This window comes from Rutilus rutilus (genome assembly GCF_951802725.1).
Source record: "Rutilus rutilus genome assembly, chromosome: 2".
Taxonomy (NCBI): Eukaryota; Metazoa; Chordata; class Actinopteri; order Cypriniformes; family Leuciscidae; genus Rutilus; species Rutilus rutilus.
In genome coordinates, this window is record NC_140210.1 from 52,090,661 (window position 1) to 52,222,351 (window position 131,691).

General features: G+C 42.8%; 3 protein-coding genes across 3 annotated transcripts; all 3 read right to left on the reverse strand.

Annotated features, from left to right (window-relative positions):
- Positions 1–20,340: 20,340 nt before the first annotated feature.
- rac1l (Rac family small GTPase 1, like) lies at positions 20,341–21,060 on the reverse strand (the record flags this gene model as incomplete). Its single annotated transcript, XM_084402096.1, has 1 exon — positions 20,341–21,060. One exon carries the CDS (start codon positions 21,058–21,060, stop codon positions 20,482–20,484), a length of 579 nt encoding a protein of 192 aa, XP_084258222.1. The 3' UTR covers positions 20,341–20,481.
- Positions 21,061–24,371: 3,311 nt separating this feature from the next.
- LOC311285246 (uncharacterized protein) lies at positions 24,372–27,638 on the reverse strand. The gene is made up of 2 exons (XM_084400820.1): positions 27,598–27,638; positions 24,372–25,276 (listed from the first exon to the last, which is right to left on the reverse strand). Exon 2 carries the CDS (start codon positions 25,242–25,244, stop codon positions 24,942–24,944), a length of 303 nt encoding a protein of 100 aa, XP_084256946.1. The 5' UTR covers positions 25,245–25,276; positions 27,598–27,638; the 3' UTR covers positions 24,372–24,941.
- A 12,625-nt stretch (positions 27,639–40,263) lies between these two features.
- On the reverse strand, positions 40,264–120,730 carry LOC311283922 (hemicentin-1-like). Its single transcript, XM_084398696.1, has 22 exons — positions 120,684–120,730; positions 93,853–94,236; positions 93,712–93,768; positions 80,829–81,215; positions 80,688–80,744; positions 69,014–69,088; positions 68,773–68,859; positions 68,522–68,599; positions 57,183–57,440; positions 56,758–57,012; positions 56,330–56,587; positions 55,982–56,236; positions 55,539–55,793; positions 55,111–55,368; positions 54,763–55,017; positions 54,335–54,589; positions 43,212–43,466; positions 43,002–43,086; positions 42,074–42,113; positions 41,153–41,230; positions 41,016–41,082; positions 40,264–40,869 (listed from the first exon to the last, which is right to left on the reverse strand). The coding sequence occupies exons 1-21, from the start codon at positions 120,727–120,729 to the stop codon at positions 41,050–41,052; spliced, it is 3,711 nt and encodes a 1,236-aa protein (XP_084254822.1). The 5' UTR covers position 120,730; the 3' UTR covers positions 40,264–40,869; positions 41,016–41,049.
- Between the last annotated feature and the right edge of the window lie 10,961 nt (positions 120,731–131,691).

Below are 131,691 nucleotides of genomic sequence, written 5' to 3' on the forward strand. Positions count from 1 at the left end.
GCCACCTACCGAATTAGAGGACCAGTGAAGCAGCGAAGATGGACGACAACCAGAGTGTGAGTATCAATACTATTTTTACAATTGCGATGCATTTAATTGGAAAGTTAACGTAGCAAACGTGATGGTGATTTGCTAAATAAATAGTCTTGAATGCATATATAGTATTTAGCCTCTAATGCTTGAAAATGAATTGTTAGCACGTTCATTTAACAGAACTGTTCCGTGATAAGCCTGTGTTGACTTATTGACAGCACAATAAAACTGTAGCATGTTCATTCTGAAAGCTTGTTAATTACTCATTGTTCTTCCATTTTAATTCAGTTAAAATAATCGTAATCAGGTCGAAAAAAAGTCGTGTCAATGTTAGTTCTATTCAGATTTCTCAGTTGAGATGGGCTTTATTGACATGAGTGTTTCTAGAACCTTTGTTCCCACAACATCAAAACTTTTTTTTTTTTTTTTTTATCTTTGAACAGTATGCAATAATAGTATTATGAACATTAATTGATATGTGTGCACTGTTTGGTAACTAATAAAAAAATAAAAAAATTAGAGAGTAGAACATGTTCAACTAAATGTTCCTTATTTAATTCACTTCTCTTTCTCTCTCTCTCTCTTAGGAGTCAGTGATGATGTTGTCCATGAAGTTCTGTTTGTGGTCCACATCATGAACAAATTTGTTTTTGTGTGTGTTCAAGTTCAGTTATTATATATTATTTTGTAAAATATTTTGTGTGTGCAAGTTCAGTTATTATATATTATTTTGTAAAATATTTTGTGTGTTCAAGTTAGGTTGTTATATATTATTTTGTAAAATATTTAGTGTGTTCAAGTTGAGGTGTGATATATTATTTTGTAAAATATACACAATCTACCCCCAGAGTCATCCTTGTCTTCCCTCTATACTTGAAAATGTGGTCGATCTAGTGACTGAAAAGACTATAACATGATTCCTTGTTTATTTTACTTGAGTTATTATATTATGCTACTTAGACCCAATAATTGCTCAACATTCCTAGGAACCAGGTTTAATTGCAATAAATAAAGTAGTATTTGGGTGTAATAAAACTGTAAAACTCGAATGTAGTTAAAATTGGGTGGGTGGAAATACTTCCTGGCACAACTAGGGTCCTGGAAATGCGTTCCTGAGACTGCGGTTCTCCGAGTCGGTAGGTGGCGCTGTCACAAAAAACTAGGGTCCTAGAAATGCGGTCCTAGAAGTGGGGTCCTGAAAATGCAGCCTCCGGCTCTGCAGACAGATAATATTGATTCATTCAGTTAACGGACGCTCTGAGGTAAAGTGTTCAGACTGCAGACTTAACAACGATTGTGTTCCCTTTCGAGAACGGTCACTTCATATTGCGTAGCTAATATGCAGTGGGGGAAACTCCTTTCCTCGAGAAATATTGAAGCCTATATTTAAAACGCAGTGCAGCTGCACAGCAAACACAGCAGAGCATCTAGCTCGCTCTTCATGCACCTCGTGCGGATCCCTTCTGCACGAGGTGGAAGGACACACGGAGTGCGCCACATGCCTGGGAGCCACGCCACATGCCCATGCTGAAGCTCTGCCAGGAACTGCTGTCATTGCGAGAGTCTGCCTATTTCAATGCTGCGGGTTAGCTCTATTCAAAGATGGTGACACCGCTTTCCTGCTCTTCCTTTTCCCGCACTACTTAAGCCTCGGAAGAAGAAGCGCCTCAGCCAACGACAGCCTGAACATATGGAAGTAAGCGAGCCCACACCGGCCATGTCCCCATGTGCCTCGCTTTCCCCATCACAGTCTCCTTCGCCGGTCCTGTTCACTCAGGCGGACCAGGGCCCCTCTCTTCGAGCGGCGGGTCTTGTCTCCTTCGGTGGATCGGACGAAGAGCACAACAACAGCCATTGCAGCCACTCCATTGCTGCGTCTGAGGAAGAGTGGTCAGGCTTAGTTGACCCCACCCTCCTCTCACAGTCAGGTGCCAGCCAGTGATACTGCTACCAGGACTAATTCAGATCCTGAGATGCTGCGCATTCTCACCGCGGCCATTTCGGACCTGTCTGCCAGGAGCCGACTGGATGGATGGTTTCTGCCGGGCGCCAGCAGGCCTCCCGTCACAGGCCAGCGCCCTTCTTCCCTGAAGTTCACAACGAACTCACGAAGTCATGGCGCGCCCCCTATTGGCACGCATGAGCGCTTCTACTGCCGCTATGCCTCTCCTCTTTTGACGGCGCCGCGGAAAAAGGATATGAGAAGCTGCCACTGCTCGAGGAAGCAGTCGCCACTCACCTCTGCCCTCCTCCTTCTGCTGGATGGAGATCTAGAGCGGTACACCCCTCGAAGCCCTGCCGAAACAATTCAACCCTCGCTGGACGTGCTTTTTCAGCTTCCGGCCAGGCGGTATCGGCTCTGCACACCATGGCGGTGTTACAGGTTTTCCAGGCCAAGCTTCTCCAATCGTTGGTCTGGCCCGGAAGTGGTCATTTCGTGACCCGCGCTGTGCCACAGACCTAGCACTGCGCGCTACGAATGCTACTACTCAAGCGATCGGCAGAGGCATGGCTAAGCTCGTCGTGCTCAAATTCGCTCACAGACCCCCGCGATTTCAGGTGGTCGTCTAGACTTCAGTGAGAAGCGACGTGGCTCACGTGCCGAAATACAAAATCTACTAGCAAAAGGGGCAATAGAATTAGTCCCCCCCGCACTGAGTCAGTCAGTGTTTTACAGTCGCTACTTCCTTGTACCAAAAAAGGACGGCGGCACCAGGTCCATTTTAGATCTGAGACATCTGATCAAAGCCCTCATGAGACGGCCATTCAGAATGCTAACTACCAAACAAATCCTCGTGCAGGTTCGCCCGGGGATTGTTTTTTTTACGGTGGATCTGAAAGACGCTTACTTTCATATTCAGATAACACTCAATCACAGGCCATTCTTGAGATTCGCCTTCGAGGGGCAGGCTTATTAATACACGGTCCTACCGTTTGGTCTGTCACTGTCACCCCGTACATTTACGAAGTGCATGTGGCGACATGGAGTGCGTGTGCTGAACTATCTCGACGATTGTTTCAGTATGGCTCATGGCTCAGTCGAAGACCGAATTATTGACACATAAATCCTTGCTCCTCAGCCTTTTGGAATGTCTGGGGCTCAGGATAAATTTTCCCAAGAGCAAACTGTTACCCAGCCAGAATGTAACCGTTCTGGGCACACTTATCGACTCTACACTAATGAGGGTGCAGCTCACATCAGAGCGCGTTCTCTCTATCCAACAGCTGATAGTCTCCTTCAGGGTAGGTGCGCACATGCCCCTCAGGAAGTTTCAGAGGCTTCTTGGTCTCATGGCCGCAGCATCGTCAGTACTCCACCTAGGATTACTGCATATGTGCCCACTTCAGCACTGGCTCAAGCGCCGTGTGCCAGCCCATGTGTGGCGGTCAGGCCGCCTGCGCGTTACGGTGAACCATGGCTGCTTCAGAGCTCTGGTTCCCTGGAAAGCCCAAAACTGGTACCAGTCGGGCGTGACCATGGGTGTGGCCTCCAGGAGGAAGGTGATTTTCACAGACGCCTCCAACCAAGGTTGGGGGGCGCTGCAGGAGGGCAAGCCTGTCTCCGGCTTCTGGTCGAGCCCAGAGAAGAGCTTACATATCAACTGCCTGGAAATGAGAGCAGTTTGTTTAGCCCTGAAAGTGTTTCTGCCAGACCTCAGAGGACACCACGTCTTGGTCCGCATGAACAATATGTCAGTGGTGTCCTATATAAATCGCCAGGGCGGCCTCAGATCAGGCAACCTGTATGTCATGGCCAGAAACCTCCTCCTTTGGGCACAAGCCAACCTGCACTCTCTGAGAGCTGCTCACGTCCCGGGCATCCAAAATTTGGGTACGGACATGCTCGAGACAACACTCCTCCAGGTGAGTGGTCTCTCAACCCAGACGGTTTATCTGATATTGAGTGTATTCGGAAAGGCAGAGGTTGACCTCTTTGCCTTGGAAAGCAACACTCACTGTGCAATGTTCTTTTCAAAGTAAAGGGACGCACTGGCCCATCCCTGGCCCAGTCGGCCTCAATATGCGTTCCCTCCTGTCTCTATGATCCCTCAGGTCATCAAACGGATCAGAGAAAGCGGATGCTCAGTCCTCCTAGTAGCCCCCCTCTGGAAAACCCAGATATGGTTTCCAGAGCTGGCTCAGTTGATGGACAAAGTCCCTTGGCCTGTGCCAGTGAGGAAGGATCTCCTCACGCAGGCAAACAGGACAATTTGGCACCCTCGACCCTCAACGGGTCTCCTGGGGCCTCCAAGAAAAAGTCTTGAAAACTATAACTGAAGCTAGAGCACCGTCTATCAGGCGCCTCTATGCCCTGAAGTGGTCAGTGTTCACCAGCTGGTGCACAGCTAGGGACTTCGAACCCCAGTCATGCAAGGTATCAGTGGTACTCTCCTTCCTACAAGAGCTGTTGGATGCGGGTCGCTCCCCATCCACACTCCAAGTGTATGTGGCAGCCATAGCAGCCTACCATGCTCCTGTGACTGGCCAATCACTGGGGAAAAATGACCTCGTTGTTCGTTTCCTCAAAGGAGCCAGAAGGATAAACCCCCCCAGACCCCCTTCTATACCAGCTTGGGACCTCTCCACGGTCCTTGGGGCCCTGAAGGGTCCCCGGTTTGAGCCGCTGCAGTCGGCTGATCTTAAGCCACTTTCGCTGAAAACTGCTCTACTGCTGCCTCTGGCATCAGTTAAGCAAGTGGGAGATCTGCAGGCGCTCTCTGTGAGCGCTTCCTGCTTGGAGTTTGGGGTAGGTGACTCCAGAGTCACACTCAAGCCAAGGCATGGATATGTACCTAAAGTGCTCTCAACTCCGTTCAGAGCGCAGGTTATTACATATAGACATATAGACATAAGCCCCGACCATTCTGGCGGGCTCTGACATGCTCTGGCGTGGGGTCGCCTGATTGGTTTGCGCGTCAGAGGCGTTTCGCCATAGGGTGTGCAGTTGCCGCAGCACAGCCAATGGGTGAGCTAGACACACTGCTGTGTTCGCTGTGCAGCTGCACTGTTTAAATTTACGCTTCAATATTTCTTGAGAAAAGGAGTTTCCCCCACTGCGTATTAGCTACGCAATACTCGTTCCCTACTCTCAGTTTCTTAATTGTTTCATTTTTTTGTGTGTAATTGTTTGTTTGTTTATATATATATATATATATATATATATATATATATGTGTGTGTGTGTGTGTGTGTGTTATTTATATATAATTTGACTTTCTGAAGTTTGTTTGAGTTTAATCTGTTAGTATAGAGTTTGTTGTTATTCAGTATTTTTTGCTCTTCAGATTGGGCGTAAGATTAGAAATCAGACAAGTGAACTTATTCAAATGCAAAAGTATTTAATTTTATGTATTAAGGTATTTTGTAAGAGTTTCCTCTGCCAGTTTTACTTTACTGAAGGACCAGTGCTTTAATAACCTGATTAACCTTCAAGATATTTAAATCTGTAATGTCTTTACTGGATTCACAGCACTAGGACCTCTAGTGGTTGACTTGTGAATTATTGTTATTTGACATAAACAATGTCTCAGATTACATTGGCATTGATCCAACTATTTTACCCTCCTCCTTTCTTCTCTCTAGTTAGGATAGACAGAGTCTCTTTCAGTCTGTTTCAGATCTCAAGCAGACAGCGAAGAAAAAAGTAAAATGTTTATATTTGTGCTTTGTGGATAATGGTAATAAAATGTAAATAAGGTTTCAGAGACCAAATACCCCAGATGGAGGGAAATATTTATTTCAAATTAACATAAAAACAACAGAGACCCTTGCGATTAACAAAAAAACGGGGTTGCCATGACATAATCATATCGGAATTCATACTTTTTTTAAAAGATTATGATAAATAAAATATTTGGCATCAAATAACTTCTTGTGTCATAAATTCAATCTTATCAATTTCAGTTTATGCACTGTTTCTTTGTGTGGTGTGTGGAAAAACAGATACATTTGTAAGGAACATTTCACATTTAGTTTTTATGGTTTTATCCCAGTAACGTCAGTAAATTACCTCAGTTTTCAAAATGAATCCTGTATCACGGGATCATAAACGGAAGGCAAAAGCGCTTCCTCGAAGTGACTGTCACAGGTCGGGATGGGCCAAGCCGGACTGCGCCCACCCCTGAACCAGGTCCACCCTGAGGAGCGTGTCAGAGACGAGACGGAAACAGAATTCAAGGGAATAACAGTTCTTTTTATTAAAGTTAAAAGTAATTTGAATAACCTAAGCTAAAATCTTCCTTTCCTCTTCTTCCCCGGAATCGAGGCAATGCAGCAGTCTCCGGGGCCCACTCCCACGTCGATACAAGGTTCGCAATGGCCTGAGATGGATCGATGGATTTCCACAGGTGTGTATGCGGTCGGGGCTGTTCCTCTTCCCACGCTGATGCAGGGTCCGCAGGGACCTACGACGGACAGGTGAGTTTCCACAGGTGAGTAGACAGTCAGGCTGCTCCTCTTCCCACACTGATGCAGGGTTCACAGGGACCGACGACAGACAGGTGAGTTTCCACAGGTGAGTAGACAGTCGGGGCCCTTCCTCTTCCCACACTGATGCAGGGTTCACAAGGACCGACGACAGACAGGTGAGTTTCCACAGGTGAGTAGACAGTTGGAACTCTAGGGCTACAGCAGACTCGAGTCAACAGGCTGAACGGAGCTTCTCTAGGACAGACAGTTAGAACAGACAGAGTCAGCTTCAACAGCAGTATATAGGCCTCACGTGTGTTGCCGGGGACAGGTGACTCCACACCATGCAGATGGGCCGGGGGCTATAGCAGACTCAAAGGTGCAGGCCGAGCGGAGCTTCTCCTGGACAGACAGAATCAACTTCAACAGCAATATACAACTCTCACGTGTGTTGCGGGGGACAGCTAACTTCGCACCATGCAGATGGACTTGGGATTGTAACAGACTCAAAGTCGCAGCTGAGCAGAGCTGCTCTAAGACAGACAAAATCAACTTCACCACAGTATACAGTTCTTACGTGTGTTGCAGGGGACAGATAACTTCACACCATGCAGATGGACCTGGGGCTATAGCAGATTCAAGTCGCAGGCTGAGTGGAGCTTCTCTAGAACAGACAGAATCAACTTCAACAGCAGTATACAATTCTCACGTGTGTTGCAGGGGACAGATGACTTCACACCATGCAGAATGGACTTGGGGTTGTAGCAGACTCAAGTCGCAGGCTGAGGTGAGCTTCTCTAGGACAGACAGAATCAACTTCAACAGCAGTATACAGTTCTCACGTGTGTTGCAGGGGACAGATAACTTCACACCATGCAGATGGACTTGGGGTTGTAGCAGGCTCAAGTCACGGGCTGAGCGGAACTCCTCTAAGACAAACAGAATCAACTTCAACAGCAATATACAGTTCTCACACGTGTTGCAGGGGACAGATAACTTCACACCATGCAGATGGGCTTGGGGTTGTAGCAGACTCAAAGTCGCAGGCTGAGCAGAACTTCTCTAAGACAGACAGAATCAACTTCAACAGCAATATACAATTCTCACGTGTGTTGCAGGGGACAGATAACTTCACGCCATGCAGATGGGCTTGGGGTTGTAGCAACTCAAAGTCACAGGCTGAGCGGAACTTCTCTAAGACAGACAGAATCAACTTCAACAACAGTATACAGTTCTCACGTGTTGCAGGGGACAGATAACTTCACACCGTGCAGGTGGGCTTAGGGCTGCAGCAGACTCAAAGTCAAACAGGCTGAGCGGAGCTCCTGCTAAGACAAACAGAATCAAGATTGCAGATAGAGTGTGCAGTCTCACGTGTGTTGCAAGGGGGGGCAAACCTTCTCACCATACAGGTGGGTTGACAGGCAAGTAGCGAACTTAAGTCAACAGGCTGGACAGAGCTTCTTCTAAGACAGTCAGAATCACTATTTCAAAACAGAGAGGTTAGATTGACTCACAGATGCTATTCCTTCTAGTCCTCAACAGATGGGGCCGATCGACATTATTAAGCTCCAGTTACTGACAGTAGACCAGCATGGCACGTGGGGAGTGCACGGCAAAAGAGAATAAATCTTCCACACACACACGGCAATTTCACTCCAAACATGCAACGTGAGGGGGGAAACGTCAATTTAAGCACTGCAATCCACTTCAATAAGTGCAGATAAGGCCAGCACTCACCCAGGGGTCTCCGTGCCACAAGCAACGAGCTCCAATGTTGGGAAAAAGATGTTTCAGGGTTTTCCTCCACAGACATAGACGGATTCACATCACCGTTCCAACACGGGGGAAGAGGGCAAGAGATCGAACATGAATCAGTATAATTCACTCAGTGACGTTTAGATAGCACAATCAAAGCACTCCAATCCACCTCAAATTCAGTGTTGAAACATGCAGGTACGAGATACGATGGTCGATTACTTATCTCTCTCCCTTCCAGGCAAACGGTGTGTTTTCACAATTCTTCCACACTCCTCGAGTCCTCTCCAGCAGCACTTCCCTTTGCACCCCACAATTCTTCTCTGCAACACTCAAATAGAACGACTTCTCACGGGAGAGAACCACCCAACAGTCTCTCTTCACTGGCTTTTTATATCCTTCTCAATGCCCACATGGCTTCGTCATGGCTCTAGATTAATTTCCCACACCTGGTGTCAATTTCCTCATCCCGGTTGGCAGGGCAACAGATATACACTTACACGGGGGGTAGTGTTTCCTTGTTATTATACCGGAGGGGACACAATTGCGGCGAACTTTAGTTCCGCCCTCATTTGTCACACCGTGACATACTCCCCCGCCAAACCGTTCTAGTCCCGAGAACGGGAGCCGGACACCCAGTCTCCATATCTAGCTGGGGGCCGACATCGGTTCTCCCGCTGGGGCCGCCTGGGTGGAGAAATAGGCTCTTCAGGCCGTGGCTCTATGCCTAGTCCCCTCGGGACCACCGCCCATCCTACCAACTGGGGCATCCATGCTGTTTCACCGGGGGGCTTTTCGGCAGCAGGAGTCGGATAGTTCGGACAGGGGCGAATCAGGTTGCGATGCAACACCCGCTCTGGACCGGCTCTCCCTTCGGGACGGATGGCATAAACCGGCTGGTCTGGGTGTGGTTGCCGCTGGACTACATAGGGCTGTGACTCCCACCGGTCGCTTAATTTACCCTTCCCCTGGCGACGGTTGTCCCTTACCAATACTCTCTCCCCTGGTAGTAGCGGTGCTTCCCGAGCCGTCCGGTCGTATAGCCTTTTGTTCTTCGCTGCAGCCCGATTGATCTGATCCGAGACCTGCTCATAAGCCGACTGAAGGCGCTGGTGGTGCCTGGTCACCCAATCGGTCAGACTGCTCCCTTCTTCCGCCGCCATGGTCCCCAAGAGCAAATCAGTTGGAAGCCTCACATGCCTTCCAAACATAAGGTAAGTTGGGGCATAGCCCCTAGTACTGTGTACGCTATTGTTGTATGCCTGAACTAATGCCGGGAGTCTGTCGGCCCAATGGCCCTGTTGGTCCTCCTCCAGGGTCCCCAGCAGGCTCAGCAGCGTCTGGTTAAACCTCTCACACCCCCCGTTCCCTTGGGGGTGATAAGGGGTCGTATGGGTCTTCTTCCCTCCATACAGCTGGCACAGCTCGTGTATCACCCTGGGTTCAAAGTTAGGCCCCTGATCAGAATGGAGTACTTCGGGACACCCAAACGGCTGAATTACGTACTTCCACAGGGCGTTGGCGGTGGTAATAGCAGTCTGATCTAGGGTCGGAACGGCCCAAGCGTACTTCGTGAACAGGTCCGTAACCACAAGGATATACTGGATCCGGTCCACCGGCCGACCCAGGGTCAGATAGTCCATAGCGACAATGTGCAAGGGTGCCTTGGCCTGAATTGGAACCAGCGGAGCCCGTACCTCTTTCCTGGTCTTAAACAGTATACAGCGTGGACACTTCTGTAGATAGGCCCTCGTCGTGCCCTCCATCCCGGGCCAGTAGAAGTGTCGCCGTAATAAGGCCGTCGTCCTCTCCTGCCCTTGATGCCCCATCCTGGTGTGATAGGCTTCCAACAACGCTGGCCAGCGTCCCTCGGGGACCACCACCTGACAGACCCTGTCGCCCCACTTGGAATCTTGGAGGGCCCTGCAAATCACCCCTTCCTTCAAGTAGAGTCTCTCTCTCTGGCCCAACAGTCCTCGCACTGTTCGGGTCTGAGCTCGGCATTCCGCACCGGCGGGCCATGCCTTCCGCCTCAGCCAAGTTCGGACCACCAGCAGATCCTCGTCCTCGCCCTGCCATACCCTCCAGCGCTGCGGGTCCCATCCCCAACTACCCGGGGGTTCTTCCAAGGGCTGGCCGGGTGCCTCCACAATCCCCACCATTAGTCCTTCGTCATGTCCTGCTTCCTGAGCCAATACCGGGCCCGATGATCCTTCCTCTGGCAGCCTAGATAGGACATCGGCGTTGGTATGTTCCCTCCCTGGCCGGTATTGGAGCTGGTAATCGAAGTTCGCCAGTTGTGCCACCCATCGCTGTTCTACCGCCCCCAGCTTGGCGGTCTGCAGATGTACGAGCGGATTATTGTCCGTAACCACTTGCACCCTGGCTCCCCACAGGTAATCTTTAAATTTTTCACTCACCGCCCACTTCATTGCCAGCAGCTCGAGTTTAAAGGAACTGTAATTGGCGTCGTTTCTCTCGGTGGGGTGCAGGCTTCGGCTCGCATAAGCGATTACCCTCTCCTTTCCTTGTTGCTTCTGAGCCAGGACAGCTCCTAAGCCCAGGTTACTGGCATCTGTGTACAGGATGAAAGGCTGTGTGAAGTCGGCATAAGCCAAAATCGGGGCCTGTAATAACTCCTGTTTGAGCCTCTGAAAGGCCTCCTCACACGCCGGATCCCACTGGATCGATGGCGACCCTCGACCCCGAACTCGTCCCGTACCTCCCAGCAGCTGATTGATCGGCTTGGCGATTCTGGAGAAATCTTTAATGAATCGCCTATAATATCCGACGAAGCCCAGGAAGGATCTAACCTGCCGTACCGTCTTAGGGGTGGCCCACCCCTGCACAGCCGCCACCTTCTCCGGATCGACAGAAATCCCTCCAGCACTCACAATGTGGCCCAAGAATTTTACCTCCTTTCGGAAAAGCTGACATTTATCCGGCTGGAGTTTCAGCCCATACCTCTCCAGGGAGAGAAAGACCTGTTCCAGGTGTTGGAGATGGGACCCGAAATCCGGAGAATAGACGATCACGTCGTCGAGGTAGACAAGCGTGGTCTCCATTAGTTGGCCGCCCAGGCAACGCTGCATGAGCCGTTGGAAAGTGGCTGGGGCGTTGCAGAGGCCAAAGGGCATCCGGTCCCACTCATATAACCCAAAGGGGGTAGTGAACGCAGTCTTCTCCCTGTCCCGCTCATCCACCTGGACTTGCCAGTATCCGCTGGCCAGATCGAGTGTCGAATACCAAGCTGCTTGTGTAAGGCTGGTGAGAGAATCTTCTACTCGGGGCAGTGGGAAAGCATCCCTTTTGGTCACCTGGTTGAGCCGCCGGTAGTCCACACAGAACCTCCAAGAACCATTTTTCTTCCGTACCAGTACTATCGGCGCGGCCCAAGGACTGCTGCTCTCCCGGATAATTCCCTTATCCAACATCCCCCTCAGGAGGGTGCGAACCTCTGAGTACAGGGTCGGAGGCACGGGTCGATAACGCTCCCTGCTGGGTGTGGCCTCTCCGGTCGGGATCTGGTGCTTAACTGCATCCGTACGGCCGTAGTCCTCGTCGTGGGTAGAGAACAAATGTTGCCATTTCGTCAAGAAACATTGGAGTTGTTGGACTTGGTCCTCTTTCAATCCCTCTCCACGTAACGACTCTCCTTCCAGGTGTGTCGGCAGTCTTCCTCCAACCTCTTCCACGTGTCGACCCGTTTGTGCCAGGGCCACCTCTACCACTGTTGGACTTACTCGACAGAATTCCACTTCTCCCTGTTCTCGAATTTGATGGGGCTTCACCGAGGTAACTCGGGCTAGGCGTTGGTGGCGGTATAGGTGGATCGGGAAAGAATTTGTATTTCGGACTCTAACTGAGACTCGGCCTCTCCTTGCAGACGCCAGCCCCCGAGCAACTTCCACCTTGGGGCCATCCGGGTAGGGCTCCACCAAAACCCACTCCTGGGGGCTATAAAGCCGAGAGGGCACCCTGGCCCAGACCACGGCTTCACTTCGAGCGGGAACGGACAAGGCATAACGGCAGGCCACTCTCCCAGTACTCTCCCGTTCGCCCTGCTGCTCAGCCAGGCAAACCCGGCGACAGTCGGCTCTCACCCGATCCCACTCCTGGCCATCTGATGACGAGGCAGCTCGCACTGGTCTGCCCCGGAACAGTTCCTCCCAACACTCAGAGATCACGTTCATGCCCAGTAGGGCCCGATGAGACCCCAGACACAACCCCATTCCATTTGCCCCACGCAGGGTCAACCAGGGGGCTTCGGCCGTCGACCGACCCTGGGCACCAAATAACTCATGAGTCAGGCTCTCCGCAAACAAGGTTACTTGCGACCCGGTGTCCAGGAGGCATTGTACTTCCCGGCCGTTGACCTGAATCGCCACAACCGGGCAACGGCCCACCAGGTGTTCGTTGGGGAGTGTGGGAAGCTGAGGGTCTAACAAGGGGGTCCCGACCACTTGACCCACAGTGGCCGGACGCTCTAAAAACCCCCCCTGCGATGCCCGTCTGGAGGAGCACTGACGGGAGTAATGACCCGGTTCTCCACAGTTATTGCAGAGAGGACGACCCTGTTCATCCCACTGGAATCGAGGCCCCAAAGGCCGAAGTGGACGGCGTTCTGGGAGATGGCCCCCATCGGAGTACGCCCGCTCCCGTGGCGGAGGCAATGAACGGGGATGTTCCCGGCGAAGTTCTGCCACGAGGGACTTAGACAGTTCGGACAGTTGCTCACGTACGTCCTTCTTCAGCTCCTCCCGAAGGGCCTGTTTCCAGTCCGATATAGCAGGGGGCGGTGGAACACTAGTGGCGTTGGTGGCCAGACAACTGGGAGGGTCTACGCTCGCAGCATGGTCACGTTCAAGGGCTAAAGCTTCTCCACGCAGCTCTTCAAAAGTGAGGTCGGGTTCTCGTCGTAGTTGGACCCGCAGACTCTGACGCACAGGGCCTTCTCGTAATCCTAATAGAAACTGATCTCTCAACAGGACTTCCTCATCACCCAGACCGTGATCTTGTCTTCCTTTCAAACGGGAGAACTGTTCCCTCAACTGTAGTGTGAATGCACGGACATTTTGTCGAGGCCCTTGTCTACAATTGAAAAACTGCGTTCGCAGGACAGCTACCGGGGTGGTGTCTCCATATTGCCCCGTGAGAAATTCAAAGATTGCTTGGGCCGTCGTTCGATTTGCTTCCGGCGCTGCCTGTACCTCTCTTCTTGCTTCTCCTTCCAGGGAATTTAAAACAAACTGTACTTTCTGAGGGGCACTCAGACCTTGAAGTCCGGCTAAGTACTCGACCTGAGCTTTCCAACATGACAAACTCACTTCTGATCCGGGGCCTCCGTACTTCTGGGCCCACGGGGCTCCCATAAAAATCGGCATTGCCGGTTGCCGCACTACTGGCTCTTCTTCTTCAGCCATCTCACTCTGATCGCTCAACTCAAGGTGGTACCCTGCCGACTACGCCAAATCTGTCACAGGTCGGGATGGGCCAAGCCGGACTGCGCCCACCCCTGAACCAGGTCCACCCTGAGGAGCGTGTCAGAGACGAGACGGAAACAGAATTCAAGGGAATAACAGTTCTTTTTATTAAAGTTAAAAGTAATTTGAATAACCTAAGCTAAAATCTTCCTTTCCTCTTCTTCCCCGGAATCGAGGCAATGCAGCAGTCTCCGGGGCCCACTCCCACGTCGATACAAGGTTCGCAATGGCCTGAGATGGATCGATGGATTTCCACAGGTGTGTATGCGGTCGGGGCTGTTCCTCTTCCCACGCTGATGCAGGGTCCGCAGGGACCTACGACGGACAGGTGAGTTTCCACAGGTGAGTAGACAGTCGGGCTGCTCCTCTTCCCACACTGATGCAGGGTTCACAGGGACCGACGACAGACAGGTGAGTTTCCACAGGTGAGTAGACAGTCGGGGCCCTTCCTCTTCCCACACTGATGCAGGGTTCACAAGGACCGACGACAGACAGGTGAGTTTCCACAGGTGAGTAGACAGTTGGAACTCTAGGGCTACAGCAGACTCGAGTCAACAGGCTGAACGGAGCTTCTCTAGGACAGACAGTTAGAACAGACAGAGTCAGCTTCAACAGCAGTATATAGGCCTCACGTGTGTTGCCGGGGACAGGTGACTCCACACCATGCAGATGGGCCGGGGGCTATAGCAGACTCAAAGGTGCAGGCCGAGCGGAGCTTCTCCTGGACAGACAGAATCAACTTCAACAGCAATATACAACTCTCACGTGTGTTGCGGGGGACAGCTAACTTCGCACCATGCAGATGGACTTGGGATTGTAACAGACTCAAAGTCGCAGCTGAGCAGAGCTGCTCTAAGACAGACAAAATCAACTTCACCACAGTATACAGTTCTTACGTGTGTTGCAGGGGACAGATAACTTCACACCATGCAGATGGACCTGGGGCTATAGCAGATTCAAGTCGCAGGCTGAGTGGAGCTTCTCTAGAACAGACAGAATCAACTTCAACAGCAGTATACAATTCTCACGTGTGTTGCAGGGGACATGCAGAATGGACCATCACACCATGCAGAATGGACTTGGGGTTGTAGCAGACTCAAGTCGCAGGCTGAGGTGAGCTTCTCTAGGACAGACAGAATCAACTTCAACAGCAGTATACAGTTCTCACGTGTGTTGCAGGGGACAGATAACTTCACACCATGCAGATGGACTTGGGGTTGTAGCAGGCTCAAGTCGCGGGCTGAGCGGAACTCCTCTAAGACAAACAGAATCAACTTCAACAGCAATATACAGTTCTCACACGTGTTGCAGGGGACAGATAACTTCACACCATGCAGATGGGCTTGGGGTTGTAGCAACTCAAAGTCACAGGCTGAGCGGAACTTCTCTAAGACAGACAGAATCAACTTCAACAACAGTATACAGTTCTCACGTGTTGCAGGGGACAGATAACTTCACACCGTGCAGGTGGGCTTAGGGCTGCAGCAGACTCAAAGTCAAACAGGCTGAGCGGAGCTCCTGCTAAGACAAACAGAATCAAGATTGCAGATAGAGTGTGCAGTCTCACGTGTGTTGCAAGGGGGGGCAAACCTTCTCACCATACAGGTGGGTTGACAGGCAAGTAGCGAACTTAAGTCAACAGGCTGGACAGAGCTTCTTCTAAGACAGTCAGAATCACTATTTCAAAACAGAGAGGTTAGATTGACTCACAGATGCTATTCCTTCTAGTCCTCAACAGATGGGGCCGATCGACATTATTAAGCTCCAGTTACTGACAGTAGACCAGCATGGCACGTGGGGAGTGCACGGCAAAAGAGAATAAATCTTCCACACACACACGGCAATTTCACTCCAAACATGCAACGTGAGGGGGGAAACGTCAATTTAAGCACTGCAATCCACTTCAATAAGTGCAGATAAGGCCAGCACTCACCCAGGGGTCTCCGTGCCACAAGCAACGAGCTCCAATGTTGGGAAAAAGATGTTTCAGGGTTTTCCTCCACAGACATAGACGGATTCACATCACCGTTCCAACACGGGGGAAGAGGGCAAGAGATCGAACATGAATCAGTATAATTCACTCAGTGACGTTTAGATAGCACAATCAAAGCACTCCAATCCACCTCAAATTCAGTGTTGAAACATGCAGGTACGAGATACGATGGTCGATTACTTATCTCTCTCCCTTCCAGGCAAACGGTGTGTTTTCACAACTCTTCCACACTCCTCGAGTCCCCTCCAGCAGCACTTCCCTTTGCACCCCACAATTCTTCTCTGCAACACTCAAATAGAACGACTTCTCACGGGAGAGAACCACCCAACAGTCTCTCTTCACTGGCTTTTTATATCCTTCTCAATGCCCACATGGCTTCGTCATGGCTCTAGATTAATTTCCCACATCTGGTGTCAATTTCCTCATCCCGGTTGGCAGGGCAACAGATATACACTTACACGGGGGGTAGTGTTTCCTTGTTATTATACCGGAGGGGACACAATTGCGGCGAACTTTAGTTCCGCCCTCATTTGTCACACCGTGACATGACCATCACATGTATACTTTGCTAATTCATGGAAAGACCCTTCTGGAAAAGATCAGATTGTGTTCACTTGTTTTCGACGGGCTGTCGACGTTGGGTAGCATAACGCGTCACCGTTTCGCAGAATGAGTGAAAGACAATCAGATTTTACGGTGGATGGGACTAGTCAATATTACTTTATGACGCATTACAAATAATCTGTCTTGACAGGCTAAAGAACGAGCTTCTGTGTTTATAATGAGGAAATAAATTAATTATATAAAATAAACGATACAGTAAAGCTGTTTTATTGAGGATATTATTAATTCACTTGTTTCTTTTCCCACAAGATGCAGTGCTTTGACTCTGTGTGAAGAGAGGTAAGTTGCACTACACTTTATCTACATGTTATGTCCATCAGAAGACTCTAAAATAATGTGTGGATGCACAACACACTTTCAGAAATATACATTTTAATTGTCTGATTTTTAAAGGTTTACACTGAACATTTACATCAAATAATGCACTTCATAGCCAGACATTATAGGCTACACTAAGTACAGAGCTGAAGCAAGACTTGATGACAATCAAATGTGTTATACTAGCTCTCTTAATTATATATGAAAATATGTAATAAACAATTACAGACTATATAAAATTCAAATATTCAAGGAAACATAGAGTGATAAATTAGTAAATACCTTATGAGAAAGTTAACATTATATTCAAAATATAATAACACTATTTTGCTAGTCATCTAAAACTTTTTTTAATATCAGCTGCAATGCTCCGCACAATTTTTCTTGGTGTCTTGAACATCATCTTGGTTCCTCCAGACATGGTTTTGTTCAGTTTGTCACTTGCATCTTTCATCAGCAGCTTTATTCATCAGCTCAGGAACATCCGCCACTTTTTTTTATGAAATCCATGTCTCCCTGCGTTTATATGTGATTTGAATCGTCCTTATGCGCACGATTCCTGTGTGCAAATTATGTGGAATGATGAATGACACTGTGCATGTTTAAAATATCAAAGCACACACATACTGTGCCTCATGTGAGCAATTAAATTCATATGTCATGAATTTTTCTTAATACCCCCCACCCCTTTATTATAGGATGTATAGAGGGTATCTTAATCAACTTAATAATCAACTTTGTCTCCTAAATTATTTTAGAAAAATAAAAATAGTCATAAATGATTCAAGAGTATGGAGCTTTAAAAATGAATAGCAGCTCAGATCATTTGCTCTTTGATGAGAAATGTTTTATTGTGTTCGCACACTTTAGTATTTTGCTAAATCGATTCTAAAACTCTAGAAGAGATACGCGTGAGATTACTGACATTTATTTTGTAAAAAGAAATAGTAATCACTCTTACTCTCTCTTTATTGTCTTGTAGGAACACTTGAAGTTTTAAAGGTATATTTATAAAATATTATCAAAAAAGTTTTGACCTCAAAGATAGTCAGATTAATAAGTGGATTTGATGTTGTTCTGACCTGAAGATGCTGATGTTGGAGTTTGTCAGATGAGATGTATGTAATGCCTGTATGTAAATATGTAATTTGTGTGAATTATTTCTTCAGATGTATATTTTGCAGCCAAAACAATAAAACACACCTATTTTTTTAGTAAAACTTTTATGTAAAATACATTTGTAAAACAGAGAGAGAGAGAGAGAGAGAGAGAGAGAGAGAGAGAGAGTGAGTGTGGGAGAGAGAGAGTGTGTGAGAGTGTGTGTGTGCGTGCGTGCGTGTGTGTGTGTGTGAATCTAAAAATGGCTTTGAATGTTTTGCTGATATCTTTGTGATCTGTTGATATCTTTAAGTTAAATCAGGATCAGGTCAAAAGGAGTCTGTTCCAGGGAAACACACACCTGTAATCTTGTCTGATTTCCACAGAACATCGTGTGTGTCTGCAGGGAGGGGAGATGGAAAAAAAGAAATGCAATAATAGTCCACGGCTTCATATGGGAAATCTAAGCTGATATAATGTACTTTTAAGGCGAGACACTACAGGTGAATAGGGTAAAAATTTTAACTAGCAGATATCACCATGAAACTTTCCCAGTTGATTACCTACATTAAGACGAGAAAAAAATGTATTACAAGTTTTCTGTAATTTAATGTTTAAATATGCAAATCAGGCAATATCTAATCAAATATGCACTAATTTGCTTATATTTAAAAAAAAACGATATCTGAGTATTGGATAAAGCCAGGTTAAAAATTATTTTTTCATTGTGTTCACATATTAGATGGGAAAAAAATTACAGAGGGATTTATGGATATCTACTTTTGTTATCCTGTAAATCAGAAAATACTGTCAATAGCCTTAAAAAAATGATTTTCGCCATGTTTTTTGGAATAAAATGTTATATAAATCAGGCTAGGAATAATATATTTACAAATCCCTCTGTAAATGTCTTCATAATATAACTAGGTACAAGTCTGGAAAGTTTGGTGTATATAGGTGCTACTGAAGTGGAGATTTCGTCCTTGGAGTATGAGAGAAAAGTCATTTTGAGAAAACGGGCTTTAAAGATTTTTCATCAGCCAATGAGATTGCGCATTCAGCCCTTTGACTTTGACGATTGGTTGCTGATAAAAAGGAAATGACCATATTTGGATCCGACAGGATTGTACACAAGAGAGAGAGCTTCCTAAAGGTGCTTCTGATGACAGGCTGACGGCAGAGATCGCGGAGTAGCACGTTGATTTAGAACGCGAACTTTTGTTGAATTTATGAGAAATCTACAGACGCAAACAGACAAAGTGTAGTAAAATAAAGACCTAAATGTGTATTTCGGACTTTTTTTCAACACAAGTCTGAAAGAAGACATGTTATTGAAGACAAATATCCCTAAATCTCAAAATTGACCAGTAAAAAAAAAACGATGTTTTTGCCTGCCGTGTCTCGCCTTAAATAGCAATTAAGCTATCAGTAATGTTAACTGAATCCATAATCAATGCTGAAATTCTTCTCTCACTCAAGGTTTTTTTTAGCTCAGGATTTAACACAATTTGTAATTGAGACGAAAGAAGAGTTACAGGTTTAGTTACTGCATGAGAAATTCCTTCTACAGTCACGTGGAAGATAAACTGGCATCTTGTTGTGGTTATTTTCAATTATTGTCCAACAGTTAAATCTGGAGTAATGATGCTGAAAATGTACTCATGGATTTGTGGCCTGTCCCGTAACAAACACATTTACAGCAGCCAGAGAAAACCCAATGTTGAAATATTAAGGGCCTACTGCCCAACTAAAGTAAACACTGATCACCATAATGGTGACAATTATAACTTTCAATAACACAACAACATCTAAATCTCTGTCAAACATGGCAGGGCCCTGTGTATATAGTCCAGGTTCAACATGTGTGTGTTAGTTGGGCCCATATGTGTAATTGCCATCTAGTGGCAAAAATTAGTTAATGCCTATTGAAAGGGCCCATATTCGGCACAGTGGCTCATTAGGAAACACTGTCGACTCACGGCAAGAAGTTCTCCGGTTCGAGCCAGGAATCCTTTCAGTGTGGAGTTTGCATGTTCTTCCAGTGTTAACGTGGGTTTCCTCCGGGTGATCCGGTTTCCCACAGTCCAAAGACATGCAGGTTTTGTGGATTGATGAGTGCTGGGTTGCATCAGGAAGAGCATCCAGTGTAAAATTTGTGGCAAACCCAATGTGTTTGTGGGGAAGTGGACACTGCAAATGAGCAGGACTAACGCTAGGAAAATATATATTGAAAGGGCCCCTATTATGCTTTTCTTCAATATGTTCCTTCATGTTCACTTATAATGTTGGTAAAGTTTTTTTCACAAAAAACAGTCATATATTCATCTTTTTTTTTTTTTTTTTTAACATCATTTGACACTTTCTCTTTCAGAAACACTTTGTGGCTCATATAACATCAATGCATAGGAACAAGTATCAACACATTAAGTTGCTGGACATTCAGTAATGTCAACTAAAACGTGTTAGTGAGGACATTTCTTTTTTAAGTGCACACAATACAATCTTTCAAAGCATTTTATACCCATTTAACTCTCCAGCAAACCAATGTATCATCACCAGTACATATTTGAACAAACAACGTGCATTTTACAAACCATTATACTTTAATAAAAGTATCCAATGTGTATTTGATCAAACCAATGTGTTTGTCATTCAAGCATATTCCACCTGTAAACCAGTACATACAGTATGTTTTATTTCCTGAACAGCCTTTCATAATTTCTTCTTCAGGTGAGCTCAGATTACAGCTGGTGTGTGTTCAGCCAGTTCAGAGGATTAAACACTTTTTCTTTCTTTTCTTCACTGGGGGCCGATGTAGAACCGCGCAAATTACTTCATTAAACACCGTCTTAAGGCCTCGCTGTGTTAATGCTGAGCACTCCAGGTACTTCACAGCTCTTGTTTCTGTAGCCATAGCCAGACCTTCAGTGAAAGTGATGGCGGTCATTTTCATCTTTTCCAGCCTTTCAATGGTGTCCTTGTCGTCTCTCAGATCAAGTTTAGTCCCAACGAGAATTATCGGAGTGTTGGGGCAAAAATGTCGGACCTCTGGAAACCATTTTTCACGTGCCTTCTCAAACGAGGCTGGATCCACAAGAGAGAAGCAGATCAAAACCACATCAGTCTGAGGGTAGGAAAGTGGTCGAAGCCTGTCGTATTCCTCCACTCCTGATGTATCCCACAGTGCCAGTTTCACTGGATTCCCATCGACAGTCTCATTGACAGAATAATTCTCAAACACAGTGGGGGTGTGCTCCTTTGGAAAAACACCGTTGATGTAGGTGATCAGAAGGCATGTTTTTCCCACATCCCCGTCCCCGACAATCACACACTTTATGGACTGCATCTGTGTTCATGTATCATGCTATCCTGTTAGCTGTATCTGTCAATTAATCAATAAAAGCTGATTTCCCAATTCAACACACAGCGATTCCACAGAGAAAAGAAGTAGAAAGTCGAAGGAAAATGTGAAGTTTCGATTTGAAGTTAACCCACCTGATCGACTGCATTCCAACATATTTGTTGCTGTTCCAGTTAAAAGTGCAGTAAGCGCTTTCTGAGAAACACTGTTGAAAGTTGATCGAGCACCAAAAGTCACTTGCAGCCAATCAGCAGTAAGGGGCGTGTCCACTCATGAGGGGGGAGGGGCCTGTGCTGCTTACTGTGTTTGTGAATTTGGTGGGCGGAGCTATCAAGATAGGGATGTGGTTCTTTTAGGTAGGTGTTTGTTTTGGTGATTTCAATATAAACAGTGTTTCTCAGAAATTACTCACTGCACCTTTAAGTAAACAGCCACTCCCCCAAACTCTCAGATGCTAAATGAGGTCAGAAGAAGGTCAGGTTGGCAAACTCTCTTAATTATGTATTAATAATTCTGACATGGTGTGAACGCAGCATAAGCTCGTTGTTTTAGTTCAGGAGGAACTATAAAAGACGGCTGCCGTTTGTTTGTGGTGCTCGCTGACTGACGTCTGTCTACACGTGCTGATGATGCGTGATGCGCGGAGGTATGAGACTATTGATGATTACATCTTTATCATCAATATGTATCCAACAACATCTTATATCATATTTTAGAGAAAAACTAACATTAAAATATCAAACAGAACAACTAAAGGAAACACTGATCACCATAATGGTGACACCAAACGTAACTATTATTTTAAATAAAACAACTTCATCTAAACCCCCCAAAAATATTTAAAGATGCAAAAGATGTCACAGTACAAGACAATTTAATGTTTATAAATATGTAAGTTGTGTGAATAAGTTCTTCAAAGTGATATTTTGCAGCCAAAACAATATGAAACACTTAAAGCTGCAGTCCGTAACTTTTGGCCCTCTAGAGGTTAATAAACCGAACTGCTGCGTCTTGCTGAAGAACATTGTAGCCGGAGCTCCTTCTCTCTGTTTGTGTCCATAGAGAGTCACGCAGGCACTGGATTAATCCTCGGTGGTGTGACCCGACCAGTCTAAAGTAGTCCCAATATAAGCACTTATGGATGGACTTTTACTAAGACTGAATTCAAGAATTCTAACCTGCAATAAAACAATAAAACTCACTAATCTGAAGAAGAGATCTATGGGACAGAGAGCACAACACAACTTCTTCAATCTCGTCTCTTCCCCCCATGCTGAGTTCCTGACCCCTCACACTATCTTCTCCCCTCCAGGTCACAGTCATGCAAAACACACACACACCTACTGTCTCCAGTTGTTTTATGAGAGGTCAAAATAAATACTTCTGGTGCGAATGGTAAAGAAGTTTCATTCCTGCAGCAGCAGAGCAGTCAGAACAAAGAAAACAATGCCTGTTCTTCTGATGTGGGAAGATGCCCCAAAAAAAGATAATAGATAACCATTTGTGTTTATCCCCCAAACTCAGGCGTGACCACTTTGGGCACGAGAAAGGGTCCAGCAAAAGCTGAATAAATAGTCGGGTGCTAGATGTTTATTGTTCTTTTGTTCCACTTGGGTATTTAAAGGGAATTGGCAAACCACTCAAGGAAGCATCTGTAAACAGAACTTCCCACACTGTTGCTGTGTGTCTCTATTGCCAGGTATGCTGACTCTTAGAAACTATTTTTGATATTGCATTTTGAATGATGTCTATATGCTGATCAGTTGTGTATTATGTATTCTTTTTAATTATTTTTATTTGATGCTTAATTCTGCCTGGCAAAAATAAATGTTAACCTTGATTTATTCTGCATTCTTCTGAAATCATTCTTTCCAGTAGATTGACAGAGTAGTCTGGTGTTTCCGCAAATCTTTGTCCAGGATAGATCAAACTGAAGGCACTTTGAATGGACCATGGGGCACATCTTAGGAAGACCTTCTGATTTCTGACTATTCCCTGACTTAACATGTTGTACTCTGCAACTATTATAAAAAATTACACCTATGGGTCTGTAGTGAGCGGCTGCGTAGGGTAAAATAATTGCACTGCATCCTCTGAATATTTCAGGACTGGCTAGTTTGTGGTCGTGAGCGCACATTCGCGATGTGACGTCTCAAAGTGACACTAGGTCCGTAATGAACGAATATTTGAAATTATGAGATGCCCAGAATAATCTTTGGTCTAAATTAAATCACAACTAATCCGAGGATCAGCTGTTAAAATAGAAAATTTGAAAAAAACAAAGAGTCACTTAAATTTGGAGTCAGATTAAATTATTCATGGAGTCCAATTAAAATTGGAAATCAACTGTTTAATAAATTAAAGTGATTTTTCCAGAAGCGCCCGAAAAGACATACACGCTGAATTCCCTTTGAACCAAGACACTGGACACCGTCTTTGGGCCGGTGATTGGAGCTTACAGTATTATACCGTAGTGAATCAGGAGAATACAAAAACACGCTTTGGAAAATGGACTCGTGATGTACTCGTTCATTTTATAATTTTTGTCCCTGAGTTTCAATATGTGCAACCCCCTTTTTCCTGAGTATGTTATTGGCCAAGACTTTCCGTCCCTGGAACGAGTTTCTCTTCTATTACAATCCTCTATAATAAACAGTAGATGGCATCATAAAGCCTGTTATGTTAAAATATATTATTTGGGGTTTAAACCATTTTGCCCAAATTGAAGAAAAAAAAAATCAGGTACAGTATCTTTCATGTTTATCAAAGCTTTTAAGTAAAACACGTGTGTGTGTGTGTGTGTGTGTGTGTGTGTGTGTGTGTGTGTGTGTGTGTGTGTGTGTGTGTGTGTGTTTGTGTAAATCTAAAAATGGCTTTGAATGTTTTGCTGATATCTTTGTGATCTGTTGATATCTTTAAGTTAAATCAGGATCAGGTAAAAAGGAGTCTGTTCCAGGTAAACACACACCTGTAATCTTGTCTGATTTCCACAGAACATCGTGTGTGTCTGCACGGAGGGGAGATGGAAAAAAATAAATGCAATAATAGTCCACGACTTCATATGGGAAATCTAAGCTGATATAATGTAGGCTACGTGTTTATTCATTGTTTATATGTCTGAACAACTATGGCCACAGCTCCAAAATGTGCTGTTTGTACAGTTTTCAATGATGTAACAATCACTGAAATTATTTTAATACTTTTTAGTAACAATTATTTTAGTAAGTTAACTTTAATATGTGTGGACCAACCCACAGTGTGTGACTGGATGAGAGAAAAATCACCACAATTCATTTGTAATTTAAATTAAAATCTTTATTTAAATACAACTTAAATTCTGCACTAGGCAAGTAGCAAGTTTCGCTTGATCAATAACACTGACATGCAATATAATCCAATATAAGAAAGTTATATAAAAATTATATAAATTTATATGTTTGCATGGACAATTCACAAAGCAAATCCTTCCCTATAAAGAGACCATGATGAATATATGAAAGCATATTGACAAATATGCATACAGAATCTGTTTTCTGAAGAAAAACAGATTAATTTGATGTGAAGTTTTTCAAGTATACAAACACTGAAAACAGGAGGACCAGAGACATTTTTTTTTTACAAGTTTAGTTAGCATAGTTGTGAAATGATGTGTTGATTTATAATGTTACAATATTAAGACATTTGTAGAGACATCATCAAACCATCTTTAACTGGGATTCCATGGAATATTTAATTTTTCTTAATTCACATTTTTGTCCAAATCCCAGATCATTTTGTAATATACACAAGGCTGTATTTATTCTCGTTGGCAGCAGGCGGCGCTGTTTAAGCAGTATCAATATGAGCCTTTCCAACTTCCATACGTCCTAATCGTCAAACACTCTCTTAACACCATTAACAACACCATGCACAACTTTTTCTGGCGCCTTGACAATCTCTTTGGTTCCTCCGACCACCGCGCCGGTCACTGGAGACGCCAGCAGAAGCGCAGTATTTCCAACAGCTCCAGCGAACGAGCCGGAGCTGATGAGTTTCCCGCCGGCCTCTGCGGTGCTGTAAACGGCTCCCTTCACGATCCCGACAGGAACATCCACCACGGCTCTGACCACGCCCACCGCGCACTCGCCCACGCCCAACACTGCAGATCCCACCATATTGAAGAAGTCCATGCCGTCTCGCGTTTACTATAGCCTTCTGATTCCTGCAAGCAGAATATGGAGACAGCGTGTGTGTTTATTCAAGAGTCATTCCTGGGATGTGAATATTTTAATATTAATTTTTCAGTCCCCCAGACATTTTAAAGTGGTGTTTTAACCACAATGAAATGTTTAAAGTACTGCTAAAGTACAATTCCTGAGTGAAATTCCTACATTAATTGTTTTGTAGCTCTAGCTTTATATAATAAAAATGTATTAGGGCAAAATTGTTGCTTGTGATATAAATTATGCTGTAGTGTTTATTAAAAGTGTTTTTTGAATGAGTAAAACAATAAATCCATATATAAAAAACATAAAAAAAAGTATAAGAAACAAAATATGAAGAAATGAAGGTAAAAAATCTTTGGATTGATATTATCCCACCGGTCACAATTGTGACCGATCATAAAAAAACACTTTTTCACACACTTTTCCATGAAAATTTTAAAAAATTATGATTGATTGTTTCAAAGGGATACTAATGACACATGATTTGGATATTTTTGTGTCTGGGAAAAAATTGGGATTAAATGGGTTAATCACGATTAATTGCATCCAAAATAAAAGTTTGTGATTACATAATATATGTGTGTGTACTGTGTATAATTATTTTGTATAAATAAATACACATATAGGCCTATGCATGTATATATTTAATAAATATTTGCATGTATATACTGTACATTTATACATAATTTATATTATATATAAATATAAATATTTTATATATAAATAAAAAAAAAGCTTAAATATATAGTCAAACCAAAAAATATTCAGACACCTTGCTATCCTCACTTATATAAATTAACTACAGTGTCCTGCACCCACTAGTAAAAAAAAAAAATAAAAAAAAAATAAAAAAAAAAATATATATATATATATCAAAAACTAAATCTGGTGTCTGAATAATTGTTTGTTTGACTATACATGCATGTATTCACACAATAGTAAATATACACAGTACACATGCACATATGTAAACACAAACTTTTATTTTGAATATAATTAATCGCGATAAATCACTGCACAGCACTAGTTAAAAGTGTTTCACAATAATTAGGTATTTCCATTATTATAATGAATAAAAATAATTATTGCATTTATATAATTTTTAACGTACAATAATGTCTTATTTCTATCTTCTTATCCCTGTGGCACTTCACTAAATTTGTACTTTTAACAATATGTGCACTGTGTCTGTAATAAAAAAAGACTACACTGTAAAAGAAAAGTTGCTGTCAACCTGGATGTTTAAGTCATTTCAACTTAAATTACATTGAACTGACTTTAAAAATGTGTTGAATCTTTTATAACTTATAATTTTTTTATTTTATTAATTAAAGCAATGTAAAAATATGTCGTCATAACTTAATGATCAATAAGTTATGACAACATTTTTCATTGATTTTACTCATCGAAATAAGTTAAACAATTGTCAACTGTTTTTTATAAGTTATACAAGATTCAAAACATTTTTAAGTCAGTTAAATGTAATTTAAGTTGAAACAACTTAAATGTCCAAGTTTAATGTACTTGTACTTAAAAATTTAAGGCAGTATTTTTTTTTACAGTGTATAAAATGATGTCCCTCAGTCTGAACTCAACCCCATCACACCAACCATTCGGGTCTCTTTAACAGTGCTGCCGAATATGGTAAGTAGTTTTCATACTTTTTAATCATATTTTTGAGGCATATTCAACTCAACCCCATTACATAAAGTTAAGATGGAAATGTATTATTTTTCAACATTTTATTTTAAATCCATACATATACAATGTACTTATTTCATTGCTGCCATATATGGTCTACTCTACACTACAGGAGGAGCAGTGGCCATTTTGAGGAAAAAACCCTAAACGCCGTCACACTCAACCCTGTCACATATCTGTATATTTCTCATTGTTTAGTGGTTGAAAACTTGTGATAGGGTTGAGTTTTTTACTTCATTTATGAATCATTTTATTTAAAAAATATAATTGTTTCAGTAAATATATAAATGAACCAAAATAATGACAGCTCATAATTTTGACAAAAATAAAATATTTATTACTTAAACTTCGACAATCATCCTACGTCAGGAATGGCAGCCACATCAGCAGCAGAAACATGCAAAAATATGCTGAGCCAGAAAGAAGGGCACAATATGACAGAGAGACTAATTTAAAAAATATAAAATGAAAGGCAATTTTTTTCTGTAATGTCTGTCAGAATGACCCTTTGTGTTAATGCCCCTGAAATGAAGTTACTGTACATGCTAAACGTGTTATACACAGTAAATATGGTAAAGTTAGCTATAATATCACCAAACAGAATATGAATACTGACCTGCTGTCACTGATGGTGTTGATGTTGGTCAGCTGAACTTCTTTAAATCAATGTTGAGTTACTCTTTATAGACTAACTAGAGGAACTGAAACCAAACGGTGGGAGTTACTGATCCAAATCCAAACCCCCAGTGAACAGGAAGTAAAGATGTTATTAAAGATATTTATTTCTGGTTGAGAAGACTTATACTTCAACATTTTTACTTTAATGTTCAAGTATAATGAAGAACATGCTCCTCATCATCCATGAGCCTGTGAGTTTGGACAAATCACTTGTTGTAATGCGAGGAGAAAACCTCTGGCCTTTATTTATTTTCACTTTCACATTCACAGACTTTCCTGTAAACTGGGGTGATGATTCATAAAGTTGCTCTTTCTCCCAGATTTAAGGCTTTGAAACCTTGACATATCTTCCACAGTCTTTCCTGTAAACTAGGGCTTTTCTTGAAGCTGCTCTTTCATACGGTAAATGCACATGTGGAGATTGGGGCATCTGTAGCATATTACAACATGTGAATTAAAATTGATTATGACCATCTGAGCCATTGTACAATACATATTTGAATGGGATCTTTAAGGCCAAATGGCACAGTTTTACAGTATGGATGGCCATTGGCTGATAGTTTGTCCTCCATTAATATCAAAATCAAAGATCAGATCTGATAACAGACAAACACCACCGTCTCACATCTGTTCTTGGTGTTCTGACCAGATAAGTATGATTTCTGCAGGACATCATATTCGAGCGAATGCAATGATTGGACAAACATTTTATGGTTCTGAGATTTCCACAGATAATACATGTACATGTTTTATTATTTAGACCACTTCTATTATTGACTGCTATGAGGACGTGAAGGCAGTTTCAACCAGTATAACTAAAAACATTGTCTATTCCCAATAGCTTTAAACACTATTCTAAGTATTCAAACGCTGAAAAAACAGAGGGACCAAAGACAATTTACACAAAAGACAAAATGTGTGACATAGTGAAGTTTAATTAGCATGATTGTGAAACGATCAGTGTTGATTTTTGATGTTACGATATTATAAAGTAATTTGTAGAGGCATCATCAAACCATCATTAACAGTGAGTTAATTATTTTTCTCCAGTTTCCAGGAGTTATTAAAAGGTGTACACAATATGAGTGTTGATAAAAGTCTTTAATCGTCTAAAACCTCATCAATACCATCTGAAACACCCTGCACAACTTTTCCTGGTGCCTTGAGAATCTGTTTAGTTCCTCCGGACACCGCGCCGGTCAGCGGAGACAGTATAAAACCGATCCCAGCGTTCACTCCATCTCCGGGTGTGCTGGCGCTGTCCATCTTATCACAGGCCTCCTTCACGCCCTCAGCGGCTCCTATCACCATCCCCACCGGGACGTCCACCACGGCTTTGACCACACCCACCGCCCCCGACGCCAGACCCGACACCACGCCCTTGAAGATGTCCATGACCTCACGGGATTCCTGCCAGTGGAATATGACACAGCATAAGTATGTTTACAGAATCATTCTGTTCACTCTTTTGTACTCACAATCAATGAAAACTTGGGAATATCAGGTAACATTAAAAGTTTGATTTCTGAAAAGGCCTAAATTTAAGGATTCTGTACATTTACAAGTAATAAATACATATATTTCTACATTACTGTAAATAATTCTGTTTAAATGTTTCAATAAGCCTATATATAAACATTTCTGGGTAGTAACTGATGAACTACATGTAATCTGGATTATGTAATCAGATTCCAAACAAATAAGTACTTGTAATTAGAATATATTACATTTAAAAAAAACTTGAATTCAGACTACAGTTACTTTTTATTGATTAAATGGTAAAATATTAACCCTGGTGCATCCTTATGGAATCATTTTGCCTGTGTTAATGTCAACAGCATACATTTTGGCACAGGTGTGTATTTTTATTGGAATTTTACTATTTCACCCTCATTTCCTTTAATAAATCTATTTTGCTCTAGTAACACAAAATAGTTCCTCTCAGGACCTTAAGGACAAAAATGGCCCCAATTGAAACACAGTAAAACTGCAATTTTTAATCCAAGGGCAATTTAACTATAAAATAATGCACTCTTTGTTATTAATAGGCTTTCATTCTGTTGGTAAGGCTTAAAAATTGCACTATTTTTTATCAGATGGTGCCATTTTTTTTCAGGTTTGGCCCATAAAGCAAATACTTGCTTTATTCCTGTTTTCTGATTATGCATATTATATTATAGAGCCAATTGGATAAATTATGCAGTGATAATTGTGTGGGTAAACGTTTGGTTCTGCGTCCTAACAAACTCTTACTGAAAGCTGATTTTTTTAGATATGATCGATCCTCACATTTGGAACACAACTTTTTAACACAAGATTTATGGCTTTGAATTTCTAGTAGTTTTAGAGTTCAACATGTTTCATAAAATATACATTTTATATAAAATCATTTTCATAAACTTAAACCTACAGTTTTTTTTGACACAGACATTTTTGTCCACTATGGACCATTGTATAACTTTTTTTAAGTGATGCACAAGGGTTAATATTCATGGTAATACATTATTCATAATTTATTGATTCTCTCTGATTGTCTTTCAATGTGATAAACAAGTTAGGTCAAAAGTAATCTAAAAGTAGTCCGATTATATTACCTAAAATGTGTAATGTAATGAATTACATTACTAACTACATTTTTTGTCATGTAATTTGCATGATTGGATTAAGAATGTCATCAATATATATACAATTATTTAAGCATTCGGAATCATAATTGTTCATATTAAGACATAAATCCATGACACAATACAGACATGAGCAAATAGCTTTGGTTTCATTATTATAACATATAATAGATTTCTTACTATCAACTTCTGAGGAGCTGGAAGAGTTGGTGAAGTTTTTAAAGTTGAGAACACCTGTAATGTAAATGCAAATGAGGTTACTATACATTCTCAATGTGCTGAATAATATCATATCATCAAATATAGCTTATGAATACTGACCCGAGGCCACAGATGGTGTTGATGTCAGATGAGGTTCTTCAGATCAGTGTGGACTGACTATATCATCTCAAGGTGGTTATATACGCACTGGGGGCACGGAAATCAAATGGTGGGCGTGATTATATTACAATGCTTTTTTTGTAGTTCAGTTTTGGATAATGCCATGAACTATTAACCCTGTCTGAACCTGTATCGTCTCTGTTCAGCTCTGACTGGATCAATTCACTCTCAGGAGACGAGTACATGCCAGTCAAAACCCCTCAGGAAATAAGACCAATGGTGAAACATCAAAACACTCAATAATGAGGAAAAAACTGTTCTTTTTTTCTTTGTTGAAAGGGACACCTACATTAACTTTAGTTTATCTACTCAACTTTTTAAAGCACATCAGCTTCTCTGTGAAGAACAGGCTCAGTTTAAATGAAAAGGAAAATAACTGACCTTGTATTCACTTTCATTTTCTGTTTCAGTGCTGCTCTTTCACCCAATTAAGGCTGATATGAAGATGTAAAATGTGCTTAAGTTTTATCCCAGATAACAAGTTACATTGAAACAATTCCAAGTCAACATTGATGTGTCACCAGTAGATTAATACTGTGATGTAATGTTGTTTCAACATCATGTTTGCACCCTCAGTTATGCACCCTAATGTTAAAATAAAAAAATAAAAATAAAAACAATAGCAATGTCATTGTAAGTCGATTCTGCATCACTTTCATTACAAACACATTAAAAATACAACCTGACAGAATGAAATCAATGCTTTATTTAAAAACTTTTTTGAGTAATATGTTTAATTGCAATCAGTATCGAGTCAGGTCATTGAAGACCATCTCATTTTGAAGGATTAGGAAGGCAGCCTTCATTACATGATCTTCGGCGTATTTAGAAGGATGCATCTAGAGTCTCCTTCATGTCCTCCAATCTCTAGACTAGACTGAGCCTTTCTACGATGCAGCCTTTCTTTTGAGAAGCATCCATTCATCTTGCTATTTAGGGAAGCTCTTAATGTACAGGGATGTCAAGCACTCTGTTCCTCTGGAAATGGATTTCCAAGTCCTTGAGTTTCGCTCTCGATTTGTTATTTCCTTTCGACCGTTTGCCATTGTCCATTTAAGTGAGAGACTCTCCCAATTCCTGTGTTTATTCGTCATGCTCCTAAACAGAATATCAAATATTTCAAAATGTTCCTGATGTTCTCTGCATGATCCAGTTTCAATGTCTTCTGCTGCTTGTGGCACTGAAATGCAAATCACAATTTCACAGAAATATGGCAAAATCACAGAAAGCTGTTTTAGGAAGATTTTCAAGACTTCCCACAGTTGGTAGGGGTCACTGAAACCATTTGATTTAACTTTAGATAGTTTAATTTATCTTCATCATATCTTACACAAGATCTCCAAGCTACATTCTAAAAAATGCTGGGGGTTTTTAACCCAACTTTGGGTCAAATATGGACACACCCAAACGTTAGATTAAAAATGTCATTAAAAAATGTAACCCAACGGCTGGGTTTGTCTATATTTGACCCAAAGTTGGGTTGAAACAACCCAGCATTTTTTAGAGTGTAATATCAACATAATTATATTGATATTAGAAAATATTTGTAAAAATTTTCCTCAATATTTGTGTTTTTTATGTATTCTATGTCAAAGAAAGTTTTCTTAGGAAATGCTCAGCCAGAAAATGTCATCCGTCTTTAGTTCTGGATATGACTATATCCCAGTGTAAAGACCACCCATTGGCCCAAAGACAGAATCCAATGGCCTGGGTGAAGGGATAATGCTTGTATGTCTTTCCAGCGCTCCAGTGAAGTTCACTTAATTTATTAGAATTTAGTTTCAATATTACTTTAGGTCTACACTTAATCTGACTCCAATTTCAAATGATAATCAAATTTAGATTGTGTTTCTTATTAGAAAATAATCATAAATATTGATTATGACTTAATTTAGATCTTTGATTATTTTCTGAGTATCCCATACTTTCAATTATTTGAAAGTAAAGCCCTGGGTTTACGTGGATCTCACGGACACAGCCTCGCCAGTCTGATCTTGGTCAGAGGGTGCAGGGTTTGCTAATACCTCTTAAGTCGGTTGCCTGCTGCTGACTCGTACAAAACAAGTGTAGTTTATTTAGCCATTTCCGTACAACTTGCCAAGTCAGTGATAGACAGAAATCAAACGGTCTTCAGATGACGTGCCTACTGCTCCGTTCATCTGCGCCTTTAGTTTGATCTATCCTGGACACAGAGCTGCGGTAGCACCAGCCTCCTCTTAGTCTACTAAAAATGATTTCAGGAGAGTCCAGACTAAATCAAATATAACATTTTATTTGTCAGGTAAAAATTGTATCATGCCAATTACACAAGTGAATGATTAAAAGCCAATTCAGAAATTATAAATACATGACATCAATTACTCAAAGATGACTCTAAAAGTAAGCAATGCATTCCTGACAGAGACACGGAGTGGTGTGTGAGTGTTTTCCAATGGGAAAACACTGACACAGCACTGCATGGGGGTTTTCATGGTTACAGATTCCCCCAGACTGTTAGCTACCCTTAAATACCCAAACCAGAATAAAGGGTTATACCAAATTTTTTTTTAGTTGTTTTGGGTCATTTCATGTACACAAGGGGGTAACACCTGGTTTCGGGGGAGAGGGGAGATATCTTGAAGAGACATCACCCAAAGAGGAGAACAGGATTCTCCTAAGTTCTCAATCTTTCTCATTAAACCAATGATTGCAATGAAATTAAGACCATTTTACCAATCACACTGAGACATTTAAAATGATACCAAACATGAAAAGGAAAAAAAAATAGATTCACAAGATACATCATATGTGATATATAGACATTCTTAGTGAACTTTTGGTGACTTGAATCAGGGAGAGAGGAAGGAGAGGGGGATGTAGAGATAAGGAAGGAGAAAAGTTTGGACAAGACAATGTCCTGTGCGATCTTCTTTGCGATCTTCTGTCCAGGGTGCGTTTTATTGCTTTATTTCAGGGTTGAGTTTTATCTCAGCTTTTGTCTTAGCAGGAAAATCAGTTCTACCAGAAAGACTCGGGAGAATGAATACTGTGACAATTATACATTTATTAACAGCCCAGCAAGCAATAAAGTTATTTGGTGTAGGCCCCGTTCGTAGCTCGCAATCTGAGGGTCCGGACTCTGCATATCCTGCCTGAAGACGAAGGCAGGGGCGCAGCCGACCCCCTGCGAGGAATGGTAAGGGACCATCCTGGTGGTGGTGGTGGTGGGGAGGATGGAGGATGGAGGGATCCATTTTTGAGGTGGTGGTGGGGGGGGGGGGGGGGGGTGGAGGTGAATGGAAGCGTCAGCATCTGCGAACTCAAACTTGTGTAAGTATCAATCTTTTACACCACGAGTATTAAAATGTAATTGGATAGATGAGAAGGTAAAGTGACGTAACAATTGAGTCTTCCCGGCGGAGCTTTCATTTCTTACACCAGTAAAATCATAACACATATCTTATAATCTAAATAAGCAGCCCTACTGTTCATGTCCCCTATTATTTAAGAATCTTAATGCTGTTTATCGGCTAAAGTGAAGCAAGTCTCCCTGCAGTGAAAAGTGAAAGTGAATGTACACAGTGCTCTGTCTAACAGAAGCAGCCCTGATTTACAAGAAGAGGTCTTTAAAAAAAGAAGGGGGGGGGGGGGGGGGGGGGGGTCTTGTTATTTCCTCTCAGGCAGTATTGAATATGTGAATATGTGCCTCTAATGCTGTTGCGCCCATAACATCCGGTAAAGTGAAACAATACTTTCTGCAGTGTAAAGTGAAACAGGAAGTGCACAAGTGCTCTGTGGAACAAAAGACATCAACATCAGAGGTGTGTTTGCTCTTTTACTATAAAATCTTGCCATTGCTTGATGAAATTTCACAGCTGAAATCCAGTAATCCCTATAGGAACCCATGTGATCGTGAGTTCCCCATGAGAGCGAAAAAGTTCCCCATGCAGATTTCACTCAGATCCATAAATGATGACTATATAAGAGTGATCAACATCATCAGATTAGTTTCTATTGCATTATTTGCCATAACAAACATGTATCTGAAACACACAGTTAAAGCAACCATTGAACTAATGTTAAATAGTAAAGAGCCCAACTAAAACAAACACTGATCATCATAATGGTGACATATGATGTTTTTTTTTTTTTACTTGTTTTTTCATTATGACATCAACATCGAAACCTCTGTTAATTCTCAATAAGAGCTTCTGTAGACATATGACAGAAATAAAGTCAGTCTGGTTAGTAATTAGTGAAGCTGGTAATGATGTGTTTGTTGTTTAATCCTCCTCTGCTGAGATCTTGAGAGATGTGTTAGTGTTTAATGTTCTGTTGGGATTTAAAGTGTTTCTGTTGAGTTTTGTGGGTCACCATTGTGTTGAAGAGCCTGCGCAGTCCAGGAGAAGACCAAGAAACATTGAGAATATGCTGGATGTTGCTTTATTTAACAGGCGGTGATTGTGTAGTTAATGATCCAGTGATAGTATAGTTAAATTCATGCATGTCGTTAACTGCAAGAGATTCACTTTTTACATTGTAGAAAACCATGGCAACACAGTGAGTCTAATGAAAACCACGCAGAAGTAGTAGTTGTAGTGTCTAGCACGCCACTCTGAGGATCAATATTTCCTAGATGGAGAGAGCTTCGCGACAAACTTCAACTAGACAGAGACGCTGATCTTGCATGTGTTTTATTAGACAGGCGAGTAACTGTTTGGATACCTTTATCGACATGAATTAATGTTATGTAGCTCATCATGTTTACCACCAATTAATTCAATAAATAAAGTGAATGAATGAGTAGTAATTTATCATAAAATATTATGTGTGGCTAATTCATTAGAATGAAATGAAATCATTAGATAAAACGAAACGTTATAAAACTTTATTTCATTAGCTCATCCGTAAACACGGGATTTGTGAGTCCCGTCAGATTGATTTCCATCAGCAGTGGAGATGAAGATGAAAACTCCATCATTTCATGCTCATTCACGGAGTCATCAACCTACGCCCTTTTTTATTGTTTTGAATATGCGACCTCTAGGGGCAGAACTTACATACTGTGCCTTTAATAACAACTGGATGACTCGTTTTGCTAAATGGTAAACATGGTACTCGAGTTAAATTAAGAAAACAATTAGACTAACGGTGATGAGCTATATAACAATGATTCGTTTTCTGTTGATAAATGTATCCAAACAGTTGCTCACCTGTCTAATAAAACACCGAATATATTAAAGCATCTTGAAGGTAACCCGGATATGACGTCACTGACAGGCGAAGCACAGACACGGGCCGTGTCCTGGTTAAAATTGTTGATAATATTTGGAATAATGCAAGTACACAAGTCAACAAAATATACAACATTGTTTAAGTGTTTTTTGGATATTTTAATCTAAAAATCTTACATATTGTGCCTTTAAAGCTTGAAGCTGTTGACTGCCATCATATGCTGTTATGTAATATGCAATTATTCTATTATAATTATGCCTTTTGGTATATGAAGTACTTATGTGTCATAGTAAACCACAATTGTAACTATTAAGAAAGTGGTTTTATAAAGAAAGACACCAGAAGTTGTTGTTAAACAATTTATTAAGAAAGTGTAAGACACTTGTAATAATCAATGTAACCATATATTGAGAAAATGGTTTATGAAGAAAAACACTGCAACTGTTGTTGTAAAATCATTTATTGAGAAAATGGTTTATAAAGAAAAAGCATACCACACTGAATGTTGTAAGCATTTTTTAATATATCATATAGCAGAGTAGAGAAATTTTTAAAATGTATTAGAAAGCTTTACCAAAGAAAGAAGAAAAATGCAATCATTACCGTCTATGTGTTGCGGATGAGATACAGAAGATACAGCGATGAAGAAAAGGTCCAGAAGAAGGAGGACGAAGAGGCAAAGGCTTTAATGACCAAGTCCTAGGGCGTTTCCAGGAGGGGATTACCAATGGACAAGTTTTAGGGAGTTTCTAGGAGGGGATTTGGAAGAGCTGGAATAACATGTCCAGTCAGACGCTGGCTCACCAAGGACGGCCTCTCCGGTGTTAGATGCCTTGCCATTGTGCCTCATGAAGATGAAAGCTTGTAATTTATTTGGTTTTGATTTACTTTCATTTTTATTTTATATATTAATACCTTTTATGTAAAATAGTTAATCTGTATTTAATAAAAAAAATTATATAATTGAAATTAAGAAGCTCGCCTGCCATAAGTCTCTGTTTGACAAAAGATTGAGCTTAACTGACCACGGAGAAGTCTTTGTGATCTAAATATTGTAAGTATGGAAATTCAAATGCTTATTGTTTAGGACAGATTTGACTTACTTTACCTAACTTGAGAATAATTAAAATAAGGTTAAAGGTGTTTAAAATTACGCACCATAAAACAATGGTCCTAGGTTGAGTAAATTAATACATTTTCATCTTTGGATGAACTATTCTAAGTCTCTGACTATTCTTTTAAGACCAAAGATCACGTTTAATTTTAGGTAGGTCATGTGTGATAGTTGCCCTCCATTCATATTGAAACCAAAACTAAGATCACATCTGATTACAGACAAACTGACCTGATCCATAAATCCATAATCACAGTTATAACCAGATATAATCTAAATACATGCGCAACCTTTGTATGTTTGTTGTACTGAGTTTATTGTGTAAGTTACAAATTATATTATCAGCAATAAAAAAAAAGTGAAATGTTGATTTAAAACATGATTTTTTTTAATTATTTTTTTACATAATTACCCACTTTTTTTACTTAACTTTATGGCTTTCTTTTTATGTTTACATTTATGCATATTAATATATACAAAGTGGCATGAGAAACTCTCCAATAGCTGCTCTTTACACAGATCTGGATAACAAACATCTGTTATGAATAATCATTTGCATTATTCATGTCTTGTGAAGAAACTATGTGTTTCTGAGGTGACAGACCTTTAGACACAGGACAGAGTTAATTAGTTCAGAATGATGACTTTAATAACCAGATAAAACAATAAGCACAGACATACAAAAAATGACATGTAGCAAAACGCTTTGTACACAACGGCGCCATCTAATGGAAGAAGACAGACATATAGAGGACTAAACCAGGATCAACCCAGGCTGGAAGTTCAAGCCGGAATTATTTTTAAGAAAAACAATCTCTAAAAATGCAAACACAACTGCAAAGTGATGATGATATCAGCAGACATGAGTCCAGACGTGTTATCTGTCATCTTCAGTGGAAAAACTGAGGATTCAACAGACTTATATTGTACAATGAATGTAAACAGAGTAGGTCTACTTTTATCTAGTTTATAGTTAGCCAATTTTTGATATGGTGTGAGGCAGGATTTTTTTTTCATATTTATTTAAAAAAAAATTGTGAGGCAGGTCTTACAGTTTTTATCAGTCGCTTTGGTACATTTCTAGAATCGCCCTAAATATTTGCAAACCTGCAAAAGCCTGTAACTTACTCAAAAGTGTATATCAATGACCAAACCAGTGCCATCAGAATGACAAGTCCTTGTGTCATTGTTCACAAACAAGACTGCACTTTTTCTCCTTTATCAATTTTAACAGTACAAATTGACACATTACTGTATATTGGTCAGACTTGAGACTGGACATGATTCACAGGAACACTTTTAATGTTGGTCTGTATATATCACATATATGATGTATCTTGTGAATATATTGTTTTTCCTTTTCATGCTTGGCATCATTTTAAGTGTCTCAGTGCGATTGGTAAAATGGTCTTAATTTCATTGCAGTCATTGGTTTAATGAGAAAGACTGAGAACTCAGGAGAATCCTGTTATATCTCCCGAAACCAGGTGTTACCCCCTGGTGGACATGGATTGACCCAGACAACTCTAAACAATATTGGTATAACCCTTTTGTTCTGGTCTCTGGGTATTTAAGGCTAGGTGACAGCAGTCTTTGGGACCCTTTACTAGGATCACCCCCATACAGTGCGGTTTCGGTGTTTTCCTGTTGGAAAACACTCACACACCACTGTGTGTCTCGGTCAGGAATGCATTACTTACTTTTAGAGTCATCTTTGAGTAAATGATGTCATGTATTTCTCTGAATTGGCTTTTAATCATTTACTTGTGTAATTGGCAGGATACATTTTTACCTGACAAATAAATGTTACATCTTGATTTATTCTGAAGTATTCTGAAATCATTATTTTAGTAGGTTATGAGGAGGCTGGTGCTACTGCAGATCTGTGTCCAGGATAGGTCAAACTAAAGACGGAACAGAGCAGTAGGCACGTCATTTGAAGACCTTTTGATTTCTGTCTATCACTGACTTGGCAAGTTGTACGGAAGTGGCTAAATAAACTGCACTTTTTTGTATGAGTGAGCAGTAGGCAACCGACTTAAGAGGTATTAGCAAACCCTGCACCCTCTGACCAAGATCAGACTGGCGAGGCTGTGTCCGTGAGATCCACGTAAACCCGGGGCATGTGACTCTGTGCGGCATCGGGTCCCTTAATTAATTAATAACTGAAAGTATGGGATACTCAGAATAATCAATGATCTAAATTAATACATAATCAATATTTGTGACTATTTTCTAATCAGAAACACGATCTAAATTTGATTATCATATGAAATTGGAGTCAGATTAAGCGTAGAGCTAAAGTAATATTGAAACTAAATTCCAATAAATGAAGTGAACTTCACTGGAGCGCTGGAAAGACATACAAGCATTATCCCTTCGCCCACCGTTGGATTCCGTCGTTGAGCCAATGGGTGGTCCTTACACACCCGACCCCCTGTGAGGTAATGGCACCCTGGGGAGACGAAATAACTTGTTCTCTACAAGCTGGCGCCTCGAAACACAGTCCTGTGACCCAGGAGAGTCTCTTCGTACGTAACTCAGGGTCCTGGTGTCAGCTGTATAACCGATGGAGATATGCTTTATCAGTCCATGTGTGGATATTTTCTAAATGTATCTATTTCTTAGCCAATCAGAATCATTCAACCTGAAATAATGACGTAGCTTCATGATTGTGTGAGAGTATTATTGGTGTGAAACTGGGAATGTACGACAGAACGGCCTATGAACTCCTGTCTGAGTATTGAAGCTGATTCTGCTGATGAAACTGCAAACTTTCATCAATTGACTGCACTTCTGACTCCTGGTCTTCATTCATCATATCTGCTCCTGGTCTTTAACTGTAAATTCCTCTCCTTCAGCAAGACAACAATAGGACTAAAACTAAATAAAAATGATGATCTTTTTCTTTGTTGAAGAATGAAGATGAATGATAGTGATTTACAGGTGAGGCTCATCGAGGTTGATGTCAGACGCAGGAGATGTGACCTCTGGTGGCAGTTTGAGGGATTGTTAGGGATGGGCGATTACAAACTTTTTTATTTTGATCCGATACCAATACTTTTTCTTACAGGTTTAACAATGCCAGTGTCAAAACCAGTTATTTCTTAAATTAGTATGTGATTTTTCAAAGTTATTTTTAGAAGAAAAAATTAAATTACACTTAAAGGCATATCACACCAACAAACTCCAGCTAAATGTCAGGGGTGTTTTGGAGCAAACATGAAAAAAGTATTGAAAACAAATAAAAGTGATGCAGAAACCCATGTTTTGTCATTAACAATTTTAATATTGATATTTTTTAATGGAATCAATACCAAATAAGTAGCTTATGAGAATCAATATATATCAATACTGCAGTATCTATGAGCCCTTCAGGTTTGTACAAGCAAATATGAGATGATCACAAATTACACAACTAAAAAATTTAAAAACACATTTAAAGGGAGAGTTACAGGAACACAAAAGACTGAATAACAGAAGCTGATTATATTGAGCACTTTGAGAGCAACAACAACAAAAAAAAAGATACATTTTCCATTGTGAATGAATTCCATTATCAGATTAAAATGATCAAATATGATTTAAAAGCAGGAAAATGTTGTAAATTGAGAAAGCATAGATTGTTTGCCACACCTGAACATCACTTCAGGTGTTCTAACTTAATTTTAACATAAATTTAGACAATAACAATTCACCAGCTTTTAACTTTCATTTAATGTTTCACACTGTTACATCATGTTTCTTAAACTATACAGAAATTAAACTTTTGTAACTCTTCACTGATGATCTCTGTCAATCATCAGTGGCTCCGCCCACAGAGCTCAGGATTGGTTCATTTGTGCTCCGCCTCTCACTGCAGAATCTTCCTGTTGATCTGAACAAATAATAAGATGAAGAAAGACTGACTGAAGTTCATCAACAACATTATAAAACCTTTCACAAGATACATAAAACAATCACACTATACTGAAGAGAGTTTTATTGATTATATTGAGAAGAGCTGCAGGTTCTGACACTTACTGATGGATTCTCATGTTTAGAAAAGCTCTGAGGATCAAGAGTCTACAGGAGGTCTGCGATCAACGGTCTGTGTGAAAGAGAGCGAGAGATCGGTCGTGTGATCATCTGTGAGTATCTGACTTTGAATTCTCACTTACTGTGATTGTGTCGTACAGGTCTGAGGACATGGACTTGAGCTCAAGAGCTGTATATGTCTCTTCATTGGGATCAGAGATCTACAGGAGAGATAGAAGGACACACACATTGTGAGTTCATGTTTTAACCCTCTGATGGTCTTCGTTTGGAGTGACACTCGTGGTCTCCAGACAATAACATATTTTTGTTACAGAATAATCTTTTTTTTTTTTTTTTTACAAATGTCATTTTACTCTGTTTATTAATGTTTTTACTCCACATTTGTGGAGGATTTATGATATATTTTAAATTTATATAAATAAATGTAATTTTACAAAAGCAGCTTTTTATGTAAAATTCACTTTATAAAAGACGTAAATTTCTAAATTTCATTTATGGAGATTTTTTGTATAAAAACCTATTTTTTTTTTTATTTATTTTTTTTTACATTTATTTATATAAATTTAAAATATATCATAAATCCTCCAAAAACTGCACAGATGTGGAGTAAAAACATTAATAAACAGAGTAAAATTACATTTGTAAAAAAAAAAAAAAAAATTCTGTTACAAAATGACATGTTATTGCCCGGGGTCTCTGGAGACCCCAAAGACCACGAGTGTGACTAGTTTTTTCATTTAACATAAAAACAGATATCATTACAATTTTATTTATTTATTTATTTTTTTTTTTTTTTTGATCTAGAAAGCGTTTGAGAGCCGTAAAAAGTTTCATGCCATTTGGACAAAAAACAACATTTTTTTTTAAATGTAATGTTTAGAGGATCTTGATGGAAATCAGTTTGACTGGATCTAGAACTGAAGAATCGGGTGTTTGGACACGAGACTCGTGTGTCTTATACTCTTAATATCTGTGTACGGCTCATAGCGGCTGTAGGAAACATCTCTGCAGGAAAACACTGTGAATAATTGAGATCATCTCACCTCCTTCATAGCAGATCTTCTGTTCATCCTTTTAGTAAGACTGTCAGAAGAAAGATGAATAAACAACACATTTAAAGGAGAACTCCGGTCAATTTTAACATTGAGCTCATTTTTTTGTACATTTGGAGTGCTGTCAATACAGAGTACAACGACCAAAATTGGTGTTGCCTACACCGTGTTATCCTCTTTTTAAAATTTGCACCCTGTTGACTTCAATGGGGCAAGTTTTAAACCTGCTTTTAGGCTCTTGACATCCTTGATGTGTCATTACAAGTGCACAGGTCATGTGAGTGATTCCTTCTGAGTGAACGCGGGTGAATCTGACTGCAGTAGATGTGAAAGATATGAATAAAAATGATAATAATTCAGCCAGCGCTCATACCTGTATTTACATCCTGTTTTCGGTCGAAGTCCACAGTAATCGATTGTCGAGTTCACGCGCATAGGTTTAGTACTTATGATCACGCGCGTGAACTCGACAATCGATTACTATGGACTTCGACCGAAAACAGGATGTAAATACAGGTATGAGCGCTGGCTGAATAAACATAATTTGTATTAATATCTTTCACATCTACTGCAGTCAGATTCACACGCGTTCACTCCGAAGGAATCACTCACATTGGCTGGGCACTTGTAATGACACATCAATTTTAAAAAGAGGATAACACGGTGAAGGCAACACCGATTTTTGTCGTTGTTCTCTGTATTGACAGCACTCCAAATGTACAAAAAAATGAGCTCAATGTTAAAATTGACCGGAGTTCTCCTTTAACGCCGCAAATAACTGCAATTTCAGGTTTCAAACAGAGATGGCGACAAAGAGGCAAAGCTTACGCACTACCGCTTTAAATGTAACACTTAACCTAAATGTAATACAGTAATTCTTCATATATACAGAAGTAGATTTTTCAAATGAACTTCTTACCAAATGTACATCAGAAAAGCCCCTGATGCTCCACCGAGTAAAACACCAACAGCAACACCGACAGTTACAGATGAGAAACATCTGACTGATGAAATACAGACAAACACACACCAATGTTTAACAGGACTAGATCAGACAAAATATACTGACAGATAAGAAAGTAAGCAGGAGTATGTGGTTAAAATACAGAATATGATTCATAAAACTCACACATGACACACAAAGTCACAGCATCAGAGTATTTCCCTCCATGTTTATTGATGGACCTGCACTTGTATTCTCCACTGTCATCAGAGCTGATCTTTGAGATGTTGTAGATTCTTCCAGATCCTACAATCGTTCCTCCTTTAAACCAGCTGATTTCTGCAGGAGGGTTTGAGTCACTGATGCAGTTCAGAGTCACTGAATCTCCCTCCACTATTACACCAGATGGACTGATGGACACTGAGACGTTCCTGGGAGGATCTAATAAAGAGAAATATTCTTATCATTAAAGGTGCCATGTGTAAAAATGTAGGTAAAAATATCCAAAAAATGAGCTACACGCATCAAAAGAATGAGAAGAAATAAGGGCGATTATGTCATTAAAAAAAAAGTCAAGTTATAGTGCTGCAGAGATATCAACCTGAATTAGCATGCTAAATTACTAGCCACGGCCTGACAGGTGTCGTAATACCAGTTTCGGCCATGGGAGGCGGTATGCGGGCAACATAACCACCAGCCAAACATGCAACACACGAATAACTCGCACGGCTTGTGGGCGTACTTGAACCTGATGCTTTTTTTTTTTTTTTTTTTCACATACACACATACATATATTCATATGCACTTGAGATAAAACAAAGAACAAAGAAATGATCATGCATGTGAACTGGTCCCCAAAGAAGCTATCTAAAGCTTATACTAGGGGGCCATGACAAACAAGGAAGAAAGAAAGATGAAAGATGTGTGGCCTACATATAATACATTTCATACATCTCATTCACCCCTCCTTGAACTGCCACCTTACCGTGGTGGAGGGGTTTGAGTACCCGAATGACCCTAGGAGCTATGTTGTCTGGGGCTATATGCCCCTGGTAGGGTCTCCCAAGGCAAACAGGTCCTAGGCGACGGGTCAGACTAAGAGCGGTTCAAAACCCCCTTATGATGAAGAAAAAACAGAGGACCGTGACGTCGCCCGGTATGGCGCAGCCGGGGCCCCACCCTGGAGCCAGGCCCGGGGTTGGGGCTCGTATGCGAGCGCCTGGTGGTCGGGCCTCCCCCCATGGGGTCCGGCCGGGCTCAGCCCGAAGGAGTGACGTGGGGCCACCCTCCCGTGGACCCACCACCTGCAGGAGGGACCGTAAGGGGCCGGTGCAAAGTGGATCGGGCGGCAGTCGAAGGCGGGGGCCTAGACAACCCGATCCCTGGATGCGGAATCTAGCTCTAGGGACATGGAACGTCACCTCTCTGGCGGGGAAGGAGCCTGAGATTGTGCGTGAGGTTGAGAGATTCCAACTAGAGATAGTTGGGATCACCTCTACGCACGGCTTGGGCTCTGGAACCACACTCCTCGAGAGAGGATGGACTCTTCACCACTCTGGAGTTGCCCATGGTGTGAGGCGGCGGGCTGGGGTGGGTTTGCTTATAGCCCCCCAGCTCAGCCGCCATGTGTTGGAGTTCACCCCGGTGAACGAGAGGGTCGCTTCCCTGCGCCTTCGGGTCGGGGATAGGTCTCTCACTGTCGTTTGTGCCTACGGGCCGAACGGCAGTGCAGAGTACCCGGCCTTCTTGGAGTCTCTGGGAGGGGTGCTGGAAAGTGCTCCGACTGGGGACTGGGAACCCGAGTGGTGTTCTGTTATTGGACTTCTGTGCTAGTTACAGTTTGTCCATAACCAACACCATGTTCAAGCATAAGGGTGTCCATCAGTGCACATGGCACCAGGACACCCTAGGCCGGAGGTCGATGATCGACTTTGTGGTCGTCTCATCTGACCTCCGGCCGTATGTCTTGGACACTCGGGTGAAGAGAGGGGCGGAGCTGTCAACTGATCACCACCTGGTGGTGAGTTGGATCCGATGGCGGGGGAGGAAGCTGGACAGACTCGGCAGACCCAAACGTACTGTGAGGGTCTGTTGGGAACGTTTGGCCGAATCTCCTGTCAGAGAGATCTTCAACTCCCACCTCCGGCAGAGCTTCGACCAGATCCCGAGGGAGTCTGGAGATATTGAGTCCGAGTGGACCATGTTCTCCACCTCCATTGTCAACGCGGCCACTCGGAGCTGTGGCCGTAAGGTCTCCGGTGCCTGTCGAGGCGGCAATCCCCGAACCCGGTGGTGGACACCGGAAGTAAGGGATGCCGTCAAGCTGAAGAAGGAGTCCTATCGGGCCTGGCTGGCTTGTGGGACTCCTGAGGCAGCTGATGGGTACCGACGGGCCAAGCGGACTGCAGCCCGGGTGGTTGTGGAGGCAAAAACTCGGGCCTGGGAGGAGTTCGGTGAGGCCATGGAGAAGGACTATCGGCTGGCCTCGAAGAGATTCTGGCAAACCGTCCGGCGCCTCAGGAAAGGGAAGCAGTGCCCTACCAACGCTGTTTAAAGTGGAGGAGGGCGGCTGTTGACCTCGACTGGGGATATCACCGGACGGTGGAAGGAATACTTTGAGGATCTCCTCAATCCCGCCGTCACGTCTTCCATTGAGGAAGCAGAGGCTGAGGGCTTGGAGGCGGACCCGTCCATCACCCAAGCTGAAGTCACCGAGGTAGTCAAGAAACTCCTCGGTGGCAAGGCACCGGGGGTGGATGAGATCCGCCCTGAGTACCTCAAGTCTCTGGATGTTGTGGGGCTGTCTTGGCTGACACGCCTCTGCAGCATCGCGTGGCGGTCGGGGACAGTGCCCTTGGATTGGCAGACCGGGGTGGTGGTCCCTCTTTTCAAGAAGGGGGACCGGAGGGTGTGCTCCAACTATAGGGGGATCACACTTCTCAGCCTCCCTGGGAAAGTCTATGCCAGGGTACTGGAGAGGAGAATCCGGCCGATAGTAGAACCTCGGATTCAGGAGGAACAGTGTGGTTTTCGTCCCGGTCGTGGAACACTGGACCAGCTCTATACCCTCTACAGGGTGCTGGAGGGCTCATGGGAGTTTGCCCAACCAATCCACATGTGTTTTGTGGATTTGGAGAAGGCATTCGACTGTGTCCCTCGTGGCATCTTGTGGAGGGTGCTCTGGGAGTATGGGGTCCGGGGCCCTTTGCTAAGGGCTATCCGGTCCCTGTACGACCGGAGTAGGAGCTTGGTTCGTATTGCCAGCAGTAAGTCAGACTTGTTCCCGGTGCGTGTTGGACTCCGGCAGGGCTGCCCTTTGTCGCCGGTTCTGTTCATAATTTTTATGGACAGAATTTCTAGGCGCAGCCAGGGGCCGGAGGGGGTCAGGTTTGGGGACCACACGATTTCATCTCTGCTCTTTGCGGATGATGTGGTCGTGTTGGCCTCATCAAACCAGGACCTCCAGCATGCACTGGGACGGTTTGCAGCCGAGTGTGAAGCGGCTGGGATGAGAATCAGCACCTCCAAATCCGAGGCCATGGTCCTCAGTCGGAAAAGGGTGGCTTGCCCGCTTCAGGTTGGTGGAGAGTTCCTGCCTCAAGTGGAGGAGTTCAAGTATCTCGGGGTCTTGTTCACGAGTGAGGGAAGGATGGAACGGGAGATTGACAGACGGATCGGTGCAGCTTCTGCAGTAATGCGGTCGCTGTACCGGTCTGTCGTGGTGAAGAAGGAGCTGAGCCGCAAGGCGAAGCTCTCGATTTACCGGTCAATCTACGTTCCTACTCTCACCTATGGTCATGAGCTTTGGGTCATGACCGAAAGGACAAGATCCCGGATACAAGCGGCCGAAATGAGCTTTCTCCGCAGGGTGGCTGGGCGCTCCCTTAGAGATAGGGTGAGAAGCTCGGTCACTCGGGAGGAGCTCAGAGTAGAGCCGCTGCTCCTCCACATTGAGAGGGGTCAGTTGAGGTGGCTCGGGCATCTTTTCCGGATGCCTTCTGGACGCCTTCCTGGGAAGGTGTTCCGGGCATGTCCCACCGGGAGGAGACCCCGGGGAAGACCTAGGACACGCTGGAGAGACTATGTCTCCCGGCTGGCCTGGGAACGCCTCGGTGTCCCCCCGGAAGAGCTGGAGGAAGTGTCGAGGGAGAGGGAAGTCTGGGCATCCCTGCTTAGACTGCTGCCCCCGCGACCCGGCCCCGGATAAGCGGTAGAAGATGGATGGATGGATGGACATCTCATTCATACAACAAATAGTAGGAGATCCCATTTAACAGATACAAATTTTGTTTAACAGTTTACATTGAGGTTGAAAGATACGGAAGAGGATTAGGGCCAAGCAATAATAAAAAAATAAAACCATCTCGAGATTAAAGTCATTATAATTCGAGATTAAACTCGTTAAATTTCGAGAAAAAAAGTCGAAATACAATCTTGAGAATAAAGTCATTAAATATCGAGATTAAAGTCATTATAATTCGAGATTAAACTCGTTAAATTTCGAGAAAAAAAGTCAAAATACAATATTGAGAATAAACTCATTAAATATCGAGAATAAAGTCGTTGTGTTTCGAGAAAAAACTCGTTAAATTTCGAGAAAAAAACTCGAAATACAATCTTGAGAATAAACTCATTAAATTTCGAGAATAAAGTCGTTGTGTTTCGAGAAAAAAACTCGTTAAATTTCGAGAAAAAAACTCGAAATACAATCTTGAGAATAAACTCATTAAATTTCGAGAATAAAGTCGTTGTGTTTCGAGAAAAAAAGTCTAAATTAAATGTAGAGAATAACGCATTCGATCAGTGTTCATTGCATAGCCTACCTCATCGAGGTTTCGTGGTTTCCCAGGATACCATAAGACGCATTATTAATCGTTGTTGGTTGTGTACGCCTCCATCCACAGAATGTAACGACTGTAACCATCTATACAGCCATTAATGGCAATGCCGTACGGTTTTAATTTATCATAGCTGTCCATATGCCAGAGTGCATTTGGGCCAGCGCAAGTGTAGCCTACTCTCCTTCGTCGAAATTCCACACATTGAGGATCAACAATTTTAATAATGCGTCTTATGGTATCCTTGGAAACCACGAAACCTCGTTGAATTTCATGTTGGACAAAAGCGAGTACATCGCGCAAATTGGACTGATTTTTTCTTCTAAAAAGACCTAGCCGACCTAAGAATGTTCTATTCTTTGTTACTGAAAGAAAGTCTAAAATATAGCTTGACTAAGTGATCCAACTCTGCCATGTCCTCTATCAGTAGGCTATAATGAATACTGATCCAATGCGTTATTCTCTACATTTCATTTTGACTTTTTTTCTCGAAACACAACGACTTTATTCTCGAAATTTAATGAGTTTATTCTCAAGATTGTATTTCGAGTTTTTTCTCGAAATTTAACGAGTTTTTTTCTCGAAACACAACGACTTTATTCTCGATATTTAATGAGTTTATTCTCAATATTGTATTTCGACTTTTTTCTCGAAATTTAACGAGTTTTTTCTCGAAACACAACGACTTTATTCTCAATATTTAATGAGTTTATTCTCAAGATTGTATTTCGACTTTTTTTCTCGAAAGTTAACGAGTTTAATCTCGCATTATAATGACTTTAATCTCGAGATGGTTTTATTTTTTTTATTATTGCCTGGCCCTAATCCTCTTCCGTAGAAAGATTAATACTGACATACATGCAGAGTGAGAAATAATATGTACATCAGGAAGATGTATACAAGCTTAGTAATTGTTTCTTGAGGGTTTGTTTAAAAGAAAAAATAGAGCTTTAGTTTTTCAAATTTTCATCCAGCTCGTTCCAGATCCGCGGTCCCCGGCACACTACACTCATACCAGTGCTTTTTAATCTCTGTTTTTTACCAGTAATGATGTGCATGTTTCTAGTGAGGTAAGTGTGCCGGGGATAGCGGATGGGAATTGGGAACAAGCTCACATAGACTGTTATTCAAGCCAAAGACCACCTGATACATAGTACATGCATTGTGAAATATATTATATTCAGTAAGTCTTAAAATACCGTACCTAGAGAAAATAAAATGAGTTGGAGCATTGAAATCAGACCATGATATGGCGCGAATGATTTTTTTTTTTGTAGAATTTCTAATTTTTTTAGGTGAGTGGGATAAGTATTGCACCATATAATATTGCAGTAATTTAAATGGGGTTCAAAGAGGGTTTTGTAAAGAGTAAGTAGTGTTGCGTGGGGAAGCAGGTGTCTAAGCTTAAGAACAGACCAACATATTTTGATAGCTTTACAAGGTATTCAATATGGTGTTTAAAGTTTAGGTGATCATCTATAAAGACACCCAAGAATTTAGTCGTCTTCACTCTCTTTAGTTCCTCTCCCTTTATTTTGATCTGGAAATTTGGATCCTCGAAATTAGGTTGTTTTTTATTTGGACAGAATATTATGTAGTTGGTTTTACTGGTGTTTATAGATAGTTTATTTACTTTGAACCAGTTATCCACATTCTGAAGCTCTTTGTTGAGTAGTTGTTGAAGTTCAAATTCATTTTTGTGTGATAGGAACAAGTTAGTGTCATCTGCAAAGATTACTTTATGGAGGGTCTTTGAGGAATTTTCCAGATCATTAATGTAAATAATAAAGAGGAGAGGACCTAATATGGATCCCTGTGGAACACCATATTTAATGTGTTTGTTTTCTGATGTCTGTTCGTGAATAGTTACATATTGTTGCCTCAGGTGTAAGTAGCTCTTGAACCAATTCAGTGGTTGGCCTCTAATTCCATAATGGTGCAATTTGTACAGTAGTATGGTGAAGTCGATGGTATCAAAGGCCTTTGAAAGGTCTAAGAATACACCGATACCATATTCCCCCTTTTCAATGGCATCATTGATCTTTTCAGTAAGATCAAGGATCGCCATACAGGTGGTGTGTTTTTTCCTGAAGCCATACTGGGATGGGTTGAGTATGTTCAGTGTATTAAGATAATTAATAAGTCCACTCTTTCCAATATTTTGGAAAGAGTTGGTAAGATGGATATGGGACGATAATTTATGTCATGTCATTTTTATCACCAGATTTGAAAATCGGAATTATTTTTGCAATTTCTGTCATTTTGGGAACAGTTCCTGTGAGCAGTGAGAGATTAATACAGTGTGTAAGTGGTTCAATTATTTCTTTGGCAATACTTTTTATTATTTTACTGCTAATTTCATCTTCTCCAGCAGAATTTGAGCTCTTCATAGCCATTATGATATTATTCAGTTCAGTGGCGTCTGTAGGCTTTAGGAAGGAGGAGTTTGGATAGTTGCCTGACATATATTGTTTGTAAGAGACACTTTGTGGTTGAGTGATGTTTTTTTGAGAGATTAGCCCCTATTGATACAAAGTAATTATTAAATTCATTTGCAAGATCAGTATTATTTATTGTGTCTGTGAGCACGGTGTCTTTATGGCCCCTATTCAAAACTTTATTCAGCACTTTCCATGATTTCTTGGAGTCTCCCTGTGAGGTTTTTATAAGTTCAGAATAGTGACTATATTTGCTTTTCCTGATTATGTGTACCAGTTTATTCTTGTAAACATTGTATTTAGTTTTATTCTCTATATTTGGTTTTTTAACATATATTTGGTAAAGTTTATTTTTTTGTTTGATGGAGTTAAAGATTGCCCTTGTTAGCCAGGGTTTGTGTTCTGCCCTACTGCGTTTGACAGTTTTTATAGGAATGGAGCAGCGAATGGAATTCATTTACCAGGGAATCATATGCAGTGTCAGGATCGCAGCAGCAATAAACAGTGTTCCATGCTTTAGCTTGCAGACTTGCCTTAAGTTGATGCATTGTTCTGTCGTTTACTACTTTAATTTTTACCGGGTGACATAAAGGTAAACATTTGTGTAATCAAGATTAAAGTACAGTATTGTTGGGTAATGATCAGATATATCAGAAAGTAAAGCTCCTGATTCAAGCTTAACATTTCGTATATTTGTGACAATATTGTCTATAACAGTTGTAGAAGTATTTGTGACTCTAGTAAATATATTTATAGTTGGAAAGAAAGAGGAGGAGTGTAGTGTGTTAATGAAGTCGTTTTTGACTGCATCGTCCTTGGAGACATCAATATTGAAGTCTCCAAGGAGGACGCAGTCTTTGTTTAATTTATTTATGTGTAATACAATTTCTTCAAGTTTGTTATTAAAAATGTTTAAATCAGAATCTGGGGGGCGGTAAATTACGCCCACAATAATGCTTTTACCTTTGTCATTTTTTATCTCAATAAAAAGAGAGTCTGTGTGATTGTCATTAACAGCAAGATCGCAAACATCGGCATGAATGTTCGAACGTACATAGAGGCATACCCCACCACCAGATCTGCCAAATCTGTCCTTATGATATAATTTATAGTCTTCGAGGTTTAAGGCATCTATGTACGATTTGTCATTTAGCCACGGCTGGATCCATAAATAGGAGATGTAGGTCTAATCCAAGAAGTGTACAAGTCAGCCCCATCGGCAAAAAAAAAAAAAAACTAGTCCTTGAGTATGGTCAAATATTCACGTGCATCAGCTGGGCTTCTAAATGAGCGGCGATCTTCTCCGTGTAACAGGCACAGAATTGCGGGAAATTTCATGTTGAATCTGATGTTCTTTTTGATCAGCGCCGCGCACACCTCGTTGAAACCCCGTCGTTGTTCACGGACAGCTGGGGATAGATCTTGATAGATGGACAGCTTCTAATTCTCTAACATCAGTGACCCCTTGGCTTTCACAGCACGCATAATCCTGTCTTTGTCGCTGGGATTGTGGAATTTTATGATCATCGCTCGCGGTCTGTCATCCCGATGTGAGCCCGATCAATCTTCACCCCGCCCTTGCCAGTCTGGAGGCCCAATAGTTTCGGGAGCATAGATTCAAGGAATATTTTCGGGTCAGTCCCTTCAATTCCTTCTTTCAGATTCAGGATTTTGAGATTGTCCCGACGACTTCGACTTTCCAGATCGATCACTTTGTCGTTTGCTGTTTTCAGCTGTGTTTCCATTACAGCCACTTTAGTTTGAAGTATCTTAACGGAATCTTCCACAGTTGATATCCGCTCTTCTGCCGATTGAAGTCTCTGTTCATTTTGTGCCACTACAATTGTGAGTTTATCAGTGATTTTTTTTTAGCTTATCGTCCATTAGTGTAGAAATAACTTCAGTTAATTCAGCAATCAAGGCAGCGTTGTCAGCCCTCAGCATCCCCATGCCTACTTGTTCCTGAAGCGACGCGGAAACTTTTCCTTTCGACTTTTTCTTTTCTCCTCTAGTGATATTAGGAGCGTCCATACGCTGTACTGTTACTTTAGGCTATATTTCAACTTGCCCATGTAAATGCCAACTAAACACCATTTAAAGCGCAGTTTTGTTTGCAGACGAGCAGGTGCTTCAGGAGTGTTCACCTAATCCGCCATCTTGTTCATCCTGTTAAAAAAACCTGATGTCAATCGTGTGGAAAGTACAGCCCACTACTACATTTCAGTTCAGGGAAGAGAGCGGAAGAATGGCTGAAGCCCTTGGCAAGAGACCCCTACCACCACCACCACAACCACCCACTGCAGGGAAAAAAACGCGCTCGGAATCACAAATAAAATCAGATAAGAAAAGGAGCCGAACCCGAGTAAATATTGGCACTGCTTTCCATCGCTGGAGACAACTGATGGACATGAAAGAAATGAGGTTCGACTCCGAACTTGCAACATTTCTTTTGGATTGGTAAGTAAGATGCTGTTAGTATTTCGCTAGAAGTTTGTTTTATATGTTTGTGTAGTTTTTTCGGGAAGTTATAACATAGAAATGTATTGAAGGCTGTTCGATAAACGTGCTAATGTTAGCGATGGCTAACTGTTTGCGTTTGATAGTTAGCTCTACCCACAGATCCGATCCGGTTTTCACCTGTTATCTACCAAAGCTGATGCTAAAATGTAACATTACCTAAGAAGCTTGAAATGTCTTCGATGATAATGAACCCCAAATGGACGCACGCAGAGTCCGAAACTAACACCCGCCAAGCCAAGCGCCAAATGCGGGTAGATTTTCTGTTTGGTGAGTAAATCTCAAAAGGCTATCCGCCACACTGGTGGGTGAATGTTCATACCAAAATATGAAATTTTAAGCGCTCTTCTGCCTCTAAGAACGAGCAGAGAGAGAGAGAGAGAGAGAGCCCCGGCCGCGCGCGCGCACTCACTCACTCACTATTCAGAGCGGTCAAGTTTCCCCATACTTTTTGACAAGCGTCCTTGACAGGGCGGCCAGAGCTTCTTTGCAGCTCAAGTCGGCGGCGGTGACAACTTTATTTAATGATATAAGTAAAAATATAATAAATATGTAGTATTGTAATATAGTACACATATATAGCACAATACTCTCTATAGCTCTTTTTTTCTTGCCAACTACGTAACCTATATTATGTTTATTACATGGCTTTCCTGAGGTAAATGTGACATAATTGTTCTCCAGCTGTGTTATTGACCTCGTCACGCTGATAAAAAACACTGATTGATCGATATTATGTATGAGGAATACATTTTGGTAAGTTGTAGCCGACTGTATCTTTCAACAGTGTTCGTGTATTTTTACTAATAGCTAGTAGAGATGATCGGTTCACGTGCGCTATGGGATCTGTCTTGTAACATTTCCAAGCGCCAAAACGGTATTTATTGTTTGAATTGCGTAATAAAATTGACAGATTCGCGATTTTTCTGTGCGTGAGAAAATGGATGTGTGGCGTGAGAGCGTGTGAAAAGTGTCAATTGCGTGTGTCTCACGGTGAATGCGTGAGAGTTGGCAGCTCTGGTTACGTTGGCGCTAGCTTGGTCAACATCAGCGAATGCTGTCTGTCAAATTAATTTAATTCAAACTAACAATAAAAATGAACATATTCACTGGTAAAGCTGAAGGGGAGTCACTTGACATCAACCAACCTTCCTCTGGAGTCAAAACGTCCTCTATTAGGAGTTGGCTCGGCTTCGGCTATGGCTCTAGGGTCGTTGTGAAGGTAGGGGCGGAGCATAGAGACTATGCCGTTTCTCGTTTGTTACTCTAGTCTAGAGTAGACCAATTCACTTTCTGGAGGTATTCTGCCCCCATCTGGTATGGAATGTGGAGTATGACTTGATTTTTTGCCAGACATAACACATGGCACCTTTAACAATCATATTAAACTTGACATCAACGAGGATTTAATCACGTTTAGAGGATTTAATGTCACAAAATATACTCTATTCTCATGTTTTGCATTTGTTAATCCACTAGTTTGTTGATCACAGTTACTGAACCATCATTTACTCACACATGACGTTTAAAGTCACAGCTTCAGAGTATTTCTCTCCATGTTTATTGATGGACTTGCACTTGTATTCTCCACTGTCATCAGAGCTGATCTTTGAGATTCTGTAGATTCTTCCAGATCTTACAAACGTTCCTCCTTTAATCCAGCTGATTTCTGCAGGAGGGTTTGAGTCACTGATGCAGTTCAGAGTCACTGAATCTCCCTCCATTATTACACCAGATGGACTGATGGACACTGAGACGCTCCTGGGAGGATCTAATAAAAAAATAAAAATAAAACACTTTAACAATCAAATTAAATTTGACATCAGACTTATGAATCACCCTCCATTATTTCACCTGATGGACTGATGCAATCACAAGATTTATTGGATAGGAGGATCTGTGTCAAGCAGAAGGTATGAAAAATGAAAATATGATTCAACTCACACATGACGTTTAAAGTCACAGTATCAGAGTATTTCTCTCCATGTTCATTGATGGACTTGCACTTGTATGTTTTACTGTCATCAGAGCTGATCTTTGAGATGCTGTAGATTCTTCCAGATCCTACAAATGTTCCTCCTTTAAACCAGCTGATTTCTGCAGGAGGGTTTGAGTCACTGATGCAGTTCAGAGTCACTGAATCTCCCTCCACTATTACACCAGATGGACTGATGGACACTGAGACGCTCCTGGGAGGATCTGTAAAGACAACAAGTGTAAAAATACATGCAGTGAAACAAATCATTGCACAAATAATCTTCCAGAACTGGTTAAAAATAAAGGCAGACTTACACATGATATTCACATTTACAGCAGCAGAAGTCTGAGATCCATGATTGTTTCTAGCAGAGCAACGATAGTCTCCGCTGGCCTCAGACTTAATATTAGTGATGCTGTAGGTTTCACCAGATTGCAAAATATTCCTTCCTCCTTTAAACCAGCTGATTTCTGCAGGAGGGTTTGAGTCACTGATGCAGTTCAGAGTCACTGAATCTCCCTCCACTATTACACCAGATCGACTGATGGACAATGAGACGCTCCTGGGAGGATCTAAAACAGAGAAATATTGATATCATTAACAATCATATTAAACTTGACATCACAGAGGATTTAATAACGTTTAGAGGATTTAATGTCAGAAAATAAACTCTATACTCATGTTTTGTATTTGTTAATCCACTAATTTGTTGATCACAGTTACTGAACCATCATTAACTCACACATGATGTTTAAAGTCACAGCATCAGAGTATTTCTCTCCATGTTTATTGATGGACTTGCACTTGTATTCTCCACTGTCATCAGAGCTGATCTTTGAGATGCTGAAGATTCTTCCAGATCCTACAGTCGTTCCTCCTTTAATCCAGCTGATTTCTGCAGGAGGGTTTGAGTCACTGATGCAGTTCAGAGTCACTGAATGTCCCTCCACTATTACACCAGATGGACTGATGGACACTGAGACGCTCCTGGGAGGATCTAATGCAAAAAAAAAAAAAAAAAAAAAAAAAACACTTTAAAAATCAAATTAAATTTGACATCAGACTTGTTAATCACCCTCCATTATTTCACCTGATGGAATTGATGCAATCACAGGATTTATTGGATAGGAGGATCTGTGTCAAGTAGAAGGTATGAAAAATGAAAATATGATTCATAAAACTCACACATGACGTTTAAAGTCACAGCATCTGAGTATTTCTCTCCATGTTCATTGATGGACTTGCACTTGTATTCTCCACTGTCATCAGATCTGATCTTTGAGATGCTGAAGATTCTTCCAGATCCTACAGTCGTTCCTCCTTTAATCCAGCTGATTTCTGCAGGAGGGTTTGAGTCACTGATGCAGTTCAGAGTCACTGAATCTCCCTCCACTATTACACCAGATCCACTTATCAACACTGAGACATTTCTGGGAGGATCTGTAAAGACAACAAGTGTAAAAGGACATGCAGTGAGACAAATCATTGCACAAATAATCTTCCAGAACTGGTTAAAAATAAAGGCAGACTTACACATGATATTCACATTTACAGCAGCAGAAGTCTGAGATCCATGATTGTTTCTAGCAGAGCAATGATAGTCTCCGCTGGCCTCAGACTTAATATTAGTGATGCTGTAGGTTTCACCAGATTGCAAAATATTCCTTCCTCCTTTAAACCAGCTGATTTCTGCAGGAGGGTTTGAGTCACTGATGCAGTTCAGAGTCACTGAATCTCCCTCCATTATTACACCATATGGACTGATGGACACTGAGACGCTCCTGGGAGGATCTAATACAGAGAAATATTGATATCATTAACAATCATATTAAACTTGACATCACAGAGGATTTACTCATGTTTAGAGGATTTAATGTCACAAAATAAACTCTATACTCATGTTTTGCATTTGTTAATCCACTAATTTGTTGATCACAGTTACTGAACCATCATTTACTCACACATGACGTTTAAAGTCACAGCTTCAGAGTATTTCTCTCCATGTTTATTGATGGACTTGCACTTGTATTCTCCACTGTCATCAGAGCTGATCTTTGAGATGCTGAAGATTCTTCCAGATCTTACAAACGTTCCTCCTTTAATCCAGCTGATTTCTGCAGGAGGGTTTGAGTCACTGATGCAGTTCAGAGTCACTGAATCTCCCTCCACTATTACACCAGATTGACTGATGGACAATGAGACGCTCCTGGGAGGATCTAATACAGAGAAATGTTGATATCATTAACAATCATATTAAACTTGACATCACAGAGGATTTACTCATGTTTAGAGGATTTAATGTCACAAAATAAACTCTATACTCATGTTTTGCATTTGTTAATCCACTAATTTGTTGATCACGGTTACTGAACCATCATTTACTCACACATGACGTTTAAAGTCACAGCTTCAGAGTATTTCTCTCCATGTTTATTGATGGACTTGCACTTGTATTCTCCACTGTCATCAGAGCTGATCTTTGAGATGCTGAAGATTCTTCCAGATCCTACAATCGTTCCTCCTTTAAACCAGCTGAAGTTCAGAGCAGGAGGGTTTGAGTCACTGATGCAGTTCAGAGTCACTGAATCTCCCTCCACTATTACACCAGATGGACTGATGGAGATCACAGGTTTCACTGGAGGATCTACAGATGTCAGGTAAAAGTATTTATCAGAGACGGCTGGTGGAAAATGTTCTAGGAAAGGCTGCAGTTGGTTATTATTGGACAATTTCAGCAAACATTTTTCACTGTTTAATGCTCAAAGTTAAAGAAAAAGTTTAAGCAAAAAAGTAAACAGAAGGAAAAACTATTAAGACTAGAATTTGAGAGGCTTGAAACATTTGAAATACAGACAAATGTTTTACCAAGTTCTAGATTAAGATATTATTTAAAAAAACTATTTAAAAATAACATTTCTTTTTACTTTTCCTAATTTACAATGAATGTATATAGTGCAACTGCAAAAACTGAGAGGAAAAAAATACGTTCCATTTGTTTAGAGATTTTTTATATATAGGCCTAACTACAATTTTGATGCTACTACTTTTCCTCCGTCCTCCAGCCTGTGACCCAGAAACTGATCAAACTCAGCATCTTGAAGGACATCTCAATTATTTCTATTCTCTTCACATGTCACAATCATTTTTATTTATGCTTTACCTTTGCAGTTTAAATTAATTATATATCAAACATATATCAACAGGGCATCTTGTTTTATCTTTATTATGTATGAATTTCTTAAATAACCAAACTTTAACAACATAAGGGCAGATCTCTTGATCGCAGCTGTTGACGCTTTGAAGTGACGCTCCAGTGATCAAGAATATTCCAATATACAAATAGGGCGCTTCTCATTTCTTATTTGTGTATCCTCGTTTCCTTTCCTCATGTCTCAGTTCCACCCCCTGTTGGATTCAAGGGAAGGTTGCAAGGATGAAAATTATTTGTTATTTAACAAATCACTGGCAATGGGACGTAACTTCTCCCATGTAGCGTCTGCAGTGTTGGGAAAGTTCACTTTCTACATGAACTAGTTCAAAGTTCAGTTCACAAATTTTAAAATGAACTAGTTCAGTTCATAGTTCATACTCAAATTTTTTTTAACTAAGTTCACAGTTCCAAAAATGAACTAGTTCATAGTTCTTTTTTTCCATGTTGCTGCAAGCTGTTATTTTTTCAAAATGATTGCCACAGCCCATATAGATAATTATTTTAACACTGAAGCCATGCGTCAGATTTTTCCCATCCTCAACGACCTGTGTCATAAAACTGGTTTAAATGATCATGACGCCAACATGCTGCTTTTTGTTTTGACTTGCAACGTTAGTGATGAGTCGTAAATGAACAATCCATTCGTTGCGTCTGTCACGTGACAAATGAACGAAAGACTCGGAAGGTAAAGTAATTATTTATGATCCCTGTAAACGATTTTTGACTGCATTATAATGATTTCTTAATTCAGAATATGATCAAGATTGCGTAGGTGGATGTGTTCGGGGAATTTGCCAGTTAATGGTATAACATTTAAAGCCCCTTAAATGAACGAAATGACTCGAAAAAAGATTCGTTAATTTTGATGAACGAGATTGAACAAGAGAGTCAGTAGACACTGGTGGCTGGTGTTGCCAGATTGGGTGTTTTCCCGCTACATATTAGGGCCTGTTTACGGTGTGTTTTAGCCGGGTTTTCGCCTGGAAGGCTCTATAGAAATCTGGCACTCTACTGAACGAAGTTAAACTGAGAGAGTGTGCCGTTCACAGACACCAGAATGAACGAGTTCACAGTATCGTTCATCAGGCAGTAATACAGTACGTTCAGTTCACGTTCGGCCAAAATATGAACGAGTTCATGAACTATCGTTCAATGAACGATCAGAAATTCGTTCAGCGTTCAGGCACAACACTGAGCGTCTGAACCAATCGGACACACACAAGTTATTAATTTATTTAATGAATAATCCAGCAAACTCACTGTGAAACTCTCCCCAAAAACTAACATCCCAAATGAAGCTAACACACTGGCAGGACGCTGTGTCTTGTTACAGGACACACAAGGAGTTTTCCCAGAAAAGGAGAGCATCAGGGAGCATCCCAGAAACTGTGTGAATGATTGTGATGTTTTGTGTCCTATTTTGTATACACCATAGTATGTATTTTATTATACAACCAACGGTCAATGTAACCTTACCTGTATCATGTCTTCTATCTAATTAATCCTCATTTCATGATTCACGCTTTGATGTACATCACCTTCTCTTAGAATGCAGTGTGGATTTGTTATATCTATCTGAGTATTAATGAACAGAAAAGAGGTAAGGCAGATTTGAGATAGCGTCATTAATCTTCCCCACAAGAGGAAACTCCCGCCAGACAATCCACCCTTCTCATTGGTCCAGCAAACCCAGAGAGGGGACATTAGAGACAGACCACAGTGACCGCCTCTCTCTCTTAGCTCGTCTCATCCGGCTACAACACTGCTTCTGCTGATACTGGGGGGAACCCTTTCCCCCACTGGTGCCCAGGGCCCAGCAGGCCGGAGCACCGCCTGCCATGTTTTCGTACTACCAAAGGGAGACAGAAGGCTGTGTCTCCAATCCAGCAAACTGCACCTTTACCATCACTGAATGGACAACGATCAATTCCGGGCCTTTTTGGCACTTCAGGATGCCGTGCCGTCCAGCGTGCCCTCAGCAGGCCAGGGCCGCAGGCTTCGACTCACAACAGCCATGTGCTCGTCGAAACCACAATGCAAGCTCATCATCATCTTCTCCATCAGGCAGAGAAGAAAACGATGGCAACTTGCACCATGACTTTTGGCACTCACGGAGTCATCAACGAACTCAATTTTCAACCACTTCAAGAACTGTCCGTGCACACAAACTATGCAAGTATCAATTTAATGAGGTGCTCTGAAAATGATCAGCTGATGGTTCTTTTCATACTGAAATAGATATTTTCCATAGTTCAATTACCTGTTTCCGGTTCCACATCACTCACCCCTTTACCTATGCATTTATGGATGGATGAATGTATGAATGTTTGTTTGTTTGTTTGTTTGTTTGTTTGTTTAGTTTAGTTATGTTTGTGATTTAGTTCATAAAACTTGTGCACAATTATGTATTTGGTTTCTGATTCTCTGCTTGCATACAAAGTCCCTTTTATGATTTTGATCTTGTTACATGCTCTAAGTGCTGTACATGCTAAGGAATAATTATTTTTCAGTGACCATGAAAGATACACTTTTCTTAGAATAAATGAATAATCAAAGAGTTCGTTGGAACTGATTAATTGATTGTAATATTAATTTGGCTTACCTCAAAGTTAATCTAATTAACTGACCCAAATATGAATAATTAATCATAATTGGTAATTATGGATTATTATAAAAATTTCCCCTTTGAGCTAATATTGTTACAGTTTAGTGGAGAATGCGGGCATCGTATTAAACATTGTATGCAAGCAGACAGTAATCAATCATGTTGTCCCATACGTTTTATTAACATTGTCTACATGCACGTACAAGTTTCTGATAAAATCAGCAAAACTATAGCTTGAATATGCCTTCCTACGATTTCAGTTCTAAATCGAGCGTAAGCCTTCTCTGACGAAGAAATCTCAGATTAGCCGCATGTATAGATGGTACCAGAACAAATTAATCTGATCATTGGGCGAAGAAATCCCCATTTTCAGCATTTTTGAAGGTGATTGAGCGATGCTCCTCAATCACCGATTAAGGCCTTATTATTATTCGTTACGTCATTGTATTCATATTAAACCGCTGAACCGCTCATATGAAACAATCACGTCGAATTAGTGGTATAAATGCTAGCCTAGCTAACTAGTAATTTGCCATTGTCTGTAAAGGGACTGTGCTGTTTTTATTTGTGAACGAGTTGCATCACTTGCATGCAACTTCATGTGTTTAAACTGGAGTTCCTTCAGCCTGAAGCAGACAACGACCTGCCGAGGCAGAGAAGGGAACCGTTAGACGACAACGAAAGCGGACGTTGGACACCCAGCCTGAGCCACCAAGAGCTGACCAGCATCATCTTCTCCTTGGCCACGCTCCCGCAGGCCTCAAACAGGAGGTAAATGAACTAACGCTGCCAGCCACAGAATTCCAAGAGAGACGCTAAAGCCATCAGTGTCCAGCCAGAGTTGAAGTCCAAACACTGACTCAGCAATGCTGTAACATCATAGACAAACACAAGGGGGGTCCTGAACAGAACTGAAACAGTCCAACCACCTGCAAATGGACCCCACAAGAAGATGTATCCTGCTAAACTTGCATTCAGCAGGGAAACCTCCCCCAGCCAAGCACAGAGTTACCAAGGGGGGAAACAAACCCCTCTGCTTAACACGTCAACGGACGGTTTCCTGGAAGCTTCTGAAGCCGCAGAAGGAAAAGGATTGATTCATTGATTCAGACGAATCCTGAAACAACACGTGTAGTGACAACTCAAAGACCAAAACGTCCACGCCTACCTACGAGACATTGACGTTCACCTGCAGTCTTTCATGAGTGTGCACCATCAAGATAGACTATCTGATCTGGGTCACAACCAGCCCAGAGTGGCACTGCGTTTTGGCTGTCCAGCAGCTGGAACAAGCCATCATAACAGGATTCTCAGAATTTTTATTTTTTTGCCCAACCACCACCCCCCGTTTTCGGAGGTCAACTTTATTTGTATTCATATAACAAAATAAGACAGAGCATATGTTTGCAAATAATAAAGAGTGACAAGCTGTAACAGAGACAGGGAGGTACGCAGACAGACGGCCAGACAGACAGACAGACAGACAGGCAGGCAGGCAGGCAGACAGCGAGAAGTTAAGCACGTGGCTTACATTAGCTGTTGAATTTGTAGAAAGCTTATGAGGGGATTCCAGGTTTCTTTAAAGGCAGATATATTGTTCTTTTTATGAGCTATGGTTTCTTCTGTCAAAATGAATTCTATGATTAGGTTAGTCCAATGGGTAAAATGGCAAGATGATTTTTATTTCCAGGTTTGAAAGATACATTTTTTAGCGATTGCTAGAGAAACCAGAACTGGTGTTTTGTATTTGGAAGGGATGGAGGTTTCTGAAGTATCTCCTAGGAGACAGAGTGCAGAGGACAGTGGGACTCTGCAGTCCAGGATCGAAGATAGTGTGTTAGTTAATGTGATCCAGAGAGAGTGAACAGGCTGGCAAAGCCAAGTGGCATGGAGATAGGTGTCTGTGCTCCCAGAGGTGCACTGTGAGCAGGTGTCTGTGTCAGATAATCCCATTTTAAATGGTTTGCTCTGAGTGATGTGGGTTCTGTGGATGGTTTTATATTGTATGAGTTGTAAATTGATGTTGGTGCTCATAGTAAAGGTATTCTTGCAGATCTGTGTCCAAAAATTCAGGTCGGGAGATAGCATGAGGTCACTTTCCCACTTCCCCTTAGGCAGGGTTATTGTGGGGTTAGATGAAGCGATGAAGCTGTAGAGTTTGGATATAAGTTTTCTTGGGGGGCTGGCTACTTCCAATAACTGTTCACTGATTTTAGAAGGCTGTAGAGTGTTAGTTGAAGTTGTTTTGCTTTGAACAACCTTCACCAGTGCGCGGACGCACTGAAGCGTTTTTTTTTTTTTAGTTCAAAGTTACTATCAGATTTAATGTTATACCCTGACAAACTATACATCATTAAAAAGATATAAGACTCAAGTTTCAATATTTGACCACTATTGTATTCTGAGAAACTTATAATGACAGTTATTTCTTAATTTGCGTCAGGAGTTATGAAATGAAAAAAATGAGTGGATACCTTTAATATGAATTATGAGCGTCAGCCGCTTTCATTCATAAAAAAAACTCTGTGCTGTCGTCATGACAGCGCTTCACAAAACAACGTCCCTCAGGGCTTTGAGCTCAAAAATGTGCAGATTTGGAGAAATATTGATAGATTCTCATAGGTTTACATCAGATTTCTATAGACAGGAATAATATTTATTGAATTTATACCCAAATGCGTCGATGTAGTCATTATGAGCGCTGGATACTGTGATGTATTGTGTTTTCAATCCATACCAACAGCCTGAGGGCGCTTGTGTGCACAGTGTAGTCCATATATGGAACACATGAAGAAGTGCCATAATCATGTGACATTCCAGGATGTCACTGATACACACACATCTAACAGAGATCACTGTAATATGCACATAAAGTTTTGAAGACAATAAACATGATTGCAATGATATTTGAGTTACCTGTGTTCTTCGAGCCATGTCAGGTATTTTCATAATAATAGATTATATTTATAATGTAATGCTAATCGGTATAGACTGTATCATCGTGCAGAATACTGTAAGTTTGGAGCACAAACATGGTTTTAATCTCATAAATGGTCGTGTATTGATGGTGTGCTAAGCTAACATGTTAGCTAGCCCTGGTGCACCTGCCACCTAGCACTAGCATTTATTCTTTTATGATTTTTTTTCTAAATAGGAATGCTTACTGAGATGTGTCTTTATTCAAGAAGGGCATTGATTGGATACAGTTTCAAATGTGATAAAAACTTTGATAAAAGAAATTAGGGACTGAAACTCTTTGAATAGCCTGTGAATAGCCAGTCGTTAGTAACTATAATGCAGACAAAAGCCTTTCTTATTTCTTATAACTTTACAAAACTTTGAAGCTATTTATAACAATTTTTATCATCATAACAATAATTAATTCTACATTTACAATAAACTGCCAGGTGTCAGCTTTCAAATGAGATCATACTTGTGTTTTTAGTACCAAGGGTTCATGAACTGTATCTGTTTCAGTTTGGGTATGTCATTTCTGGGGATTTTTCAAAAGTGGGGTTGCAGGTTAACAGGTTAAAGGTTTAAGTTGTTGGTAGTGGAGAAATTGGTCTCTCCCGATCCCGAATTTCTGGACAATTGAGGTGAATGACATAAATTTATGATTTTCAAATACGTGGTGAAGGTGGGTGATGCCATTTGTTGCCATTTGGGGAAGTGGATCGGTTTGTTGTGAAGACGGAGGTCAGGGTTGTGCCAGATGGGGGTATACCTACCTAGCTAGGGGTGATTTGGTGATTTTGTTGGTTTTCCACCAGGCTGGCAGAGTTGTTGCTATTGTAACGTTGTGATAGAAGTCCAGTTTTTTGATTGACTGTGGTAGAAAGGGAAGGTCTGCAATTGAGTTGGGGGAGCACAAGTATTGCTCAAGATCAAGCCATGGGTTAGAATGTGTCTGTTGTTGAGTCCATTTATATAAGTACTGTAATTGGTTTGCCAGGTAGTAGTGCATAAAATTTGGTGCTTCAAGTCCGCCTAAGTGTTTTGTGTTTTGGAGTGTTGTAAGTGCTATCCTTGTTTTTTTTTTATTTTTCCAATAGAAGTGAGTGGTGAGGAATCTAGTTTTTTGAACCAATAGTCTGTCGGGGTAATCGGAATCATTGAAAATAGGTAATTGATCTGGGGTAGTATCTTGTAGTATTTTGATTGTTGCGATATGGCCTATGAGTGTGAGTGGGAGCTTGTTCCATCGTTTATAATCATCTTCTATTTTCTTGAGGAGTGAGGCATAGTTGAGGTTGTATAGCTCTGACAGCCTGGGGGAAATTGATATACCTAAGTACTTGATGTTACCTGTGTTGAGGGGAAGGGAGGGGTCATGAGCTGCAGAGTCCACATCGTCTCCTAATAGCGGGAGAATAGTTGAGTTCCAGATGATTGTGTAGTGAGAGACTTTGGAGAATTTGTTGATGACATTGAATGCTTCATTGAGTGATTGGGATGGAGTTTGTAAGTATAATAGTAAATCATCTGCATATAGACTAATTTTGTGTTGAGAGTTGTTGACTTGGATTCCTTTAATTTAGTTGTTTTGGCGTATTGCTGCTGCAAGTGGTTCGATGAATATGGCAAAGAGGGATGGAGAGAGTGGGCATTCCTGTCTAGTTCCTTGGTGCAGAGTAAAGCTTGGTGAAGTGATCCCATTTGTGACGACTGCGGCCCTTGGAGAAGTGTATAGTGTTGTTATCCACTGGATGAACGACTCTCCAAAACCAAATTTACGGAGGGTGGTGAATAAGAATATCCAGTTGACCTTGTCGAATGCTTTTTCTGCGTCTAGTGATACAACTATAGTTTTTTGTGGCTGTCCTTGTGCAATGCTGATGAGATTGAAAAGTCTGCGGATATTGTCTTTTGCGTTCCTGTTTTTGATGAAGCCTGTCTGGTCTGGGTGAATTAGTGAATGCATAACTGTTTCAATCCTGGTTGCTAGAGTCTTTGTGATAATTTTCAGATTAGTGTTGATTAATGCGGTAACTAGAGGGATGTGTTGGGTCCTTGTTGGGTTTCAGAAAAACAGTAATGAGCGCTGTGTTCATATGTGTGGGAATGGTACATGTGGTTTGGATTTCTGTGAGTAATTTGTTGAAAGTTGGTGATAAGATGTCCCAAAAGTGTTTGTAGAATTCTGCTGGTAGTCCGTCGGGTCCAGGTGATTTATTGTTTTGCATACTTTGTAAGGCTTTGATAAGTTCTTCAGAGGTGATGGGTTGTTCTAAAAAGTTTGCTTGTTCTGTGGTTAATGAGGGAAGGTCCAGATTGTTAAGAAAAGAGTCAATTTCAGATTGTAGAGGTTGGGTGCCGGCAGTGTACAAAGAGCTGTAGAAATGGCGAAAAAAGTTATTGATTTCTTGAGGGTCCATAATTGATGGGATGAGTGATTTGTCTTTTTTGTATTGTAACATGTTTGCCAGATATTTACCTGCTTTATTGCTGAGGTGAAACTGATCATATTTAAGTTGCTGTATACAGAACTGTGTTTTTTTTTTTTTTTTATGATACTATCCAATTGAGTCCTAAGTTGCTTGAGTTCAGTTTGTACTTCTTCAGATGGGGCGGTAGACTGTGGATTGCTAAGCAGTTTTATTTTCTGCTCGAGGGTGTTTTCCAATTGTTGTTGCTGTTTTTTCTTGTGTGATGAATATGATATAATTATGCCTCTCATGACTGCTTTGCCCGATTCCCAAAGTGTTGATGGTGAGATTTCTGGAGAGTCGTTCATCTCCAGAAAGGATGCCCACTCTCTTTTTATAAGAGTGGTAAAATTGTGGTCCTCTAGGAGAGAAGTGTTGAAGCGCCATCTTGTAGAGGTTTTCTTCTGTGCTGGGTTGTTTAATGTTAAAGATACAGCAGCATGGTCACTGATAATAATTGAATGGATAGTATTTTCTGATATCTGTTGAATTAAGGAGTTGCTAATCAAAAAAAAATCTATTCTAGAGGAAGAACGGTGGGCTGAAGAGGCATAGGAATATTCTCTTAGCAGTGGGTTCCTTGCTCTCCAGCTATCGCCAAGGCCATCATCCGTCATATATTGTTTAATTACTTCTGATGAGTGACAAGTTCGTGTGTTACTGTGGTTGTGTGTACGGTCAAATGATGGGTTGAGAACAATATTGAAATCTCCGGCTACTATGAGGTTTGTGGAATTGTACAACAGAGAGAAGAGATTATGAAAGAAAAGTGGGTCATCATTGTTTGGAGCGTAAATGTTTGCTAGTGTAAAAGTTAAGTGATTGATTGATATATTGATGATAATAAATCTTCCTTCTGGATCTGTGTATGGTTTTTTGCATAATTTGATTTTCTTTGGTGAGTTTTGTGACTTGGGTGGAGAGGTGTGATACGGTTCTTTTTAGTTCAATGTAATCTTGCATTAGAGTTTCGATTTGGGATTGGGAAAATTCGAGACTAGCTTTCAGATCACGGATGTCTATATGGAGAAGTTCGAGCAGGGCCGGCTCTAGCCCTTTGGTTGCCCTTGGCGAGATTGAGTTTATGCTTTTATAATCACTGCAACACTTCAACAAGCAAATTATGACTTGAAGGATCAACAGTAATAAACTGTACATACACAAATGCTACAAAGAATGTTCAAGGATATTTACTAAATTAAGTAATAAACTTAAGGAAGAAGGAAGATATACTATAGACCAGCATATAGAGTATAATCAGAGACAATTTATATAAGAGACATGCCACTTCCTTAATCCTCAATACAACTATATAAGGAAAACCCATAACGGCAAAGATGGCGGTTGTATGCACATGTACCGCCCCTCCCGCTGAAAAGCCAATCATCTGCTTTTAAAAGTCAAGCCGGGAAACATTTAAGCCTATCGTCTGGTTCCACTGACGCATGCGCACAGTTGAGGTTTTGCGACAGCGGAGAGAGAGAGAGCCCCGGTCGCGTGCGTGCACTCTCTCTCTCTCTCTCTCTCTCCGGAGCCAGGCGAAAGTGTAAACAAGACTTCACCGTCTCCAAATTAAGCACTGTCTAGCTTTCTCTCCCCCGCATGCATATTAATCTAAATAAAACGACATTATGGTAAAAGGTCGGAAGACCAAAGTTTCATGTGGAGCATTCGGAGATTTTTTTTTCCTGAATTACCGCTGGGTGTGAATTATGCTAAAATACGTTGCCTTATCTTCTCTGAAATGCGTTCCGCACATTCAGCTGACATATAATTACTCTCTAAATAAACGAAAAAACCTATCCAGTGATGTAATGTTTTCTGTGTTGACACTAACCTTGTGGGATCTCCATGTCCTAACTGCTGGGATAATCACACAACCGTATGACACGTCCAATTCGCGAACTATGACTCTTTTGAACCGATTCATGTTAATGAATAGTTAAAACAACTGATCTATACAATACATTGTTATTACTGATAAAGTGCAAACCTGCTTATATTTAAATAATGGAGAACAATATTGACATTGATTATTGCACAACACCAGCATTCTGGATAGAGACGTAAATGAAGTTGGTGTCGTGAACCCTTGCGCATGCGTAGTAAAGTATAACCTGTGGGGAAAAAGGCGTTTTAAACCTTATTTTGGGGCAAAGTCATCAAACTTTTTCAGCGATTTTAATCATATTTTACTGCTGTTTCTATACATGCAGTTTTTATGTCCCGGTGACCAGTGAAAGTGCAGTTCTGACTCTCTGCCCATTCATTTAGATAGGAGCCTGGTCTTGTTAGTCCGAAATAGCTGCCTGGAGGCGTTGCCAAGATGGCGGCCGAGTGGCACGACTTGCCTAAAAGGACTTTGGTATAATAGACCAGTAGTGTTTGAGATTAATTAATGAGGAATGTCAATGTTTACTTGGAAAGAAGTCACTGAAGTTTTAAATTGTGGTTGAATAAACGGTATTCAAGGGTCTTACTTGCTTCAGGCTGAGTATCCCTGGTCTCAGTGGTCTGTGTTTCACTGGTGCCTGGAATGCTAGATGTGGCCCCTTCACCTGCAACAGCCAGATCAGTGGTGTTAAATTAAATTAGTGAAAATTACTAAAACTGTAGTTGAAATTAGATTCATAGGGATGGGATGTTATTGTGATTTCCATGTGTTTTCATTATCTTCTAGTACATATTGTCAGATGGTTGTAAGCTTAAATTAGTTATTCAAATGACTAACTTCCTTCAGGCTGCGTGTCCCTGGTCTCAGTCATCTGTCTTTCACTGGTGCCCTGAGTGCTTGATGTGGTCCTGGGTGTCCATTCACCTGTATACAAGCATATTGTATAGCCAGACAAGCAGTGAGTGAAATGATGAATGTGGTTGAACTTCTTTAAGAAAACAAGCTAACATGCTAACCTTTTTCTATTGTACTTTAAAGTATGGATGTGGCTTGAATAAATACTATTAAATAGACTCACTTGATGCAGGCTGTGTGTTCCTGGCCTGGTCACTGGTCCCTGGAGTACCACTACTGGATGTCCCTACTCCTGCAGCTGTATGTATTTAAACACAGAGTTCATCCTAGCTGTTCGTTAAACAATTGCATTTGGTCATTTCTACCACATAGTTGCATTGTACAAATACATTTTATCTCTGACCATGTAACTTGTAGTAGATAAATTACAATTACTACCACCACTACCATCCATCCATCCATCCATCCATCTATTTCTTCCGCTTATCCGGGGCCGGGTCGCGGGGGCAGCAGTCTAAGCAGAGATGCCCAGACTTCCCTCTCCCTGGACACTTCCTCCAGCTCTTCCGGGGGGACACCGAGGCGTTCCCAGGCCAGCCGGGAGACATAGTCTCTCCAGCGTGTCCTAGGTCTTCCCCGGGGTCTCCTCCCAGTGGGACGCGCCCGGAACACCTTCCCGGGAAAGCGTCCAGGAGGCATCCGGAAAAGATGCCCGAGCCACCTCAGCTGACCCCTCTCGATGTGGAGGAGCAGCGTCTCTACTCTGAGCTCCTCCCGAGTGACCGAGCTTCTCACCCTATCTCTAAGGGATCGCCCAGCCACCCTGCGGAGAAAGCTCATTTCGGCCGCTTGTATCCGGGATCTTGTCCTTTCGGTCATGACCCAAAGCTCATGACCATAGGTGAGAGTAGGAACGTAGATTGACCGGTAAATCGAGAGCTTGCGGCTCTGCTCTTTCTTCACCACGACAGACCGGTATATCGACCGCATTACTGCAGAAGCTGCACCGATCCGTCTGTCAATCTCCCGTTCCATCCTTCCCTCACTTGTGAACAAGACCCCAAGATACTTAAACTCCTCCACTTGAGGCAGGAACCACCACTACCATTATTACTAATCTATTAGGCTGCTACAAGGCTAAATAATGCTACTGATAACAATTAGTAGTATTAATGTGATGTGATTATAAAAGTACTAATTGCTAATAATAATAACAATAACAAAAACAGCAACAATAGTACTAGTTGTACTTTCAAAGTTCAGAGAGAGGATAACATGAAGGATCAGGTGTCCTTTCTCCAGCAGGTGCCGGCCTCTGCAAATATTGCCCGAGTGCATCTGGCCATGGCCAAAAAAAATAAAAATAATAATAATAATATTTTAGTATATTCCTAGAGGGGAACTGTACAGAAAGGTGAACACCACGTCAACACCACTATCAGCATAATGGTTACTGTGTGTGTATGAGCCTGCTAGTTATAATGAATGTAGAGTAGAGAGCAACTGTACTTTTCATAACTAGCATACATACGTTATCCGAAATAAACCGGAGGGTTTATTAGGCCGCTTCATTTTCTTCATCAGCGCGCCAGCAGCTGTGCACTTAACGTAACGTAACGTAACGGCAACCCTAGAAGGCGCCCGCGCGCCCGCGCCCCCAACATATTTGTCACCCTAGAAAACCGCCTAGTTCGCCTATAGCAATCGTCGGCCCTGAGTTCGAGTATGGCAAGTTTGGAGTTTATGGATGCGAGTACACTGACCTCGACTGTGGTTTCCTCGTCTATTTCGGTGGATGAATCCCGTTTGCGTATTTTCCTGTTTGGTTCTGACATAATGTCCAGATTGTAGAAATAGCTGTCGATGAAGTTGAACAGGTTATCCGGGTCTTGACAAGATTGGTTATCCAGTATAGTGAAAGTTGTTTTGATAAAATGAGTGAAGTTGATAGTAATCCGCTGTTTGCGTTTGCGTTCAGAGCGCTGCCATGTTGGTTCTCACCCACAGTCTCACGATAGTCTCAGTCTCGACACATCCTCCCTGATGGAAGTCTGATTCTCAGACTTAAGAGTCTGAATGCAGACTGGGCACTGTCCAGACACCAAACAGACCTAAAGGTGCCTGTGCTACTACCACAGACTCCGAACGAGCTTACCCTGGAGCGTGCAACAAACCTGTGACAGAGGAAAACACCAGCTCCAAGAACCTTTTCCTCCAAAACCAGTTAGTCACCATTTCTGGCCGCTCCACGCAATGCCCACTCAACAATGCGTGACTTGACGCAGAATGCCTTTAACACACGAGGCCTCCTCAGAAAGGGTTCCTAAACCCCATAGACTCTGAACTGCAAAGATCAGAAGGCACACAGCACGACCATAATGCAAGCCGCTGCTACAAAGTTCATAGTCAGCATAGGACATAGAACTTTTAAAGTAGATGAAAATGTGTGCTCAAAAGAAGCAGGAAGCTGCATTAGTAAAATTAGAATTTTACTGATTTAAAGAAAATCTTGAATGCATATGTTAGCCTCACGTGCCAACAGACTATGCACTGCTTTCGAACCATACAGACATTTGCCACCTTCTGGTTTAAATTGGCACTGCTGCATATTCGTTTCCATGACAATGACTTGTCACATGACATACTAACTTTAAATAGGGCATGCGTCACCCGACACCAGATAGTAAGCAAACCACCTGAGCTGCGTAAACTAACAAAACCTAGCGGCCCTTGGTTTAACTAATGTTATCCTAAAGTGTGCATTTGATCATCCCGATCCGAATAGGACGCAACATGCGATACGCATTTTGATCACTGGTTACTGGCTTGTTTAAATGCAGATAAAACGATAGCTGGAATTGACATCTCTACTAAAAGTGAAAAAGTCTTAGATTTTTAACTAGTATCTGTAATTTCAGCATTAAAGCATAAGTCTGTTTGACAAAAGAAGCTCAACTCAGCGGCATGCTGTACCGGCATTTATTATTCTGCTTGATTGGAGAAATCCAAAGTGCAGCATCTGTTTCTGACGAAGAAACAGTACAGTGTTATATACACGTAGACTTGGGTGATGCTCCCCTTTCTGCAATGTAAAGGCCTTACAAATTATTGTTAGGTTGACGTAATTCATCTAAATTTTGGCTGCATCTACAAGCAGAGCTACCTAGAGATCAAAATTGTTCCACTCGCTGAAAAGTCAATATTTATGCATGAGATGGACGTAACCTTGTATGCTTAGACAAGCTTCGACTTACAGCAAATCTATTTCCTTACCTTTTAAACAAGTAGAAGAAGTTGTTTAAAGTAAAGGAAAGAGTTACTCGAGTAAAATTGGCAAATGCCAAACCACATTTGCATTTTACTGAACGTAACATCTAGTTTTTGGAAGACTCAAAGTATAGGCGCCACATTTGAACTCGTTTAAACATGTATAACTCATTTAAAATGTGCAGACATTCTTCATGGACTGTTGAATTGCTCTGACATGGTTCCCATGACAACGACTTGTCACAGGAAGTGCAAACTCGTAACGTCATATTGTAAACAAATCAGCCTAGATGGCTAAGCTAACCTAACCTAGCGTCCGTTCAGCTTAGGCTAAGCTAAATAATAACTGCTACAGTTAGCGGTTAGCATCATTTACTTGAAGCCTTTATCTACAGCTTGTGCTGTGCACAGTGCAAAGTGATCTATCATACTTTTCCTTTAACCCCAGTCAGGGTTCTGATTTTTCACTTTCTCTTTCCTTACTTTCAATTCTTCCCAGCTGAATTTTACCGCCACTATTTTAGGAGTAGTCCTTGCTGAGTGCTGTCAGCTAAATTTGCAGTTACCTTGTAAATTAAATCAAAATTTAATTACATGTAAACTGTGTAGCTAGAGAAGAATTTTTATAGTCATGAGGATTTTCATCAGCATGTTGACTAAACTTTTGTAAGGACACGCACACAAGTGTCTTGAACACACAGCAGCTGTGACCCACTATGGAGTCTAGTCCAAGCAAATTCAAAGTTTGGCCACTCGTGCTATTGATTATTCCCAATTTCAGGTCATTCCTTTTGTCTTGATCACTTAAGCTTTTTTTTTATATATATATATATATATATATATATATATATATTTTTACTTTGATAATAATAGCCGTCAGCTATTCACATGTCCATTCTTTCATTTATTTGATTTATTTACATTCGTTTTATTTAATTCTTGTTCTAATGTGGTTCCAGTCCCCATAGGGCCCAGTAAGGAACCAGAGACACCTTTATTTGTGGTTTTGTTTATTTTCAACAAGTGCACTCATTTTTATGACCCTGCAAAACAAGTAATCTCAACGATTACTAGGGCATAACTATAGTCCTGAGGATTGATAATAAGCATAATCTGAATAGGAAAACTGTGTTTATTTTTTTGATTTCCTGAACAATCATTGTTATGATGTAAATGATCTTTGAAAAGTATATATAAAGTATTATATATATATATATATATATATATATATAATATAAAGTTACTTTTCTTCAGCTGACCAGCCAATTATGATAGTGTGTGTTGATTGGTGTTTATATTTGTTCAAGCTTGACAACCTTATTGCCTTTTTGATTACTTTGTAATATATATTTATAATTACAAATAAGTACAAAGATTACATTGTTAAAAAGGGATGCTTATGAGAGAGCATACATTTGAAACTGCTGAGTCTGTGAAGGGTTTTGATTACGTAATTTGCCTGCCTTATCGCATAACTTGACATCAACAATCAGCAAATGAATCTCAACAATAGTGACAATAAAATATTCAGATAAACAGATCAACTCTAAACATCCCAAAACAGGCTACTTAAAATCACAACAAAAGCGCAATTAAAGAAAATAGTAAGATCATTCAGCTGCATAATTTATTCATGCCTCAATGCATGCTGGGAGTCATCGATGTGTTTTGTTCCCTTTCGTGGTCACTCCGAGTTACGTCGGATGACGACGATTGGGGTTTCGCTTAGAAGCCTATCACCTTCGAGTATATAAAACGAGCCAATGGCAATGAAATGCCATGGGTCTGCGGAATTTGCATAGCGTAACTCCGCCCGCCGCAGGGGGTATATAAGGAAGTACGCTGCACAATGCAGACATGCTTTCGCTTCGGAGCCGAGAACTTCTCCACTCCTGCAAGCCAAAGATTCTGAGTTAGTCTTCTCTTACCTTCGAGACGAGCGAGCTCTCCGGTGTTGGTGTGACGGCGATTTCAGCGAGTGCACACTTCCCTGCTGATCTTGTCAGTGATCTGACAGTTAGTGTGATTTCTCCCTGTTCGCTTCAACATCCGCGGAGTTTTCCTCTCACAAAAAGAGCATTGCATGTGGCACGTCTTTTTAAAGATGTCTCGCCCGTGCACTTCTGGTTGTGGTCGCGATGTATTTTCTCCTGATGGGCACAATCTCTGCTTAGCGTGTTTGGGCGTTGATCACGCTGAAGCAGCGTTTGTGGATGATTCATGTTCTCATTGCGGGAACATGACCATCTCCATGCTGCGGTCGAGACTCAATGAGCTCATCAGAGCGAGAGTCCCCTCATCCACACCCCGATCTACGGTCTCCCCGAGAGGCTGTACTTCGGCTGGTGGCCAGGGTGACCTGAGGGTATCTGTGTGGGACAAACCGCCGATACGTCCACGGTCCACACACCCCTCTTCAGCATTGGTACCCGCGAGCGTGCAAATCGAAACCGCCGGTCCCTCTACGGAGGCCCCGCGCGTTTCGTTTGGCGTTCCACAGGAGGATGCAATGTCGATCACTGCATCACAAGGTGGGCATGAGTCCTCGGGAAGTGAGGATTCGGCTGTGTTGCCGCCCTCGGGCGTGCCAGCATTGCCCGAGTCTGATCCCGAGCTGACTGCCATGCTTTCCCGGGCAGCCGCGGCCATTGGGCTCGAGTGGTCCCCGCCGCCCGATCCAGTGCGCTCGCGGCTGGATGATTGGTTTTTGGGAGCGGCCGCTGACATTCGTTGCCGCCCAACCCCAATACCATTCTTCCCGGAAGTGCATGAGGAAGTCACGCGGTCCTGGAAGGCTCCCATGTCTTCCCGCGATCGTTCGTCGGCTTTCTCCGCCTTTCCTCCCCTCGATAGAGCTGATGCTTGTGGGTACACTGGGATTCCCACGGTTGAACGTTCTGTCGCGATGCAGCTGTGTCCGGCAGGCGCTTCATCACGTGGTGATCCTAAGCACCCGTCCAAAGCCTGTGGATTCTCGTCCACTCTCGTGGCGAAGTCTTACAGTGCGGCGGGACAGGCAGCTGCCTCTTTGCATGCCATGGCCATTCTGCAGGTCTACCAGGCCCAGATGCTTCGTGACATGCACGAGGGCAGGACAGACCCAGGGCTCGTTGATGAGCTGCGCGCCGCCACCGACCTCGCTCTCCGAGCGACGAAGGTGACCGCGCGCTCCCTGGGTTTGGTGATGTCCACAGCTGTGGTCCAGGAGAGACATCTCTGGCTGAACCTGGCTGATATGTGTGAGCCCGAGCGGACTCGTCTGCTGGATGCTCCCATATCCCAGGCCGGCCTTTTCGGCGGTGCGGTCGAGGATTTTGCCCAACAGTTCTCGACCGCCCAGAAGCAGACTGAGGCTATCAAGCACATTCTGCCCCGACGCTCTGCTGCTCAGCCGTCGGCACAGAATCCTCAGCCTGCTCGCCGCCGAGGGCGCCCTCCCGCGGCCGCCCCTCCCGCACGGCCCCAGCAGCAACCTTCACCCGGGCCGCGTTGTGGAGGGAGCCGCAGGCAGGCGCCACAGCCCTCTCCAGCCCCGCCGCCCGCTAAACGCCAGGCCGAGCGGCGCTCCTGAGACGGGCTGCTCAGGGTTGGCTTCAATTCTGTCCCAGGAGCTGGTAGCAGGGCCACTCCTTCCCCCGGTGGAGGGCCGGGGGAGAATCTTTTGTTCTCCACTCCCCGCTGCTCGTCCAACGACGAGCAGTACTTTGATGTGGTTGAAGACAGAATTGAATTCCCCAATCCTGAGCCGACAGAGTCCGAGGGCCGCAGTGCGCGCCACCCTCGGGTCCCGCCACTGCCGCCCTCCTCTGTCCCAGAGGTGTGGGATGACAGCACGCGCCGCCCACGGGCCGCGCTCCTCTCATCCCCCTCTGTCGCCAGACCCCTGCCAGAGCACGCCCCCGTGGGACGCGCGCCCTCCCCTGGCCTCCTCTGGCAGGACGCGGTTAATGACCGTGCCCCCGCACAGGGCCGCTATGCCACCCTCGCCGGTGCCGGTCATTCCGCCTCGCTGCCCCACCGACGGTACGTCTGTGGTTCGTATGACCCCGCTGGTGCACTTTCTGGAGGCCTGGCTAGAGCTTCCCAGACTGTCCCGCTGGGTCGCGAGAACCATCAGGCTCGGCTACGCGATTCAGTTCGCGAGATCTCCTCCCCGCTTCAGGGGAGTCCGCTTCACTATGGTCGGTGGCAATGCCCCTGTCATGAGAGCGGAGGTCGCCACCCTGCTGGCGAAGGGTGCGATCGAGATTGTCCCTCCAGCCGAAATGAAGTCCGGCTTCTACAGCCCTTACTTCATTGTACCCAAGAAGTCCGGTGGGTTACGGCCAATCCTCGACCTGCGCGTCTTGAACCGCTCCCTTCACAGGCTGCCATTCAAGATGCTCACGGCCAAACACATCCTCCAGTGTGTGCGGCCGCAGGATTGGTTTGCAGCGATCGACCTGAAGGACGCCTACTTCCATGTCTCCATTTTACCTCGACACAGACCGTTTCTACGGTTTGCTTTCGAGGGGCAGGCATACCAGTACGCGGTTCTCCCTTTCGGGCTAGCCCTGTCCCCTCGCGTCTTTACGAAGGTCGTCGAGGCAGCCCTTGTTCCCCTCCGGGAACACGGGGTTCGCATCCTGAACTATCTCGACGACTGGCTGATCCTAGCTCACTCTCGAGACCAGGTTTGCGAACACAGGGACCTAGTGCTCCGGCACCTAGTCCGTCTGGGCCTTCGGGTCAACTGGGAGAAGAGCAAACTCTGCCCCGTGCAGAGGATCTCTTTTCTCGGTATGGAGATCGACTCGGTCGCCATGTGCGCGCAGCTTACGAGCGAGCGCGCGCAGTCACTGCTGACTTGTCTTCGTCAGTTCGAGGGCAAGAGTGCGGTTCCACTGAAACTTTTTCAGAGGCTCCTGGGGCATATGGCATCCGCAGCCGCAGTAACGCCGCTGGGATTGCTTCATATGAGACCGCTTCAGCTTTGGCTTCGCGATCGAGTCCCGAGGTGGGCATGGCAACACGGCACGCTCCAAGTCCCAGTGACTCCAGCCTGCCGTCAGACCTTCACCCCGTGGGCGAACCTCAGTTTTCTACGGGCCGGAGTGCCCTTAGAACGAGTTTCCCGGCATGTTGTTGTATCAACAGATGCCTCCAACACGGGCTGGGGCGCCATGTGCAATGGTCATGCTGCCGCGGGCTCCTGGACAGGACCCCAGCGCCTTTGGCATGTCAATTGCCTCGAGTTGCTGGCTGTACGTCTCGCCCTGCACCGCTTCCATGCGCTGCTCAGGGGTCAGCACGTACTAGTCCGATCAGACAATACCGCAACAGTAGCGTACATCAACCATCAAGGTGGTCTACGCTCCCGCCGTATGTCGCAACTCGCTCGCCACCTCCTCATATGGAGTCAGAAGCATCTGAGGTCGCTTCGAGCCATTTATATCCCGGGACACCTGAACCAGGCGGCCGACGAGCTGTCTCGAGTTCGGCCTCTCGCTGGAGAATGGCGACTCCATCCCCGGACGGTTCAGCTGATTTGGGATCAGTTCGGCGACGCACAGGTAGACCTGTTTGCCTCCCACGACTCGTCCCATTGCGACCTGTTTTATTCCCTGACCGAGGGCACGCTCGGCACGGATGCACTGGCGCACAGCTGGCCGCGGGGCCTACGCAAGTATGCGTTTCCCCCAGTGAGCCTTCTTGCGCAGACCTTGCGCAAGATCAGGGAGGACGAGGAGCAGGTCATTTTGGTTGCCCCGTATTGGCCCAACCGGACCTGGTTCTCCGAACTAGTACTCCTCGCGACAGCACCTCCCTGGCCAATTCCTCTGAGGAAGGACCTCCTTTCTCAGGGACGGGGCACCTTATGGCACCCTCGTCCCGATCTTTGGAACCTCCACGTGTGGCTCCTGGACGGGACGAGGCAGGTTTGAGTACCCTACCACCTGCGGTGGTGGCTACCATCACTTCCGCTAGAGCATCGTCCACGAGACATGCCTATGCGTTGAAGTGGAACCTCTTCGTCAACTGGTGTTCTTCTAAACATCAAGAACCCACGAAATGCCCGATCAGTGTCGTGCTTTCCTTCCTGCAAGAAGGGTTGGAGCGAAGGCTGTCTCCCTCCACCCTGAAAGTGTATGTTGCCGCCATTGCCGCACATCACGAAGCAGTTGAAGGTAAGTCTCTGGGAAAGCACGACCTGATCGTCAGGTTCCTGAGGGGAGCGAGGAGACTAAATCCTCCTCGTCCTCCCCTCGTTCCCTCTTGGGACCTCTCAGTGGTTCTAACTGCCCTGCAGAGTGCTCCCTTTGAGCCTTTGCAATCAGTGGAGCTTAAGTTCCTGTCAATGAAGACAGCGCTCCTGGTTGCATTGGCCTCCATCAAGAGGGTAGGGGACCTGCAGGCATTTTCGGTTGACGAAGCGTGCCTGGAATTCGGGCCGGCTGACTCTCACGTGATCCTGAGACCCCGGCTTGGATATGTGCCCAAGGTTCCTACCACACCCTTTCGAGACCAGGTAGTGAACCTGCAAGCGCTGCCCTTGGAGGAGGCAGACCCAGCCTTGGCACTGCTCTGTCCAGTACGCGCCCTCCGTGCTTACGTAGACAGAACGCGGTGTTTCAGGACCTCAGACCAGCTCTTTGTCTGTCATGGTGGGAAGCTGAAGGGAAAGGCTCTCTCAAAGCAAAGGTTATCTCACTGGATAGTGGATACCATTGCTTTGGCATACCAGCAGCAAGGTCGTCCGTGCCCCCTTGGTGTGAAAGCCCACTCCACACGTAGTGTCGCTTCCTCTTGGGCTCTAGCGCATGGCGCCTCGCTAACAGACATTTGTAGAGCTGCAGGCTGGGCGACTCCCAACACATTCGCGAGATTCTATAATCTCCGCGTAGAGCCAGTTTCTTCTCATGTACTCGCTTCAACCAGCCGGTGCTAGATTCTGCTCAGGTGTCTTCGCTTGCTCGCCATTCCTCTCCACGGACGGGATACGTGCGATTTTCTTCTCAGGTGAGTCTGATAAGCTCTGAGTTTCCTCCAGCACTGGTGACGTCAACGCCTGAGTTATGCCAATCTGCCATAACGCAGCTTTTGCGCTTGACTAGGTGCCTCCATGTGCATGGTCCCCCCTCTGGGCGACCCCCACATGTGTATTCCACTGTAAGTCTCCTTGTGAGCGTGTGTCTTTCCCTTGGCAAGCCACCTTGCCAACCCTGGGGTTTAAAATTCCACCTGCGGCTGGACACCCCAGTGATTCTCCATATGCATCCCTCTGGGTCATATGTGTATTCTAAGTCCCCCCCATCAATGGCTGGGCATGATTGCATATTTCTCTCTGGAGATATGCTTCCCAGTGTACCTTGGTATCCCTGTGTTAAGTAGGACTCCTTCGTTCGTGCTAGTCTCACAACAGGGAGCTCAGACTTACGCAGGGCACTGGAAGACAGCCGAGGTGGCGTGATTAGACTGGAACCCCAATCGTCGTCATCCGACGTAACTCGGAGTGACCACGAAAGGGAACGTCTCGGTTACGGATGTAACCCTCGTTCCCTGAGTGGGAACGGAGACGTTACGTCTTCCTGCCACTTCCGCTGTACCGCTGAAAAACGCCTGGGGCCAGTCTCGGCTCCTCAGCGAAGGCATGTCTGCATTGTGCAGCGTACTTCCTTATATACCCCCTGCGGCGGGCGGAGTTACGCTATGCAAATTCCGCAGACCCATGGCATTTCATTGCCATTGGCTCGTTTTATATACTCGAAGGTGATAGGCTTCTAAGCGAAACCCCAATCGTCGTCATCCGACGTAACGTCTCCGTTCCCACTCAGGGAACGAGGGTTACATCCGTAACCGAGACGTTCTCTGCTGGCTCCCAGCATGCATTGCGGCAAAAATCTATTTGTTGATTGTCACCATTGTTGAGATTTATGTGCTGATTCTTGATGTCTGTGTGTCTGAATAGTACATATGCTATTTTTTTTTTAAATCTTTAAATTTCTTTATAATAACCATTTACAATAACACTGTTAGATCTCTTGCTGTTGTAACTGTGTGTTAATAAAACACATTTGTTATGGGAAAAATGCCAAAAGAAAATAGATCAGGTGATTTTTGGAAACTGTTGATCTATTGGCCTGAATCTCTGATCTCATCCAGTGTCTAAATTTTGAATATATGGTGATGTGTTGATCATTTGTATTTTTGATTATAGTTGCCCTGTGATTCAACAGCATGAGATCCAGTAGTGTTATGGTAACTATTTATTATACAGACATTTATAGTATATACATTTATATTCTACATCTGGCATGTAAGCCTGATGAAAAATCAATGTTAAGTTTTTCTTGATTCAATGTTGATCTGCTATCAGGGATATAGTTCTTTATAATTATAAACACAACAAGTACTGTTTTTGACTATGAAGTGTGGCATATTCAGAACTACTGTACAGTGTGAATGACAGCCAGACACACCTGAGAACAATCTACAGGTTTCATACATTTCTACCAAAACATTTCCATGACTTTTGAGGCAAATATTCATATTAAAATCCATGTTCAAATTTACCATAGCATATCTGTAGCCTACATAGATTAGAAAACATTCATAAAATAAGCCAATAGAGACACAGTGTGTAACATTACCAGGTGAGATGGTCACTGGTGTGACAGTTGTAGAGCTGGTGTTAATGCTGCCAGTGTCTGTAAGTTTGGATGAATAGTGATTAATGAACAGTGACACAAATATCATGAGTGTGTAGAAATAGCTCATGTGAATATAATTACCTGCACAGTATGCTGAACAGTAGTAACCAGCCGGACTAACCAGCTCATAGACACAATAATTGCCTGGACAGGCTTTGACTTTAATGGGAAAAGACCCGTAAGCGCAGCAGTAACTCCCATCATCACCGCAGACATCTCGAGTGACGATTCCATCTGTTACTGTTGGGTGTCCACCACGCATCCACAGTGCGGTATCAGTGCCACAGCTGGACTCAGCAACACACGTGTCTGGGATATGAGCGCTAGTGTTGTTAATGAAGAGACGATACCAGCCGCTCCAGGAGACATAGTAGTCACAGTTTCTGACTGAAGCATGTGTATTACTGATGGATCTCCATGTATCGTTCAGCTCAGTGTAGTTGTAGCAGGGGTCTGCAGAGAGATTAGCTGTGATGGAAATATATTAAGACATTAATGAGTTTCTGAAAAACATGTTATTATAAAATGTAACCAGAAATGGAGCTTTTGGTACAGCTTCCAACCAGTTTGATTTTATTTCTGTCAGACGACAACAAGAGTTCTTACTGAGAATTAACAGAGGTTTAGATGTTAATGTTTTATAGTTTTATTTGAAGTGACAATTATAAAACATTGTCCAATGCATATGCAAAAAAACAGAATTAGTCATTATAACATGTACAGCATTAAGGCCTGTTCACACCGGGACGAATTTCGCGCGCGATATTCGCCGACGTTTAACGCCGCGTGACTAAACAAAGGGCGCCAATGTGAGTGTGCACACCGACGCGAAAAACGCCACGCGTACAGGGTTCCTGCAGGTTTCAGTTTTTAAGACATTTTAAGACCATAAAGATTGAAATTTAAGACCTACACGACGCATTGCCAAAAAAATATTCAAATCAAAGAATTCATTTTATTTCAATGAATTCAGTAATTGAAAAAGCATTAACTTAATTTACAGATAAAGCAATCACATTAGTAACCTTCCAGACCCAACAACGCGTGTCAGAGAAAAGAACAGAATCAGATATCATTTTTTTATAGAAAATTTTACTTTGCATATTATAGGCCTAATGTAAAAAACACATAATTAGTTGATTTTAGTTGATCATAACTAGAGATGAAATGGCATGAACATTTCATTTAATTATTATAGTGCCAAAAATTACCACTGTTATCACAGAATCCTGTTCAAAAAGTACTAATACTACACAATGAAATCAATTCACCAAGTTTTATGTCGAAAAACAGCAAATAACAAATAAAATTAGCATCAATACACACTAACATAAACATTAAAATAATACGATTAAAAATGATAGCCAGATTTTAAAAGTGTCTTGCAACATGTTATATACAAACATGTACAAGTTCAAATAAAGTTGAAAAAAAAGGTTTTTATAAAAAGACAAACCTCACATATTTCAGACTTTAATTTATCTTTTTTGACTCATTCTTTTTATAAAAAATGATTTACTGACATTTACAATACAGTTTAGCTTATCTTTTATTATTAAGTGTGCTTGCTGAAAGCAGCACACTTACTGTTCTTCTTAAGTTTTCTTATTATTATGAAGTGTGCTTGCTGAAAGCAGCACACTTATAGTTCTTCTTAAGTTTTCTTCTTATTATTATTATTAAGTGTGCTTGCTGAAAGCAGCACACTTATAGTTCTTCTTAAGTTTTCTTCTTCTTCTTCTTATTATTATTAGGGGCCAAGCACCGAAGGTGCGGAGGCACCTATTGTTTTCGTTCCCGTTCTTATTATTATTAGGGGCCAAGCACCGAAGGTGCTTAGGCACCTATTGTATCTGTTCCCGTTCCTATTATTATTATTAGGGGCCAAGCACCGAAGGTGCGGAGGCACCTATTGTTTTCGTTCGCGTTCTTATTATTAGGGGCCAAGCACCGAAGGTGCGGAGGCACCTATTGTTTTCGTTCCCGTTCTTATTATTATTATTAGGGGCCAAGCACCGAAGGTGCGGAGGCACCTATTGTTTTCGTTCGCGTTCTTATTATTAGGGGCCAAGCACCGAAGATGCGGAGGCACCTATTGTTTTCGTTCCCGTTCTTATTATTATTAGGGGCCAAGCACCGAAGGTGCTTAGGCACCTATTGTATCTGTTCCCGTTCCTATTATTATTATTAGGGGCCAAGCACCGAAGGTGCGGAGGCACCTATTGTTTTCGTTCGCGTTCTTATTATTAGGGGCAAAGCACCGAAGGTGCGGAGGCACCTATTGTTTTCGTTCCCGTTCTTATTATTATTATTAGGGGCCAAGCACCGAAGGTGCGGAGGCACCTATTGTTTTCGTTCGCGTTCTTATTATTAGGGGCCAAGCACCGAAGGTGCGGAGGCACCTATTGTTTTCGTTCCCGTTCTTATTATTATTAGGGGCCAAGCACCGAAGGTGCGTAGGCACCTATTGTATCTGTTCCCGTTCTTATTAGGGGCCAAGCACCGAAGGTGCGTAGGCACCTATTGTTTTCGTTCCCGTTCTTCTTCTTCTTCTTATTATTATTATTCCTTCTTCCGACTGGGAGTCTATGGCAGCCCATAGAACCGATCGCGGGAAAGTTGTAATGGTTTGACATTCTGATAGAGGACAGTCCCAACATTAAATACACCAATTTTGGTGTGTCTAAGTCATTCCCTCTAGCGCCACCACCTGTCCAAAGTTGTAGTCATGTTTATGCTAATAACTTTTGAACCACAAGGGCTAGAAACAAAATTCTTTTTTCCTCTGATTCCTGAGCTCATGACGATTCGATTGCTATTTTTTTTTTAAAATCTTTCAATTTCTTTATAATAACCATTTACAATAACACTGTTAGATCTCTTGCTGTTGTAACTGTGTGTTAATAAAACACATTTGTTATGGGAAAAATGCCAAAAGAAAGTAGATCAGGTGATTTTTGGAAACTGTTGATCTATTGGCCTGAATCTCTGTGTCACGGTTGTTGAATGCATTGTTTTCTTCTTGTCTCGTGTCATTGTTGTTTATGTGTGAGTGGGCGTTGTCCCGCTCACGTGTCCGTCAGCGCTCCAGCTGATCATCATCATCATCAATCACTGTTCACAGCTGCGATTCATTTCCGTTCCTATATATACTCACACCATTCTCTGTTCCAGTGTCGGATTGTTTGTTGATGTCCTGTGACCTGCCGTGTCTGTTTCCCCGTGGAGTTGCCGTGTCTGTGTTCGCCTTGCCTTGTCTTCCTGCCGTTGTGTTCGTCATCCTTGGGTTCACCGCACTCCAGCACCGGGATTGGGATTCACCACTATCACCGCACCAGCGCACCACAGACCATCAAGTCCCTGCCTGAGTCTGAATCACCGCCTTCCTGTTCTTTCTGTTGTGTGTACTTTGGAGAATAAATATCACCTTGAGTATCTGCGATTGCTTCCTGTTTATTTCATCATGACAGAACAATCCGACCATTCCATGGAAGCAGCAGGTGGCTCCGCAGCAACGATAGACGACTTTGTTCGTGCAAGTATTCAAAGGATGGACGCTCAGGACCGCCAGCAAGGAGAAGCGGCGCGCGCGATTCAGGCCGAGCCACGCCTCCCGACTCCTGAGCCATACTCTGGTGAGCCTAACTTTTGCCGGCCGTTTTTGACTCGATGCAGCATGCATTTTGCTCTCCAGCCCAGAACCTTTGAGAGAGAGGAATCTAAAGTGGCGTTTGTCCTCACGTTACTGACTGGGAGAGCGGCACTATGGGGGACGGCGGTGTGGGAGAACCAAGAACCATGCTGTTCCTCGTTCCAGGAGCTCTCTCTGGAGATGAGAAGAGTTTTTGACCGCGCGGTTGCGGGGAGAGAGGCTGCCAGGGTCTTGTCTGAACTACGTCAGCGAGAACGATCTGTTTCGGATTATGCCATCGAGTTCAAGACCCTGGCGGCCGAGTGTCGCTGGAACGAGGAAGCGCAGTGGGATAGGTTCCTGCATGGGCTGGCCGACCGCGTCCAGAGGGAGATCTACGCCCTGGACCTGCCCCCCTCACTGAACGGACTCATCGACCTGGCTCTGAGGGTGGACGCCCGATTAGCCCGGGTCGGACCACGCGCTCCACCCAGCCTGCCTCGTGGGGGGGTGGAACATCAATGGTCCAGCGGCATGGACGCGGCCGGTCCCTCCGATCCCGAGCCCATGCAGGTGGGTCGAGCTCGGCTTTCCCGGGAGGAGAGGGAGAGGCGGAGATCCCTTGGCCTTTGCCTGTACTGCGGGGGCGCGGGACATTTCGCTAACAACTGCCCGGTAAAAGGCCAAGCCCGATAGTAAACATGAGGCTACTATCGGGTGGGATCTCCGCCGAAAAGTCCTCATCTACGTCCACCATCCTCCCGGGAAGACTTAGATGGTCTGGTCACGATCATCACTGCACCGCACTGGTGGACTCCGGGGCTGAAGGTAATTTCATGGATCGCACCTTTGCACTGCAGTTTCAAGTCCCACTCAGAACACTTCCCCAGAGAATCACCGTACATGCACTCAATGGACAGTCACTACCTACCATCTCCCAGGCCACCGAGAACATCACGCTCATCACCTCAGGGAATCATGCAGAGACGATATCATTTTTCATCACGGACTCACATCACACACCCATTGTCCTGGGTCACCCCAGGCTCAACCAACACAACCCCCGCATTGACTGGAAACAAAGATCCATATCAGCCTGGAGCGCTGAGTGTCATAAGTCTTGTCTTGTGTCTGCCTGTTCTGTTGTCTCTCTTCCTGTGTTGCAGGAGGAAGCAGTGGATTTATCAAACGTGCCCGTGGAGTACCGTGACCTGAGGGAAGTGTTCAGTAAGTCAAGGGCTGCTTCTCTTCCTCCGCACCGTCCCTACGACTGTGCTATAGATTTACTGTCAGGTAAGTCTCCGCCTAAAGGCAAGATTTATTCACTCTCGGTTCCGGAGAGGGAGGCTATGGAGAAATATATTTCTGATTCTCTAGCATCCGGGTTCATCCAACCTTCCTCATCTCCAGCGGGGGCGGGGTTCTTTTTTGTGGGGAAGAAGGATGGATCGCTGCGACCTTGTATTGATTACCGGGGGCTGAACAACATCACGGTAAAGAATACTTATCCTTTGCCGTTGATGTCTTCAGCCTTCGAGAGGTTGCAGGGAGCATCCATCTTCACAAAACTGGACTTACGTAATGCTTATCATTTGGTCCGTATCAGGAAGGGGGATGAATGGAAGACTGCCTTCAACACCCCTAGGGGGCACTTTGAATACTTGGTCATGCCTTTCGGTTTGTCCAACAGTCCCGCAGTCTTCCAAGCGCTCGTCAATGACGTGCTGCGAGACATGATCGATCAGTTTATTTATGTTTACCTGGGTGACATTCTGATCTTTTCCTCGTCTCTCCAGGAACACGTGCAGCACGTCCGACGGGTACTCCAAAGGTTGCTAGAGAATGGGCTTTTTGTCAAGGCGGAGAAATGCGCTTTTCATGCACAGTCGGTCCCTTTCTTAGGACACATCGTGTCGGCTGAGGGTATGCGTATGGATCCTGACAAAGTTAAGGCTGTGGTAGAGTGGCCAAACCCAGATTCCCGTAAGGCCCTACAGAGGTTTCTGGGGTTCGCCAATTTCTACCGGCGTTTTATTCGCAACTTTAGCCAACTAGCCGCACCTCTGACTGCCTTGACCTCCCCCAGAACTGCGTTCAGGTGGTTGGAAGCAGCCGAGACTGCTTTTTCCAACCTCAAGAGCCGCTTTGTTTCGGCTCCCATCTTAATCGCCCCTGATTCCTCACGTCAGTTTGTGGTGGAGGTCGACGCGTCAGAGGTGGGGGTAGGCGCAGTTCTTTCTCAACGCTCACCTTCAGACAACAAGATGCATCCATGCGCGTTTTTATCTCATCGTTTATCACCTGCTGAACAAAATTACGACATTGGCAACAGGGAGTTGTTGGCGGTCAAGCTAGCCTTGGAAGAATGGCGTCATTGGTTAGAGGGGTCCGGGGTACCCTTTATCGTCTGGACGGATCATAAGAATCTGGAGTACATTAGATCCGCCAAGAGGTTGAACTCCAGGCAGGCTCGGTGGGCACTTTTTTTCGGCCGTTTTGATTTTACCCTCTCGTATCGTCCGGGTTCCAAAAACGTCAAACCCGATTCTTTATCGCGTATTTTTGATAGATCCGAACACGCACCTACTCCCGAGCGTATTTTTCCTGAGACCCTAATTATCTCTACGCTCACTTGGGAGGTCGAAGCGAGAGTCAAGAAGGCTCTAGAAGGGGTAACGCCTCCGATCCGGTGCCCATCGAACCGCTTATTTGTGCCGGAGGAACTACGTCCAGACGTTATTCGGTGGGGTCATTGTTCTAGTCTAGCCTGTCATCCAGGAGTTAGTCGCACCCTTTATTTGGTCAAACAACGATTCTGGTGGCCGCTTATGGCTCGCGATGTTCACGATTTTGTTTTGGCTTGCTCAGTTTGTGCTATTGGCAAGTCGTCCAATCGACCCCCAGATGGGTTACTCCAACCGCTGTCGGTGCCTTCGAGACCTTGGTCCCATATCGCACTAGATTTTGTTACCGCCCTCCCACCCTCCCAGGGTAACACGGTAGTTTTAACCGTGGTGGACCGATTCTCGAAGGCAGCCCACTTTGTTCCCTTGCCCAAATTACCTTCAGCCAAGGAGACAGCGGTTGTAGTCATTAATTACGTCTTTCGGTTACATGGCCTCCCGACAGACGTGGTTTCCGACAGGGGTCCCCAATTTGTGTCCAAATTTTGGCGAGAGTTTTGTAGGTTGCTGGGGGCGACGGTCAGTCTGTCTTCTGGGTTTCACCCCCAGAGCAATGGCCAAACTGAGAGAGCCAACCAAGACCTGGAGAGAACTTTGCGATGTACGGCTGCCAGGAATCCTTCCTCCTGGAGTCAACAACTGCCTATGGTGGAGTACGCCCACAATTCGTTGCCAGTGTCTGCTACGGGCCTATCTCCTTTTGAGTGTAGTATAGGATACCAGCCACCAGTTTTTCCCAGTCTGGAATCCGAAGTCGCGGTCCCCTCTGCTCACGCCTTCGTCCAGAGGTGTCACCACACATGGACAAGAGCCCGTGAGACTCTCCTCCGTGTGCGGGCGCGCACCAAGGCCAAAGCCGATCGCCACCGGTCTAGGCCTCCCGTATACGTCGTCGGTTCCAAAGTGTGGCTTTCTACTAAGAACATTCCGCTCCGCTCCGTATCCAATAAATTGGCTCCTAAATTCATTGGCCCGTTTTCTGTCACCAAAATTGTTAGTCCGGTGGCAGTCCGCCTCAAACTCCCTCCAGTGTACAGGAGAATTCATCCGGTATTCCATGTGTCCAAAATCAAACCCGTTTTTTTTTCCCGTATTAATCCGCCGGCCCCGGTTCCCCCACCGCCGCGTCTCGTAGATGGGGAACCAACCTATTCGGTACGTCGCATCCTGGACTCTAGGCGGAGGGGACGCGGATTCCAGTACCTGGTGGACTGGGAAGGTTACGGTCCGGAGGAGAGAAGTTGGGTTCCGGCTCGTGACATCCTGGATCACTCTCTTATCGATGATTACAATCGACAGGTAAGGGAGTCTGGGAACGCCGTGAGGCGTTCCTAGAGGAGGGGGTACTGTCACGGTTGTTGAATGCATTGTTTTCTTCTTGTCTCGTGTCATTGTTGTTTATGTGTGAGTGGGCGTTGTCCCGCTCACGTGTCCGTCAGCGCTCCAGCTGATCATCATCATCATCAATCACTGTTCACAGCTGCGATTCATTTCCGTTCCTATATATACTCACACCATTCTCTGTTCCAGTGTCGGATTGTTTGTTGATGTCCTGTGACCTGCCGTGTCTGTTTCCCCGTGGAGTTGCCGTGTCTGTGTTCGCCTTGCCTTGTCTTCCTGCCGTTGTGTTCGTCATCCTTGGGTTCACCGCACTCCAGCACCGGGATTGGGATTCACCACTATCACCGCACCAGCGCACCACAGACCATCAAGTCCCTGCCTGAGTCTGAATCGCCGCCTTCCTGTTCTTTCTGTTGTGTGTACTTTGGAGAATAAATATCACCTTGAGTATCTGCGATTGCTTCCTGTTTATTTCATCATGACACTCTGATCTCATCCAGTGTCTAAATTTTGAATATATGGTGATGTGTTGATCATTTGTATTTTTGATTATAGTTGCCCTGTGATTCAACAGCATGAGATCCAGTAGTGTTATGGTAACTATTTATTATACAGACATTTATAGTATATACATTTATATTCTACATCTGGCATGTAAGCCTGATGAAAAATCAATGTTAAGTTTCAGTCTTGATTCAATGTTGATCTGCTATCAGGGATATAGTTCTTTATAATTATAAATACAACAAGTACTGTTTTTGACTAAGAAGTGTGGCATATTCAGAACTACTGTACAGTGTGAATGACAGCCAGACACACCTGAGAATAATCTACAGGTTTCATACAGTTTACCACTACATTTTTTTGTTTGTGCAGGTACCATACTACAACACATACTACATCCAAGATGGCAGCATGTCTCCACACGTCTACATTTCTGTCCTTGTGGTTTAATGTTTCTGTTAGTGTTACTGTCTTTTAATGGTGCTGTCTCAGAGATACTGGACCTGCTTTGATTACTCATAACTAAATGAGTCTATGAAGGATTTAGTTCGTCACACGTCCATCTGGGATTTAACTGAAGTGAAACTTACTTTCTCACCGCATTGGATGATCTGGGACGTACTGTCAGTGCGGAGCCTGCTCAACGGATCCAAATCGCCAAAAAGCTGTTTGAGTCTTATGAGTCTGAACTTCTTATGAGAAAGGGAAGTGCTTTTTCTTGCCTTCGTGACGTGTGCTTGAAATCTTATCCATACCCTGTATGATCCGGCTGGTCCTGATTTTAATCCACTTCTTTCACAGCATTGCTTCATTGGGACTGATTTCCAAATCGCCGAAAAACTGTTTGAGTCTTATGAGTCTGAACTTCTTATGAGAAAGGGAAGTGCTTTTTCTTGCCTTCGTGACGTGTGCTTGAAATTTTATCCATACTCTGTATGATCCGGCTGGTCTTGATTTTAATCCACTTCTTTCACAGCATTGCTTCATTGGGACTGATTTCCTGTTTACATGTGACGTGACGCAACGTCATCTGTCACAGGAGGAGGTCGAAAAGCTGGACTGGATTACTAGAAATCGGCTAGGAATGGAATGTCTAATGGCGCTGCACTTTTTTGTGCTGTGCTTACTTTCCTTGAGCGGAACGTGTGGAAGCCTGCACAGGATTAACTACTCCAGTGCAGGTCTTTTAAATACTGTCACATTACGCTGGGATACGAGCGCATCTGTTTGTGCGTCGGACTCGGACATTAAATGCCACTGTATAGTCTTATCTTCTGAGACTGTTAACTTGGCCCGTTTAATCAGTATTATGACCTTACAAGATAATTTCACTGTTTCTGAAAGCTGCCTTCGTAGCTTTGTACTAAATATAAGATCTAAGAATGAATCCACAAATCAATCACGCAAACTGAGGTGTTTAATTGTTCTGTTGCTATTGATATCAGGAAATGTGCAACCCAACCCAGGCCCTGACTCTGTTATAAGTTTTAATACCCCTGCTGATTTTAAATCTAGAGCTGGTCTTGGTTTTATTCATTTGAATGTTCGTAGTCTGATTGCAAAGATGGATATGATTCGCATTTGGGCATGTTCAACTGATGCTGATGTAATTGTTTTATCAGAAACCTGGCTAAGCAAGTCTGTCCTGAATGAAGATATCTGTATTGATGGATATAATGTATATAGGACCGACCGTCCCAGAAGGGGTGGGGGTGTTGCAGTATATATCAAACGTAAGTTTCGTGTAAATGTGCTTCTCTCTAAATCAGTGAGTAAGCAATTTGAATTTTTAGCTCTTGATCTTGAGGTCTCTAGGACTCTCCATATTACGGTAGTTAGTTGCTATAGGACTCCCTCAGCTGTAAAGGATGCTCTGCCTTCTTTAATGCAGCTTTTATCAGGACTGAATCCGAAAGAAATAGTAGTTATTGGAGATCTAAACTGGAATTGGTTACATCCAGTATCTGATGATTTTAAAGCTTACTGTAACTCACTAAATCTCTTTCAGCTCGTTGATAGTACAACTAGACCTAATCTGAAATGTCCGGATAAATCATCTTTAATTGATCTTATCCTAACCAATGTTCCTTACAAATATTCAGTAGCTTCTGTTTTCGCAAATGACGTTAGTGACCACTGCGTTGTTGCCACAGTCAGAAATACAAAAATTCCCAAAACCAAGCCAAGCATCATTGTTAAGCGTGACATGAAACATTTTACAGAGCAAGGGTTCTTTCATGACTTGTTTTATTTTGATTGGGATAAAATGTATCTTATTTCTGATGTCGAAAATGCCTGGAAATTTTTTTACGATGGTTTCAAGGAAATTGTTGATAAGCATGCTCCCCTCAGAAAGTATAGAGTAAAAGGCCGTAACAATGCATGGTTTACTGTAGATTTAGCCAACTCACTTCACGAACGTAATAAGGCCTGGGCAAAAGCCAGGAAAACAAACCTGGATTCTGATTGGCTACTCTTTAGGAGACTACGCAATTTGTGCACAGTGGCTATAAGAAAGGCCAAAGCAGACTATTTTTTAATGGAAACTTCAAATAATTTAAATAACCCGTTAAAATTTTGGAAAACAATTAAATTCTTGGCTGGAAACAAAATTTCCATTGAGTTGCCACCATGTGTTCTTAAGGACGCCCGTAAATTATCTGATAAGGCTGAAATGCTTGGTTGTTTTAATGAGCACTTTATTGCCTCGGGTTCCTTATTTGATTCAGTCAACTCTACATATCAGAATCGTCCTACAAGCCATACATATGGTCAAAGTAGACTCATTAATTCTTTTCATTTTAATCCTTTTTTAGTTTCAGAAGTGCATAAAGCCCTCACACTTTTAGACATTAGAAAATCAGCTGGTCCTGATAAATTGGAGCCTTTTTTTCTACGGTTAGCATCCGATTTTATTGCTACACCTTTGACCTATCTTTTTAATCTATCTTTAGACACAAATGAAATTCCACTTATATGGAAATCTGCATTTGTTCTTCCTTTGCTAAAAGGGGGTGACCCGTCAGATTTAAATAATTATAGACCCATCTCGAAACTGTCCGTCCTGGCCAAGGTTATGGAAACTATGGTAAATGAACAACTGAAAGAGTTTTTATCTACTAACAATATTTTGTCAAAATATCAATCAGGTTTTCGTAAAAAACACAGCACAACTACAGCAGCTTTAAAAGTAGTAAATGATTTTATTGATGCTTTAGACACAAAACAACACTGTGCAGCTCTTTTTATTGATCTATCAAAGGCTTTTGACACTGTGGATCACAAAATTTTAAAACACAGACTTCTTAGTGTAGGGCTGTCAGATCACTCAGTTGGCTGGTTTGAAAACTATCTATCAGGTAGAACTCAGTGCGTACAGGCAGATGGTCTCACTTCCAGCCCTCTTAGTGTATCTAAGGGTGTGCCCCAGGGGTCAGTGCTGGGACCACTCTTATTTATACTATACATCAATATTCTCGATCAAAATGTTTCCAATGCAAATCTCCATTTTTATGCCGATGATACTGTGATTTACTGCTCTGCATCAACTCCAAACCAAGCTCTTTGCCAATTACAACTCACTTTTGATATTGTTCAACGTACCCTATCCGATTTAAAACTTGTTTTGAATGATAAGAAAACAAAACTAATGTTGTTTTCCAATGCAAAATCAAAGTCAAAGAACCTTGTACCTATTACTACTTCACGGGGTTCCAAGATTGAGTTTGTATCGCAGTACAAATATCTCGGTATATTAATTGATGACTCACTTTCTTTTAAACCTCACATTCAGCAGTTGGTGAAAAAACTGAAGCTGAGACTGGGATTTTATTTCAGAAATAGGTCATGTTTTTCCTTTGAGGCAAGAAAGAGGCTTGTTGCTGCTACTTTCATGTCAGTGCTTGACTATGGTGATGTTATATACATGCATGCATCTCTTACAAGCTTAAAATTGCTGGACACGGTTTATCATGGAGTGCTTAGGTTTGTCACAAATTTTAGAACACTAACACAACACTGTTCTTTGTATGACCGGGTTGGTTGGTCTTCTCTGTCCACTCGTAGACTTAACCATTGGTACGTTTTTATCTATAAAGCAATTCTTGGTTTGCTTCCACCATACCTTCAATCTTACATTATAAAGAAAAACATAGGAAGATATTCTCTTCGTTCCGAGGACTTAATGCTTTTATCTGTCCCTCGTGTACGGACCGAACTAGGAAAAGGGGCGTTTAAGTATGCAGCCCCCTGTGCTTGGAATGAGCTACAAAATGTAGTAAAACTTCAGGAGCTGGTCTCACTTTTTAAGTTTAAAGCAATTTTAAATGAGTTGGAGGCTACCCAAACTACCTGTAAATGTTATGATTGATCATCCGGACGATCCCAGCGAGCATTGCTGTTGTTTTATTGCTTCAGTTAAATATTTGCAACTTTTCTACCTTCATGACCTTGTAATTCACTATTTTTTTACCAGGATTATTTGTAATATGTTATTTGTTAAATGTTGATGTACTTGTTTTATGTCTGCAACTTTGTTAATTGTGCTGCTGCCTGTCTTGGCCAGGACACTCTTGGAAAAGAGATTTTTAATCTCAATGAGTTTTCTTTCTGGTTAAATAAAGGTAATATATATATATATATATATATATATATATACACATTTCTACCAAAACATTTCCATGACTTTTGAGGCAAATATTCATATTAAAATCCATGTTAAAATTTACCATAGCATATCTGTAGCCTACATAGATTAGAAAACATTCATAAAAGAAGCCAATAGAGACACAGTGTGTAACATTACCAGGTGAGATGGTCACTGGTGTGACAGTTGTAGGGCTGGTGTTAATGCTGTCAGTGTCTGTAAGTTTGGATGAATAGTGATTAATGAACAGAGACACAAATATCATGAGTGTGTAGAAAGAGCTCATGTGAATATAATTACCTGCACAGTATGCAAGATTGCAGGAAGGTGGACTAACCAGCTCATAGACATAATAATCGCCTGGACAGGCTTTGACTTTAATGGGAGAAGACCCGAAATAGCAGCAGGAACTGTAAGCGTTACCGCAGACATCTCGAGTGACGACTCCATCTGTTACTGTTGGGTGTCCACCACGCATCCACAGTGGTGCATAAGTGCCACAGCTGTACTGAGCAACACACGTGTCTGGGATATGAGCGCTCAAGCCGTTAATGAAGAGACGATACCAGCCGCTCCAGGAGACAGACGTGTCACACTTTCTGACTGAAGCATGTGTATTACTGATGGATCTCCATGTATCGTCCAGCACAGTGTAGGTGTAGCAGGGGTCTGCAGAGAGATTAGCTGTGATGGAAATATATTAAGACATTAATGAGTTTCTGAAAAACATGTTATTATAAAATGTAACCAGAAATGGAGCTTTTGGTACAGCTTCCAACCAGTTTGATTTTATTTCTGTCAGACGACAACAAGAGTTCTTACTGATAATTAACAGAGGTTTAGATGTTAATGTTTTATAGTTTTATTTGAAGTGACAATTATAAAACATTGTCCAATGCATATGCAAAAAAACAGAATTAGTCATTATAACATGTACAGTATTAAGGCCTGTTCACACCGGGACGAATTTCGCGCACAATATTCGCCGAAGTTTAACGCCTCGTGACTAAACAAAGGGCGCAAATGTGAGTGTGCACACCGACGTGAAAAACGGCACGCGTAAAAGCGTAATTTTTTTAAAAATGCCTCGGGTTCGTTTTTTTGGTTTGACGCACTGCGTCAAAAACTATCCGACCAATGAGATTGGCGCTTTTGCTCACATGTCTGGAGCTTCTGAAGTTAAGCCGCTAGTCCACTAGTGTCCGATAAATTTTTGTTCCGACGCGACGCCTGTGACATTTTCGCTGCTTGGGGAATATGAAATCATAGCAACGCCCATACAAAAATTCTCGCCGCCGAGTTTCCATTGGCTGCTCCCCCGCGTTTTGACGCTCTCATTTGCATAAAGTATCCACCGAGATACTTTTTTGCAGCGCCGCTGTTGACCAAATCGACGCGACGCGACCCATCATGCTTTGCGGGGGCGTTTTTGCTGCTTGACGTAGTTCCATAGGAAATGAATGGGCTTTGGCGTCGCGTCAGAAATCGAGACGCTGATGGACAAGCGTCTTTACAGTAAAACACAACTTTGGGGCGCTCAAACACAAAACGGTCTTGCCGAGCACACATACGTAACGGCAAAGAAGATATACGCCAAGTAGGGGAGCGCGGGGCACAACCTAACGCGGGGCTAGTTGTAACACGCTTGTTTTAAATACTTCCACACAGGCTTGGATGACAAAACTTTGTGTATTTACTAGTTGCCATATCAACACTATAGAGAAAAAATTTTTTTTTTTTTGGAAGATATCCATAGGCATTTATTAAACCATAGCAAAAGTAAATTTCTTACTTAAGTTAATTTTCCATCTCTATTTTTTGTGTTTATTTAAAATAAGACAAATCTGATATTATTTTAATCTCCAAGATGTTATTTAACAGTTGAGATAGTTCTTTAATACTTCGCTAACTAACAGAAGACACTAGCAGGGTTTAAATCCCAGTTGTGCAGGCGGGGGCATGTTGTGTAACTGCGTTACAATGTGCCCCTATTAGAAATATGCTATTATATTCTATACTTTTATTAATTATATTGAGAAAACGTGAGAAAAAGGTGAATAAAGACTGAGAGTCAATGTTCAGAAATTACTAATTATTTATTTGTTTTTAACTCTGTTGTATAGCTGTGTTTTCATGTGTTCATAGTCAAAACTCAAAAATGTGTTTATATTTAATTATTAAAAATTGCCGTTATTTTATATGAAAAAGTTTTTTAATTGTATTTTATTTAAAAAATATATTTATTTTTTTTTATAAAATTTTTTTTATAATTAGATCAGATAACATTTTAAGCTGTCATATGGTCATGTTACAATATGCCCCACACATGTTAGAATGTACCCCCACCTATGGGGCATGTTGTCACATTTCACTTCCATTCTTTCAGGGTATATCAAGAAAAAAGTATATACTGTATTAATAAAACAAAACCACATAATTGTACTAGACATGTGGGAAATTAATGTGGGAAAAAATAAATACTCTGAACCATAAGTAGATTTACACAAACTGAGAAAGTCAAAAAGCGTTACTTTGTGCCCCACTCTCCCCTACGGTCAAGTACTACAGTCTATGGCCAAGTAGCGTCTACACTGCTGGGAAGAAATAAGACGAGGAAGATGCAAGGCAAGATGAATGTAGAGCTGCTGGTCTCGTTGGTGTCGGAACATAAAGAACTATATGACAAACGCGACAGCGACTACAAAAATCTTGATAAAAGAGAACTGTTATGGAGTGTAATTGCAGAGCAAATGGGCCTTGATTGTGAGTTTCATTTCACTTATTTGTCTTTCATGTACATTGTAACTTTTTACCACAAACGTTTGACAATCACCGGGGTATTTCTGTTTTACATTAAGCGCCATCTAATGTCAGGGAATGAATTTGCATGTTCACTCGGCTCATCGTCAGCGAAAATCACTTGGGTGCGAACACAAAAAACGCATTGAAAAACGCTGGTGAATAACGCGCGCCGATATTCGTCCCGGTGTGTACGGCCATTTACATTAACATTATTTTTACAAAATGAAGCAGTGTATTTATTTTTTGATTTCCTGAACAATCATTGTTATGATGTAAATGATCTTTGAAAAGTAAAAAAAAAAAAAAAATGAACATAAAGTTACTTTTCTTGAGCTGACCAGCCAATTATGAGGTTATTATGTGAGTATAGGAGACCATAAGTCTGAGTGGACATCCATGACATGCGGAGTCCCTCAAGGCTCAAGTCTTGCACCACTCCTGTTCAACCTGTATATGCTCCCAATGAGCCAAATAATGAGAAAGAACCAAATCGCTTACCACAGCTATGCAGACGACACACAGATCTACTTAGCCCTATCGCCTAACGACTACAGCCCCATTGACTCCCTGTGCCAATGCATTGATGAAGTCAACAGTTGGATGTGCCAAAACTTTCTTCAGTTAAACAAAGACAAAACTGAAGTCATTGCGTTTGGAAACAAAGATGAAGTTCTCAAGGTGAACGCATACCTTCACTCTAGAGGTCAAACAACTAAATATCAAGTCAGGAATCTTGGTGTGACACTAGAGTCAGCCCTTAGTTTCAGTAGTCATGTCAAAGCAATAACTAAATCAGCATACCATCATCTGAAAAATATTGCAAGAATTAGATGCTTTGTTTCCAGACAAGACTTAGAGAAACTTGTTCATGCTTTCATCACCAGCAGGGTGGATTATTGTAATGGACTCCTCACTGGCCTTCCCAAAAAGACCATAAGACAGTTGCAGCTCATACAGAACGCTGCCGCTAGGATTCTGAGCAGAACCAGAAAATATGAACATATCACACCAGTCCTCAGGTCTTTACACTGGCTCCCAGTTAAATTTAGGATTGATTTTAAAGTATTATTACTGGTATATAAATCATTCAATGGCCTAGGACCTCAATACATTGCAGATATGCTCACTGAATATAAACCCAACAGATCACTCAGATCATTAGGATCATATCAGCTAGAAATACAAAGGGTTCACTCTAAACATGGCGAGTCCGCTTTTAGCTATTATGCCAGCCGCAGCTGGAACCAGCTTCCAGAGGAGATCAGATGTGCTCCTACAGTAATCAATTTCAAATCCAGACTCAAAACACATCTGTTTAGCTATGCATTTACTGAATGAGCACTGTGCCGCTGTTCGTCCTCCTCTAACTCATACTCTTCCTCCTCTAACTCACACTCTTCCTTCTCTTATACTCACTCTTCCTCCTCTTCTAACTCACACTCTTCTTCCTCTAACTCATACTCTTCCTCCTTTTACACACACAATCTTCCTCCTCTTACACACACTCTTCCTCCTCTTATACTCATACTCTTCCTCCTTTTACACACACAATCTTCCTCCTCTTACACACACTCTTCCTCCTCTTATACTCATACTCTTCCTCCTTTTACACACATAATCTTCCTCCTCTTACACACACACTCTTCCTCTTCTAACTCACACTCTTCCTGCTCTAACTCATACTCTTCCTCCTCTTATACTCATACTCTTCCTCCTCTTATACTCATATTCTTCCTCCTCTAATATTCATACTCTTCCTCCTCTTACACACACACTCTTCCTCCTCTTATACTCACACTCTTCCTTCTCTAACTCACACTCTTCCTCCTCTTATACTCATACTCTTCCTCCTCTAACTGACACTCTTCCTCCTCTTATACTCATACTCTTCCTCCACTTACACACACTCTTCCTCCTCTTATACTTATACTCTTCCTTATCTTACACACACACACACACACACACACACACACACACACACACACACACACACACACACACACACACACACACACACACACACACTTCCTCCTCTTATACTCATACTCTTCCTCCTCTTATACTCACACTCTTCCTCCTCTTATACTCATACTCTTCATCCTCTAACTCACACTCTTCCTCCTCTTATACTCACACTCTTCCTCCTCTAACTCACACTCTTCCTCCTCTTTTACTTATACTCTTCCTCCTCTAACTCACACTCTTCCTCCTCTTACACACACAGTCTTCCTCTTCTAACTCACACTCTTCCTCCTCTTATACTCATTCTCTTCCTCCTCTTACACACATACTCTTCCTCCTCTTATTCTCATACTCTTCCTCATCTAACTCACACTCTTCCCCCTCTAACTCACACTCTTCCTCCTCTAATTCACACTCTTCCTCTTCTTATACTTATACTGTTCCTCCTCTAACTCACACTCTTCCTCTTATACTCACACACTTCCTCCTCTTATACACACACTCTTCCTCCTCTTATACACACACTCTTCCTCCTCTCCCTCTCATGTTGTTCTCAACATTCAATGCAACATTTTGAGTAAATCTAGGCACTTTAAACTGTCTTGTATTTTGTACAGTTGGTTTCCTCTCATCATTAGAAATAAGTGTGAACAATTTTGAGTCGTTGTGTGTAAACGATGACAACTGTGTTGTAGTTGTGTTTAACTTTAGCCTGCCTGTGTTTAGTGTTTTGAAACATAAGTGCATCACAGTGAGAAATGTGTTTTAATGAGTGAGAAAGTGTTTTGAGTTTTGCAAAAAAGAGTGCATGAGATTTGCAAACAGCGTTTTAAATACCTGAACTTGTATAATGTTTTACAGAAAGAGTGATTTATTCGTCAAATTGGTTTAGGCTATTGAGAATTTGGTTCAAAGAAGTGGGTTTAGTGTTTTAGCAATTCAGAAACACTGTATATCCTGGAATATGACTAAATCAATATTTATTATACATTCACTTACGAGAACAAGAGCAAAAGATATTCACGATCTAGTGCTAGGGCAGGGCTGTGAACTGTCACACATTCAGCCCGAGACTCTAATCGACACGTTTCACACACTCTCACGCCACATACACATTTTCTCACGCATAGAAAAATCGCACCAACACTGACCAGAGGTGTCCAGGGGTCAGAAAGTAGAAGTCCTGTCATATGTTTATTCCACCCATGAACTCAGCAAGAGCAAGCTGATTCTCCTGGCTGAATTAGCAAATCCAGGTGATTGGAACAAAATACTGAGGGGGACTTTTACTTTCTGAACCTGGGCTTTACACCTCTGACACCAAGAGACAAGACTGAGCTGGTTACTTTTGAAATGAAACAAATTCTCAGCCCTCAGATTCTGTACATTTTATTTCAAAATTAAAACAATAAATATCGTTTTGGTGTTGTAAATGTGAAGTGGCAGATCACTGTAGAGCCTCAGTTCAAGCGGCACATGAACCGATCATCAACGAATGAACAATAGGTTGGCTATGTTGAAAGATACAATAAAACTTACTGAAATGTATATGCCTCTGTAGTCGCATAGACTCAAATACTTGTATATTGTTATTCCTATGTTTTATTATTATGTATTGTTGGTTACCATTTATTAAGTAGGCCCATAGATGTTTATGTTAACATCACTTAAACCTGCGTATACTGGCAGGTGACGCTAGGGGGCAGTGGTGAGCCGCAGGGCGTTTCACTTTTTGACATGGAGTCACAAAGCCAGCTATTTCAACATTGTGAAACAAAAAATAATTAATTGTTGTCTTTGTTGAATTTTCAGATTGTACAGCATTTGAAAGAAATAAAAATGATATGTGCCACTAGAAAACACAGCCTCTTCTGTGTGTGCAACACCTCACACATAATATCGATCAACCAGTAACGCTGGAGAAGCATAACATTACATTTACCCCAAGAAAGCCATTTCATGACCATAGCACGTTAATTGGCTAGAAAAATTAGCTATAGAGACCATTTGCTAAATATGTGCACTATATTAGCCTACATATTTATTATATTTTTACCTATATCACTAAATATTATTATGTTGTTATTATAATAAAAACACATTATTTTTAATTAGAGTTGTTATTTTTAACCTTTATTAATAGCTGACAGGGCTCTGTATGTTTACAGCATTGTATGAGCTTTTTTTTTTTCTTGAGAAAAATGAACATGTATCTACTGTACCTAATATTTATCCAAATTAATGGATATTGAATCAAGATCAGAATCAAATCACAAAAATTTAATTCGTAAAAGAGATTGAAAATGAAGGTTTTTTTACACCCCATCAATCCCCCTTCCATAATCATCTCTCCAAACTAAACTCAAAAGTTGGCAGCCCTGTGCTACAGTGATTTTTTTGATGAGCTTTGATGGAGGGTGTTGCAGCAAAGCTGAAGTAAATGTAGACACAGAGTGAAGAGAGTTCCCTTTCAGTCACTCACGTTTGACGTGAAGCGGCGGCTGCGAGCATTGCAGCTCACAACTGCTGTTTCACAGACTGCAGTTCTGTGTGTGTGTGTGTTTTGGTTTCGGTGGGCATTTCCTCCTGAGTGTGTGTAAATACACACCGCGGCTACCCCTGGCTGCCTCAGCACTGAGAGATTTTTTTCTGTTTTTTGTTTTACACTAAAAGAGCAACACAAGCGTGACCCTGCATCCTTTTCAGGATGTCATTCCGCTTGTGCGTTTCTGGGTGCGGTCGTTCCCTGGCACCAGCAGACGGTCACAATAGTTGCCTCTCGTGTTTGGGCATTCAGCACGCTGAGGCAGGTTTTGTGAATAGTTAATGTTCTCATTGCGGGAATATGTCTATTTCAGTGCTTAGATCGAGACTCGCTTACCTCAAGGGAGATGCAGTCCCCTCGCCTATGCCTGCCACTGTATAGTGCCAGAAGCTGTCCTAGTGGCTCCTCCCCCCTCAGCACCCTAGACGGCGGGGCAGCTAAGGGGTATGTGGATATCCCCCCAGTGGAGCGTGCCGTTCGATGCAGCTGTGTCCAGCATCTGCTTTCTCTGGGTGGGGTAATCCACGCCTCCCGTCCAAGGCCTGTAAGTTTTCGTCCGGTCTAACGGCGAAGGCTTACAAAGCCTGTGGACAGGCTGCTTCCGCCCTCCATGCCATGGCGCTCTTGCAAGTCCACCAGGCCCAGGCGCTCATGGATATGAACGAGGGTGGTTCTGACCCAGAGCTCCTCCGGGAGCTCAGTGTGGCAACCGACCTCGCACTCCTGGCGACGAAGGAAACTGCACGTTCCGTTGGTCAGGCGATGTCCACCTTGGTGGTCCAGGAGCGCCACCTTGGGCTCAACCTGGCCGATATGAGGGACACTGGTTCCAGGATGCCCCTCTGTCCCAGGTTGGGTTGTTCGGCGATGCGGTTGAGAGCTTTGCCCAGCAGTTCTCGGCCGCACAGAAGCAGATGGAGGCCATCCGACACATCCTGCCCCGGTGGACCGCTGCTGCTCCCACCCGTCTGCCAGCCGCAGACCCTCCGTCCACTTGTCACCGAGGTCGGCCTCCCGCAGAGTCCTCCGCTTCCGCTAAGCCTCAGCAGCAGCCACAATCCAGGCCTCAGCGTGGAGCAAGCCACAGGAAGCCGACCCCGCCCGTCCAGGCCGCTGCCAAAGCAGGAGGCAAGCGAAGGTGCAAACGACCCTGACACGAGCGACCCAGAGGTGGATCAAGTTGCTCTTTAGAAGATGGTAAACGCACCACTCCTTCCCCCGGTGGAGTAGAGTTCTCAACGGGTCGGGTCGGCCCGCCGGGTTCGGGTCGAAAATATAAGCAAATGGCTCGGGTCGGGTCGGACCTCGGGCTTAATCTTTTCCGCTCAGTGAAAAAAAAAAAAAATCATCGCTGCTGTTCACCGTAAAGAAAGTCGTGAGGGCAGACCTGACGCCGCTGCGTGCACGCGCCTTTAGCCTGGAGAAGAAGATGGAGTTGGTTAAAAGTAAACTTGCCGCGGGTGAATCACCGTCGCTACTAACGTTACAGGAGTGGGAAAATCAGAGGTCTGGAAAGTGTTTGGAGTGGTGCTGGATTCTGATGGAAATTCTACAGGTTATGTGCAATGCTCAAAATGCAAGGTGCTGATGAAATATGACAGCAAAAATAAAAAATATTAAAAAATTATATTTATATAGCCTATTTATATATTTAAAGTTTATTGTTTCAGTTGTTTGTATTGTTAAAAGGCGTGAACATTAAAGGTTGATTTGAATTCCGTCTGCTAGTCATGATAATACGTGTATGAGAAAGAAAAAAAACCGAAAAACAACGGCCCGTCGGGCCGCGGGCTGGGTTCGGGCAGATAATTCATGTTGATGTGTCGGGTTACATCGGGTCCGGGCTTTAAAAGCCACGGGCCGGGTCGGGTCGGGTTGTAATTTTCAGGCCCGTTGAGAACTCTACGGTGGAGGGCCGGGCAGAGAATCTTTTGTTTCCTTTTCTTTTTGTTCCGCCACTGATCCACGGCCCACAATTTCAGCAAAAGAGCAATTTCTGAAACCTCTGGGTCTGAAGAGGGCGCGCTTGGCGGTCGACGACGCTATGTCTTGTCACCCTCAAGCCCCTCTTTCATCGCCAGCGGGCAGCAGTGGCTGTGTCCCGGATGCACTGACGCCTCCGCACACTCACTCTGCCCTTCGACGGAAGCAGGTATGTGTTGCACCACACACTCAAACTCCACTCCGGGCTGCTAAGCAGTCCGAGTCGGGTCGCTGCATTCCGCTGCAGTTTAGAATGTCCTTTTACCTTCTTCCAGTACACGGTGACATTGTGTGTTCCTGTGATGTTATCACATTCCTGGAACAGGTGTTGGTGTTTGACTGGCTTGTTGTTTGCAGTTTTGAAACCGTTTTGTTTCCAGATCGGGAGATGGCATACAAAACTGAGTCTGGCATAGTTAGAGTCTGTGCAGATGAGAAGTTCTCTGATGTTATGGGCTGATGCGATTTGCAGAGTTATGAGAATGGCTGCTATCTCTGCATATTGTGATGAGTGGGGGCCCAGCTTGAAGTGTTGTGGTGGGCATGGGTAGTTGTCGACCCATAGTACACCTGCACCTGCCTTTAGGATGCCCTCGTGGTTGTAGGAGCATCCGTCTACGTAAGCTGTGGGCATGCCTTCGCACGCATTCTTTTCAAAGTACCTGTGACAGGTCAGTTGTGGCTGTTGGGGCTCAGGTGTGTTTAGCGTTGCAGCAGGTGAGTTGTCAGAGCAGTTTTGACATGCAGCCAGGCCATTGCCCAGAGCAGACTTGTGATTCTGTGCATATCGGGCCTCAACATTTCGTCCTTGGAGAGCCATTAACCACGTGGCTATGCGTGCATTGGTTACCACGCCATCTCGGATTCGTTGGCTGTTGAGGAACATTACGGGCTGGTGGCATGTCTCTATGATAACTTTCTGTGCTCCAATGTAGTTGGAGAAACGCTGGATGGCCCATACTGAACAAAGCAACGCTTTTTCACAGTCTGAAAATTTACATTCTGGAGGTAGAAGTGTCTTGCTGGCATATGCGACCACCTTCTTGTCTTGGTCGTACCGTTGGTATAGGTTAGCACTGAGACATTGGTTAGAAAATCCAGCTTCCAGGTAGAATTCCTTTTGAGGATCGGGGTAAGCAAGGCATGGAGCTGTGCATAGATGTCTTTTTAGTTCCGCCATGGCGTGTTCCTGAGCGTCTGACCAGACGAAAGGGCAGTCCTTTTTCAGCAGAGCCGTCAGCGGCCTGGCGATGTCTGAATAGTTTTCGATGAACTGTCGGGAGTAATTGCATAACCCTAGAAAACTTCGCAGTTCAGAGATGTTAGTGGGAGGCTTGATGGTTTGAATGGCATGAATATGGTTTGATTGTGGTTTGATGCCATGGGGTCCGATGAGTAGACCCACGTAGTTGACCTTGGTACGACACCACTATCCCTTGTGGAGGGCTATTTTGGCGCCAGCAGTGGCTAACTGATTCAAAACATAGTCTATTTCTTTCAGGTGGTCGGCCACCGTCGTGTTCTCCATGAGAACATCGTCTACGTTAATCAGGTTACCTCTCATCCTGGCGTCTGGGCAGGCTTTGTTCAGGAAGATGTTGAACTCAGCTGGTGAGTTGGCGTACCCGAACGGGCACCTGTTGAAGGTGAACTGTCGGTTGCCGAATGTGAATGCCAGCTTGTGTTGGTCTTCTGGGTGCACTGGGATAGTCCAGAATCCAGAGGCCACATCGAGTGTCGAGAAGATGGTGGCTCCTCTGATTCTGGGTATTTCCTGTTCTAGCTGGGTCATGGGCCACCGTGACAACGGCACCTGTTGATTCAGCTTTCGATAGTCAATGGTTGGTCTCCATTTCCCATTAGGTTTGAGAACTGGCCATATAGGCGCAGAGTAGGTGCTATTGCATGTACGGATGACACCTTTCTCAAGCATGGATTCGATGATTTCCTGCACTGGTTCATGCGAGGCAATGGGAATTTTGTACTGCTTGACGAAAGTGGGAGGAGCCTCGGGGTGCGTGGGGATGCGCACCGTGTGGAGGTGGGTAAGACCACAGTCTAAAGAGTCTTTGGCAAAGGATTCTTTGAACTTATAAAGGACTTGTCTTAGTCTTTGGCGGTCTGCATCGTCTTGAAGTGCATCAGCATCCTGAAGGATTTGCTGCACTTGAGATTCAAAACCTTGATACGGCTCTTCTGTCGGTGTGTCATCAGTCGGGTTGGTTTTTAAAGGCGTAGCAGGTGCATCAGTCTCACTGACAGGCTGGTGGGAGACGGTGTACACTGCGAGGTGTTGGTCCTCTGTCAGCTCCGTTCTGCACACATGGTCTTTGGCCACTGACATGACAGATGTGATGGCAATGAATTGTAAGGGTGCCTTGTTGTCTGTATTCCCTTCAGGTATCAGTGCAGGTGGGATGGGCCCGATGACGGGTAATACAAGGTCAAAGTCATGAAAGTCATGGCTCACTAGCCATCCTAGTCGGTAGGCTCTGGGGATGCTGATGTCAGTTGCTGTGCAGTTGTTGAACAGAATATAGACTATCCGAGATGACACTTCCGTAAGGGGTGTGGCTTCGAGGGTGAGTCCGAGTTCCCCACATTCGAGTGAAGGTTGGAAGAAACCTAGTGTGTGGTTTAAGGTTTGGCCACGTCGCATGTTTAGCCGCACAGCGACCCCTTTAGTGTAGGCTGGTACCACCGTTCCTTGTTCGTTGATTAGAGTGCAGACTTCTGGGATGGTCTGCCCTGATAGTAGATTGTCATGACTGATGGGAACAGGTGGCTGTGAAGTCAACGTGGCCCATACAACGTCATTAAACATGTCCACATGAGCCTTGAGGCGGATTAAGACGTTTTCTCCAATGTAGACATCGTGGGCTGGGTCCGGAAGGATCAGGAAGTAATGGGTCAGGCTCCGGTGATTCCATTTCAAGTGCAAAGCACAGATCCCTTTGGCAGATATCATGGAGGATGGATGTGAGTTCAGAGGGAAACGTGTGCATTTGCTGGTATAGGGCAGGTCCGGTGTATTTTCAATGATTGCATTGAATAGTGAGAGACTGATGGCTGAGTTGTCTGCCCATAGTGCCAGAATACTGTCTGTTGTGGTTATATCCTGAAACTGCAGGTCAGTTCTGACCTGGGGGCAGTAGTTATCAGAGCCTTGGGTCGTTTTGAAAGTGCAGAGTAGCGAACTTGAACCTTGAGCAGTTGTTGGGACTGTGTCCTCATGTCTGGCTGGAGGAATTCCCGTGAACCCTGTGACCTGACAGTCTGGCTCAGCAGATTTGTGTGGCTGGAGGGAGAGGGGTTCACGCACTTGAGTCCAAACTTTCAGGTGTTTGAAGTCCAATAACGGCTCGAAGCGATCCAGCAGGTCTTTGCCTATGAGAAATGGATAAATGTTCATTGGCGAAACGTAGACGGGATGTACTAAACTCATAGGACCGATTGCCAGGTGGATGGGAGCTACGTTTCTTAGCTGGATGTCATTTTGGCTGTATGACTGCACATTCAGCTCACAAGTGTGGAAATTAAGAGTTCGATTCTGTCTTTGAGCTTCAAACTTGAGTTTTTCAAACAGTTGAGCAGAAATTAGTGTGAGGTCTGAGCCGGTGTCCACAAGGGCTTCGAGTCTCAGCTCCTTTTCCAAGGTGATGGTTAGGTATAGTTTTCGTGCCACTCCTTTTTCAATCAGATTTCCCAGGAGCTTTGGTGTAGGGTCTTGTGTGTTGATCGATAAACAGTGCGGGTATGCCTCGTGTGGCTCATTGTGGGTGCAGATCACCAAGACAGCGCTGTCTGGTATCTTTGTGTGAGCGCTGCTGCAGTCTTGTTCAGGAAGTGCAGTTGTCAGCCGAAGTGAGTGAGAGGTGTTGTCAGTTGGTGATGTGACAATGAGTTCACTAGTCTGTGGCTGTACAACAGTGTTCTGGGGTGCGGTCAGCTGGAGGGAGTGAGTGGCGCTGTCATTTAGTGATGCAACAGCGAGTTCGATTGTCTGTGGTTTAACAACAGTGTCTGAGGGGCTGTCAGCAGGAGAAACGTTGGGAGTGGCGTTGGCTTCAGGCATAAGGTTTAGTCATGCGGTGTCTGGTTTGTCCCTGTCTTCCTTTTGAGGTTTCTTTTGAAGAAACTCTCTTAGCACGCTCAGAAGTTCTGCAGCTTCAGACGTGGCTGCAACTCCCAGGTGCCCCCTCCTTTTTGGTTGTGGGAGGGGCGAGGCCGGTCCCAGAATCCCCCGGAGCGGTCGTTTTGTTGCCTTGGACGGGCACCCCCCCAACCGCGCTGCCCTCTGCTGGCTTGGAATGATCTTGACTCTCTGTTGACAGGTTTGTAATTGGGGTGCTGTGTGCCCTCTAGGGTCAGCTCTGAATGGTGCTCAGAGACAGGGCAAATTGTGGGGTGTTTTACAGTCTTTTCAGAAACCAGTTTTTGTTTGGTGTATGCTTTGTGAGCCAAGTCGCGCAGCTGTTGGGTTGACATAGTCCGTGCATCGGCCAAAACCCCGATATGATGAGATAAAGTTGGGTGGAGATTCCGCAGGAACAGAGTTTTGAAATTCACGTCCTCTTCCATACCTGATTCGTTCCGCGAGCCGAAATAGGCTTGTCTAAGACGGCCGTAGTAAGTTTGTGGGGTTTCCAGCCGGGCTTGTTTTAGATCCATTGCTGCGATTATACCTTGGTCTGATTCTGGATCGCAGAATTCGCAAATCAAAGATTGCCGCAATTGCGGGTAGTCCATTTTGACAGTCTCTGGTTGACGGTCTAGGAAGCTTCGTACGTCCCTGCTAGACGTGATCCGAAGAAGGTACAACTTATCCCACGTAGTGACGTTGGCCACAGTTTGTAAGTGAAAATCAATGTCCTGTAAATAAGCGTGTACATCGTGACCCCCTGCTGGGTTTGGAGTGAATGTGGGAATGTTTCTCGCCAGCTTGTCGAGTTCTTTAGAAGCTGTGTGTTGACTGGTGGCCCGACCCCTCGGGATGGGGCCCGGCCCCTCTTCTGCTGGTGGGAGCTCATCTCTGTCTTTTAATTCAATCTCTGCTCTTTCTAGAAGAGCTTCACCACGGAGCAGTTTGTCATTGAGTTCCTCCGAGGTTCGTTTCTCCGACTGCACTCTCTGGTCTGTGTCCGTGCACAGATCCTCCAAGGCCTTTTTCAGTCTTTCCACTTCCTTTTCCTGATTGGCGTTATCCTCCTCCAGTTGAGTCTTTAGTCCTGCGATTTCCTTTTCCTGATTGGCGTTATCCTCCTCCAGTTGGGTCTTTAGTCCTGCGATTTCCTTTTCCTGATTGGCGTTATCCTCCTCCAGTAAGCGTGCCTGTGCCACCAAGTGGTGAGCTAGGGTTCCGACGATCCGGCTCCACTCCTTTGAACTGTAGGCCTGCGTGGGATCGTGGGCCATGAGCTGGTCTACGTTGGCGTCCAGTTCCTGTCGGGTCAGGTGTTTTGGGTCGCCAGTGTCCTTCGGCAGACAGCCAGCTGTCATGGCTCTCAGCCACGCATCGAGATCGTCCCAGTGACAAGCATGGGACATCAATTGACATGCGGAGTCCCTCAAGGCTCAACTCTTGCGCCACTCCTGTTCAACCTGTATATGCTCCCAATGAGCCAAATAATGAGAAAGAACCAAATTGCTTACCACAGCTATGCAGACGACACACAGATCTACTTAGCCCTATCGCCTAACGATTACAGCCCCATTGACTCCCTGTGCCAATGCATTGATGAAGTCAACAGTTGGATGTGTCAAAACTTTCTTCAATTAAACAAAGACAAAACTGAAGTCATTGCGTTTGGAAACAAAGATGAAGTTCTCAAGGTGAACGCATACCTTCACTCTAGGGGTCAAACAACTAAACATCAAGTCAGGAATCTTGGTGTGACACTAGAGTCAGACCTTAGTTTCAGTAGTCATGTCAAAGCAATAACTAAATCAGCATACTATCATCTGAAAAATATTGCAAGAAATAGATGCTTTGTTTCCAGACAAGACTTAGAGAAACTTGTTCATGCTTTCATCACCAGCAGGGTGGATTATTGTAATGGACTCCTCACTGGCCTTCCCAAAAAGACCATAAGACAGTTGTAGCTCATACAGAACGCTGAGCAGAACCAGAAAATATGAACATATCACACCAGTCCTCAAGTCTTTACACTGGCTCCCAGTTAGATTTAGGATTGATTTTAAAGTATTATTACTGGTATATATATCATTCAATGGCCTAGGACCTCAATATATTGCAGATATGCTCACTGAATATCAGGGTTGGGGAGTAACGGAATACATGTAACGGCGTTACGTAATCAGGATACAAAAATCCAGTAACTGTAATCCGTTACAGTTACGTCAAAAAACGTAGTAATCAGATTATAGTTACATTTAAAAAAAAGGGGGAATACTTTCAGGATTACAATGGTTTAATTTAAAACTAAATAAATAAGTATTTTGGCATAATAACACTATATTAAGCGCTGCTTGATTATACAGTAGTTCCTGGTTCTGTTGCCAGTAATGACTCACGTGTGCCACGCGCTGGTGCATGCGCAAATAACAGCTGTCTACAATCTCCTCAGACGCAGATTGAATCACTGCTGCTAGTAGAAACGACGCTGCCTGCGGGTAAAATCGCTTGTAATTCATGGAAATTCCGCTGCTACTTTGTAGAAATTAGGAGAGTATCTTTTTTAGTACCCAAAATGTCCTTTCTTAATCTTTTCTCACGTAACGGGATGTTCGCTGTCTAGGTAACGTAGGGGAACTCCCACTGCCAACGCCACAAGTTCAGTCAGGCAAATTAAGAAAGATCACGGCTTTAGTCAACATGTAGGCCTATTTTAAAATAAACTAATATGTAGATTGTGTAAAAATGTTAAATGTTGTGTTTTTATTTTTTAGCTAAAAATGAGTTACAAATAAAACAAAATAATCTGTAATACCATACATTAGCCACTAGATGTCTGTATAGCCCTTTACATAAATATATATTCAGGCCTGTGTGTATATTTTGAAAATATTGTAATGTACACTGAGCCAAATTCTTAATAAATAAAAGTTTTTAAATATTTTTTTTAATAATATTTCTTCTTGCTTGACTTTATTTATATACGTGACCTTGAAGTAATCCAAAAGTAATCAGTTACATTACTTTCATATTATAGTACTTGGATTACGTTACTGAATACTTTTTTTATGAAGTAATTTGTAACTGTAACGGAATACATTTTTAAAGTAATCCTCCCAAGCCTGCTGAATATAAACCCAACAGATCACTCAGATCATTAGGATCATATCAGCTAGAAATACCAAGGGTTCACTCTAAGCATGGCGAATCTGCTTTTAGCTACTATGCCAGCCGCAGCTGGAACCAGCTTCCAGAGGAGATCAGATGTGCTCCTACAGTAGTCACATTCAAATCCAGACTCAAAACACTTCTGTTTAACTATGCATTTACTGAATGAACACTGTGCCGCTGTTCGTCCGACTGTTTGTACTGTATTTTATTTTATTTTTCTAAACTGTTTTAATTATTCTTATATCTTTTTATTATTTTAATTTCTTCTATGTAAAGCACTTTGAATTGCCATTGTGTATGAAATGTGCTATATAAATAAACTTGCCTTGCCTTGCCTCCTCTTACACACCCACTCTTCCTCCTCTTATACTCATACTCCTCCTCTTCTAACTCACACTCTTCCTCCTCTTATACTCATACTCTTTCTCCTCTAACTCACACTCTTCCTCCTCTTACTCATACTCTTCATCATCTAACTCACAATCTTCCTCCTCTTATACTCAGACTCTTCATCCTCTAACTCACACTCTTTCTCCTCTTATACTCACACTCTTCCCCCTCTAACTCACACTCTTCCCCCTCTAACTCACACTCTTCCTCCTCTTACACACATACTCTTCCTCCTATATCATACTCTTCCTCCTCTAACTCATACTCTTCATCCTCTAATTCACACTCTTCCTCCTCTTATACTCATACTCTTCCTCCTCTTACACAGACAATCTTCCTCCACTTATACTCATACTCTTCCCCTTCTAACTCACACTCTTCCTCCTCTAACTCATACTCTTCCTCCTCTTATACTCACACTCTTCCTCCTCTTATACTCACACTCTTCCTCCTCTTATACTCACACTCTTCCTCCTCTTATACTCATACTCTTCCTACTCTAACTCATACTCTTCATCCTCAAACTCACACTCTTCCTCTTATACTCATACTCTTCCTCTTCTTACACACATACTCTTCCTCTTCTTATACTCATACTCTTCCTCCTCTTATACTCATACTCTTCCTCCTCTTATAATCATACTCTTCCTCCTCTTACACACACACAATCTTCCTCCTCTTATACTAATACACTTCCTCTTCTAACTCAGACTCTTCCTCCTCTAACTCACACTCTTCCTCCTCTTATAATCATACTCTTCCTCCTCTAACTCACACTCTTCCTCCTCTTATACTCATACTCTTCCTCCGCTAACTCACACTCTTCCTCCTCTTATACTCACACTCTTCCTCCACTTACACACACTCTTCCTCCTCTAATACTCATACTCTTCATCCTCTAACTCACACTCTTCCTCCTCTTATAATCATACTCTTCCTCCTCTTATACTCATACTCTTCCTCCTCTTACACACATACTCTTCCTCCTCTTACACACACTCTCTTCCTCCTCTCATACTTATACTCTTCTTCTTCTAACTCACACTCTTCCTCTTCTAACTCATACTCTTCCTCCTCTAACTCACACTCTTCCTCCTCTAACTCATACTCTTCCTCCTCTAACTCACACTCTTCCTCCTCTAACTCATACTCTTCCTCCTCTTATACTCATACTCTTCCTCCTCTTACACACATACTCTTCCTCCTCTTACACACACACTTTTCCTCCTCTCATACTTATACTCTTCCTCTTCTAACTCACACTCTTCCTCCTCTAACTCATACTCTTCCTCCTCAAACTCACACTCTTCCCCCTTTAACTCACACTCTTCCTCCTCTAACTCATACTCTTCATCCTCTAACTCACACTCTTACTCCTCTTATACTCTTCCTCCTCTTCTAACTCACACTCTTCTTCCTCTAACTCATACTCTTCCTCCTCTAACTCATACTCTTCCTCCTTTTACACACACAATCTTCCTCCTCTTACACACACACTCTTCCTCCTCTTATACTCATACTCTTCCTCCTTTTACACACATAATCTTCCTCCTCTTACACACACACACACACACACACACGTCCTCCTCTTATACTCATACTCTTCCTCCTTTTACACACATAATCTTCCTCCTCTTACACACACATTCTTTCTCCTCTATACTCTTCCTCTTCTAACTCACAATCTTCCTCCTCTAACTCATACTATTCCTGCTCTAACTCACACTCTACCTCTTATACTCACACTCCTCCTCCTCTAACTCACACTCGTCCTCCTCTTATACTCATACTCTTCCTCCTCTTACACACACACACACACACACACACACACACACACACACACACACACACACACACTCTTCCTCATCTTACACTCATACTCTTCCTCCTCTAACTCATACTCTTCCTCTTGTACTCACACTCTTCCTCCACTTATACTCATACTCTTCCCCTTCTAACTCACACTCTTCCTCCTCTAACTCACACTATTCATCCTCTTATACTCATACTCTTCCTCTTCTACTCATACTCTTCCTCCTCTAATACTCACACTCTTCCCCCTCTAACTCACACTCTTCCTCCTCTTATACTCTTCCTCCTCTTATACTCATACTCTTCCTCCTCTAATACTCATACTCTTCCCCCTCTAACTCACACTCTTCCTCCTCTTATACTCATACTCTTCCTCCTCTTACACACATTCTTCCTCCTCTTATACTCATACACTTCCTCTTCTAACTCACACTCTTCCTCCTCTAACTCATACTCTTCCTCCTCTAACTCACACTCTTCCTCCTCTTATACTCATACTCTTCCTCCTCTTATACTCATACTCTTCCTCCACTTACACACACACACTCTTCCTCCTCTTATACGTATACTCTTCCTTCTCTCACACACACACACACACACACACACACACACACACACACACACACACACACACACACACACACACTCTTCCTCCTCTTACACTCATACTCTTCCTCCTCTTACACACACACACACACACACACACACATACACTCTTCCTCCTCTTATACTTATACACTTCCTCTTCTAACTCACACTCTTCCTCCTCTAACTCATACTCTTCCTCCTCTAATACTCACACTCTTCCCCCTCTAACTCACACTCTTCCTCCTCTTATACTCATACTCTTCCTCCTCTTACACGCATACTCTTCCTCCTCTTACACGCATACTCTTCCTCCTCTTACACACACACACTCTTCCTCCTCTTATACTCATACACTTCCTCTTCTAACTCACACTCTTCCTCCTCTTATAATCATACTCTTCCTCCTCTAACTCACACTCTTCCTCCTCTTATACTCATACTCTTCCTCCACTTACACACACACACTCTTCCTCCTCTTATACTTATACTCTTCCTTCTCTTACACACACACACACACACACACACACACACACACACACACACACACACACACACACACACTCTTCCTCCTCTTACACTCATACTCTTCCTCCTCTAACTCATACTCTTCCTCCTCTTATACTCATACACTTCCTCTTCTAACTCACACTCTTCCTCCTCTAACTCATACTCTTCCTCCTCTAACTCACACTCTTCCTCCTCTTATACTCATACTCTTCCTCCTCTAACTCACACTCTTCCTCCTCTTATACTCATACTCTTCCTCCTCTTATACTCACACTCTTCCTCCTCTTACACACACACTCTTCCTCTTCTAACTCACACTCTTCCTGCTCTAACTCATACTCTTCCTCCTCTTATACTCATACTCTTCCTCCTCTCATACTCATACTCTTCCTCCTCTAACTCACACTATTCCTCCTCTTATACTCATACACTTCCTCTTCTAACTCACACTCTTCCTCCTCTAACTCACACTCTTCCTCCTCTTATACTCATACTCTTACTCCTCTAACTCACACTCTTCCTCCTCTTATACTCATACTCTTCCTCCACTTACACACACACACACACACACACACACACACACACTCTTCCTCCTCTTATACTCATACTCTTCCTCATCATATACTCATACTCTTCTTCCTCTTATACTCACACTCTTCCTCCTCTTACACACACACTCTTCCTGCTCTAACTCATACTCTTCCTCCTCTTTTACTTATACTCTTCCTCCTCTTACACACATACTCTTCATCCTCTAACTCACACTCTTCCTCCTCTAACTCATACTCTTCCTCCTCTAACTCACACTCTTCCTCCTCTTATACTCATACTCTTCCTCCTCTTATACTTATACTCTTCCTTCTCTTACACACACACACACACACACACACACACACACACACACACACACACACACACACACACACTCTTCCCTCCTCTTACACTCATACTCTTCCTCCTCTAACTCATACTCTTCCTCTTATACTCATACTCTTCCTCCTCTTATACTCATACTCTTCCCCACTAACTCATAATCTTCCTCCTCTTATACTCATACTCTTCCTCATCTTATACTCATACTCTTCCTCCTCTTATACTCACTCTTCCTCCTCTTACACACACACATTCTTCCTCTTCTAACTCACACTCTTCCTCCTCTTATACTCATACTCTTCCTCCTCTAATACTCATACTCTTCCTCCCCTTACACACACACTCTTCCTCCTCTTATACTCATACACTTCCTCTTCTAACTCACACTCTTCCTCCTCTAACTCATACTCTTCCTCCTCTAACTCACACTCTTCCTCCTCTTATACTCATACTCTTCCTCCTCTAACTCACACTCTTCCTCCTCTTATACTCATACTCTTCCTCCTCTTATACTCACACTCTTCCTCCTCTTACACACACTCTTCCTCTTCTAACTCACACTCTTCCTGCTCTAACTCATACTCTTCCTCCTCTTATACTCATACTCTTCCTCCTCTCATACTCATACTCTTCCTCCTCTAACTCACACTCTTCCTCTTATACTCATACACTTCCTCTTCTAACTCAAACTCTTCCTCCTCTAACTCACACTCTTCCTCCTCTTATACTCATACTCTTACTCCTCTAACTCACACTCTTCCTCCTGTTATACTCATACTCTTCCTCCACTTACACACACACACACACACACACACACACACACACACACTCTTCCTCCTCTTATACCTCCTCTTATACTCACACTCTTCCTCCTCTTACACACACACTCTTCCTCTTCTAACTCACACTCTTCCTGCTCTAACTCATACTCTTCCTCCTCTTATACTCATACTCTTCCTCCTCTCATACTCATACTCTTCCTCCTCTAACTCACACTCTTCCTCCTCTTTTACTTATACTCTTCCTCCTCTTACACACATACTCTTCATCCTCTAACTCACACTCTTCCTCCTCTAACTCACACTCTTCCTTCTCTTATACTCATACTCTTCCTCCTTTAACTCACACTCTCCCTCCTCTTATACTCATACTCTTCCTCCACTTACACTAACACACTCTTCCTCCTCTTATACTCATACTCTTCCTCATCTTATACTCATACTCTTCCTCCTCTTATAGTCAAACTCTTCCTCCTCTTACACACACACTCTTCCTCTTCTAACTCACACTCTTCCTGCTCTAACTCATACTCTTCCTCCTCTCATACTCATACTCTTCCTCTTCTAACTCACACTCTTCCTCCTCTAACTCACACTCTTCCTCCTCTTATACTCATACTCTTTCTCCTCTAACTCACACTCTTCCTCCTCTTATACTCATACTCTTCCTCCACTTACACACACACACACTCTTCCTCCTCTTATACTCATACTCTTCCTCATCATATACTCATACTCTTCCTCCTCTTATATTCACACTCTTCCTCCTCTTACACACACACTCTTCCTCTTCTAACTCACACTCTTCCTGCTCTAACTCATACTCTTCCTCCTCTTATACTCATACTCTTCCTCCTCTCATACTCATACTCTTCCTCCTCTAACTCACACTCTTCCTCCTCTTTTACTTATACTCTTCCTCCTCTTACACACATACTCTTCATCCTCTAACTCACACTCTTCCTCCTCTTACACACACAATCTTCCTCCTCTTAAGCACACAATCTTCCTCCTCTTATACTCATACTCTTCCTCCTCTTATACTCATACTCTTCCTCCTCTAACTCATACTCTTCCTCCTAACTCATACTCTTCCTCCTAACTCACACTCTTCCTCCTCTTATACGCATACTCTTCCTCCACTTACACACACACACTCTTCCTCCTCTTATACTTATACTCTTCCTTCTCTTACACACACACACACACACACACACACACACACACACACACACACACACACACACACACACACTTCCTCCTCTTACACTCATACTCTTCCTCCTCTAACTCATACTCTTCCTCTTATACTCATACTCTTCCTCCCTTTATACTCATACTCTTCCCCCTCTGACTCGCAATCTTCCTCCTCTTATACTCACACTTTTCCTCATCTTATACTCATACTCTTCCTCCTCTTATACTCACACTCTTCCTCCTCTTACACACACACTCTTCCTCCTCTAAGTCACACTCTTCCTGCTCTAACTCATACTCTTCCTCCTCTTATACTCATACTCTTCCTCCTCTAATACTCATACTCTTCCTCCTCTTACACACATACTCTTCCTCCTCTTATACTCATACACTTCCTCTTCTAACTCACACTCTTCCTCCTCTTACTCATACTCTTCCTCCTCTAGCTCACACTCTTCCTCCTCTAGCTCACACTCTTCCTCCTCTTATACTCATACTCTTCCTTCTCTAACTCACACTCTTCCTCCTCTTACACACACACACACTCTTCCTCCTCTTATACTTATACTCTTCCTTCTCTTACACACACACAAACACTCTCTTCCTCCTCTTACACTCATACTCTTCCTCCTCTAACTCATACTCTTCCTCTTATACTCATACTCTTCCTCCTCTAACTCACTCTTCCTCCTTTAACTCACACTCTTCCTTCTCTTATACTCATACTCTTCCTCCTCTTATACTCATACCCTTCCTCCTCTTACACACATACTCGTCCTCCTCTTATACTCATACTCTTCCTCCTCTAACTCACATTCTTCCTCCTCTTATACTCATACTCTTCCTCCTCTAACTCACACTCTTCCTCCTTTTAACTCACACTCTTCCTTCTCTTATACTCATACTCTTCCCCCTCTTATACTCATACTCTTCCTCCTCTAACTTACACTCTTCCTCCTTTTATACTCACACTCTTCCCCCTCTAACACTGTATATCCTGGAATATGACTAAATCAATATTCAACATATATACATTCACTTACGAGAACAAGAGCAAAAAATATTCACGATCTAGTGCTAGGGCAGGGCTGTGAACTGTCACACATTCAGCCTGAGACTCTAATCGACACGTTTCACACACTCTCACGCCACACACACATTTTCTCATGCATAGAAAAATCGCACCAACACTGACCAGAGGTGTCCAGGGGTCAGAAAGTAGAAGTCCTGCCATATGTTTATTCCACCCATGAACTCAGCAAGAGCAAGCTGATTTAACTAATTAGTTCTATCTCGTGGCTGAATTAGCAAATCCAGGTGATTGGAACAAAATACTGAGGGCGACTTTTACTTTCTGAACCTGGACTTTACACCTTTGACACCAACAGACAAGACTGAGCTGGTTACTTTTGAAATGAAACAAATTCTCAGCCCTCAGATTCTGTACATTTTATTTCAAAATTAAAACAATAAATATCGTTTTGGCGTTGTAAATGTGAAGTGGCAGATCGCTGTAGAGCCTCAGTTCAAGCGGCACATGAACTGATTATCAACGAATGAACAATAGGTTGGCTATGTTGAAAGATAAAGTAAAACTTACTGAAATGTATATGCCTCTGTAGTTGCATAGACTCAAATACTTGTATATTGTTATTCATATGTTTTATTATTATGTATTGTTGGTTACCATTTATTAAGTAGGCCCACAGATGTTTATGTTAACATCAAGTAAACCTGCGTATACTGGCAGGTGACGCTAGGGGGCAGTGGTGAGCCACAGGACGTTTCACTTTTTGACATGAAGGAGTCACACTGCCAGCTATTTCAACTATGTATTAATAAAAACACATTATATTTAATTAGAGTTGTTATTTTTAACCTTTATTAATAGCTGACAGGGCTCTGTATGTTTACAGCATTGTATGAGCTTTTTTTTTTCTTGAGAAAAATGAACATGTATCTACTGTACCTAATATTTATCCAAATTAATGGATATTGAATCAAGATCAGAATCAAATCACAAAAATTTAATTCGTAAAAGAGATTGAAAATGAAGGTTTTTTTACACCCCATCAATCCCCGTTCCATAATCATCTCTCCAAACTAAACTCAAAAGTTGGCAGCCCTGTGCTACAGTGATTTTTTTTTATGAGCTTTGATGGACGGTGTTGCAGAAAAGCTGAAGTAAATGTAGACACAGAGTGAAGAGAGTTCCCTTTCAGTCACTCACGTTTGACGTGAAGCGGCGGCTGCGAGCATTGCAGCTCACAACTGCTGTTTCACAGACTGCAGTTCTGTGTGTGTGTGTTTTGGTTTCAGTGGGCATTTTCCTCCTGAGTGTGTGTAAATACACACCGCGGCTACCTCTGGCTGCCTCAGCACTGAGAGAGTTTTTTCTGTTTTTTGTTTTACACTAAAAGAGCAACACAAGCGTGACCCTGCATCCTTTTCAGGATGTCATTCCGCTTGTGCGTTTCTGGGTGTGGTCGTTCCCTGGCACCAGCAGACGGTCACAATAGTTGCCTCTCGTGTTTGGGCATTCAGCACGCTGAGGCAGGTTTTGTGAATAGTTAATGTTCTCATTGCGGGAATATGTCTATTTCAGTGCTTAGATCGAGACTCGCTTACCTCAAGGAAGATGCAGTCCCCTTGCCTATGCCTATGCCTGCCATTGTATAGTGCCAGAAGCCGTCCTAGTGGCTCCTCCCCCCTCAGCACCCTAGACAGCGGGGCAGCTAAGGGGTATGTGGATATCCCCCCAGTGGAGCGTGCCATTGCGATGCAGCTGTGTCCAGCATCTGCTTTCTCTGGGTGGGGTAATCCACGCCTCCCGTCCAAGGCCTGTAAGTTTTCGTCCGGTCTAACGGCGAAGGCTTACAAGGCCTGTGGACAGGCTGCTTCCGCCCTCCATGCCATGGCGCTCTTGCAAGTCCACCAGGCCCAGGCGCTCATGGATATGAACAAGGGTGGTTCTGACCCAGAGCTCCTCCGAGAGCTCCGTGTGACAACCGACCTCGCACTCCTGGCGACGAAGGAAACTGCACGTTCCGTTGGTCAGGCGATGTCCACCTTGGTGGTCCAGGAGCGCCACCTTGGGCTCAACCTGGCCGATATGAGGGACACTGGTTCCAGGATGCCCCTCTGTCCCAGGTTGGGTTGTTCGGCGATGCGGTTGAGAGCTTTGCCCAGCAGTTCTCGGCCGCACAGAAGCAGATGGAGGCCATCCGACACATCCTGCCCCGGTGGACCGCTGCTGCTCCCACCCGTCTGCCAGCCGCAGACCCTCCGTCCACTTGTCACCGAGGTCGGCCTCCCGCAGAGTCCTCCGCTTCCGCTAAGCCTCAGCAGCAGCCACAATCCAGGCCTCAGCGTGGAGCAAGCCACAGGAAGCCGACCCCGCCCGTCCAGGCCGCTGCCAAAGCAGGAGGCAAGCGAAGGTGCAAACGACCCTGACACGAGCGACCCAGAGGTGGATCAAGTTGCTCTTTAGAAGATGGTGAACGCACCACTCCTTCCCCCGGTGGAGGGCCGGGCAGAGAATCTTTTGTTTCCTTTTCTTTTTGTTCCGCCACTGATCCACGGCCCAAAATTTCAGCAAAAGAGCAATTTCTGAAACCTCTGGGTCTGAAGAGGGCGCGCTTGGCGGTCGACGACGCTATGTCTTGTCACCCTCAAGCCCCTCTTTCATCGCCAGCGGGCAGCAGTGGCTGTGTCCCGGATGCACTGACGCCTCCGCACACTCACTCTGCCCTTCGACGGAAGCAGGTATGTGTTGCACCACACACTCAAACTCCACTCCGGGCTGCTAAGCAGTCCGAGTCGGGTCGCTGCATTCCGCTGCACTGCCCCACCCTGGGTACGTCTGTAGTGCCGTTGGTTCCGCTTGCACGGTGTCTGGGAGCCTGGCTGGCACTTCCCAGCCCGTAGACTCGGCTATGTGATTCAGTTCGCCCGGCGCCCCCCTGTCTTCAAGGGCATTCTGTTCTGGCGGACAATTCCCCTGTGCGAGCGTGGTGTTCGCATTCTCAACTACCTCGATGACAGGCTCATTCTGGCACAGTCGAGAGAGCAGTTGTGCGAACACAGGGACATGGTGCTCAGTTACCTCAGCCACCTAGGGCTTCGGGTCTACTGGGAAAAGAGCAAACTCACCCCCGGGCAGAGGATCTCTTTTCTTGGTACGAATAACAGTTAAATGCTGCAAATATTTTTTTCTTACACTTGAAAGGCGATTTACACCTTTACAAATCTTCTCGTGCATGCAAATTTAATTTACGCTTGCAATCTTATGTACACTTTAACAAATCTTACCCTGCGCATGTGATTCTTTATGGCATAATATTACCTTCAAAGAGGTGTTTCTAATGTGAATGTAAGAGAGACTCACCGTGAATCATGAGCAGAAAGAAGATCAGAGGAAGAGGATTAGCCATTCTGACCCACATCAGCATAACATATATCTATAATACAGCATTCAATTCAATTCACATTTGTTTGTATAGCGCTTTTCACAATACACATCATTTCAAAGCAGCTTTACAGAAAATACACGAGTCCACATTACAATTTAGAGTGATCTGTTATCAGAGGAATCTGTCGAAGTTATGTATTTCAGAAATGTACATATACAAAATCACAATTAGCTAAAAATGTATTAAACAATGTAATAATTTAAGGCTGAAACAATGAGCTCTTTGAAGTAATAAATACTTGCATTAATATATTCATCACTTAAACAAGTATATGTAAATCACCCTATTCTTAACATTTCTCATGTAAAGACACGTATGTTATATGGGCAATAATCATCAGTTTAATTTAAGTAAGAGTGTGTTTGTCTTACCGTGTTGAAGCTGATCACATCAAAAGCAACCAAATGACTGACTGTTTTAACACAAGCACTTTAGCTTTACAGTGAAGGACTTTGTGTGGATAACACTGTTTATTAATGACCAGTGACGGAAATATCACAGTCCCTCCCTCAACAAGAGAACAACATTACTGTACTAAAACTAACTAAAGAGAAATAATGATATTTTACTTTAAGTTGAAGATGAATAATTGTGAAGATGAATGAAGATGAATGATAGTGATTTACAGGTGAGGCTCATCAAGGTTGATGTCAGTCGCAGGAGATGGTGACCTCTGGTGGCAGTTTGAGGGACTGAACGAGCACATATGAGACGAGATGTGTCTGACTGCAGAACTTTATACGTGACTGTGTAGTCTCCCACTGAAAAGGGGAACATAGAAATATTAAAACAACGACAGACACTTGTTGTGTTTCCCTCAATCTCTGTATTATGAGTGGGGGAAGGGAACCGTGTGCCTGATAATAACTCTCCATGCTCGCCCCACCCCTTGCTGGAGTCGGTACTGCACCATAACAAACTACACGAACCAATGAAATAACCAATCATAACAATAATATTCTCTTCTCAATACCTGCTACAACTGCAGTTTCAGGCCAGCAGCTTCAGACCGGACGTTAGGAGCTGACGATCACCTAAAGCCTGCTTTATACCAGAGATGGTCTTATTACTGGGAGATACCAGGATCTGTGGATCTACCATTGGAAAAAGTATAATGGCTAACTTGGATCACATGTGCCTTGATAATCAACCACAGCCTTGACGTCATTGAGGCTGTGTCTGAAATCGCCCCCTATACCCTTAAATAGGGCATTATTTGAGGGAACAGCCATTTGCAGTGGTGTCTGAAACCATAGTGGACGTTATCGAGTTCACTCATTCAATCCCACAATGCACCGCAATAACAAGTGCACAACAGATATACACTAAACGGCTAGAGAATACCCACAATGCACTGTGAGAGTCGTTTGCCAAATGAATTCCTGCATCTGAACAGAAGATGGCGCCGCAACTGAATCATCCATCCATCCATTTTCCAAACCGTTGGTCCAATGTCGCTACAGCATAATATAAAACAGGTATAAATTCCTTTTTTATTGATTATTAAATTAATAAATTAAAGGAGTCATAACCTAGTATTACCTTGGATACCCACGCTCTATTATAGTCTTTCTGGCCCTTCTAAAAAAGAAAAGTGGAAAAAAAGTGGGAAAAAAACACACACTCTGACCCTTATTTCTGAAGGCATTATTGTCTCTCGAGATCTGATGCGGTATTTTGGCTGTCGTGGACGGTCATTGTAATAATGCAAATGAGGGACGCGTTGATTGGTGGCAGGAAGGAGGGGGGTTGACACCGCAGGTAACGCTTCAGCATATCATTCCAAAATGACATCATGGCGCAAGTTGTGAATGAACCCGACCTGGCCGCGACCTACGGAATTCAACCTTATATGCAGTTAGCTGCTGTTTGTTACACACTTTAGAGCAATAAAAACACAGCCTTACCGTTTCAATTGCAGGCAAGTCTCTGATTGTTGGAATGGCCCCTTTTTCCAAACGGAGCTTCGATGCCAACTTCGCCTGATATTGCCCCAAATTTGTGAAGGATTCCGGCGTAAAATGTTTAGCACAGACACCTAAGCCAGTGGGAAGGGTTGTAGGAATCGCGTCATTAAAAATTAATTTAATCCACTGGTCCCTGATAGCTCTTGGGAGAGAAAAAACATTTCCATGTTGATTCTGGCAGTCAACAACAGAGCAACTCACGTGTGCACCATGTTTCTGCATCTTTCATGGTCGAGTGCGTACTTTGAATCGGAATTCAGTAATGGCGGCGCTCGACTGAATATGAGGGGGAGAGGGGCAGGGCGGGCTTCCTGCAGCATAGGTCTGCGGTGTCCATATATGGTATATCCTGCGCAGAAATTAACATCACGTATTTGAGTGCGCGTGCACGTGGGCTGGTTGACGAACCCAGGGGTAAACAAACGCTTCACTTTTAAATATCGGCTTCCCGGCCAGTGTATAATCGTTAGGCAATCATAACATACATTTTTTCTCGTGGAAAAGTGAAAATTACAGGTCATGACTCCTTTAAGGTTTATACATGCTAGTTTCCATGACAGAGTTCAAGGTGAATCTTTTCATTACTACTGGAGCAAACATGTTTAGCACAGCGTTAGCTAGTGTTACGCTTTTTTCGGCTAAGGTTGGCGGCTTGCCAAAACCACTAACCCTAACTTCACAATAACTATAAGCTCCTGCATAACGAATACCCAACCCGACCACTAAACCTGACCTTAATGCTGCTGTAATCTCCACGCTAACGGCCGGTCTGAGACTGCTGGTCTGGCGCTGCTGTGGCGTGTGGCTCTGCGCTGGGCTAGTACTGTATGAGCGCATCACTAATAAAACTGATTACTTAAAGGGAAAGTTACAGGAACACCAAAAACAGAATAACAGAAGCCGATAATATTGACCATAAAATGATAGAGTGTCCATTGTGAAGAGGCACAATTATGATTTTGTTCAGTATATTATGGTAAAATGATCAATTATTATTTAAAAGCAGAAAAATGCACTTTATCCACCAATGAACATCATGTTAGCATTTATATATATATATATATATATATTTTTTTTTTTTTTTTACACAGTGTGTGACAATTCACCAGCTTTTAAACTTTAATTCCACTGTAACATAATTTGTTTTAAGTTAACTATACAGAAATAAATCTATTTTAGTGACTCATCACTGATGATCCCTGTCAATCATCAGTGGCTCCGCCCACAGAGCTCAGGATTGGTTCATTTGTGCTCCGCCTCTCACTGCAGAATCTTCCTGTTGACCTGAACAAACAATAAGATGAAGAAAGACTGACTGAAGTTCATCAACAACATTATAAAACCTTTCACAAGATACATAAAACAATCACACTATACTGAAGAGAGTTTTATTGATTATATTAAGAAGAGCTGCAGGTTCTGACACTTACTGATGGATTCTCATGTTTAGAAAAGCTCTGAGGATCAAGAGTCTTCAGGAGATCTGGGATCACGGTCTGTGTGAAAGAGAAGTCAAAACAGGGACAGTAATAGGTGAACGCCAGCCGATTTCCATTTGCGTATACAACAACAACAACAAAAAAAAAGTATATTTTTTACACGTAGCATGTCAATTCTGCGTGGTATAAGACTCTCTCGCTCTCTCTCTGTGTGTGAGAAACAGAAAAGCAATGACTAGTGTTTCTCTGTGCATTCATTGAGATGAACTGAAATAGTACGCTTTGCGGATTGCTTGACGGAGAGCGAAACTCTCAAGCGCTCAGTCAGTGTTCAGTGAGTGAAAATATATCTGTGTGCCTGTTCCAGACTGTAAAGGTAGTTCCTCTTTTAGCCATAAACTCCTCCTCAGCTTCACTGGTTAAGTTCAGTTCCGCCATAGTTGTTTTCGCTCTGTGCGTGAGCTGCGTATGGGTAGCAAACAGAAAAACATCAACTAGACTTTATTGTTGTTAGCGAGAAAGACTGATTCTTATCATTAGGGGAATGTTTACCGGTATATCGCAAAGATAATAAATCACCCATCCCTATTGAGAAAAGGATTAAATGTTGATATTTTATTGAAAATAATAAAGTCAGTAGTCACCATTTTGGTGATCAGTGTTTGCTTTAGTTGGGCTCAACTCTTGATTTTATAATGTGGCGATATGATGGGCAAGACATTTAGAATCACACTTTTATTTATACCCGACTACGCCACCCTGGTGGAGGGCCAGGGAAATACTCCAAAGAAAGACACCGGTAAGTATTACCCACTGAGGGCAAAGATATAAACCAATGAGACAGGGGTAACAATACAAAACATACTTTATTTTATTAAAACGTCATAAACATCACTAAAAACACACCATAGAAAATACTTCTCCAGGGCCAGGCTTCACAGGAACAAGGCAGGCCGGGCGCACTCGAGAGGTCGTCCAACCCACTTAAATTCACCCCAAATCAGACTGCAAGGCACTGCAAGGCAATTGTCTCAACACACGTCACACACTGTGAAGCACACGCCTCTAGACAAAGGTAGCCGACCTACCCCGTTCCACATCGAATCCCTACCGGCTCCTGGAGACACAGAAAAAGGATTAGCTACTAATTATGAGAAAATTATACTACACAAAAACCACCAACCCAAATAAAATATACAAACACAAAAATGGCATGTTGAGTGTGTCCCAGCCTCCTGACCAAGTATGGCCAAGCAGAGGGCAGTGCCTGAATGGTCACCAACAGAGTACAACTCAAAAAAAGCGGTTACAATATTAACATAATAAATTGCACAAAAGAAAACCATAAATTAATATGTAGTAATATTGAAAAAAAAGAAAACTAATAACAAATAACCAACGAGCAGTAGTTGCAAAAGAAATTCAACACGACAAAAAAAAAAAAAAGCAGAAATCCCAAAGTCAAAGAAAACCCCAAAGAATACACACTTAGACAATCGAGTCAACCATAATACGCCATATAGCAGTAGCATGAAGCACGTATTGGTTGACCCCAAAAGCAACCAATCTGCTAAGCTTTACGCTCAGCTGTATGAACCCACAGGAATTGACAATAAGTAAACCCAATAAGCAAAACAACAGCGGCATCTCCTGTAACGTCTTCACACTGGATAGGATTTACAGATGGGGAAGTTCCTTCTCTTTAACAATAAAACACTGAACGTTAAACTAAATCTATAAAATCCCAATTGAAAAAGGGAACGAGATACTCAGTTTTAGATGAACACCCTCCAACCGCCCGATGTATGGTTACTCACAATGCGCCGTAGCCCAGACCGCCAGCCACCACACACCCGCTATTTTAACTATTAGAGAGAGCAATACATTGTAACTACCACAACAACCACTCGTGAAACTTGCCAAGAATGCCACAGATATTGAGATCGCATACCGCCACCATTCCTCATAATGCCTATGCCACCAGCAATGCTATAAATCAAACTATAAATAGGACATATTACAACAGAACAGTCCACTTCATTGCAAAATGCTGCTAGCCTTAACATACCTGAGAACCACAGGAACGGGAAAGGAAATGCCAGGAGGAGGAAAAGCCCGGAATCAGCAAGACACATAAACAGACGTCAAAATAAAGGTCATTAAATACTAAAGGTGCTACCACCTCATTGGTCTTCTACCCACCCTCTAATAAACCAATAAACTAACTCCTTTATCCTGCCACAATAACATTAGTTTTTCTCTGGCTGCTGTAATGTCCAGAACGTACATTTAGTGGAGAAGACTAGTAATAATTTTAACATCAATCAGATATTATATCGTAGCTGTCGGGCAGAATCCTCGTATCTCCAAAACCATTATTTTTCAGGAAATAAAAAAAACTGCATATTTTTTGAGTTATTAAACATTGTATCGTTAAAGTTGGTTTTATACCTTATATTGCTATCATATACTGTTGTGTACCAACATTAACACAACATTTCCCCAAAATCATGTTTAATCGGAGATACGAGATTTATGACTTGGGAGCAGGGAGATACGAGATTACGCTGTCATTGATTAGAATGGTACGGACACAGACGTCGCTGCTGCCAGCAGTGCTCATCAAAGTCTGCGGTCGCGTTGAGCCTTTTGACAAGAGATAAGGCTTTAAGAGCTATTCAAATCTAATGATCGTGGTGATACATCTTCCTAAACTCCATTTAAAATGTTTAAGAGATATGAGTGGTGCAATACCAAAATACTAGGCTGTCTAAAATAGGTGGAAACCCAGCAAACACATTTACGTTGTGGCAACGTCTGTGGCACGTTACATTTCTTCTATGGCAACGTCACTGTCTACGTGCTCGCAACATTGTAACAATGTAGAATTGTAAGACGCCACAGGGCTGTAGGCAACGTTGTTGCGCGACATTCAGCAACTGAGAGATGACGTTCTGCCAATATTTTGTTTTAATGCTAGATAGGCCTATAGATATCCTCCATTTAGCATCAATGTTTTGAGGTTAATTTTTAATTAGTCGGATGTTAGATAATTATATTGTTTTTTTTTTGTTTTTTTTATATTGTTTATCCTTATTATTATTTAATGGGGCTATCAGTAAATTAGCCTAATTATAATCAACACCTGCAAGTGTACACTTTGAAGAGTAAAAATTACAGAAGGTTACATTAATTCAACTTTATTAAAACTAACTGCATACGGTAATCAAATTGCTCTTCCAGAAGTCATACATTTGTGAAAAAAGACAAAAAACTAAATAAATGAATATACAAATTTATTTTAAGTATAATAAATAAAACATAAAAAGCAAAGATCAGAACATTTAATGAACAAAACCGGTTCTGTAACATGGCAGACAGTATTCGAAAGCCGGACGATAAAGTTCGGTAGACGGAATCAGTCCAGGAAACATCCACAAATCCAGAGGAGCAAAGAAACTAATGAGATTAAATAGCAGACAAATGAAATGAAAAACAAAACAGCGCAAGCGAGGCTACATTAGTCACATTAGAAAATGAAGTTGTAGGTTGTGTTTGAATAATTACGGATCTTATTTAGCTGAGGTAAATAAAACGCAATCCTCACGTATCCTTGAAGAACGAGACAACACAATGAGCCCAACGGGCGGTTGAAATTTATAAGGCTGATTTACGCGCTTCAGGGCAGTGGCGAATACATAATGATGTAGTCCAGTGGTTGTCAAGACACCGTTGGCACAACCTTAAGCAATGGCCCTGAACGGTGGTTTAATGTCAACATTGTGACAACGCTGTAACAACCTTCACCACACAACATATTTATAGCAACCTTTTGGCCATGTTGATAAAACGTTGTTAGAAGGTTGGCTACGTTGTGCCAACGTTCTGTGTTTGCTGGGAATTAATATCTGCACGCAAACAAAGTCGGCGGTCGCGTTGAGCCTTTTGACAAGAGAAAAGGCTTCAATAGTTAACCAAAGCTAACGACTGTGGTTACATGCATCTTCCTAAACTCCATTTTAAAGGTTTAAGAGCTATAAGTGAAGCAGAACAAAAAACGATGAGGTGACTAGGCTGTCTAATAGGTGGTAATTAGCCTAATCTGCACGCAAACTTACTTTCGTGGCTCACGGGCTTCCTTCTGCACCGAAGCATTACAGCTATCGATTTTTGACAAAACAAGCCTAATGTATCTTACCTAACTATTTTCACTCGTTATTGTCTAAAAAACAGACAGAGTTATCCAAAGATAGGCTTAACGTTGCTTGGCGCCAGTAGACAGACCTTTTTTCTCCCATAAATAAAACCTGCTGGCTACTTGGGGTATTTAACATGCACAGTGCCAAATTCGAGTCAGTAAAATAATAATAAAAACAATAATGTAATGCTGATATCCAAAACATTTAATTCAATTCAAGTAGCCTATTATATTAGATAGCCTACATTATAATACTTCAATGCACACGTATAATAAGCCTAGTAATAAGTGGACATTTAAAATACATCAATAACTTAATCTGTTGAAAACACACAAAACCACTTCGGTATCAGAGCACATCGAGAAGTCTGTCATAATAAAAGAGAAACACTTACCTCTTGTAGCCGGCACTGATTATGGCCCCCCTGGAAACATTTCCGTTGTGTCTTTGCAGTTTGCAGTTCGTTTCCCTATTTGCCCGTGCTGTGAATATTTGCAGCGTACGTGATGTGAAATCGACAAAGTTGTTTTCTGAATATGTAGTTGTTGTGGCGTTTGTTTGTGTTGTGACCCTTCTCGGCCACCGTAGTATTGGCATCCTACAATAAGGATTACTCGGGTTAAGAACATGTAACTTCTCCCATTAACCCAAATATAGGCAGGCATAATTGGGTGAAAAACAACAGCCCATTGGAACGCCAATCTTCTGTTTGTACAGTTTGTCAATAAACACAAAAATATTGTCGTGAATAATAAACTCAGTGAGTTGTACAATGAAATGAGAAGGAGGTCTAATGTTATCTCTATCAGAAATAAAGTGTTTCAAGGCATGTAACCCTTCCTCGTGGTCAATGTTGGTATATAAAGACTCTACATCCATGCTAATTAAGTATTGGGACCCAACATTGCCTAAATTAGACAAGCTGTTTAAGACATCCACAGTATCCTCAATGAAAGACGGAAGAGTCCTCACAAAAGGCTTAATAAAGAAATCAACAAACTTGGACGCAGGTTCAGTAAGTGTACCATTGCCCGAGATAATGGGTCGCCCAGGAGGGTTGTCAAAAGGGGGTTTATGTACTTTAGGGAGACTCTTCGAGATAAGTTGGTGCATAGTTATCTCCCCCCTGAGAAGAATGAAAGTTGGCTTAAGAGACCTATTGGGTTATATCGTTGTATGAACTGTCCTCACTGTAGTAATATCATCCCCTCAAAATCTTTTGTGGATTTTAAATCTAACAGAACATTCAAAATAAAAGATTTTATAAATTGTAACACTACATTTGTTATTTATCGGTTATCGTGCCCGTGTAAGAATGTGTTTTATGTAGGTCGCACTAAAAGACGTCTACGTGATCGGTTGGCGGAACATAAATATGCCATTCGTATTAGTAGCCCTGACTATCAGATGGCCCAACACTTCCTACATATGCACAACAAGAATGATTCTTTACTAAAAATAGAGGTCCTGGAACATGTGAGACCTTTTGATAGAGGTGGTGATAGGATTCGTAGACTCAACCAGCGCAAGTCATTTTGGATCCATCAACTGGATGCGCTTCGATATCCAGGTTTGAACGATGACATAGAATTTAAATGTTTTTTGTGACATGTTACTATGTCTGTACATTGGTTTTGTCTCGTATTTATTTTTTACTTATGTTCATACTTGATATTTACTTTTATGTATTTCTTTTTCCTCCAAATAACCTACGTTGAGGGATGTTATTGGGAGATTTTTTTTATTTATTATTTCTTTGTTGGTCACCTGTTGGTTTGCTTTTGTTGATTTTCCCTATCCTGTAGACCTGATTGCTTCATTGGATTAATTGACTAATTTGGACCTTATTAGGTTAATTGATGTTTTGGTTTATGGGTGTGACTTTACTTGCTTATATTTGCTGCCATTCTCTTCTTCTGTGTGACTGCCCTGATGAAGACCATTTTGTTGGTCGAAACATGTTGGTGCATATATATATTTTTAAAATGACTTAAGCCACATTCATTAAAGGCTTTTTAACCTGATCCTTCTCCTGTTATTTTGAGTGAGTGCCTGGGACCTGCTTTTGTTTTCCTTTGGATTTTTTCCCTATCCCAAGAGCACCTATCTTAAACTCCTCTGACTCTACCTGAGCGCCTGGTTGAACCTCTCACAGTTCATAATTACCCACTTGTTTGACTTAACTGTATGGCTTTCTTTTTATGTTTACATTAATGCATATGAATTTATACAAAGTGACATGAGAAACTCTCCAATAGCTGTTCTTTACACAGATCTGGATAACAAACATCTGTTATGAATAATCATTTGCGTTATTCATGTCCTGTATATCTCTCTGAGGTGACAGACCTTTAGACACAGGACAGAGTTAATTAGTTCAGAATTATGACTTTATCAGATAAAACAATAAACACAGACATACGAAATATTACATGTGGCAAAACACTTTGTACACAACGGCGCCATCTAATGGAAGAAGACAGATATATTAGACAGATGACAGATGAATATATTAGACATTGTGTAGAGGACTAAACCAGGATCAACCCAGGCTGGAAGTTCAAGCCGGAATTATTTTTAGGAAAAACAATCTCTAAAAATGCAAACACAACTGCAAAGTGATGATGATATCAGCAGACATGAGTCCAGGCGTGTTATCTGGCATCTTCAGTGGAAAAACTGAGGATTCAACAGGCTTATATTGTACAATGAATGTAAACAGAGTAGATCTACTTTTATCTAGTTTTGATGTGGCTACGAGGCAGGATTTATTTATTTATTTATTTATTTTGAGGCAGGTCAAGGTCTTACAGTTTTTATCAGTCGCTTTGGTACATTTTTAATCGTCCTAAACATTTGCAAACCTTCATTTCTCAAAACAATTCGAACAAATAACATTTATTTCCATGCTACTGTAAGTGTAAAAATGCTCCTGTAATATGAAGCAATAGTGGCCCGTAGTTCATCAGAAACATGTTTACACTCCTCCTCTTTTCTCTGTACTCTTCCACCTCACATCTTTACTCCTCTTCTTCTTCCGACTCTTCCCCTTTAGTTTCCTTGTTGTTCTGCCATTATAAGAAACTGTAACTCTGTGTTGTGCTCTGTCTATACAGTCAAACCAAAAAGTATTCAGACAGATATATGCTTCTCTAGTGTGTGCAGGACACTATAGTTCATTTTGAGGAGAGCTAAATAAAGTAAACTGTGACATATTATACCCAAATATTCTTCATACAGCGACTACCGTAAAATCTATAAAAATCTGGGACCAAAAATGATTCAGACACTTTGACCTGATCATGTTTTGCTGAAGTG

Coding starts and splice junctions, on each gene's coding strand:
- LOC311285246 (XM_084400820.1), bottom strand. CDS start 25,244: ATGGACTTCTTCAATATGGTGGGATCTGCAGTGTTGGGCGTGGGCGAG.
- LOC311283922 (XM_084398696.1), bottom strand. CDS start 120,729: ATGGCTAATCCTCTTCCTCTGATCTTCTTTCTGCTCATGATTCACG. Junction 56,588..56,757: donor TGTGACTTTAAACGTCATGT/GTGAGTAAATGA, acceptor TCTCTGTATTAG/ATCCTCCCAGGAGCGTCTCA. Junction 41,083..41,152: donor ACCTGTACGACACAATCACA/GTAAGTGAGAAT, acceptor TCTTTCACACAG/ACCGTTGATCGCAGACCTCC.